General features: G+C 37.7%; 2 protein-coding genes and 2 non-coding genes across 8 annotated transcripts; 3 read left to right on the forward strand and 1 right to left on the reverse strand.

Annotated features, from left to right (window-relative positions):
- Positions 1-18,130: 18,130 nt before the first annotated feature.
- On the forward strand, positions 18,131-61,587 carry SUZ12 (SUZ12 polycomb repressive complex 2 subunit). Of its 2 annotated transcripts, XM_045525435.1 has the most exons (17): positions 18,158-18,301; positions 18,562-18,648; positions 20,903-20,949; positions 21,038-21,102; positions 25,605-25,673; positions 35,779-35,828; positions 37,810-37,895; positions 39,909-40,140; positions 41,375-41,468; positions 45,476-45,581; positions 51,483-51,660; positions 53,495-53,586; positions 53,779-53,922; positions 54,750-54,907; positions 55,885-56,083; positions 56,866-56,945; positions 59,247-61,587. In XM_045525435.1, exons 2-17 carry the CDS (start codon positions 18,600-18,602, stop codon positions 59,590-59,592), a joined length of 1,995 nt encoding a protein of 664 aa, XP_045381391.1. In that variant the 5' UTR covers positions 18,158-18,301; positions 18,562-18,599; the 3' UTR covers positions 59,593-61,587. The 2 variants fall into 2 exon arrangements, with proteins under 2 accessions (XP_045381390.1, XP_045381391.1); XM_045525434.1 differs by having other exon boundaries at positions 18,131-18,648.
- Positions 61,588-63,784: 2,197 nt separating this feature from the next.
- On the reverse strand, positions 63,785-105,242 carry CRLF3 (cytokine receptor like factor 3). Of its 4 annotated transcripts, none has more exons than XR_006728802.1 (9): positions 105,014-105,213; positions 92,114-92,321; positions 89,241-89,328; positions 88,529-88,706; positions 86,498-86,720; positions 85,290-85,422; positions 71,646-71,758; positions 67,032-67,208; positions 63,785-63,803 (listed from the first exon to the last, which is right to left on the reverse strand). XR_006728802.1 is itself a non-coding variant. In XM_045525439.1 (8 exons), the coding sequence occupies exons 1-8, from the start codon at positions 105,140-105,142 to the stop codon at positions 67,204-67,206; spliced, it is 1,077 nt and encodes a 358-aa protein (XP_045381395.1). In that variant the 5' UTR covers positions 105,143-105,213; the 3' UTR covers positions 66,244-67,203. The 4 variants fall into 4 exon arrangements, 2 of the variants coding, with proteins under 2 accessions (XP_045381395.1, XP_045381393.1); XR_006728801.1 differs by lacking the exon at positions 63,785-63,803 and adding an exon at positions 65,227-65,299; XM_045525439.1 differs by lacking the exon at positions 63,785-63,803 and having other exon boundaries at positions 66,244-67,208.
- LOC123621343 lies at positions 82,162-82,268 on the forward strand. The gene has a single exon (XR_006729079.1). It is a non-coding gene; the product is annotated as a U6 spliceosomal RNA (small nuclear RNA).
- LOC123621383 lies at positions 87,114-87,175 on the forward strand. Its single transcript, XR_006729111.1, has one exon. It is a non-coding gene; the product is annotated as a U7 small nuclear RNA (small nuclear RNA).
- Positions 105,243-106,213: the final 971 nt, after the last annotated feature.

Below are 106,213 nucleotides of genomic sequence, written 5' to 3' on the forward strand. Positions count from 1 at the left end.
GAATTTACAGCAACAGATTAGTCAGTCACTTTTAACAATTGTTTATTTGTATTATTACAAAAGTAAATACTGCTAGAAATTCAAATACTTTATTCTTTTAAATAGTGAGGATTTGTGAACCACAAGAGAGCCACAAACCCAAAGTTCTGCTAAGTTTCAGTTAATACCACTGGCTTGGGTAAACACAAAGTACGAAGGGAAAAGGGCTTTCTGCTTCCTTCAAAGACTTGATCACAATCTTTCTCTTTTTCCTTCTCCATTAGTAACCCACCCTTATGGGTCCAACATAGCTGCTGCTACCACAAAGGAAGCCAGCTATTTTAAAATGTACTCCCTGCTTTGCTTGAGAGGCAGTAGGGCATAACGGTTAGGACCACCAGCTTTATTTTGAGTACAGTTTGGCAGTATCTACCAATATTTTAAACATGGATGCTTTAAGGCCCAGCAATTCCAACATCTATAAATCGATTCTACAGAAATGCTAACAAAAGTGCACAGATATATTATACGAGGATGGTCACTGAAGCATTGTTTATAAGAGAAAAAATAGGAAAAATCCTAAATTGTCTATCAGGAAAGTAGTTAAATAAATTATAGTACATCCATATGATGGTATACTATGCAACTATTAAAGAGAGGGAGGAATGTGTGTGTGTGTATATGTATATATATAAAATGAGATGGAAATAGGCCTATAATACATTGTTAAATTTTAAAAAGGCAAGTTGCAGAACAGTATACTGTATATAATCCATTTTAAATGTGTATATGTGTGTATGTTTGAGCAAAAAAAAAAAAAAAAAGGCTTGGAGGACTGCTCACCAAGCTATTCATATTGATCACCTTTGAGAAGTAGAACAGGGACTTTAGACCTTGCTAGGTTGTTGAGTAATATAACAAAGGCATATCATTTTTGTAACTTCTATTTAAATAAGACATTTTCATAGAGACCAAAAAAAGAAAGAAGAGTCTTCAGAATCAAACTCTAGTTCAAATTCCAGCTTCATCATCTCTCTAGGATTAGTTGGGATGTTAAGATGAACATTTGTTTACCTTAACTCCTGATTGACACTTCACACAAGTGCTTGAAATGCCTCAGCTTTTATTTTCTACATTGCTGTTTTCAAACACCAGAGAAGATTCTGCCTTAAGGGACTTTTGATCCATTTTTCATGCGAGGAACACTTTCTGTAAGGTGAATAATTCCCTAACTTATCTGTTTGCTAATAAGATACCCATACAAATATAGCATATTCTGTTTCTTTTGCAAATTCTGCCTCCTTTTCTCCCCATCTCTCACCCAAGTCTTCACAACCTGGGAGCTGTCCAGGTACAAATTAACATTTAAAAAGACCTCAAGTTGTTCACACAAGCAGCTCTATTATTGCTCTCCTTTACAGTCTTGGTCTGCTCAAAAACCCACATTCAAATTGGATCACATCCACCGCAGCCCTTCAGCACACAGGTATTGTGGGCAAGAGGCCGCTTTTGGCTACAAACCCATTTATTCATTTAAAATAACTTCATTCATAAGGTTCATTGAAGAACTAGTTTGTGCCCATCACAGGCCCTGACAAAGCACTTTGCCTACGTTGTCACTAATCCTTACAGCAACTCTATGGGTGGGTGTTACAGCAAAGCAAGGCTCCAAAGGATGAAATGACTTGACCAAGATCACACAGGTAGGAGAGGGATGGGAGAGCCTGCTGGGAAATCTAGGCTTTGGGATAACTAAAGGTCCCTAATGGTTCTTTTTTAAAGAAAATTTTAATTAACTAGTTTTTGTTTGTTTTAGGTTTTTGTGTTTGTTTGTTTTTTGAGACTTGCCCTGTGGCCCAGGTAGAGTGCAGTGGCATTATCGTAGCTCACAGCAACCTCAAACTCCTGGGCTCAAGCGATCCTCGCCTCACTAGTAGCTGGGACTTACAGGCCCGAGGCCTGGCTGATTTTTTTTTGCTATTTTAAGTAGAGGTCTCGCTCAGGTTGGCCTCGAGCTCCTGAGCTCAAGCAATCCTCCTGCCTTGGCCTCCCAGAGTGCTAGGATTACAGGTGTGAGCCACTGCACCAGGCCTAATTAACTAGTTTTAAAAGCCAAATTAAAATCTAAGACTTGTAAAGAAAAACAGCATTCCCCTACTCCATCCATTCCGTCTCAACTTGCAACTTTCCCATACAATCACGTGGAATTTTTTTTTCAGCTCTTTCTGCTGGTTTACCGCCATATTTCTAAATAACATATATAACCGGTGTGCTGCACAGACTTAACCTTGAGGTAACCAAAAGGCCAGTCTACCGTTAACTCCCTGTGCTCCTTTGTATTTCATTCCCGCAGTCACCCTCCCCGGGCAGGCTGAAAACCCGTCGGGCCGTCCCTTTAGGTGCAGAACAGGCCTGGGCCCGCCCTGAGCCCGCGCAGGGCTGAGTGGCCTGGCGGGGCGAGGGACCAGCGCCACCCGGGCCCGCGCACCTGGGCCGAGCGTCGACTCCCACCCGCCGCCCGCGGCACCCGGCCCTCAGCCCAGACCCTTGGCGGGCTGTGGGCCGGGGTCGGGGTCTCAGGGCGAGGGTGGCGCTGGGGCAAGAGCCGCGTTCGCGGGGCGACACTTCAGGTCAGGGCTGGCGGCGTCAGGCTGTCCCTGTCTCGCCGAGCGGCCGGGACTCCGGAAGCCGCCGGCAGACGATGCAAGTGGGCGCCGCCTGTCCCGGGGCCGCCGCGGGCCTTCGGAGGTTTCCCGCGCGCCTTCGACAGGGCGCCGGCCTCCCCCGGGCCAGGTCCCCGCGCCCCTTCCGGGCCCTCTGGGCCGCCCTGGCCGCCGCAATTCCCAACTCCCGCGGCCCGGCCCAACTCCACAGCCTGCGGCCCCCAAGCTTTCCCCGCCACGGGATTCCCTGTGGGAGGCAGGCCCGCCCCCGGTTTTGCTGGCGTGGGAAGGGAGGGCACCAGGGCTTCGGGTTCCCCGATCGTGCGACGCGGTTCTAGGGCCCTCCAGGGGCTCGGAGTTGAGCGTAGCACCCCTGCCCCTGCCTCCAAAGGGGGCAACCCTGCTCCAAACAAACCAACCGCTCCAGCAACCCCGCCACTCTTCACTCAAGCCCCCTTTTATGTCCTTTATCAGTCGGAGGGGGTCCAAGACTTGAGTGGTTTCTGAGGGAAATTTCCTTTACCTTTATGGAGGGGTCTGTTTCCAGCAAGGTGCGGTATCCTTAGTGGCTTCTCACCAACTCTGTGTGCCCCGTTGCACACATACACTCATCCACCCCCAACCTCCCCAAACTGTCATCACAACTGTGGGTTAAATCAATTCTTAATTTATATGATTATGAGCTTGAAAATATTTTTCACAATTGCTCTGTGTAATATACTGTGATTGTATTTTCTTTCTTATCATTTTTCCTTTCCCCAGGGTTAATCATTGTCTGTTTTTTGTTCGTGAAGCTTTCCATGTACCCATCATTAATTTTTTCCCCAAATGCTCCACCAGAGCTGTAAATCGCCATTCGTTTAAACTCACCAGATAATATATCTATTTTGTTTTTTCTTGGAAGCATCCCTCCCATCCCAGTCTTAACTGTTGCTGGCTAGACCAACTGCATGGCTGTTCTTCTGGGACTTCCCTTCATCCTCATCCTGGGAATTTACTTTGTGTGAGTTCCCTGTGTCCTGGATTCCACGTTTGTTTTTCTTCCTCATTTTGGTAGAACACATCTCCAGTAGCTTTCTGGAAAAAAGTGTAAAGAAGGTGAATTGTTTTTGAGATCTTGGATGTCTAAAAATGTCTTTTTTTTTTTTTTTCCAGAGAAGAGGGTCTCGCTATGTTACCCAGGCTGCAGTGCAGTGGCTACTCACAGGCGCCATCATAGCTCACTGCAGCTCCAAACTCCTGGCCTCAAGCGATCCTCCCACCTCAGCCTCCTGAGTAAAAATATCTTTATTTTACCTCCTTACTTGATTAATGTGATAATTTTTCTGGCTAGGTTGGAATTCATTTTTCCTTAGAACTGTGAATTGTCTTCTCAGTCCCATGGTATCGCCGAGAAGTCTAATGAAATTCTTACTTACAAAAGTATAATGCATGACTGTGTACCTTTGTGTATGACCCTACTTTTATTACTATTTCTTGAAGCTCTGGGGATCTTCTATCTGATGTTTTGAAAGTGCACATTTATATGCCTTGATGTGCATCTTTTCATTCATTGTTCTAGATAGAGGGCCCTTTTAATTTAGAAACTCTTGCTCTCAGTTCAGGACTTTTTTCTTTTCTTTTCTTTTTCTGTTTTTTTTTTTTTTTTTTGACAGGGTCTTCCTTTGTTGCCTGGGCTAGAATGCAATGGCATCATCTCAGCTCACTACAGCTTCAAATTCCTAGGCTCAAGGGATCCTTGTGCCTCAGCCTCCAGAGTAGCTGGGACTATATACAGGCACATGACACCACGCCTGGCTAATATTTCTATTTTTTATGGAAATGAGTGTCTTGCATGTTGCTCAGGTTGGTGTTGAACTCCTGACTTCAAGTGATCCTCTGGCTTGCCTCCCAGAGTGCTAGGGTTACAGGAGAGAGCCACTACACCCAGCTAGTTCAGGAAATTTTGAAATAATTTTATATACATACTTGGAAAATAGTGGGTATAATGCTCTGAAACCAAAGGCTCGCTCTCAGCAGAATCATGGAAAATTTTTAACACTACTTTTTTTTTTTCTTGCATTACTCATCAGATCTTCCACCTCCAAACACACACATGTACCCCACCCTACTCTATCCCATCTATCTTTTCTGTTCGTTCTTTTTCAAATTCCTGTTGTATATTGGGAATCTCCAAATAATTCTAATCCTCTCTTTTCTCTCATACTTCTCCTCTCTTTTTTCCTACTGTCTGCAAATGTCCTCAGCTTTATTTTCTGAACTTTTCATTGCCCTTTTGTCAATTTTGCCTTCTAAACAATGATGTGCTTGTAAATATCTAACAATCAACTCTTTGAAAAAAAACTTTGATTTGTAGCATTTGCCCATTTCCATAGTGTAAATATTTCTATTGTGGCTGCATTCAAGCTATCAACATTACATCACTGAAAGTGGAGTTGAGAAGAGATCCACAGTAGCAGATCATATTAGCATTTTCACCATATAGATATAATAGACATAAAAAATCTCAAAAGCACAGATAATAAAAAATGTAGAAAAATAATTTGAAAGTAATGAGTTTTGAGTATGTGCCTTTGTTTTTTAATGTAATTGATTTAATTGTAACTTCATATAACCTAATTTTTAATAGTAACAATGTTTGAACAACTGGCTTTTATTTTTATTTATTTATTTATTTTTTGAGACAGAGTCTTGCTCTGTTGCCCTGGCTAGAGTGCTGTGGTGTCTGCAACCTCAAACTCCTGGGCTCAAGCAATCCTCCTGCCTCAGTCTCCGGGGTAGCTGGGACTACAGGCATGTGCCACCACACCCAGCTACTTTTTTGTTTCTATTTTTAGTTGCTTGGCTAATTCTTTCTATTTTTAGTAGAGACAGGTGTCTCACTCTTGCTCAGGCTGGTCTTGAACTCCCGACCTCAGGTGATCCGCTCGCCTTGGCCTCCCGGAGTGCTAGGATTACAGACATGAGCCACCACACCTGGCCTACAAGTGGCTTTTAAAATTCCTAAAAGTTCAAAAATTGGCTCTTGCAACCTGGTATGAGCCAGCTCCTGAAAACTATTATTTCAAAATAATCATGGTCTCTAATATAAAAACATTAAATCAGAGTAATCTTCCCAATGCAGTTCTGATCATGTCACTCCCCGGAGTGAAGCTCTTTATTGCTTCTCTGCCTACTGAAACCCTCAGTAGTAAAGCGTAATTCACATTCCACCTTTCTTATTTGTCCATCAAACAAATATTGATTAGGTATCTGCTATGGGCAAGTTCTTAAGCAAGATGCTGAGGATACGAGGATGAGTAATATATATTTCCTTTTTTTTTTAAAGGTACTCAACAGTGAAGTAGGAAAAACAGAAGTTTAATACTGTTAAATGTGATAAACACATAAAAAAGATATGTGCAAAGTACTATCGGAATGCCTAACAAATGACTAATTCAGCCTGGGGGAATCTGCCAAGTAAAAACTCAACATGTCTTTCCTTGTCTTTTAGGTCTCCTAGTGGGTTGGGGTTTTTATTTTATCAAGCATTATATACTTTTCTCATTATAAGCCATAAAGTGTAGTGTTCATTTTGAAGACTGCTAGTTGATTTTTTTTAAATCTACAAGAGATGTCCTCAGAATAAACTCATGGTTTATTGAGTTAAGTACCAACATTTTTGACTGAACTAACACAAAAAAGATTTCTTTAAGCTGTCAATACATGGGAAAGATAGGAATATTAAAGTGTGTGCTGCTATGTTTCTGGGGTATATTTGTAAGTATGAATATAAGAAATGTCATGGAAATAATATGAAACCTAAATGGAAATAATAAAATATACGGCGGTGGATAAAATACACTGGAAATTTGTGACTGAGCAATAAGCTTCTCATAAAGCATATATGTAGAATTTCATAGGATTGGTAATCATTTTATCAGAGGACCACAAAGATTTTTCTGACCCAAAATACTTGAAGGTTGATACCCTTCCAGGCTGAGAATAATTGATCTGGTAGAACCTTGTTAACTGTGTACAGAAATAGGCTCAGAAAGTTGAAGCGACTTTTCTAAGGCTATGTAGATGGTAGCTGAGCTAGGACTAGAGAATCTGGGTGCCTTGACTCTCACTGCAGTGTCTTCTACTCTAAATACTTCAAATATTTGCCTAGGGGCAAGTTCCAATGTCCACCAAGTAGCATCTGAAACAACTTTATGTCAATATATTCATTCCTTTGTCAATTAGTTTACAAACATTTATTGAATGTGTATTCTACAATAGGCTCTAGGGATACACAGATGAATTAGACACATCTTCAACTTTCATCAGCTAAAAGGGGAGACAAGTACATACATTATGGGTAATTCATTCTATCTGGGGAGATCGAGGGATATTTTCATGTCTGGGATAACATCTGAGTTAAAGTGATGAGTATGTAGAACTTTGATGAGGGAATGAGGAAATGGCATTCCAGGCTTATTAAGAAAGTGTAAAAAATGTTCTTGGAATAATGCTGAAACCAGTATGACTGGAGAACAGAAAATATGGCCAAGAATAGAAAGAGGTAAGCAGGTAGGAGTCACTCTGATTTTGTAAGGCTTTTATCTGAGAAATTAGGGATATTTATTAACTTTGCAAGAGGTTCTATCACAGTATTCTTTGAAGCAGGAGTCAGTAGCTTAGGCTCTTGAGAAAGTCTAAAAAACTTCATAGCTTTCCAAACTATTTGTTATATGCCATACTTCTGTCTCTGAAAAACTCCTGAATTTACAGTGTCAGAAAACATCTAGCCCAGAATATAAGTTCGCCAATTCTGTTTAGGGGTTGTATGGTGAACTGATTGTCTGTATTCATGATATATGCTGTTCTCCTTTCTTCCACTCAGACACTTTAGTAAAAGTTAAAGATTTCTAAGAAATGAAAAATAGCTTCTAATGAGGAAAAACAGGAACTCGCTTTAATTTTTTTTTTTTTTTTTTTGAGATAGGTTTTTGCTGTGTTTCCCAGGCTGGTCTCAAACTGCTGGCTCAAAGGATTCTCCTATCTCAGCCTCCTGAATAGCTGACTACAGGTGTGTGCCACCACAACCAGCTTCTGCTTTAATTGATTACATAAGCAACATAATTAGAATCATAAAAATATAATTTATGTTACAATTTTCCAGGAGCCCTTAAAGTGAGAAACTTGAAACACACTCCTTATGATGTGAACTCACCTTTAAGTAAGGAAGTGTCCTGCCCAGAGAGTGAGCTCTACCGGTAAAGAGGAGGCATAACTGATAAGTAGACCTTCAATTCATTTGCTACCCCCATCTCCTCTTTCACCAGCATTTTCTGGGAGGGGCAATGAGCCCTGCCACCTTTCCTTTTCCTCAGGGATTTGGTTGTCATCCCCCTCCTTCCTAATGTTTCAAGGTTCCTAGGAAAATGAAATTAGTTCTTTCTCACTAAAATGTGGTGACACTTGTTAAATACATGAATAATTATATTTCATGTATTATGAGTACTTATCCATTGGAGTAAGTACTCAGGAAAAAGAGAGATTGAAAAAGAACATGATTACTCTTAATAAACAAAAGGCCACAGCCGGGCATGGTGGTACACTCCTATAGTCCCTGGAAGGCTGAGGCTGGAGGATTCCTTGAGCCCAGGAGTACAAGGCCAGCCTGGGCAACATAGTGAGACCCTGTCTCTAAAAAAGAAAAGAGGCCATTGGATTAGAGTAGGAGACCTCAATATGAACTAATAGTTAGCTTAATATAGAGATGGATATTTTCAGAAATAATTATAGATTTGTGTGTATACATGGCTTAGTATATATCCATATCTTAGTTCTGTCCTCTGAGAGGGCCTAGAAGCAGTGATACCCCAAAAGCAATGAGCATACCCAGCACCCACATTTTGGTTTCTAATACCATTTTCCAATAAAAGGAACCAGGGTTCCTTGGAGAAATGGCTGCTCTAGGACTGGAGTAGGGAATATACAAGATGAGGCTAGCACATGTTCTAGTACTAGAAAGTTAGAAAGTAAGAATGTGCTAAAAAAAAAAAACAAAGAACCTACAATAATGGAGGCATGTCAAAGGGACACAGGAGCTAACTAAAAGACCTTCCAATGGCCAAACCAGGAACAATTTGAACAAGAAAATAAATAATGTAGTATTGGAACCGAGCCCAAAGTATAAAAATAAATATCCATGAATCCATAGTGATATAAATAAATGATTTAATAAAAAACAGAAATGAGGAGAAGAAAAAAATCTCCATCACAGAAGAATTTCAAATTATTTACACAGATACTGCCCTATCAAGGTGGTGGAGCTTAATTCACCACAACAACCACCATCACCACACCTTGAGTGTGGTGCTATACTTGGGGACTTGCTTACACAGAATACAGTATGGAAAAGGGAGGAAAAAGTAACTTCATAGTGGAGAAGCCTGACAAACACTACCTTGGCCAGGTGATTAAGGTTAATATCATCAATGACAATCAGGTGGCTAGCATGTACCATGGATATGATGAGGATGGCACTTCACCTCTGTGATCTTCCTCCCCCAAACCCATACCCCACTCTAACCATTAGAAAAACATCAATGACATGACAAAACAAACAAAACAAACAAACAAAACAAAACCCCCCCGCAAATCCCTCCCCCAAAACAAAAACTAAAACAAAAAACAAAAACAAAACAGAACAAAAAAGAAAAACATCAGAGATATCCAAATTGAGGGACATTCTCTTTAAAACTCTTTAAAACTGTCAATGGAAATTCTTCAAAACTGTTCAAAAACAAGTAAAATTTGAGAAATTGTCACACCAGAGACGGCTAAGGAGATGTGAGGACTAAATGTAATGTGTTATTCTGGATGACAGATGGATAGGTAGGATAGAGAGACATAGACAATTAACTTTATACCCAACAGAAAATATACATATTATTTAAAAATCCATGGGACACTAAAAATAATTGATCAGTTTTAGGGCCCTAAAAAAAAAATCTGAACAAATTCTCAAAAACAGAAATTATACAGGCTTTTTTTCTCCATACCATTTTCAGATATTTTTGTTAATTTATAAAAGAGAACTTTTCAATTCTTACATGGTAAGTGCAATATAAACTTTGCTTTTTATTTCCCTTCCTAAATATTGTGTAGTTCATCTTAGTGGGCACTCTTCTATATCATTTGACATGTCTTGAGCTGAATTTGTAACCCCTTTTTGCCTCATTGGAAGAAAGATGACACCATTTGCCTTTTTGTTTGTGGGTCATTTAGGAATAAAAAATGGAACCCAAGCTTTATAAAATTTATAATTCTATAGAAAAGTAACGTTAGTATGAATTTAATTTGGGTGTAGCACACTGGAAAGCGATTTCTATGATTTTCTTAGAATTAAAAAACTGAGGCTGGGCGCGGTGGCTCACGCCTGTAATCCTAGCACTCTGGGAGGCCGAGGCGGGTGGATTGCTCGAGGTCAGGAGTTCGAGACCAGCCTGAGCAAGAGCAAGACCCCCGTCTCTACTAAAAATAGAAAGAAATTATCTGGCCAACTAAAAATACATATACAAAAAATTAGCCGGGCATGGTGGCACATGCCTGTAGTCCCAGCTACTCGGGAGGCTGAGGCAGTAGGATTGCTTAAGCCCAGGAGTTTGAGGTTGCCGTGAGCTAGGCTGACGCCACGGCACTCACTCTAGCCTGGGCAACAAAGCGAGACTCTGTCTCAAAAAAAAGAAAAGAAAAGAAAAGAAAAAACTGAGATAACTTTAATAATAACCTAGATTAGTGTTCCTTGATTTTTTTCTCCATGTCTAATTTTTAATTTAAAAAAATCCTATTACTCTATCCCAGAAATCCTTGTCTATCCTTTCTAAGGAGATGTGCCTTAAGAACATTCATATCTCTCTTCATATATGCAATGATGAATAACTTTTATTTTCAATGATTATGGTGTAACAACTACAAATAACTTTTTTGGCTTTGCAAAAGTAAAATTATAATGTTGACTATGATTTTCCAAATTAAACATGAGCTACCCTCAACTTCCAAGCATTCTGTTATCATCAAGAGTCACTGGGCTAAAACAAACCTTCATTTTATATTTAAGAAAACTGAGACATAGAGAAGTTAACTTTCTGAAAATCGCAGTGTGAATTAATGACCAATTCAAGTCTTGATTCACAGTACAATGTTCTTTCATTTAAGTTTGTTGCAAAGTGGAACTTGAGGAAAAAATAGATTTGTAGAATAGAAATAGAGCCAGAAACATTTCTCTTCTATTAAGAGAACTCTTCTTAACCAAATTAAAATTCCTTGGTCTTTGTGTGTTAATTTGATCCCAGACCACAAAAAGTCCAGAAACTTAATTTATCTTGATATAAAGAAGTCCTACTTCTCCAATCATTCCCTTTTTACAGTACCTCTATGATAGGAAGCGGTTACAGAATGCTGAATTCTATTGTTGAATGTTTTTATAATCTCAAGGAATTTTTTCTAGGCACATAGAGTACAAACTATCCCAGTGGCAACACATAAGCTCTGTGTTGTTCTATCAAAAACAGCTGCTAAAATCATTCTGTGGTCTCTTCAGGACACCTCTCTTATTCAGCTCAGCCATGAAGGTAGCAACTTTCTCAAATTAGTCATATGAATTAGTTATTGTTAGAATCTTCTGGGCTAAAAATTAAACTAGAGTGATGATAATTGCAGGGACTATGGAGTGACAATGCCTTTCAATGGATTCACAACAAATTTCAAGTTTCTGTAGGATCAGAGAGAATGCCTTCCTAAAGATTAAAATGAAGCGATAGGAAGCCATGACTATGAAGGGGAAAAAAGGTAGTTCAACCAGGAATAATAGCAACATTTCCCCAGGAATTGGTTCTGATGAATAGTGTGCAAGCAGAAATAAAATCCCAAATAGGGGAAGGTGGATGAAGTTTTTTTTTGTTTGAAGTACATGAATCATCCTAAAGAACACTGAATGTGTAAGCTAAGAGACAGTTCTTCTGTAAACATTCGGCCCTACAAATTCTCTCTCAACATATACTTAACCCCCTTTGTGATCCTGGCAAATTAAAATCTGGCACTCAGTTTCCTCAGGTGTATAAAAAGAGGCTTAAGCTAAGTTCTCTCTAAGTTTCCTCTAGCTATAAAATTTGTTTCCATTTAACAAATTAACTTCTAAATAGTAATTGCTAATATATATCCTTCAAACAAAAAGCACATTATGGGCCGGGCTCGGTGGCTCACGCCTGTAATTCTAGCACTCTGGGAGCCTGAGGGGGGTGGATCGCTTGAGCTCAGGAGTTCGAGACCAACCTGAGCAACAGTGAGTCAACATCCCTCCCCCCCCGCCCCCGTCTCTACTAAAAAAATAGAAGGAAATTAGCTGGACAACTAAAAATATATAGAAAAAATTAGCTGAGCATAGTGGCACGTTCCTGTAGTTCCAGCTACTCGGGAGGCTGAGGCAGAAGGATCACTTGAGCCCAGGAGTTTGAGGTTGCAGTGAGCTAGGCTGACGCCACGGCACTCTAGCCCAGGCAACAGAGTGAGACTCTGTCTCAAAAAAAAAAAAAAAAGAGCACATTATGAAAATAAGAACAATATTTGTAACAATAACTAGCTAAAAATAAAGGCCCATATCTCTTAATTTGTCCCGTTTAAGAGTGATAAATTAGCAATTATGAAATGAAGGTGAATTTATAAACTTTAAGTGGAAATGCAGACTATAGTAGTATTACAGAAGTGATTATAATACCTAGGTATGTTGACATGATTTATGAAGTATAGAAACATAATAATGCTCTTGTTTTCCCTAGAAAATGAAGAAAATATTTATTTTGGAAACAGTTCACACAAAATTAGAGGTATTAACAGCAGAGTAAATTTTTTTTCTGGGCAGGGTATACATGAAATATATACAGAATGATCTTTTTCATCTATATTTCATTGCCATGAAACAAAGTAATCTTTGTCACTCTTACATTAGTTTGTAGGGTTTTTTATTTTTTATTTTTTTTGAGACAGGGTCTCATTGTATTGCCCAGATATGAGGGTAGTGGAGTCATCATAGCTCACTGCAACCTCAGACTCCTGGGTTCCAGTGATCCTCCTGCCTCAGCCTTCCAAGTAGCTGGGACTACAGGTGTGCTAGCACATCAGCTAATTTTTTTATTTTTTGTAGGTCTTGTATTCCTGGCCTCAAGTGATTCTCCCACCTTGGCCTCCCATAGTGCTAGGATTACAGGCGTGAGTGTGAGTCTCTGCCTGGTTTGTTATTAATGCTGTCAAATTTTGAGGTGAGTATATCCCAGAATACACTATTAATGCCATTTTAGCCCATTGTTTGTCCTTATCAGACTTAGGAAGGCAGCATAGTATTATGTGGCAGTTTAAAAAAAAATTTTGTTTAGTAAGTAGGACCATTATCTTCAAACAAATTATATAACAGATAAAAGTAGAACAGCTGTGACTGAAGACAAATGGGGATGCAGAGCCCACCATATTGCAGCTTCATCTTCCTGAAACACTGGGGCTTCCAGGAGGACAGCTTGGATACCTCTATTGTACTGGAAAACATGGGGTTTTGAGTCTCTTACAACTGGATTTAAATCCCACCTCTCTCTCTTACAAACTGTGGAATGGTGGGAGAATTACTTAATCTCTGTGGGATTGAGTTACACTTGTCTGGGAGGGGTTAACCACAGTAACCAACGTTGCTGTTTATAATTAGCGTATGGATAGTTTGCCCAATAAATATCAGCTCACTTCACTTTTGTTCAAAGTTAAACATAAACAACTTGTTCCAGTTTGAAAACGATCATGTTAATAATAGTTGTCTCCAAACATAGGCCTCCCAAAATTCAGGTTTAGATATTTTCAATATGGCTCAGGTGTTTTTTTCTCCCGCAGGTTATTAGTGTCAAGTTTTTCTTGTCCCAGGGGTTCTAACTATGGCTTACTCCCATTCTTATTATATCTCGTTAACCCTAGATAAACACACAAATCAGTGGTTTATTATGAAAACCCCATAATACACAGTGAATGTTTCATGGTTCTCATGTTTTTCTTTCCTAGACAAAGGAAACAAAAACAAGTTAACTTTTGGTTTTCAGATTCAAATAGGACTGTTGAAACTGTTCCTTCACACTACCTGTTATTAGGCAGGTCATTACTACTTTTATCTAGGGGGCCATTCTTTTTTTAAAAAATCAAGTCTGATTCCGTTTCTCTCAATTTATCAGTAAAAACAACTTTTTAGTTTCCTCAAAGCAAGACAAACCATATTTTTTTCCAGATATAGCATTTGTTGGCTTATTTTAATAGTCTCAGCCCTTAATCTTAAAGTGATGAGGGTGGATAAAGGATAGAAAGACACTATACAGGCCGGGCGCGGTGGCTCACGCCTGTAATCCTGGCACTCTGGGAGGCCAAGGCGGGTGGATCGCTCAAGGTCAGGAGTTCGAGACCAGCCTGAGCAAGAGCGAGACCCCGTCTCTACTAAAAATAGAAAGAAATTATCTGGCCAACTAAAATATATGTAGAAAAAATTAGCTGAACATGGTGGCACATGCCTGTAGTCCCAGCTACTCGGGAGGCTGAGGCAGTAGGATCACTTAAGCCCAGGAGTTTGAGGTTGCTGTGAGCTAGGCTGACGCCATGGCACTCACTCTAGCCAGGGCAACAAAGCGACACTCTGTCTCAAAAAAAAAAAAAAAAAAAAGAAAGAAAGACACTATACAAGCAAAAAGGAGACTTGATATCTCAGTTATTTTTTGGCAATTGCATTTATACTGATGATTTTTCATTCCAGCACATCAAAGGCAATATTTACTGATCTTTCTTGACCCAGAAATGACATGGGCAATATCTTATATCTCTAAAACTCCCTAGTTTTGTGGCACGATGGTCAAGAGTGAGGCCTCTGGAGACAGACTGTCTAGGTTAGAATCCCAGCTTGTGCAAGTCACTTAACATCTTGCTATTGTTCCCTTATCAATGAAATGGAGATAATAATAGTGTTTACCTCACTATAAGGATTGAATGAATTAAAAGTGTTAAAAACTTAAAATATTGCCTGGCACATAGTAAGCACTCAATCATTATTATCACAATTTATATTTGTGCACTGGCGTCCCTCCTTGTTCACTAAGACTTGTTCCATTAGCCCCTATTCTATGCCAGGCACAGTGATAGACACCTCAGTTCTAAATCATCCATCATTCTTGCCTGGAAGAGCTTACGGTAAAGTAGAAAGAAAAAAAAAACTTGTTGCTGTAACACAGAGGTTCTTAAACAGGATTCAGGGAGTCTGTGAGCTGGGACGAGAAAAAAAATTACATCTTTATTTATACTAACCTCTAGCTGCAATTTAGCTTTTCTTTTTAGGTGACAAATCACATTAGTGTTAGCAGTGCCTGTGGCTTTGTTACCAAGAGAAATTTTCGTATCATATTACAGACATTTCTGTATCACGTTACAGTTCTTGCAGGTATCTCAAAAATATTATTTATCCTCATCATTACTTTGAAATTTTGATAGTTATCCGACTAACCAGCTGCTAGATCTCATTTATTATTCAGTACATTTGTAAAGAAGAACTTATAGTACTACATCACAACTTTTTAGTTTACTATTTTAGTAACAGTATTCTGTTATAATTGGTTTCCTTTATAATCTGATACATTTTATATTTATACATTGTTTTAAAAAGGGGTTCATAGACATCACCCATCTGCCAAGGGAGTTTAAAAAATGTTAATAATCCCAACAGGTAAGTCTGAATAAGACAAAGTAAGGGCACTAGGGAAAGAGTGGATAATAGTACAAAATGGTTTTTTTTTGTAAGAGAAGCTAGGTGGCCCTTAGGTTTTAAAACAAATGAACTTAAAAACAGTCAGCTTGTGGTACATCACTAAGGATAACTGTATTATTATTGCAAAAGAGCATATAAAGTGGAGTTAGAAAAACTGGGTTTACGCCACAACTCTGCCACTAAATGAGCAAGTCATTTAACCTCTCTAAGCCTATTTGTCAGCTGTAAAATGGAAATAATGTCAGCTTCACCGGATCATTATGAAAAAGCTTTTATACTCATAAAAACATAATGATAACTTTAAAGTATTAAAACTATTGCTATCCTTCTTTCCTCACATACATATCTAGTCCTGTGCCAGGAAAAAAAAATATATATATATATATAAGAACAACAACAGCCTTTGCTTTTAGGAGTTCACAGTTCCATTCCAGATATGTCATGAAGGCAAAAACAAACAAACAAATCTCCTGGAAAGCAATTCAAATTCAGTGTGAGGTAAGGGAATTAAACATATACAAGTCATTGACAGTGAATTGGCATAATAAATCTCAAAAACAGTTGTCACCCCCAAATTCAGAAATAACAACACAAAATAAGCTAGTCACAAATGGCACCAACCTTGAGATGATCTCTAAACATTACTATCTGATTAAGAAAATAGTAAGGTAGCTAAGATAACTCTTCGATTAATTCTAATTTATCTGAGGCATTAAGATTTATTTTTTTAGCATTCTACACAAAGGACAATCCCAAAGTGAAAATTTGTTCCTCTGCCTCTCCTGTAGCATGGTTGGCTTTGATTCTCATGACCAGTGCTAGTTAGCTACTGCACATAAAACCATGCATATGCCCATGCCCAAGCTGAGAATGCTACCAAGGTGTTCTTAAAGGAAATAACCTCTAAGAACATCTCAACTCCCTTAGCTCTATTTCTGTTTATCAAAGATTTATGATAATCCATCACTAGTTTTTTTCTTTGATTGTACCCGTTTCTCCATCTGCACCCTCTCCCCCCAAAATGGGAGAACCTGTACAAATGATAGGCTGGTCATTTTGCCAGTTATACTTACTTACTGTTAATTAATATATTAATATTCTTGTTTATAACTTGGTATTTTGTGATTTGCTTAGTGTTAGTTAATTCTACAGATCCTGACTGAATTGATGAAACCTCATTTTCTAACCCTGTAAAGCAGTTTACCAAGATCTAAAAACCCACAAGCCTCTGTGGGATGGCATTAATCAGAGAAGGCTGATTTCAGAAATCTGAAAAAGAAAAAAAAAAAAAAACCCTCTTTTTGTGGGAGGATATAAAAAATACAAAGTACAGAGAATAGTATAATAAACTAGAAAGCACTCTGAACTTTTTTCTGAATCTTTATAGAGGTTGTCTTTTAAAAATCAGCAACAGGTATACCTAATTTCAGATGTGTTCCTGAAAAGCCAAATTTTATATTAAATGCATCATTTGTAGGGCTCACTTTAAGTAGCAAAGTCTCTGATAAAGTCAGTACTTGAGGTTTTTAAATAACCATTCCAAAGATAATTAGTTTTGTAAACAACTTGTTTAACAAAGACACTTGCGTAAACAGTGTTTTGCAGTTAACTACAGAGAACCCAAAGTAAACATTTGAAAAATGCTATATAGATAAGGTATGAAATGGTTCTATGTTTATAGATTGGGATTTTTGAAGGTAGTGTTTCAGTTTAATGTAGTATAAGATCACAGAATCTGAATTGGGTGAACATTCTTAGAGATCATCTTGTCCAACCTGCAATTCACATCTTTAGGAATATAACCTGTACCCTAAGACTGAATCGGGCCTACGCCTCTTTTTAAGCAAGACCCGCAAAACACCGTATTTCCTCTCAAGTTTTCGATCGCAAACTGTATCGAAGAGTGTAAGTTCTTCTAAGAAATCATCGTTTTCGCTCTGACCACTACTATGGTTCCTGGAGCCAAAAATCCAAATATCTGGACTTTGCTCCCATCACGTGGAGAAGACGCCACCTCTCTGAGTGAAGACCCTGAAACCTACAGGAAACAGTTTCCCTCCCTGCGACAATGTAAATCGCTCCCTTTAGCGGAGCTCCGTTGCGACCGACAGCAGCCGCTGCAAACCCTTGCAGGTGCCAGTGGGACTCCACCATGGGTGGCTTGGGGCACGTGGTGTTCAGAGGACAGAAGACGCGATTCCCGCCCCGGGAGCCCCTCACCTCAGAAGCGACCCTGATCATGGGCACACCAACCCCCCGTCAGGCCCCTTCCCGGGAAGTTAGAGACTTGGTGATCTATAATAGATCTCAGTTCATTTAACACGCCCCTCGCCCCTAGTTCCTCAGAGGCCCGCCTCTCTTCAGGGGGTCCGGTAACCCCCTGGGGGCGGTGACTGACGACGCTCTGAAGATAAGAAACGGCTCCCTAAGCCGTTCGCCGGGTCTCTCTCTCCCCACAATGCACCGGGGCCAGCAGGAAGGCCGCTCCGACCCCTAATTTTCCCGCGAATTCAGTTCAAAGAGGCGGCCGGGCCCGCGATCGGCAGCGCGCACGGGCCAACCAAGCCGCGCCTCCGCGAAAAGCACCTCCGCGTGACTGACGGGGGACTCCACGGGCCAACGGGCTGGGCGGCCGGGCGGCGCGCGCTCCCGCCGGCCAATCAGAGCGCCGGGCGGGGGAAGTGGGCGGAGCGAGGCCAGGGTAGGGTGAGCGGCCTCCGGAGCGGAGCGGGGCTCTGAGGAGACACTTTTTTTTTCCTCCCTCCTTCCCTCCTCTCCTCCTCCCTTCCCTTCCCCTCTCCTCCCCTCTCTCCTCCTTCCCCCCTCGGTCCGCCGGAGCCTGCTGGGGCGAGCGGTTGGTATTGCAGGCGCTTACTCTCCGGGGCCGCCCGGCGGGTAGCTGGCGGGGGGAGGAGGCAGGAACCGCGATGGCGCCTCAGAAGCACGGCGGTGGGGGAGGGGGCGGTTCGGGGCCCAGCGCGGGGTCCGGGGGAGGCGGCTTCGGGGGTTCGGCGGCGGTGGCGGCGGCGACGGCTTCGGGCGGCAAATCCGGCGGCGGGGGCTGTGGAGGCGGCGGCAGTTACTCGGCCTCCTCCTCTTCCTCCGCGGCGGCAGCGGCGGGGGCCGCGGTGTTACCGGTGAAGAAGCCGAAAATGGAGCACGTCCAGGCTGACCACGAGCTTTTCCTTCAGGCCTTTGAGAGTGAGTGTGTATAAGGCTTTGAGGGCAGCAGTACCCACTCTTCCAGCATCGGGGGACGGGACACTGTGCCGGGCCCCCCTTCGTCCCCGGGAGTCCAGTTGGTTTGAGAGTGGAGGGAGAAATTGAGGAGGATGTCCCCCCTTTCAGGGATTACGGCTCCAGGGGATCCAAAGTCTAGGGCCTTTGGGGGAAGTGGAAGAGGGGGTCCAGCGTAGGTTGCTGACTCCTCGGAGGTTTACACAAGAGGTTCAGCCCTGGGGCCCCACGTTAAGAGCAGGCTTCTTTTAGATGCGGAGGTTACAGTTGAGCTGAGGTGCAGTCAGATCCCAAGACTAGTTCTTGTTTTCTTTCATACTCCAGAAGTACGGGGGTTTCGGTTGTAGGTTTTGAGGTGCAAAATTAAGCCTGTGAAGGGATGAGTGCAGTAAAACCGGCGAAATTGTCATTAGTCTGAAACGCCTTCGCGCTAACTTGGTGCTGCATGTTAACATGGCACCTTTGATGGTTTAAACCTTTCAAATATATCCACCCATTTTTTGGATACGTAAACTGAGACAGCGGTCAAGCGTCTTACTTCTCTGGAGACGACCCCGGAATTCTGTTCTTTGTACTTAGCTTTATTCCGGCACTTTTTTTTTTTAATATCAATTTCTGTTTTTAAGGTCAGTTTGGAGGGCGAAACTGGGACTTATTTGGAAAGGGGAGTAAGGTGTCTGGAAACAATAGAATTTATCAAAAACATCATGACTATAAATAATTTTAACTGTTCTTTAATGAATGTTGTATCCCAATTGTTTTCCCTTTTTGCTTTTTTGTGGATGTTACAATTTGGTTGATCTTTAATAGCTAAATATCTTACAGAAACTTGAATAAACTTGGCTCTACCGCCAAATGTCCTTATTTATAATGTTGTTGTGGCGTAGTTAAGGGCATGGTATCAGCTGTGCTTGGAAAGACGTATTACATTGTTTAATACCCTTCCTTCATTCTCTCATTAGTGCTTCATGAAATTCTAATTGGAATTTAATACAAGGAATTTCAGTTTTTATTGAAACGAATATTGAGGCTGTTTCAGAGATTCACATTATTTTGCCTAATACACTTCCAAAAATCTGTAGAGGCTTTCATTGGAAATATGATGGAACTTTGTCACCACTGAAAGGCAGTGGTGACAGATATACTTGCATCTTCTTTTAGTTTAATCTGAAACTAAAACTAAACTAACTGAAGAGTAAGTGGAAATTTAAAAAATTCTTTCAAAACGTTATGAGAAGACAAATCCTCCAAGAAAGTTTTAACTATTTGCTTTCTGATGAGTCCCCTTTGGAGACGGCAGCTCTAGAGAGATCTGGTCACAAAACAGCTTGATTTTTCTCTAATGTTGCTCTTCATTTATGAGACGTTTAAGTGCTTTAATATAATATAGTTACTCATATTTAGTTTGATACTACTTAAAGAAATGTGATATTAATAGGTCATTAATGTAACTGGTATGATATGTGTATTTTTCATCTTTAAGTTTTTTATAACAAATTAAGTTTTAGCTGGTTGAAAATTTAACTGATTTAACTAATCCTAAGCATTAAAAAACTTGAGAATCTGTCAAATGTGTAAAAAATACATGTTGAGGTAGTGTTTATATAGAGGTAATATTTACATTGAGTAAAATAGATAAAAATTTAAACTGTAATTAGAGATATTCATTGAGTTTAGCTACAATTGTGCCTCAGACACCTTTCAATATTGAGTTTCAACATATCTGTATTAGGATGTCTGGGAAACGGTTTTATGTCACTTTGGCTGACTACGATACACATTTTTTTAAGTGAAATTTTCATCTTGTTTGGCATCAATAAGTAGTTATCTTGTTGAATCCAGCTGCCTATTTCAGCTACTTTTTAGAAGGAGATGGATTATAAATAGTTTAAACTAGCTAAATTGAATGAATATAACTACTGCCCTTCAGTTTTGCCCAATAACAATAGCTACCTTAGAAAGGTTTAAGAACAAGATTATAGAGAACCATAGGTTTAAAATAAATGGAGATGAATTTTGTGAATGAATGCCATATATTGAATGCCTTTTGATTTTATGGCACATGCTGATTTTTTTGATGTAAATATTAGTGCATGATTTCCATAACAGGTGATTGGTTTATGTTGGCTAAAACATGGGCTGAGAGTTGATATTTTCCTGACAAGTTAAGTCATAAGTACATTTAGATAATTTCTGGATTTTGTTTCCTGTTACCTAGAACCAACACAGATCTATAGATTTCTTCGAACTCGGAATCTCATAGCAGTAAGTAGTCAACAAAATTCATCAATATTATTTCTTTCTTACAACTTCATCTATATTTAATTTTAATATTTTAAAAATTTTTTTATAGCCAATATTTTTGCACAGAACTCTTACTTACATGTCTCATCGAAACTCCAGAACAAACATCAAAAGGTACATTTTTATAACTCTTATTTCAAGCTGATCAAGCCATGTTAAAGTTTTGTTTTAAATTACTATTTCTAATTATGAAAACAAGTGAAAGAGTGGTTGCATTAGTTGCAAAGTGGTTTTTAATAGTATCATTTTTGTAAATCCCAGTTTGTTCCTAGCATTTTTCCCCCTCCAACAAGAATGATTTAGTAGTGAAGTGAATGAGATAATTGTACTGACTCATGTTTTTACTTTGTGCCACTAGTTATTTTCAAGTTTGGTAGAAGTCAGGGATTTAAATATTTACTAAAGGGCTCAGGGTAACCATCTTTGATACATAAAATTTAAAAGTTACTTAGCCGGGCATGGTGGCGCATGCCTGTAGTCCCAGCTACTTGGGAGGCTGAGGCAGTAGGATGGCCTAAGCCCAGGAGTTTGAGGTTGCTGTGAGCTAGGCTGACGCCACGGCACTCATTCTAGCCAGGGCAACAAAGCGAGACTCTGTCTCAAAAAAAAAAAAAAAAAATTTAAAAGTTAATTTTTGAATATTTCTTATATGTCTAATAATAAAGAATTAGCTCCTATAAATGATAGGTTTAGAAAGTCTTGTTTATATCTTTGATGGAAGTCTTACTGAAGGGGAAATACTTGCAAAGTCAATGGGTTGAATGTTCTTAAAAAACAAGGAAGTCTTAACTGGTCTTAAAGTGAAGTCTGGAGGTGTGGGACAAAGCTTTTTGCTGTGTAACATTTAAAGCTTAACCATATGTAATTATGGAATGCAAGTTTCTTGTCCTAGGTACAAGATTATATTTATTAAGCATGTCAAGTGAACAGGTTAAGATTTAAAGGAGAGAACTTGTATTAGGCATTTGGTGTTATAATCTTGACTTAGTAACACCATTAAACTGTCTTAAAAGACTTTGAAACCAAACTCCTTGGGACAGCGGTCCCCAACCTTTTTGGCACCAGGGACCCATTTTATGGAAAACAATTTTTCCACGAGGAGTGGATGTGGAGGCCGGGGGAGGCAGAGCTCAGGCAGTGAGGCCAGTGATGGGGAGCAGCTGTATAGATGAAGCTTCACTCGCCTACCCTCCGCTCACCTCCTGCTGTGTGCCGCCCAACCTCTTTTTAAGTTTCATGGAAAACAATTTTTCCATGGACTGCGAGGGAGCTCTGCAGCCTGGTGGGACTGCTGTTGGTCCAAGGACTCGTGGTTGGGGACCGAAGCCTTGGAAGACTCCTACTAGTTATTAAGTGGCATCACGTTTCTGTAGTAAGACATAGTTGAATTTTGTAGATGTATCTACTTGTATTTTGAAAGATTGGAATGTTAAAACTATTTGTCTTTTGGTTCTCTTTCTGAAGAGAGAGAGAGAATGAATTGCATTTAATAGCTGAAAATTGCTGAGCACCCAAATAATTTGGAGAGAGGTTATGAATTAGGTAACAGAATTAGATTTGTCAACTCTTTCCCTGTCTACTCTATTATTTGATCTATGCCAGTATTCAGCATACTTTTTCTGTAAGGGACCAGATAGTAAATATTTTAGGATTTGTGGCCAGGAGGCAAAATCAAGGATATTATGTAGGTATTTAATATAAAAAGAAAGAAAAATGTCCACAAATTTTTATTGATGAAATTCAGTACAAAATACAACATTTTGTAGTACAGGCCTACTAAAGAGAAATGTAGAATTCTTTTCGGGGGAGGAGACAGATAACATTTTGCTTAATTGGAGTTCAAAGTTAAGTGTTTTCCATCATCAAATCAATTGCTAATATTTATCAGAAAAATGGTTTTTAGCTCATAGGTTGTACAAAAATAGGCAGTAGGCCAGATTTGGCCCTTGGTCCATAGAGTTCTGATCCTTGCTTTATTCTATAAAACTCAAATTTAATTAACTTTTTTCTTTCGTTAAAGTATTTTTAATATGAAAGGTCAATTGAGTTATCTATGATGGTGCTTGATTTTAATTTTAAAAGTGGTTAAGTTATTTTAAAATAAGTTTGTTAATCCACAAATGGATAAAAATAATACACATTTAAAATCCAAGTTCATCATTTTCCTGTTACGTTTGTTTATTAGACAATATGTCCCATTGTGGGATATGTTTCTGTTGTCTGCCATTGGGTGAAGATAGTTTAAAAGGCTTGATAGTAGAAACTGATTTTCTTAATTGTTGCCCTTGAGGTTTTAAAAAAAATTGTCTTTGGGGAATTTGGAAGCAATTTGTTTGGCAAAAAACATTTAAGTCCCACTTAATTTCCTACAAAAATGCATAGGAATCACTTAATTCTCTTGTTATGTACATGACTTTATATATAAGACATTAAGACTAATTTTTAAGAAATTAGAGCTAACTTATATCTTCAAATGAATGCTGTCTTCAAAGTAGTTGGTAACTTTGGAAGGTGGCAAACGTAGTCCAGTGATTGTGATCTTTTCTTAAGACACTTTTGGAACTCCTTTTTTTAATATTACAACAACATAATATCTATTGTTGGAATAAGCATGTCACTCCTTTTGAAGTCATACTCTCAGTTCTCGTATTAATTCTGGTATGTTAAACTCATCTTGCACTTTAGTCTCACTTCATAGAGATATTCAAATTCTAAAGGCTAACACAACAACTCTGACAAAGTAGAAATATAGGTAAAGAGAAGGGCATCTTTTATCTAATCCATTTTACTAGATGTCATTTGAGCTGTTTCTGAATCCTCCCAAGAATATTACCTGAAATTTCTTGAATTTTTAAAATATTCTACTTTTTGATAACTATTTCCTTTGTTAAATCTGAGCTAAGGTAGCATTATCTTTCTAAAGAACAGAAATAGTTGGTGTTGGGGAGGAGCTGCTTTTGTATAGTTGCGTATGTGGTTTGTTTTGTTTATTCCTAAAGAAGGCAGGGCCACTTTTATGATCTTATCTATTTCAAATAGTTGTTAATATTTAATTTTCCTATTCACTTCTCTGCATACAACTTCATAATATTGGAAGAGATGAACCTTGGGACTTAACAGTCTTACCTTTCTTTCTATAGACGGAATTTCTTCTTAATCATTACGTAAAGATAAACATATTATTCTTAAAAGTTTCCAGTAACTTCACAACCCTCCTCAATAGTAACTTTCAGTACTTACACTGAACAGTTCTTGTAAGTAGCCTAAAAGAGTCCTATATTTTTCTTTTCTCTTCTCTCTTATCTGTGGAGATTGAAAATATATTGCCATCCTTCTTAAAGCATTTCTTACTGTGTTCTATTGGATGAAACTTTAATATTGAAGTTTTCAGTAACTCTAAAGGTAAAGAGAGAAGTTTTTTTCCCCCCTTAAGATCTTTGGTTAACGGAGGCTTTTCTTATTTACCTAAGATATAGATTGTATCAATTCTGCTCTTCCTATCAGTGATTTATTGTAATATAGTTACGTTAACATTTTTCTACTGTTAATTTGTATTACAGTAGTTGAGTACAATAGCTTTTTGAGGAATGAGCATATTCATAATTTCTAGTATCTATATTCAAGCATTATAAAGTAGTAAGTTAATGTGGAAGACATTAAGCTTTTCAAGTCTTAAATTTGAAGAGAATATATGAGTATAAAGAGAAACGTTTGTTCCTAATTAAATTACATGAATCTAGGTTTTTAAGCCTCTATCTGTAGGGGACATATCATAGACTACCTTAAGAACTAAGATGAGGCTTGTTTTAGGATCTATTCATCCATTAATTGCTTTGGGAGATTATACTTAATTTAAGTTTCTATTGTGTAAAAATTACTTTTTTCTCTTGAACTTATTAAGTTAAAACCTAATAATTTTATTATGATATTATTGGTATGTCCCCTTCACAATTTTTTCATGATATCAACAACCATCTCTTTAATATGATACATATATATCATTTAACTTTAGGCTTTGCTAATAATCTTGGAGGATATCTTGTGAACTTCAGATACATTTTATAGAATATCCATTTTTTATGTGATGTTGCTGGTATATATTTGTTGGGTTGCTTAATAGAAATGTGTTTCAAAATACATGTAATTTATATTTGTTTGGCTCAGTTCAGCAGATGCTTGAATACCTGCCCAAATGTAAGGCACTATGCAAACACTACATGGCTTTCCTTGAAGAAAAGCAATCACTGTCCTTCAGGAGTTTATAATCTAGTAGGAGAAATAAAATATTTACACAAGTTTCACATGTAGGAAACCAAATATCATTATAATAAATGTAGACCAAGTGCCATGGGTAAAGAGAAATCATTCTGATTTGGGAATAATTACAAATGGTCTCATGAAAAAGTTAGTATTTGAGGTGGGGCTTGAAGACTTATCTACTGTATTGTAACATATACTGTCTTAATAGTATTCATTGTATGACTAACCATCCATAATTTATCTTACTAAAAATAATCAATCTGATTTCCATCTTGCCTATAATAGTGACAATAAAGTGTAATTTGTGTGTTTTTCCCAGTTGAGAAGTGATTATTTTGTTTATCTGTTTCTTCCAGGAAAACATTTAAAGTTGATGATATGTTATCAAAAGTAGAGAAAATGAAAGGAGAGCAAGAATCTCATAGGTAAGATAACCTATCAGTTTACATTAAGTGATATACTTGAGGAAAGAGGAAAAATTACAGTGATCATTTCCCAAATGATCACCTCAATATCATAAAGAATTAGAAGGAACCTTAGAGGTCAGTTGGTCCAAACTCAAACACAAGTCAGGAATTTCTGTAGCATCCCTGGCAGAGAATCCTTAAGCCTTGGCTTGAATACTTCCAAGTCAGGGAACTCACTGCTTTAGAAGGCAGTTGTATTCATTATCATTTATCTCCATTAACAGTTTCTTGTGTTTTGAATGAGAGTCTCTATAACTTCTGCAGTTGGTCTTAATTCTCCTACCTCATTGAAGGAAGGATGGAGACTCACATTTATGATATACTTGCTATGTGCTAGGTGAGGTGGCAGGTGCTTCACAGTATCGCATCTTTTCTAAGTAATTATCCTCAAATAGGAGAGGGGCTTTTTTCCCATCTTTTCCTTCCACTTATTTAAATCTTTGAGGCATCATATTCATAACTTTATTTTGTATTTGAAATATGTTTCTCACATGATAGTTTCAGAAATTTGACCCTTTGGACAGAATTTACTTATTGTACATTTTCAAATATATACCCAGAACTAATCCCTAAATGTTCTGACTAGCCCAGTATCTGCCTACTCTAGACAGTGTGCTTCTGTTTATTCTTTGATATGTAAACGTGAATGTTATTCTAGAGAGAAACAGGAATTTGGGTGGTTTTTGTTCATTCATTGACTACTTTTAGAGAGAATGTAGAACAAAAAATACTAAATTTTTTTTTTAAATGGAGTTGGAAAAATTGTCACAATGCATTTTTCTACTGAAGTTTTCTTTTTCTCTTTGTTTTTTTCTTTCCTAAGATTTCCACCTCCTGTCTTCTGAAGTTTTAAATCATATCTTACCAATTTAGGTCGGATATACACTTAAAGATGCTTCATTTATGTTTTTTCCTTGTTTTAGTGAGTGGTAAAAAAGACTTCATTTTTTGCAGTCGGTTACATTTTAAGCTTGGCTTGAATTAGGTGACTTTGTTACTTGAGTCATAAAATAACAGTTTTAATTTTATATCTTAACAATCTTGTGGGATTGAAGTGTAATTTATGTTTCCATATCTAGGCAATCCTGACTTGTAAATCAAGCTGTCATAGTTCATTCTAGAAGCTGAGATCCTGAATTTACCTAATCCTTCTATTACTGCTCAGGGAATACTTTATGAGAGAGAACTGAGAATATTCCCAGTGCATGCATGTAATTCTTAGCAATTTTCTATTCCAGATCCTTGTCTGGTCACTTGCCCTGGACAGAGCTCTTGGGATCTTCAGTGCTTTTTAAAGTATCCTGGTCTGACCCCCCTGCTTCTTTTCTCCTGACCACTTTAATAGTTTGTTCTCTAGGCCTTTCAGGGTTCAAGTGGGAAAGAAGAATGAACCAACAAGATGAAGAAAACTTGACCTTTTTCTACATCTTTCTCATCAAGGTTCTACCTTCATTGTTCCTAAACCCTACGGCTATCTAATTGTGACATTGGCTTTGATAAATATTACTGAGCTTTCCTAAGAATATGTTGTGACGGAGATATTCTAATAATTCTCCCTGAACAATTGTTTCTCCAATAATTTTATTCTTTTCCACTCAGTGGGTTCGACAGCAACTCATAGAAACATCAGAGGGTTACATAAATTTGCTGCTTGTAATTTTGGAAGAGAACTTTTTCTACCCCTGGGGCTATTGGGGACCAGTAAGTTGGCCATTTCAACCCCCCAAGATTTTCATGAAATGTCTGAGTGTTGCTCCCAAAGGCACTAAGATGAATTAAGGAAGTGCTTCATTTTAAGTTTACTCCCAAGACCCTATGTTACTAACTTCAATATATTTCTTGTCTCAAATTAAACATGTTCTATTAACTTATCACACAGGGTTCTAAGAAGTGCCCTAGACACTGGTATATAGCACCAGCACTATAAAATTTTGCTTGTGGCCGGGCGAGGTTGCTCATACCTGTAATCCTGTCACTCTGGGAGGCAGAAGTGGGAGGATTGCTTGAGGTCAGGAGTTCAAGACCAGCCTCTCCCAAAAATAGAAAAATTTAGCTGGGTGTGGTGACGTATACCTGTAATCCCAGTTATTCAGGAGGCAGAGGCAGGAGGATTGCTTGAGTGAGCCCAGGAGTTTGAGGCTGCTGTGAGCTAGCTAGCTATCATGATGCCGCTGCACTCTACCCAGGGTGACCAAGCAAAAAAACAAAATAAAACAAAACGGCTGGGCGCGGTGGCTCACGCCTGTAATCCTAGCACTCTGGGAGGCCGAGGCGGATGGATCGCTCGAGCTCAGGAGTTCGAGACCAGCCTGAGCAAGAGCGAGACCCCGTCTCTACTAAAAATAGAAAGAAATTATCTGGCCAACTAAAAATATGTATAGAAAAAATTAGCTGGGCACGGTGGCGCATGCCTGTCGTCCCAGCTACTCGGGAGGCTGAGGCAGTAGGATCGCTTAAGCCCAGGAGTTGGCGGTTGCTGTGAGCTAGGCTGATGCATGGCACTCACTCTAGCCGGGCAACAGAGGGAGACTCTGTCTCAAAAAAAAAAAATTAAATAAATAAAACAAAACTTTGCTTATAAAATCTATTGTCAAATTCTTTGTTTTGTTTTGTTTTGTTTTTTTGAGACAGAGTCTTGCTCTGTCACCTGGCCTAGAGTGCCATGGCATCAGCCTTGCTCACAGCAACCTCAAAGTCCTGGACTTAAGCAATCCTCCTGCGTCAGCTTCCCAGGTAGCTGGGACTACAGGCACACGCCACCATGCCCGGCTAATTTTTTCTATTTTTAATAAAGATGGGGTCCCGCTTTTGCTCAGGCTGGCCCTCAGATTCTTTCTTAAAAGAGAACAAAACAAATCTTTGTTGTTCCATGACATTAATTATTAGAAGTTAAAATCTTAAATCATATGAAAAACTATCTCTCCGTCTATATTCTTTGTACCATTTCAGATATAGGGATCTCATTCAGTTTGATTGGATCCTGGATCTGTTCAGCAGCTGTAGTCGGGAGGCTTCTACTAGAATTCATGTTCTCGCAGCACTTCCAAAGTTATATCTCCACTCCCAAGCCCAATATATTTCATTTTTTAAAGTTTAAGGGGAATATCAAGATGCACAAAAATACCGTAGTGTGACAGCCCAAAAGTTAGTACAATCAAATAAATGCCTGACCTAATTATGACATTTGTAGTGACTTATAAACTAAACCAAAATCCCGGCATTGTCTATGGAAAGGTTGGTGGTGGTTCAGGATTTTTTATACTTTAGATCTACAGTTAATCTTACAAGTAACTTGCAGAAACTTTCTATTAGCATAAGGAGCTGATAAAAAAAAGAAAAATAAGGGACACTTCATGGTTTATACTTCTCTAAGGTGCCAAGCAATTCATGACAATAGATTAGAGCTGTTATTTGTAACCTTAAAACTCAGTAATAAAGCCTACTATCTTCTTTTCTTGAAGAGTAGCTTCTGAAACTCCCAAAGCAATTAGCAAATTTTAGAAGCTTATTGTGGTTGCACCTTTAGTCCCCAGGTTTTTCCTGTTGTCTCTTTTTGATTTTTTGTTATCATTATGCATCATTTAAAGCATCTTTATTTTCTTTATAGAAGGTTTGATACAATGCCTTATATTCTCTCCAGTTCTTATTTCTGGTACTCCACTTTTGAATCTACTATGGATTTTGAACAAGCACAAGTTTATTAGAATAAAACTCTTGCCTTTCTGTAGTCGTCCATCCTAGTAGGAGCTCAGGGGTTTCTTATGCTATCAATCCTACCAATTTTGGAATTCTGTAGTCATAACTCTTGACTTCCAAGTGCATGCCTATGAACTGAAACACATCATGAAAAGATTTCCAAATTGGAGTTGCTTCTAAAAGCTAAAGTAGACAGTGTTCCCCAGGGCCAAATGAGAAGCTAAATGTCTCCTCTCTCTTCCCCTTATTCCTCTTCCATTCCTGGTTCACTGTTAATAGCTGGAGAAACCCCTTAAAAGATACCTGAACTATAACTTTTATTAGGAATATTTTCAGGCGTGTGTTTATAGTAGATTGATAAGGCAGCATACCTTTTATCAGTTTTTTTTTGTTTTGTTTTTATTACAACCTAAACTCTTGAATTTTAGTAATCTTTCTTTTCTAAACATCCCCTTCTCTAAGCATCTTTTTGTACAATAACAAGGTCTAGACCTATAGTTTGGGGTGGGATGCGGGGGGTGGGGTAGCTTCCTTAGCGTGCCATGTCCCAGGTACTATACTGAGCCCTATGGAATATAATGGTGAGCAAAACGGTGAAGGCCCTGCCTTTATGGAGCTTAGTGTTTAGGGGGAGACACATAGTCATATAAGTATAAAATAAGCTGGGAAAGAAAAGTATAGGGAAACTATGAGTACATAAAGCAGGAGAACCAGCTCTCATTTGAGGTATGGGTATGGGAATAGTAATGGTCAGGGAAGGCCTCTGTGAAAAAATAAACTGAGATTGAAGGATGAGTAAAGGAGTGAAATGAGGAGAGAGAGGATGAGTAGATAGGTGGTTCTAGATAAAAAGAATATTATACATCTGGCATATGAGGCTAGGGTAATTGAGTAGAGAGAGTAGGGAGAGTGGCATGAGAGGAGGCTAGAGCAGATGGCCATGGCCACATAATGCGAGGTCTTGTAGGCTGTTTAAGGATGTTGATCTTAAGAAAGCCATTAAATTATTTTAAATAAAACTATTATGTTAATAGTTTTTCCTACCCTTCTTTTTTGTAGATTCAGCTGCATTTTTAAATCTTTAGGCTGCTGCTTAGGTTGGTTGTATATCTTTTCCACCATTAATAAGATCTGATGTCTTCCGTTTTCTGCTTTTTTTTTTTTTTTTTTTTAATAACACTCCTATCTTGACTGTAAGTTTTGAAGTTGTTTTCAAGTTGGTGGCATCTTTTCACTCTTGAGTTTTCGTTCTTTCTTTAGAACCTGGGCTGTGAGTTTCTTTTTATGTATCTACTTCTCAAATCACTTGCCACAGAGCATATCTGATTCTTAAAACCTGGATGTTTCAGCTACCTGGGAAGCTGAAGCAGGAGGATGGCTTGAGGCCAGGAGTTTGAGACTCACCTGGGTGATACAATGAGACCCCATCTCAAAAAAGAAAAAAGAACCTGGGTGTTTAAGAACAAATTTTTAAGATATTCCTTGTATGATCTTTGGGTCTGTAGTAATTCCTTTGCGTTTTCTCTAGTACTTCAGGAAGGTCATCTGTTTATAAATAATAGATACACACCATCCCCTATTAAACTTTATCTTCTCACTACAAAGTGTTTTCATTTGTGTATCTGAACCCTGTATTTTGAGACCCTGGATGCCAGAATAATGGGCTTGATGTAGTCACCAGTTCCTTAGCTTAATATATCATAGGATAAAATGTATAAGAAAAGTTGGGTAGTTAACATCCAATAGCGTGGATGTAGTCCATCAAACCTGTCCTGTTTTCAGGTAATATAGCCATGACTCTAGAAATGAAGCCTTGTACCTCCACTGGTCAGATTAATGTGTATAAATTAGAGGCACTAATCTTGGTCCCTTTTCAGCATAAAAACTTTGGTTTCTCTATGGGTTCTGGTTATTTTTGAGATAGAGTCTCACTCTGTTGCCCTGGGTAGAGAGCAGTGATGTCGTCGTAGCTCACTGCAACCTCAAACTCTTGGGCTCAAGCCATCTTCCTGCCTCAGCCTCACAAGTAGCGGGGACTTAAAAGGTGTGCGCCATGACACCTAGCTGATTTTTGTATTTTTAGTAGAGTTGGGGTCTTCGCTTTTGCTCAGGCTGGTCTCAGAACTTTTTGAGCTCCAAACAGTCCTTCCGCCTCGGCTTCCTGGAGTGCTAGGATTAATGGGATCTGGTTATCCTTACTAATAAACGTTGAGGTTCCTCTATGAATCTGGTTTCAAAATGTTAGTCCCTTATGAATTTACTTAACCTCATTCTGCAGACTGCTTTAAAACTGTCAGATGTTTGTGCTTGGAATCTAGCGTCTCAAAATTTCAAATTTTCCATCTAATTTCTTAGTACCATGTTGCTTGCTTTCTGAGAAGGTAGAAATAGGGAACTCATCACATAAATGAACCAAATCGTTATGTGATATCCTGTCCTGGTCATCTAAAGTAGATCCTTTGTAGGCTAAAACCAAATAGCCCTGACCAAAATGAACCAAATCATTATATGATATCCTGTCCTGGTCATCTAAAGTAGATCCTTTGTAGTCTAAAACCAAATAGCTCTGACCAACCTTACATGTTTCTTTTCCTTCCCTTTGTCTGATCCAGCTTAACCAATTAAGATGTGGACACAGTAGCCACAAGAGAGGGAAGAGGGAAGGCAAAGAAAACTTTGCCCCTTTCCCTTGGAAGAAACTGCCTGTGGAAGGGATCATTGGTATACTTTATTCTAGGTACATATCAGAGTGTTTACTTTCAGGTGGGGGAGAGGACATCATGTATAAGAAAACCACATTCCCAATGTTATCTTTTAAATTGATTAATTGAAAATTTGAAATTCTTTTTCTCAAACAGTGTTATAATACTGGCTGATTGTGCGGACTGTCCTATGTAAGATATAATGTACCATTTAAAACATTGTGTCTCAAAACACTGTGGTGAAGGACATTTTTATTGGTTGCTTGTTTGTTTTCAATTTTCAGTCTTTTGTTAGTCTTAGTCTCAGTTTCTTACATTGTTGTGGAACGATAAGTTTCCCTAATGCCTTCAGTTTGTAGACCACATTTTGAGTAACACTGATTTAAAGTATTTTCTGCGGTAGACAAATGTAAGGTCTTTCTGGTATTTCAAAGTTGGATCTTAAAATCATATTTCCCAGAAAAATAATGTAAATGATGCTATTAGTACCACAGTATAATGGGCCATGATTCCTGACCTTTAAAAGCTTATTACTCTAGGAGGACATTATCTTATGGAAAGCATTTATTTGTTGGGTACCTTTCTGTAAGACACTGCTAGGTTCTAGGGGCACCCATATAATAAAAAGATTTTTTTTATTTCACCTTATTATGGGGGTACAAAAGTTCAGGTTATATATATTGCCCATGCCCCCCATCTCCCCAATAAAAAGATTTTTAAAAGAGATGTATGTGAAAAAATAGTGACAAAACAGTGGTAAATACAAGTGCTTATGAACGAAAGAAGTGATCGTTAAACTCAAGGATAGTTGAGGTTGGGGTCTTTGTAGAAAAGGGAGAGAGTACTTTGCTAGATACTTTATTTTTTTCTACAACCTTTGCAATCTTGAGAGAAATTATATCCTCATTTTATAGGTATCAGGACATAGTTAATAACTGGAGCCAGAATTCAAACCTGGATTTTCTGACTCTATTTAATCATTCTATTCTGTTTTCCTATATAAGACTTTAAGAACTTTTTGAGCTCTAAGCGATCCTCCTGCCTCAGCCTCCTGGAGTGCTAGGATTAATGGGATCTGGTTATTCTTACTAATAAAAGTTGAGGTTCCTCCATGAATCTGGTTTCAAAATGTTAGTTAAAGGAAACGAGAAATGGGAGTCATTTCAGCAGTCAAACAAGATTTGGTAGCTGGGGGACTCATTCAGAAATTTACAGAAAGGAGCCAGGCATGGTGGTGTACTCCTGTAGTGCCAGCTACTTGGGAGGCTGACGTCAGAGGATTCCTTGAGTCAAGGAGTTTGAGACCAGCCTAGGCAACATAGTGAGACCCCCATCTCAAAAAAAAGAAAAGAAAATTTGCAGAAAAGGATTATAGATACAAAATTAAGGTTAATTTGGCTGGGCATGGTGGCTCATGCCTGTAATCCTAGCACTCTGGGAGGCCAAGGTGGGAGGATGGCTTGAGCTCAGGAGTTTGAGACCAGCCTGAGGAACATAGTGAGACTCTGTCTCTACAAATTAATAGAAAAATTAGCCGGTCATGGTAGCAATCACCTGTAGTCCCAGCTATTTGGGAGCTGAGGCAGGAGGATTTCTGGAGCCCAGGAGTTTGAGGTTGCAGTGAGATATGATGACGCCACTGCATTCTAGCTTGGGCAACAGAGCTAGACCCTGTCCCAAAAAAGAAAACAAAATAATAATAATAGGTTAATTTAAGTAAATTAACCTGGTCTTAGTATGTAGGTTTAATTAAAGCAACTAAGAATAGGATAGACATGTTGTTAGTAATGGATTATCTTATAACATGTAAAAATTATAGAATATTCCTCTCTTTCACTTATGTTTTGGAGTTTAGATAGTTCTACTTTGTAAGGTGATATTTATGGAACTGTTTTATAGAAAAATGCTAGCTATCTTAGTGAAATGGCATGTACAAAGTATCTGATTCATGTCAGAAAGTAATGTAAAAGTGTTTATAATATATGAATTACCTGTGTAGAATAGGTTTTTAAGAGTCCCATTGTATACCATTTCTGTTGATATTTAAGTTGTAGTGGTTATTAGTTTTTCCCTCATAGTTATGCTTTCTAACTCTGCATGGACCCTTACACTTTTACTCTTCTGTAGTTATTTCGTCCTCCAATGATAGCCTAGCATATTTTCCTTAGTACTGTTCTAGAAATGTCCCTCAAGACCCCTGCCCTGTAGTTCTTTTAGCAGACAGTTTCATGACTTACTTCACTAAGAAGATAGAGACATTCCTACGTTTTCCGTTGAAATATCTTACTTGCCTCTTATTTCTCTATCTTAGAAAAAGAGGAATCCTAGACATATTTATAAGGCTAACCTAATATGTCCTCATGTCTAGTCATTACTTGCTCCTTAATACTCTTCTTGCCTCAATGTCTTTTTTTAACTCTTCCTCTGATTATAAAGATGGGGTGGGAACAGTCCATCACATCTATGATCCCAGCACTGTGGGAGGATCACTTGAGCCCAGGAGTTTAAGACCAGCCTGGGCAGCATAGTGAGACCCCATCTCTACAAAAAATAAGTTAGCAGGGCATGGTGGTGCGCGCCTGTAGTTCTAGCTGCTTAGAGGAGGCTAAGCCAGGAGGATTGCTTGAGCCTGAGAGTTGGAGGCTGCAGTGAGCTGTGATTGCACCATTGTACTCCAGTCTGGGTGACAGAGCAATATCCTGTCTTAAAAAAGCCTAGATTGTTACTAAAATTTAAAAAAAACAAACACCTACCCTTTAGTGGTCCTTACTGCCCAGTAACTATTTATTTTCATTCTTTTTACTGGTAAATTTCTTAAGTAAGGGATCAGTACTGCTTTCCTTATCCCACCATCTCTTATATAGCCCTCTGTAATCTGGTGTCTGTCCACATCGCTACTGAAACTATGCTCTGGAAAGTTAGGAATGGTCAACAAATAGATTGTTCTGTTTTGCAGTTTAAAGATACTACAAAAGCCTGTTGATGTTTCTGTTTATTCTATCCCATCCTAATAGTTTTTCAAACGTTGTTAATACATGTTTGTAAAAACAAGGATCACTGTAGTCCATGCTTCCTTTTACTGTCCATTTACTGTTGAAACAGTAAATTACAGATCTATAGCAGATTTGTAATTGTATATTTCACTCTTAATTAAAATATAAAGTAATGGTTCTGCATCATTTGTTAGGAAGGTTGAATTTCCATAGCTTTAAAATATTTAAACACTTTTGCATAGATTCAGCTACTCTAATCAAAATTTCCTTTTGAGAAGTGGGAAGGAACACCTGTTCTCATTTTATAGGTAGGACACGAAACCCAGTAAATTACCTGGCTTCTTATTTGGTGGTCTGTTTTTTTGTGCCTTACTCCTTTGGTGTTTTTGTATTTTTTACTTTTATTTTTGTGAACTGTGGGTTTTTTGTTATTGATTTTTTTTAGGTGTATAGACACACTATTTTGGATGTCATACTTAACAGGGAAAGCATGGAGTCATGGGCCTGAATAGCAGATGAGAATGAGCCTGTATGGTTCATTAAAAAAAAAAGAATGAGAAAATCAAATATTTATAAATTAGCTAAAGTAGCTTTGATTTCAATGTTATATTTTAAAGTCTAGGTTATTATACAGCATTAAAGTGATAAAAATTTTTTCTTTGTTTTATTTAGCTTGTCAGCTCATTTGCAGCTTACATTTACTGGTTTCTTCCACAAAAACGGTATGTACTTTTAAAAGTAAATATATTGGCATTCTGACAGCAAAATGCCTTTGTGAATGTAAAAAAGAATGAGAATTTTGGGTGTAAATTTATAAAATTATATTTAATGGAAATTTTTGATGTTGATTCTGATAATGATTTTAAGCTTTAAATTATTAAAGTTAATGATAAAAATTAATTTATTGCCTTAGAACTGGAATAGGTAAAGAAGCTCCTGAATAGCACCTGTTCTGCATAAACATTTTGAGTTGATGTTACTGCATTGTGTTTAAAAACACACAGTAAAACAACTGAAATAATCACTGCTACCAGTGGGATATATCAGTATGTTAGATATTACACAAAGGAAATTATGTAGTATTTTATGGTATTTCAGTGAAAGCTGAAAGCTGGGAAAAGTTACAGTTTTAAAAATAGATAAAATACTTGTCAGCTTGTCCATCTTAAATATAATTGTCTACTGGAGTTTGTATTTCCAATCATCCATATTTGGTTTTCTGTGGTACTTCTAAAGCATATGGACTCTACTACTTTAGAAAGTTACAATTTGAATTTAATACATTTATTAGCCCTTTGTTCCCAGGGACTTGTATAAAATATATATAAATTATCCACTACTGAAATTTTTGGAAAACGGTCTCATTAAACTTTTTTATTGTCTATATGACAAAATATGTAAGGTCAAAAATTGCTCAGATTTATTCTGTTTTTAATTTTTTTATATTAAAGTGAGAAAGTAAACTGTGTTGATACCTCTGTTTCCAGAAAATAATTTCTCATTATAATTTTGAAATTAGTAGAAGTTGGGAAGAAGCAGATATATTGCCTCTCTTGTCCATTCAAGGTGTATTTGGAGTTTTTTTTTTTTTTTAAGAAATAATATTTTTAAGACACCTGGTAGAAGGCCAAGCATGGTGGCTCATGTAGGCCTAAGGCTCTGGGAGGCCTAGGCAGGAGGATTGCTTGAGTCAGGAGTTTGAGATCAGGTTGACCAAGAGTTAGACCCTGTCTCTACAAAAAATAGAAAAATTAGCCAGGTGTGCCACACACCTATAGTGCCAGCTGCTCAGAAAGCTGAGGCAGGAGAATTGGTTGAACCCAGGAGTCTGAAACTGCAGTGAGCCATGATGATGCCACTGCACTCTAGCCTGGGCGACAGAGCCAGACTCTGTCTCAAAAAGGAAATCAGGTAGAAAACTGACATCAAGATCCTTAAAGTCACCTGGGTGCGGTGGCTCATGCCTGTAATCCTAACACCTGGGGAGGCTGAGGCAGGAGGATTGCTTGAAGTCAGGAGTTCAAGACCAGCCTGAGCAAGAGCGAGACCAGGCCTCTACCTAAAGTAAAAAAAAAAAATTAGCCAGGTGCTGTGGCATGCACCTTTAGTCCCAGACTGGGGCAGAAGGATTGCTTGAGCCCAGGAATTTGAGGTTGCAGTGAGCTATGATGATGCCACTGCATTCCAGCCCAGGGGGACAGAGTAAGATTCTGTCTCAAAAGAATAAATAAAACCTAAAATCAGCCAGGTGCAATGGTGCACACCTATATTCCCAGCTCCTCAGGAACCTGAGGCAGAAGGATGGGTTGAGCCTAAGAGTTCAAGACTAGCCTGGGCAAGATAGTAAGATCCTGTCTCAAACAAAACAAAAAACGATTAATCTTCAAATCAGAAGTAATCAGTAAATATTTCTGAATATAAATTCATATAATTGAGTCATCCTACTTGAATCAAAAGAAAATCATAATATATAGGAAGGTAATAATTTGTCTTGTAAAGGTTTATTTAGACTATATATAATGGCTTCTAAAGAGTTTGCTGCAAGTTTGGAACTCATCTGGGGAAAAAAGAATGAGTAAACTTTTGAGGTCTTCATTGTAGGAAGTCTTTAGTGTTTGAAACTCCCAGACTTCTTAGAAAAGTGAATACTGTGCTTATATACATGTATTTAAATAAGTTTTAAAGTATTGATTTTCTATTTAGATAAGCCATCACAAAACTCAGAAAATGAACAAAATTCTGTTACCCTGGAAGTTCTGCTTGTGAAAGTTTGCCACAAAAAAAGAAAGGTAATATGTCGTTGGTAGATGAAGTGGAATAATTTTCTTAGTCAAACATGTTCATGTATAAATACTGTGTTTTAAAGTCAATTTTTACCCTGTAAAAGCTAAGAAATATGTTGATGGCTGAATTGTAAAACTTATTGATAACCTCTTTTTGCCAACCTCCCATGTTTTTTTGTTTTTTTTTTTCCCTAGTCTGACTAGGTGTCTATACAAAACTTTCCTATAGAAGTCTAGAAATGAAGGGAAGAAGCTATGTTTTAGCATCTTATGGTATAAATTCAGTTGCTTCCGTGGCATTTCAGTCTCTTAGCTATGTGTACCTGTTGAAATTTTAGATAAGGGCTAAGAGAGAATTTTTCCTAAATGATTATCTTTTTTAATACTGCTGTTAGACAAAGAAATTCTCTTGTCAGTGTTATCAGCCATTAACTTATTAACACATTGCTTCACATTTTTATTTATAAGGTGAAATTATTTCACCATAGAAACAAGTGTTACGGTATTTCCTGTCAACCCTTCAAAGCCAACAGATGTACTTTTAGTAGCCTTAAGTTCTTGAATCTTTGAAGAGGAACAGGAACCTGTGTAGAGGTTCCCATTGCTGATGTGCTTCAAGATCATAGTAAGGTGATAAGGGGCTTGGCAAACTGCTAGAACATTGGTAGGGAGTGGAGTAAAGTGCTAGGAGGCAGCAGTGTAACTTTATATATATTATAAAGTTTCTGTGGGCAGGCATGGTTGCAGGTACCTGTTTTCTCAGTTAATCGCACCAGCAGTCTCAGCTACTCACAATGCTGAAGTGGGAGTATCACCTGAACCCAGGAGTTCTGGGCTGTAGTGCAGTGTGCTGATTGAGTGCCCGCACTGAGTTTGGCATCAATATGATGACTTCCTGAGAGCAGTGGACCACTAGGTGCCTAAAGAGGGGTAAACTGGCCTAGGTTAGAAACAAAGCAGGTCAAAACTCCCAAGCTGATCAGTTGTGGGATTGCACCTCTGAATAGCCACTGTACTGCAGCCTAGGCAACATAGGAAGACCCTGTCTCTTAAAAAAAAAAAAAAGAGTATATGTGCAGTTAAGATACATCATTCCTTACTGCCTCCTAACCCCCATACATGTTATAGTAAGCGGTGATATGACAATTCTTAAGATATATTTAGAAAAAAAAATGTCAATATAAGTTTAATAATATTTTTGTGTTTCAAAAAAATAGCAGGCATAAACATTTTCTTGGAAGGATATATACAGCCAATTGCCTGGTTTAGTCATCTCTGGAGGATAAGACCTGGGAGGGTGGGTGAGACTTACATGTTTCATTTTACACTCTTGTAAAGAGTAGAAATGTTTTTAGATCATAAGCATGTATTCTGCTTATTTTAAAAGAAGCTATCATAAGATTTTTACTATATTCCCCTGTTGAAAAGGTCTTCTGCATCTTCCAATTTTTCTACTGTGCTCTTTCAGCATAACTAGTTATATGATAACAGAACATTACTCAGAAGATGATCAGTATCCCTTCTATTAGACAGCATTTCTAAATATATGGATTTACTGTTTCATAATGTAATTTTCGACCCTGGGGTTCTTGCTTCTTTTTTTTTCCTTAAGAGAGTTCAGAAGTAGTCTTTTTTTCATTTCTGGTCCCATCAGTTACTGTTATGTTAAAATGGAACATTTAAGGGAACTGATGAAGTTACCTGAGTTTAATATTTTAAGCATGGTTTTAATTCCATATTTCTAATATAAAACTATTTCAGATGACTGTCAGCTATTTATTGTTGATATACTGTGTCTTGATATTTTCATTATATTAGAGAAAGTCATTGCTTTAACATTTGGTATATAGTTGTTCCAAATTTTCATTTTTGCTCCACAATTTTCAAAACTATGGTTAGAATTTTAACATGCCATTTGGTACATGGGTATTCCATCTTTCCTATAGTTGTGATTAGAAGTTTTATTGTAATTCGTATTGTTGCATATGTATAAATATAATTTAATCTTTACCTTTGCAGGATGTAAGTTGTCCAATAAGGCAAGTTCCCACAGGTAAAAAGCAGGTGCCTTTGAATCCTGACCTCAATCAAACAAAACCTGGAAATTTCCCGTCCCTTGCAGTTTCCAGTAATGAATTTGAACCTAGTAACAGCCATATGGTGAAGTCTTACTCATTGCTATTTAGAGTGACTCGTCCGGGAAGAAGAGAGTTTAATGGAATGATTAATGGAGAAACCAATGAAAATATTGGTAATTTTTATTTCAGTAATTTCACTAGATTTTATCATTGGTGATAAAGGTGGTTATTGAAAGTGACTGAACCAGTATACCTTTGTAGTATTCATAGTTGTGTATAAAGTTTTTTTTGAAACCTTGCCTTTTTCCAAGGTTGAAAAGACTGCTGTTTTACATAAATCTCTCAGCAAACAATGAAATCATCTCCTCCCACATTTTGTTGTGAAAATTTTCAAACATAAAGGACTGTTGAAAATATTTTACAGTGAACCCTTATCTACTTACCACTTATATTCAACAATGAATACTTTATTATACTTATCACATATCTATCCCTCTACCTATCCCTCTGTTCTTCCAATAATTCTGAATTCATCTTTGAGGTAATCATTCAACCAACATACAGGTGCTGGGGATACAAATATGATTAAAATATCCAGTCCTATCCTCCAAAGGTTTACAACCTAGGGTGGGGAGAGAGACAATAAGTAACTGCAATAAAATGATAAGTGTCATCATATGTCTCATATGTATATATAGTATTACACTTATATATCTATAAAATTCAGTGGAGAAGCACCTTAGAAGAAACAATCTATGAATCTTGAAGTATCCTTTGGAGTTCTTAAAAAGTAACCATGATTACATGTCTTCAGTTGTTCTAAAAAATAAAAAGTAACCATGAGGAGGAGTTTGCCTAGCAAAGTTTATTCCAGACAGAAATTAGCTTTTGCAAAGAATGTCAAAAATTATGGACAGGACGGGTGTGGTGGCTCATGCCTGTAATTCCAGCACTTTGTGAGGCCGAGGTGGGAAGATTGCTTGAGGCCAGGAGCTTGAGACCAGCCTGGGCAACATAGTGAGACCCCATCTCTACAAAAATTTTTAAAAATTAGCCAGGAATGGTGGCACATGTCTACAGTGCTAGCTACATGGGTGGCTGAGGCAGGAGGATTGCTTCATCCCAGGAGTTCAAGGCTGCAGTGAACTATGATCACACTACTATACTCCAGCCTGGCAGCAGAGTGAGACTCTGTCTCTGAAAGAAAAATAAATAAAAAGTGAGGACATACACAATATGGTAAAAATATGAAATTGGAAAAAATGTGGTCTAAATATTCCAACTTCAGTGTCATTTATACTTCATTTGTGATAAATGTAGTATGTTTTATGTTAAGTTACCATATATCATAAAGAACACATTTTTTGTTTCAACATTTGATTTATGAGAAATGTTTGTTAAATTTAGATGTAAATGAAGAACTTCCAACCAGAAGAAAACGAAATCGTGAAGATGGGGAAAAGACATTTGTTGCACAAATGACAGTATTTGATAAAAACAGGTAATGTTGATGAACAAGTGAGGCTCGCATAATATTCTAGAAATGTTTTCATTCTGAAGCAGAATATAGTGGTGATATTGATTATTTCTTTGCTTTTATTTTTCTTTGTTCTTAGGAATAAAAAAACAAATTGCCAAAACTGAATTTTTCTCTTTATCACGTAGAAAGCAATAAACATGGATAAGGAATTATTTGAATGGCTTAATTAAGATTGTTTATTCAGCAAGTATTTTCTGAGTGTTTACTCTTTGCCAGACACTGTTCTAGGCAGTGAGAAGGCAACAAAGTCCTGCCTTCATGGAGTTTAATTTCTAATGGAAGAAACAGACCACACCCCAAAAATATCAACTAATGTCACTTAGTGGTGAGTGAAGAAGAATAGAGAAAAATAAATGGTTACTGTTTTATAGAGAAAGACTCTGGGAGGAGGTAATATTTGAATGGAGATTTTAATGCAAATCTTGGGATTATGTGTTTATTAAAGTTAAGGGGGAAAATCGCGTATCATTATCATGTGCCTATGTGCATTTGGGAAAGGGTGACAAGGAACACTGGGGCTTAAAATCATCTCTGCACTATCTGCTTGGAAATGAAGCATCTTAGCACCAGTAAAAGAAGGTCTCAGAAGCAAATGCAGCATTCTTTTTTCCCAGGATTGGAGGATGAAACCTGTAACATGCCATGATTTCTTGTACCAGGCTGCTTGCTGGTAATTAACACAGTTCACTGTTAGTCAGGTATAGGAGAAAGCCAAGAAAATTAACTGGACCATTCTTTCTATTTAAAAAAATAATAGATTGGTGCTTTAAGGTATTGATCATTTGTTAGCCACCAAGTGAAGAAAGGTATAATACTCCTAATAAGAAAGCAAAAATGATTCAGAATAGTGACAGATTTTAGTGACCATCTTGTGTTAGAGTATATCATTTAATGTTACTGATAGAAACCAATATAGTATCTTTCTAAAGTCAGAAATTTGATTATGCATCAGAGATTTAAATGGAAAACAATAGAAATGTAAATGTACTGGAAGATAGTGGTTATGTGTGTGGCAGAAGTGATTAGGAGTAGGCACACTGAGCTTCATCGATACTGTTAAGTATGTTCTGTTTTAGGCAGCATGGGGGTACATTGTGTTTTCTTTTTTATCCTTTCTACCTCATGTATATGTTAACATGTTCCTTGTATGAAAGAAATACTGCTTTTATTTTTAATGAAAAAAGGACCAAGAACCTGTGGTAATTTTTTTCTCCAGCTTTGTATTTTGAAAATTTTCAAACCTATAGAAAAGTTGAAAGAGTAATATAGTCATTTCAGATCCACACACCCTTCAGCTAGATTCATCAGTTGTTAACGTTTTGCTAAATTTGCTTTATTTTTGAGCTGAGAAAGTTTACTTCATTCCTCATGTCTAAACCCTTCAGCATGTATTTCCTAAGAACAAGGACATTTCTCTGCATAACCACTATATTACATTCATTGGGAAAATCAACATCCAGCAAATGCAATACTATCCCCCAGTTGACCTCAATAATGTCCTTTATAATTTGCCATCCTCCCCATTCAGTAGTTAGGTATGACATCCATCCAGACTTCATTGGAATAGTTGTCCAGCCCTCCCCACCTTTTTTTTAAGTACAGGCCTATAGTTTTGAAGATTGTATCTCAACTTTGACTTGTGTGATTATTTCCTCATGATTAAATTCAAGTTAAATATTTTTGGCAGGGATTCTAATAGATGTTGTGTTCTTTATATATATACCACATCACAGATACAAGGCAATATTAGATTTGATCACTTGGTTAAGGTGGTGTTCACCATACTTTTCCATTATAATAGTACTTCCCTTTCATAAATTAACATGTCATCCCTATGGTAATGCATGAACCTGGGTGAATATCAATTTTTCCCCAGTAGCCTTTCATGCAACAGTTTTAGCATCCACTGATGATTCTTGCTTGGATAAATTATTCTTTTGGCAGTTGGAAAATGGTAAGTTTCTATAATTTCTTGCACATATATTAGTTCCCATTTTTCTATAAAGAGCATTTCTTGCCTCAACTTTGATTGTTTTATCAGTATGGATTAACCAATTTTATTTTTCAATTTCTTTTAATCTATTCATATTAATCATTTTAATACTCAAATTGTCCCAAATTTTGTCAGGAGGAACCTCTCCAGGTGCAGGATCCTGTGTCCTTTTGACTTTTAGTTTTTCATTATTTTTTGGAATAGTAAGATATTCCAGAATTACCTTCTTTTCTACCTCTGATCTGGAATTGTGTTTTCTTCAAGAAGTACTGGTTCCTTTTAGTAGAGGAATACTGTTGGTAAGCCAAAATCTGAGGCTTAGATATATAAAAATTGTTTTTAAAATCTCAGGTTAAAGTCTCCTGAAAGAATAACCAAAATTCAAAAGCCGTACAGGAAATATTGAGCAAAATAAAAATGAAAAACTTTAGAAAACAAAAAAGCCATCATAACCAACATAAAAGCAAAAATGACAAATTGAAGGGAAATTGTTTTGAGCTCATATTATAGACAGATGTCTCATTCCTCAAATAGAAAAAGACCATGCTTATTTACAAAGACCACAGCCCAGTAGAAGAATGGACAAAGGATACAATAAAAACTACCCAAAAAAGACAATACATACAGTTCTAAAACAATTAAAAAGATAAGATATCAGAATTAAAAGTACACTGAGATGTCATTTTTTCACTTATCAGATTGACAGACATCAAAAAAACTTGGTAAAGCACTGTTGATGAGGCTGTGAGGGAAAAGGCCTCATACATTACAGGTAGGAGAGCACATTGGGTTGTAGCTATTAAATGGACTGTTATGTAGCCATGAGGAAAGCTTTTTAATTTAGAAGTATATGAATATATTACCTAGTCAAATAAATAAATTAGCTCTTAAAATGGAAAGTCCAATAGCTTTGCTGATGTGCTGTTGAAGTAGACTAAATTCAGGTAGTATAGCATAGAGAAAATATAAAAATTCTTAAGTCTCAAAATCTTTTGATATTAAGGGACAGACTACCTGGATTCATTACTGTATCTCACTATTTACTGTGTGATCTTAAGTTACTTAACCTCTTTGTGCCTCAGTTTTCTCTTCTGGAAATGGAGTAAACAGCACGTGGGTTCATAGAGTTAGTTATTAGGAAGATAAAATGAGCCATGTAGAGTCTTTAGAATAGTGCCTGGCACATAGTAAACACTTGGTAAGTGTTAGCTATTATTACCTAATAGAATTTATCTAAGACTGATGAAGAGAAGCCAGATTCTTGCTATTATTTTATACAATTAATTATTGAGTGTGGTTGAAGAATGCTGTTTAGTAGTGGTTACCAGTGTTTAACAATATGGAAAAAATCTATAAAATATATATACACACATGTGTACTACACACACACTAAAACTATATATAATTATACTGTATGAGTATAATTCTTTGATTCAGCCAGTATTTCATTTATTCATTCATCCATGAAATATTTATTGAGCACCTATATGTGCCAGGTGCCCCCAGTATCCTGTCATTATCAGATTCATCATTGTAATCATCAACTAGTTTATTGGTCAAGTATAAAAGTAAAGGATTCTAGTTCAAACATTTATAGTAGTTAAAATTAACAGGCATTATTCTTAGTGGTTGCCCAAGGCAAGTATTGTAATACTTTTGTTATCCTATCTATAAAGCCTATATTTAATGTTTGAAATTTACCCGGTTTCGATACCTTAGGCATATTATACTTAAAGTGTTTATATCTGAGTAGCAACAATAATGAAATAATTATCTACTTAGTAGTTAGTGCACATCATCAAAATTGCTTTTGTCAGGACTGGAGTGTAGATATATTTTAAAATCTTGTCGGGTATATAAACTAGTTTATAAATTTAATAAATGGTTTTTATTATAGTATAAATCTAAAAATGTAGAATTTGTGTACTTACAGTAATACACAGGTTACTTTAAAGTATATGTGTTTGTCTAACAGGCGCTTACAGCTTTTAGATGGGGAATATGAAGTAGCCATGCAGGAAATGGAAGAATGTCCAATAAGCAAGAAAAGAGCAACATGGGAGACTATTCTTGATGGGAAGGTATGAACTACTTAGAAGGTTGACCACGTTATAGTTATGAACTCCCATTTTTGACTGGTGTTTTCTTCCCCAAATGCTAGTTCATGTTGGAAGTAAAGAGTCCTGTGTTTTTTATACTTTGAAAAACACAAGTAAAAATGATCTAGTCAGAGTATTTAATGAAAGGCATCATTCTTTAAAACCAGACTGCCTGATTCAAATCTCTGCTCCTATGTGGCGTCTGGCAAGTTACTTTATTTGTGTCTCAGTTTTCTCATCTGTAAAACAAGGCATAGAATTGATGGATTAAATGAGATAATTAATAAAATATGTTTAGTACAGTGCCTGGCATACAGTAAGTGCTCAATAAATGTTAATTGCTATTTTAAATACCATTCATAGTAATAGCAGATAATATGTGATGAGTAGTAATACATTTGTCAAGAAATCTACAGAACTTAGATGGAGCATACTTAACTCTTCTAAGAGATAAACAGGCATACATATTATACATTACTTGAATAGGCAGACTCAACAAAATACAATGATGTCCTTTATTTCAAAATATATTAGGTCAGTGTACTATCCCAAGCAAAATCTCTAAAGGCTTTTTTTTTAACCCTTAAAATTAGTCTCAAGTTAATCTAGAATAAGAAGTATGTAATAATACTAAGGAAAATTTGGAAAAGTATTCTGAGAATTTTTACTTACCATATAATAGAACATACCATAAGTTAAAAGAATTTAAGTTGTATGGTATAAGCATAGGAATAGACAAACATATCATTGAAGCATAGTCCTGAAATAGTTTGATGTATATTAGAAATTCAGTTTATGATAAAGGTGGTGGTATAAATCTGTGTGGAAAAGACAAATGCTCATTAATTGTGACAGAACTTGTCTCTAGCCATCTGGAAATAAACTTACACCTGATAAATTCCAGAAGGCTCATAAACATAATGTAAAAATTAACACTCCATAACTTCAGAAAAAAATATAGGTGAATGCTAATCTTGCAGTGATGAAAACCCTTCTTTTTTTATATAAAATTATTGTTGTCCATATAATTTCTTTCTATTTTTTAGTAGAGACAGGGTCTCGCTCTTGCTCAGGCTGGTCTCGAACTCCTGACCTCGAGCGATCCACCCGCCTCGGCCTCCCAGAGTGCTAGGATTACAGGCGTGAGCCACCGTGCCCGGCCAAAACCCTTCCAAGTATGATATGAAAGCCAGAAAGCATAAAGTAAAAAAAAAAAAAAATACCTGATTAAAATTAATAATTTCACTGGGCATAGTGGCTCATGCCTGTAATCTCCTGACTCAAGAGGCTGAGGTGGGAGGATCGCTTGAACCCAGAAGTTCAAGATCAGCCTGAACAATAGAGCAAGACCCTGTCTCTTAAAAAAAAAAAAGGAAAAAACTAGCTGGGCATGGTAGTGTGTTCCCTGTAGGCCCAGCTGCTCAGGAAGGTGAGACAGGAGGCTCGTTGGAGCCTAGGAGTTGAAGCTGCAGTGAGCTATGATCATGCCACTGCTCTCCAACCTAGCAATAGAGCAAGACTCTGTCTCTTTAATTTAAAAAAATCGTTTTTTCCCCAAGTCTTCCCCCATTCCCCATTATTTTCTTGTGACAGGGTTTTGCTCTATTGCTTGGCCTAGAGTACAGTGGCATCATCATAGTTCACTGCAGCTTCAAACTCCTGGGCTCAAACGATCCTCCTGCCTCAGCCTCCCGAGTAGCTAGGACTATAGGCACATGCCACCATGCCTGGCTACTTCAAAAAGAATTTTTTTTATAGAGACTGGGACTTGCTATGTTGTTCCGGCTAGTCTCAAACTCCTGAGCTCAAGTAATCCTCCTGCCTCAGCCTCCCAAAGTACTGGCATTATAGGTGTGAGTACTGCGCCTGGCTAAAAATAATTTCTGTACTGCAAAATTTAAAGTTCAAAACAAACGATGATGAACTGGGGGGAAATATTTGTAATACCAAATGCTAATATTATGAATACATAATACTATGAGTTTTATAAATTAGTATATGAGATATATAAATCAGTAAGAAAAAGGTAAGCAATCTCCTAAGAAAAATAAGGACAGTGAGGCAGTTCTTGAAAGAACAAATATAGAAAGACCAACAAACTTTTAAAAAGATACTCAACTGTATCAGTATTCAAAGAGATGCAAACAAAAGCAATGATACTACTTTGACTACTAGTTTGACAAAGATAAAAAAGATTGACAGCTTCTAGTGTTGTTAGGGATGTGAGGACACATACTTAAATAATACTTTGATTGTAAGAATAAGTTGGTACAGTCTTACTGCAGGGCAGATTGGCAATATGTATAAAATTAAAATTGTGTATATAGTCTTTAACAATTGAATCTAGTTGTACAGTTTTATCACAAAGTTGTAACCGGTTAACTGAAAAGACGTAGATAACAGCATTTTTTAAATAGTGAAAAATTAGAAACAAATCTAAAAAGATAGCCATTAAAAAGACTGATTGACAAGATTTCCATAATATTACACTTTTACATAATACTATGTATATGTAATCCTACTTTTTCTAAAATTTATAATAGTGGTTAACTCTAGGTGATGGGATTTCAAATAATTTTTTTATGCTTATCTATAGTGTTTGAATTTTCTGCAGGTATTTATTATCTTTATAATCTTTTGGTTTTAAATTTCTTATTTAAAGTACATTAAGTTTATTCATCAGAAAATAAGGATTATATCTCTGAGTTGTTCTTTCTAAGAAATTGTTTACAGCAGTATAAAATGAACTTTTTTTTTTATGTTTACTGGTTTATTATAAAGGATATTACAAAGGAAGAGATGCATAGAGTGAGGTATGGGAGAAAGGGTATGGAGTTTCTGCGTCCCCTCTGGATGTACCGCCCTCCAGGAACCTCCATGTGTTTTGCCATCCAGAAGCTTTCTGAACCCTGCCAAATAAACATCCTTTTAAGTCAGAACATACACATTTATTACTTCTAAAAAATTCAGTTGGGTGTGGTGGCTCATACCTGTAATCCCTGCACTTTGGGAGGTCGAGGAGGGCTCGAGGATCACTTGAGGCCAGGAGTTCGAGACCAGCCTATATAACATAGTGAGATGTTCTCATCTCTACAAAAATAAAAATAAAAAAATTAGCCTGGTGTAGTGGTGTGTACCTGTAGTTTCAGCTATTCAAGAGGCGATCAGTTGAGCCCAGGAACTCAGGGTTATGTGAGCTATGATGGGACCACTGTACTCCAGCCTAGGAGAGACAACAAGACTTTGTCCCTTTGTGTTTTTTTTTTGGAGACGGACTCTCACTCTGTTGCCAAGGCTAAAGTACTGTGGCATCAGTCTAGCTCACAGCAACCACAAATTCCTGGGCTCAAGCAATCCTCCTGCCTCAGCCTCCTGAGTAGCTGGGACTAATGGCATGCACCACCACGCCAGGCTAATTTTTTCTATTTTTAGTAGAGACGGGATCTCACTCTTGCTGAGGCTGGTCTTGAACTCCTGACCTCAAGCGATCCTCCTGCCTTGGCCTCCGAGAGTCCTAGGTTTATAGGCATGAGCCACCTCGCCTGTCCAAGACTTTGTCTCTTGAGAAAAAAAAATTCTGTGGTATTCTTTTAAATATATGTCCCATAATTTACAAAACCAGTGTTGGTTTAATAGATAGATAATTAAATAAAATTTTTTTGCATTTATTCTCTGTAACAAGTATATTCATGTCATAGTGAATATACTTATGCCTATATATTTTTGCATTGCAAGTATTTTTATAAAATAAATTCCCAGATATTGACTTACTGTATTAAAACCTATTTCTGTGATCACTTTTACCTCATTCTAATCTAAAATAATTGTTTGCTGGTCCAAAGGTAGTGAGTTATCGCAGTTGATTGTTACAGATCAAATTTCGTGTTACTACTCTTTCCGCTTTTCTTACTGCTGCACTTGATTAGTCTCTTCCTTTGTAATATCCTTTATAAATAAAAAAAATCAAATCATAGTTTAAGAGGATAATTTATAATAAAGATGTAGGAGTTTAGGTTTATATGGCAGTAAAATCGGAGCCCATTGAAGGTTTTTATAAAAGAGAATAGCATGAAAGCATCTTTTGGAATATTATTTGCTCTCCTAAGGTAAGTGAAAATTAGAAGCAGGGAGAACAGCTTATATATTGTAGTAGTAAGAATTTGTACAAAGGTTTTTATTGTGATTTTTGAAGAGAGGAAGAAATGACAGACAATTTTAAAAGGACTTGGTAATTTGTAAGAGAAACAAAAGAAAGCATAGGGGTCAACTGTAATTCCAGACTTTTTAGCTTCAGGTCACTACAGAATGACAGTGCTGGGAAGAAAAATAATTGTACCTGGGAAGAAAAGATGTGTTTTGTTTTGTTTTGTTTATAGTGTCTTGCTCTGTTCCCCGGGCTAGAGTTCCATGATGTAATCACAGCTCACTGCAATCTCTAACGCCTAGGCTCAAGCAATCCTCCTGGGTCAGCCTCCCACGTAGCTAGGACTACAGGTGCCCACCACCATGCCCAGCTAATTTGTTTATTTTTTGTAAAGACCAGATCTCATTATGTTGCCCCAGCCAGGTATCTAACCCCTGGCTCAAGTGTTCCTCTTGCCTTGGCCTTCCAAAGTGCTAGCTAGCATTATAAGTGTGAGCCACCATGTTGGGCCAGAATGTTTATTTTAGAAAAAAGATAAACGCCCTGGTGGTCATAGTGGCTAGAATTCGGCACTTTCACCATTTAAAAAAAAAAAAAATGATGGATTCACTTTTAAACATGTTTTAGTTCAAGGTGACATTGAATTAAATGTCGAAGAGGCAGTTGGAGGTATGGGTTTAGAGCTCAAATATAAAGATGAGAATGGAGAATCAATTTGGGATCATCAGCCTAATAGGTAAATCCTTTAGGATGGGTAAGAGATTGGGGCAGAGAGCTAAACTTTAGCTAGGAATTAAGGAGACTAAGAAAAGAGTCATCTTATAAGTGTTTTGAGGTAGAGGAAGAGAGCTATGTTAGTTCATTTCCCCAAAACCAAAGAAGAGAAATAGGGGTAGTCAGTGAAATTGAGAGAAGTCAAGAAAAAGCACTAATTGCAAAACCTGTTCAATTTACAAAAAGAAAGTTTGATCACCTAAGAGCAGAGGTTGCAAACTAGCAGGCTTTGGGTATTTTCTTTTTCATTTTTTTTTTTTTTTTTTTTTTGAGACAGAGTCTTGCTGTGTTGCCTGGGCTAGAGTGCCCTGGCAGCATCGGCCTTACTCGCAGCAACCTCAAACTCCTGAGCTTAAGCAACCCTCCTGCCTCAGCCTCCTGAGTAGCTAGGACATATGCACCACCATGCCTGGCTAATTTTTTTCTATTTTTAGTAGAGTTGAGGTTTTGCCCTTGCTCAGGCTGGTCTTGAACTCCTGACCTCAAGCGATCCTCCTGCCTTGGCCTCCCAGAGTCTAGGATTACAGGCGTGAGCCACTGTGCCTGGCTTTTAAAGACATTTTGAATTGGTTATGAACATAGATGATTTGCCATGAAAACTTAGAATTTCTGACCTCTTTTGAAACCGAAAATCTGACTGTGCTGGGCCAATGTTTCTACATGGCAACAATTCAGCTATTACTAATAAGTGGCTGCCTCTTTTATTTTTTTTTTCCTTGCCAAATTGCTTCTCACCTGAGAGAATAGCTGCCTCTTCTAGAAAGACTGAGCTCTCCAGTTTTACAGTGTCTGCTGCTCCATATATTTGCGTTATTTGCCTGGCCATCTCTGTCAGCATTTGGGTTTTCAAGAAAAATCTATTGATTTAGATCAAATCCACATTGATTTACACTGAGTATTATTTTAGTCCTACAATTTCTTTCAGTTCATTAAATGAATCCTTACTTTTCCTGTTTATGTTTTAGAGGCTGCCTCCATTTGAAACATTTTCTCAGGGACCTACGTTGCAGTTCACTCTTCGTTGGACAGGAGAGACCAATGATAAATCTACAGCTCCTGTTGCCAAGCCTCTTGCCACTAGAAATTCAGAGAGTCTCCATCAAGAAAACAAGCCTGGTTCAGTTAAACCTACTCAGACTATTGGTAAGAAAATATTGCTATCAAAATAATGGTTTGTAAAAAAATTTAAAAATAAAAAATAATGGTTTGTAGTGTTAGGTCTTATGCTTTAGATTAATTCATCTGTTTTGTGCCATGTGATTATTTTTTTGAAAATATTATTTGGCTTATTAGATAGATTATGAGCCTTGGTAAATTAGGGTTCTGCTATATTAAATGTAAAGTTTTGTGTTGAAGTACTGATGGGTAATTCTTTGTCTAGAACCTTTGTGCCAGATTTGTTTGGGAATTTTAATTTAACACCTCCAAGTAGAGTTCTCATGTTAACTTAGGACAAGTTTTTCCACCAAACAAATTTGCCAGAAACTCAGGAGGAAGCGATTGGTTTTCAGATTGGTTTTAAGATTTTGGAATTGCAGCTATAAAGGGCTCTGGAGCTATACTTTTTATAATTCATGTAAAATTTTTTTTGTGCAGTAGAACTGTATTCAATATTTCATAGTGTTTCTACAATTTTAGGCTTGAGAGAGGGTTATCAAAACCTGGATTTTACTAGGTTAAATTTTGCAGTAAATTTTTTCTTTCCCCCCAGCAAAACTGCCAGGAGATGCAGTAAATTTTTAAGAGGAGAGATTTAAGAAAATTTTTTAAAAGAGCTACAAATGGAGTTGGCTCTCTGCTGAGTTTCAGCCCCAAGTTGCAATGTTCTGTCATTTTATATCTGTCTGATAGGAACACTGTCCTTGACCATAGAGCATTCATGTGCTTCTGTTTAAAGAAGGCAGACGGCTTAAGATGTTGTCTTTGACATTGACCATTCATCTTCATTCATTGTGTGCAGTTCATTGTATTGGTCAGATTAAAAAGATAGAAGAAATGGCCTTTGTCAGGGGAAAGATTTCCCAGTAAATTATAGTCTGCTTCTCAAAATACTCTGAAGCTAGTGTAATAGGTAAAAGAGTTACAAAGAAACTAAGCAAAAAAGTTTTATACATGTGGCTGGGCTGGGTGGCTCATGCCTGTAATCCTAGCACTCTGGGAGGCCGAGGTGGGTGGATTGTTTGAGCTCAGGAGTTCAAGACCAGCCTGAGCAAGAGCGAGACCCTGTCTCTACTAAAAATAGAAAGAAATTAGCTGGACAACTAAAAATATATATAGAAAAAATTAGCCGGGCATGGTGGCGCATGCCTGTAGTCTCAGCTACTCGGGAGTCTAAGGCAGAAGGATTGCTTGAGCCTAGGAGTTTGAGGTTGCTGTGAGCTAGGCTGACGCCATGGCACTCTAGCCCAGGCAACAGAGTGAGACTCTGTCTCAAAAAACAACAACAAAAAAAGAAAACTGTACATGTGGGATAATTATGTCAGGAAAAACAAATATCTTTTTTCCCTTAAAAGGAAATATACCATCATCATTCTCTTTTAGATTTGAATTAATTTTAATATAATCATTTTTTACTTTATTTCTGGTAAACCAGCACTTAGTTTGATGACTGTATTCCTAGTGCCCAGCAGTGAGCAAAAATCAGTGAAACTACACTCGGACCTCAAAGTGCTTAAAACTGATAGTGATCACATATAATTACTTGGGGTTACTTTTATAATGGTTTAGGACAATGGAGGATGTGCTTAATGGAAAAATAGGTCCTGCCAATGAAAAAGAACTTTAACCTCCGATTAGGGGTGCTGATTATAAGAAGACTGTTCCTGTGATCATCAGTTAAGGGAGGAAACAGAAAATGTGTTAAATACCCCAAGGAGAATTCTATGAAACTTTCAATGTTTAATAATTTTTGTGAGGTATGTTATTTCACTTTTTAAAAGCAAGTATTTTTATTAAATATAAAAGTATATATTTTCAGCTGTTAAAGAATCATTGACCACAGATCTACAATCAAGAAAAGAAAAAGATACTTCAAATGAAAACAGACAAAAATTAAGAATATTTTATCAGGTAAACATAGCTGGTCCTTTTTTAAGTAATCATAAAATGCATTTTTTATGTTAGATCTGAAATTTTGGTATATTTATATAAAAAGTATTGGTGATTTGATTTTCCTTTTCAATTGTTTTAACTTTTTAGAAGTGATACTAAAACAAAATATCTTGATATGTAACTTGGAGATTTGCTGTTTTTTGTTTTTAGTTCCTTTATAACAATAATACGAGACAACAAACTGAAGCAAGAGATGACCTGCATTGCCCTTGGTGCACTCTGAACTGCCGCAAACTTTATAGTTTACTCAAGCATCTTAAACTCTGCCATAGCAGATTTATCTTCAATTATGTTGTGAGTAAAATTCATTTTTTTTACCAATGTACATTAAATACAAGACAACCTGACTTTTAAAAATTGCACTTTGTGCAAAAATACCAAAATTTCTTCATGTAATGGATTGTTACATGCATGAAATACAGTGAATGATTCAGAGTTTACATATATTTGGAATAAAAGTATTTACATAGTGTACCTATATTGACTCACAAAATCCTCACACCAACTCTTTGAATTAAGTGGTAATTTTCTTCTTGCCTAGGCAAGAAGTAATTTATACAGTCACCAAGCTAATAAATGGCACAGTCAGGATTTTAACACATCTTTCTGACTTCCTGTTTACCAGGAATATCTGCTGATATTCCTGGCTTATTTTATTTTTTAAAACATTAATTCTTTTTAATTAAATAAATTGGAGAGGTAGGTATTTAGGGTAGGATAATTAATATTTTCTTTTCCTAAACAGGCCGGGTGCGGTGGCTCACGCCTATAATACTAGCACTCTGGGAGGCCGAGGCGGGTGGATTGCTCGAGGTCAGGAGTTTGTGACCAGCCTGAGCAAGAGCGAGACCCCGTCTCTACTAAAAATATAAAGAAATTATATGGCCAACTAAAAATCTATATAGAAAAAATTAGCCAGACATAGTGGCGCATGCCTGTAGTCCCAGCTACTGGGGAGGCTGAGGCAGTAGGATTGCTTAAGCCGAGGAGTCTGAGGTTGCTGAGTGAGCTAGGCTGACGCCACGGCACTCATTCTAGCCTGGGAAACAAAGCGAGACTCTGTCTCAAAAAAAAAAAAATTTTTTTTTCTTTTCCTAAACACCTTGCTGTTTTTGTTACAGTATCATCCAAAAGGTGCTAGGATAGATGTTTCTATCAATGAGTGTTATGATGGCTCCTATGCTGGAAATCCTCAGGATATTCATCGCCAACCTGGATTTGCTTTTAGTCGCAATGGACCAGTAAAGAGAACACCTATCACACACATTCTTGTGTGCAGGTATGTAAAAAGGGCATACAACAAAAGTTTATTGTCTGACTTTTATCAGTGATGCTGGAGGAAAAAAGGGGAGCCAGACAAAACTACTAGTTAGGTGGAAATCATTATTTTCCTATGATAGGTAAGTTTTTGGGGTGATACACTGCTTTGTATCCCTCTTGAGCTCCTGTCGCTACAGGCATTTTCTCACATCCTTGCTATAGCTTTATCCTTGAGATTTGACTATTAATGTCACTACTCCTGCAGTGGTTAGTGGGATTAAGGAATTCTCCTAGTGGTAGTTTCTGTGTGCACATCTAGGTGGGAACCTGCTAAATAGGGGTATACTTTAGCTGCGTAGTATGAAATATAAAGAATGCTATTCTTGTCATTTCATATTTCACATGATAGTATCCTTTTAGGTAAGACCTGAGACTGATTCTCCACCCATTTAGGCTTTACAGTCATAGTGGTGTGGTATGTTCACAGCAGTAGATTTGACTGCTGAGATTAAAATTACATAGGGGAATTTTTTATATTTGTCAAACTGAAAAAATTCCTGAACAGGTGTGTGCATGTGTAACCAGTGTTGTAGTTTTTCTCCTTTGTGAATATATGTGTTAGAATACACAATTTTGACATGTAGGATTTTATATGCATATTCCTATCTTGAATGTGCCCTAACTAGCACCTCGTTTCTTTTTCGCCTTTTCAACCATGTTTTTTATTTTTTTAAGTTTATTCTACACACCCACGAAGACAGGTTTATCTTTAAAACTTTGATGTTTAAATTGGTATGTTAATAGGTTTATTTTACATTATGTATAGAAAGAGAATTATTTGGGGAATTGCTGCAAATACCATTGTTTTGTGGTTAGTTTTATAAAATAGCAATACAATAATATTACACATTATTGCAGATCTCAACTCATAGTCATGAGGTTAGATGATACAAATGTAGATGCCATATTATATCAACATTTCTTTCTTTTCATTAGGCCAAAACGAACAAAAGCAAGCATGTCTGAATTTCTTGAATCTGAAGATGGAGAAGTGGAACAACAACGAACATACAGTAGTGGCCACAATCGTCTGTATTTCCATAGTGATACCTGCTTACCTCTCCGTCCGCAAGAAATGGAAGTAGATAGTGAAGATGAAAAAGATCCTGAATGGCTAAGAGAAAAAACCATCACAGTAATTATTATTATCATTATTGGCAGTGATCTTAGAATTTTATTATTAAATGAATTTTGTTTGAAAATTATTGTTTAATATGAACTAGACTTTTAACTTAATGTAAAGGAGTTTTTTTTGTTTGTTTGTTTGAGACAGAGTCTCACTTTGTTGCCCAGGCTAGAGTGAGTGCTGTGGCGTCAGCCTAGCTCACAGCAACCTCAAACTCCTGGGCTTAAGCGATCCTACTGCCTCAGCCTCCCCAGTAGCTGGGACTACAGGCATGCGCCACCATGCCTGGCTAATTTTTTCTATATATAGTTTTTAGTTGTCCAGATAATTTTTATTTCTATTTTTAATAGAGACGGGGTCTCACTCAGGCTGGTCTCTAACTCCTGACCTCGAGCGATCCACCCACCTCGGCCTCCCAGAGGGCTAGGATTACAGGTGTGAGCCACCGTGCCCAGCCTGTAAAGGAGTTTTTTCCTAAAATAAGGAATCCTGGAAAGCGTCCTTTTCACAGTTGTGTCATTTTTAAAGTTACAAAGTAAAGGAAATACAGCTTCATATGAATTTGTATCATGTATTTTCTTTCTATATTTATGGGTCACTTTTATAACTTAGGATTTCCCTTTTAAAATTACTACTTAAATAGAAATTGGTTTTAAGAAAATGTTGCCACTTTGCTGTATAAATAAATAAATATATATATTGTGGTGTTTTTAGTTCCAAAACATTCTAAGTTTGACATTCTCACAAATTTTTGTGCATTTAATGGGGTTTTTTTTTTTTTTTTTTTTTAGCAAATTGAAGAATTTTCTGATGTTAATGAAGGAGAGAAAGAAGTTATGAAACTATGGAATCTCCATGTCATGAAGCATGGGTAGGGTATTTCTAAATTGATTTAAATATTTTGTTATTCTTTATTTTCTTTTGCTACTTCACATTCTATATGTCTTCCTTCATTTGAATCTTATTAAAAATTTGATTAGTTTAGATATGTATGTCAAATCTTATTCTAGTCCAAAGTATTTTAATTGCATAAGGAAAAATAGTGATGCTCAGAAAATATATAAGGAAAGTGCTAGTTCCTAGCTCCGTATAACAGAACGTTTGTAAAGGGCCTTGGATTTCTTCCTTTCTTTCAGTATTTACATGAAAAATATTAATGTTACCACTGGTTGAATTGAATTTAACTTTTTCACATATCGTGACTTAATGCACAAGCAGAGTAGTATCTAAAAGCTTATTAGAGTAATATGTTCTTTATTACTTAATGACAGGGTCTCACTCTGTCGCCCAGGCTCAAGCGCAGTGGCACGATCATAGCCCACTGCAGCTTTTAACTCCTGGGCTCAAGCGATCCTCCTGCCACAGCCTTCCAAGTAGCTGGGACTGCCACGACCCCTCTAACTTTTTTTTTTTTTTTTGATAGGGACTGGGTCTCAATGTTGCACAGACTGGGTTCTTTTTTTAAATGACCTATTTGCATTACTTTTGTTGCCAGAGAATACAAAAATAATATGCCATGTGCTGTAAGACTGGATGTCCTGAAAATTACTTATCACAGTTATTACTGTTATACAATTGGGGGGGGTGGTTTGGGAGAAACAGGTCTCACCCTGTCACACAGGCTGAAGTACAGTGGCGCAATCATAGGTCACCATGGCCTCCAAGTCCTTGTCTTAAGCAATCCTCCCGCCTCAGCCTCCCAGATAGCTGGGACTACAGGAATGCACCACCACGCCCAGCAAATTTTTAAAATTTTTTCATAGAGACAGGATCTCGCTGTGTTGCCTAGGCTGGTCTCAAACTCCTGTCCTTAAGTGATCTTCCTGCCATGGCTTCCTAAAGTGCTGGCATTACAGGCTTGAGCCACTGTGCCTGGCCAGTTATTACCGTAATTTTACTCAGAATAAATATATGGCTTTTCTGATTCCTCATTTCTTTACCATTTTATAGAGGTCAGGGTAGAACAATTTTATTTCTCATGGCTTTTTTGCTAAAAGTATGTTCCCAACTATTGTTTTTTCCACAGATCTGCTTCCTTCCCTGTGCAAACCATTTACCTTTCATGACACATTTTTCTTTACTGTCTTTATTATAAAATCCTCATTTAAGGTTTTGTTCTACAACACATACATTTATGAGTTTTTTCATTCCTAGATAAGTGAAATAAATGGCAGGGGAGAGCACTTTTTTTTTACTCTTGGGGAGTGAAGAGGAGTTGGTATATAAGTTCTAGTATGGGTGCATGACCTGTTAGCCTATTTCTGTACTGCTATGAATACTATTTACATTTTTAGTGGGTTGTACAAGAGAGAAAGGACAGAGATCACATAGGGCTTGTATTTACTCCATGGCGTTTTATAGATAGTTTGCCTGACTACTGTTCTAGTCATTAAAACTCAGTTATGAGTAAAGTGTGTGGAGGGTTGGGTTAAATACGTTTTTTTTTTGTTTTGTTTTGTTTTTTGTCCTGATACACCTATTTAAAGATACAGTTTTAGTCATATCACTTCATTCAGTTCTGTTTCAATTCATTGGTCTAAATCAGTTAGTGTAGCAACTATTGGGGTTTATTGTATAGTGGCATAATAAAAGTACCAGGTAGTTGGTTAAACTTATTTGATATTTTGACATCTGCAGGTAGGCCTTAGACTCCATGTTGGACTCTCAGTGTCAGTGGGTAACTGAGCAGTTATTCTGTATGGTTCTCTTCATATTTCATTAATCACACATTTGTCCCACACACCACCAACACAACCACATTTACCATCACTTCATTTTTTCAAAGGTTTCCCATGAACTTAAGATGTAGAGAAGCACTACTTCTTTAATAGGACAGTATGTCAAGATCAAGGGAGGGGAATTGTTAATGTGTACAGAGTTCATGGAAATGGTGTTGGCAAAAGAAAATATTTTATATACTTAAGGCTCTTGAAAACAAATGACATCTACGGTTCTAATGGCACCTATTTAAGCTCTGGTTAGATTAAATCTTTTTTAAAAATTTCTAAAATGGTAAGCTCATTAGGGTTATTGAATCTCAGTTTCACTATGGTTTTACTGCTTGTTAAATCATTTACTGGATTTGGATATAGTCTTATTGTATAATGGTTATCACTATTGCATTTGACAAAATGCTTTGTATCGCTATTGATGTTTTGTTTTTATTAAATAGGTTTATTGCTGACAATCAAATGAATCATGCCTGTATGCTGTTTGTAGAAAATTATGGACAGAAAATAATTAAGAAGAATTTATGTCGAAACTTCATGCTTCATCTAGTCAGCATGCATGACTTTAATCTTATTAGCATAATGTCAATAGATAAAGCTGTTACCAAGCTCCGTGAAATGCAGCAAAAATTAGAAAAAGGGGAATCTGCTTCCCCTGCAAGTGAAGAAATAACTGAAGAACAAAATGGGACAGCAAATGGATTTAGTGAAATTAACTCAAAAGAGAAAGCTTTGGAAACGGATAGTGTCTCAGGGGTTTCAAAACAGAGCAAAAAACAAAAACTCTGAAAAGACCTAACCCCATGTTATGGACAAACACTGAAATTGCAGTCTAGGGAATTCAGCCTCTAAGAAGAATTGTATTTTTGTTTTTAATCATAGGTTCCAAACAGGCACTGTTAGGTTAAGTAAATGATTTCAACAAGGATATTTGTACCAGGGTTCTACTTCATTTCATTATGCAGCATTACATGTATGTCAGTTTTACTGCTGTCATGAAAACATTCTCTAGTTTGAGCATGAAAGCAATACTTCAGAGAAAGTATTTTTAACTTCAAGAATTGTTTATGAAATATATTGAATTGATAATCTAGAAATTATTTCCTATATTTAAATTATAATGTTTTTTGCATTTGTGACTCGCTGTTTTTCTATTTTGTAATTGTGAGAAATTTTCTTGGGGAGGGAAAATTGGAATGTGATTCCCTTTTTTAGAAATTGAAGGATTTTTGTGAAATTATGTTGCATTACTATTTGCAATCAAACCTTGATCCTTGTTTTTGAAATCATTTATCAATTTGGAATGAAAATTACAACATTACATAAGTTCATTTTACAATTTTAAAATAGCACTTCTTCATCTTATGCCTGTTTGAGAAGATATTAATTTTTCACATTATTGACAGTGAAATGCCATGTTGGTTTATAAGGTTACTGACCATTTGTTTCCATGTGGATAATTTTAGTGCATTGCTCACCCAGTATATATTTTTGTTAAACTTGAACGTTTTTCTGGTTTGGGTTTTTCTTTTTTAATTAGCTAATATCCATGGAAAATTCAGCTGTTCCCATCTTTAAATTAAATTAGGATTGTAAACCAAGGGAAGAATGAGTGTGAGGTTTTAAGACACCACTTTCAAGGGGGGGAGTGTCCTATAAAAATGAACCAGAAAATGTTATACCTTTTTTTTTTCTTTACAAGGATGTCTTTGTAATGTATTTCATGATTAGAATATCCAATACAGATAAGCTGACTTGAATCATTTTGAGCAATTTTGCCCTGTGTTACATGTGTTTTATGCACATATTTGCAGTTGGATTTTCTCCAACAGAAAGTGGTTTCACTACTGGCACATTAACAAGTACCAATAGGGTTTTATTCCAACTCCAAGCACTGTGGTTGAGTAACATCACCTCAATTTTTTATTATCCTTAAAGATATTGCATTTTCATATTCTTTATTTATAAAGGATCAATGCTGCTGTAAATACAGGTATTTTTAATTTTTAAATTTCATTCCACCACCATCAGATGCAGTTCCCTATTTTGTTTAATGAAGGGATATATAAGCTTTCTAATGGTGTCTTCAGAAATTTATAAAATGTAAATACTGATTTGATTGGTCTTTAAGATGTGTTTAACTGTGAGGCTATTTAACTAATAGTGTGGATGTGATTTGTCATCCGGTATTAAGTTCTTAGTCATTGATTTTTGTGTTTAAAAAAATAGGAAAGAGGGAAACTGCAGCTTTCATTACAGACTTTTTGATTGGTAAGCTCTCCAAATGATGAGTTCCTTCCAGTAAATTCTGATTTTGCCTCTGGATAGTGGATCTCAAGCATTTCTCTCGGGCTTTAATTTGCTAAAGCTGTGCACATATGTAAAAAAAAAATAGATTATTTTAGGGGAGATGTAGGTGTAGGATTATTGCTTATGTCATTTCTTAAGCAGTTATGCTCTTAATGCTTAAAAGAAGGCTAGCATTGTTTGCACAAAAAGTTGGTGATTCCCTCCCCCAAATAGTAATGAAATTACTTCTGTTGAGTAAACTTTTTATGTCATCTTATAATAAAAGCTGAAAAAATCCCTTTGTTTCTATTTATAAAAAAATGCTTTTCTATATGTACCCTTGATAACAGATTTTGAAGAAATCATGTAAGATGATAAAGCATTTGAATGGTACAGTAGATGTAAAAAAAATTCAGTTTAAAAGAACGTTTGTTTTTACATTAAATGTTTATTTGAAATCAAATGATTTTGTACATAAAGTTCAATAATATAAAAGCTGTATTCTGTTTTGTTTTTTCTTGTTATCATGCATTAAAGTTTTGGTTTAAATAGCATAGTAAGAATCCAGAAAAAGTACACCAGCCTCAAGTGATGAATCAGAGCTAAAAAGAAATTAAGAAAAAAATTAATGTGAAATCCTGCTTTCATCAATTGCAAGTAGTATATGTCATTTATGGTAATACATAAATATTTAAAAATTTATACTTCAGAGTAATGTCAATATTAGTCAACCAAACAGCTATGGTTTGGTTGTGCATCTTTGGTTGTAGATTTTTTCTTTTCTACTTTTTTTTCTTTCTTTCTTTTTTGAGACAGTCTTGCTCTGTTGCCCAGGCTAGAGTGCTGTGGCGTCATCATAGCTCACAGCCTCACAGCCATCTCAAACTCCTGGGCTCAAGCAATCCTGCCTTAGCCTCCCAAGTAGCTGGGACTACAGGCGTGTGTCACCACACTGGCTAATTTTTTCTATTTTTAGTTGCTCAGCTGATTTTTCTATTTTTAGTAGAGACAGGAGTTTCATTCTTGCTGAGGCTAGTCTCTAACTCTTGACCTCAAGTGATCCTCCCACCTCGGCCTCCTTGAATGCTAGGATTACAGGCGTGAACTACCACGGCTGGCCCCATTTTCTTTTTAGTGAAAAATAATTTATCTTTGCCTTTAAAAAGGTCATAGAGTAGAGTAGGATACAAATGAACAATGATAAAGTAAAATGATACATTGCATAATAAAATTATGTACTACATTCTATTAGCGGTCAGTATTTGTTGATGTTAACTCTAGAAGAATTGGAGTCAACCTGACAGAAAAGGTAGCAATTCAGCAGTTCTTGCTTTATACTCCAATGATAGTTTATTGCCTATACACATTGCTTTGTATTTGAGCTGAGTGCCCCTCTATGCTTCCCAAGCTCACTATGTGCATTTCTTTTAAGTACTTATTTCCCTTTTATTAGACTGTTAAGTCAGTCTCACTGACCTTAGTACTGCCTAATGGTCATAGTTGGTGTTCAGATACTTGGTGACATGAACTGAGGCCTTTATGTACCGTGCTAAGGGTTTGCATTTCAGGCGATAGGAAGTAGTACGTGGAGATTTATTTTGGAGGTATCACACAACCCAGTTTCTTTTGGAAGAGCCATAAGCTATAAGAAAAATTAGGGAGGGAGAAGCTCCATATAGGGAGAATCACTAAGATACTATTGCAGTAATCCACGTGAAATGTCCCAGCTATAAGAACACTAATGGCCAGGAGAGGTGGCTCACGCCTGTAATCCTAGCACTCTGGGAGGCTGAGGCGGGAGGATCTGTTGAGCTCAGGAGTTTGAGACCAGCCTTAGCAAGAGTGAGATCCCGTCTCTACTAAAAATAGAAAAAATTAGCTGGGTTTGGGGGTGTGCACCTGTAGTCCCAGCTACTTGGGAGGCTGAGGCAGGAGGATTGCTTGAGCCCAGGAATTAGGTTGCTGTGGGCTACACTGACATCGTGGCACTCTAGCCAGGGCAACAGATCGAGATCATGTCTCAAAAAACAAAACAAAACACTGTCATGAAGTGCCAAGAGTAATTGTTGAATGATATCGTAATGTAAAGGAGTAACAATTAACTGCTGAGCCGTGTGAAAAAGCCAAAAGAGGAGAGTTTCAAAGTGGGAAGCAGTGTTTCTATAAAGCATAGGAGATGAGTAAGATAGCTGCTGCTTTTAAAGAGAGTTAAATGATGGAAAACGGGTTTGGTGACTTTAGTAAATGGAAAATGAGTTGGAGAAATTTATCATGAAGAGTATGTGGTAATAATAGATAGGGCAAGAGTACAGTTACAAAATAGGTAAAGGAGGAATTTTGGGGAGGGGAGATGAGAAGGTTGAACATGATTGTAGACTGAGGAAGAGACCCAGAAGACCAAAGACACAAATTACCAGAAAAACCAGGAAGGGATGGATTAAGAATACACAGGGTTTCAGTTTGACCAAGATGGAAGTTTACAAATAACACGTTGCAAGAAATGGGGAAATAGGTGCTTAAGACATTTCTGGCAGGATAATAAACTGGTACAACCTCAAGAGAAAGCAGTCTGGTACTTTTCTACTAAAAACACGATGGGCTGGGCACAGTGGCTCACCTGTAATCACATCACTTTGGGAGGTCAAGGTGGGAGGATCACTTGAGGTCAGGAGTTCAAGACCAGCGTGGGCAATTTAGTGAGACTCCCATCTCTACAAAAAAGAAAATTTAAAGAGATTATTCCAGCATGGTGGCATGTGCTTATAGTCCTAGCCACTCAGGAGGATGAGGTGGGAGGATCACTGAGCCCAGGAGTTGGAAGTTACAGTGAGCTATGACTGCACCACCGTACTCCGGCCTGGGTGACAGACCCTGTCTCTAAAAACAATGCATATAACCTCTGCCCTAACGATTCCATCTTTAGGAATTTAGCCAACATGTAAACTGGAACACACAAAATGAAATATGTCACCACTGTCAAAAATAGTGGATTAGACAAATCAGTAGGGGGCTTGCTATCATAAATCAATATAAGTGACTACTATTTGGCCATCAAAAAAAAGGACCAGAAAATGTTTATGTGAACAGATGTTGATGTGGAACAAATACCAAAATAGAAGTTACAGAATAGAGTGTACTATCATTTTTACAAAAAAAATTTGAAAAATCAACATACTCAAGGGCCCACTGCACTCACCTGGTATCGGAGAGGAAAATCCCTTGAATTTTAGCTGCTATTTCCAAATTGTTCCATGGTGCTTTCCAGTGGGTGGCTGCTGACTATTTTGGGTTTCTCTTGTTCTCACATTTGTCAGGCTCTGCCCCTTCTTGCTCCTGCACTGACACTGAGATCATGCAGGTCTTGCAGTTGTTTGTGGTTTGTATCCACTAGCTTGTATTTTGGGATTTGTGGGGGTACCTTGTCACCTAGTCTTATTATAAATGTTGTCAATGGGATTTTGTATTTGCTGTCTATTTGTTCTATTTTGATGTGTGGATCATAAGATACTAAAAACTACACTGGTACCACTGCAAACTTTCTAGAATCCATCTAGTACATTTTAGTGAATAACTGAATGTATTCGAAGAGGAAGGAAAAACAAACAAACCTGTAGCAAAATCAATTGTTATATGTGGAGAATGAGGGGAACAAAGAAAAAGGGAGCACTTAAGAGTAAACTTTTTGCAGTTTATACAGAATGTTTTGGGGGGAGAGAAAAAATATGGAGCAGGCTTTTGTTGGGCCCATGGTAAGTGTATTTGGAGGTGCTCAAGATCACCCTCAGATTCCGTGATTTGCCATAACGACACAGAACTCAAAAGGATACAGATTAAAATAAGCAATAGAAAATGGCACACAGGGCTTTGTTGGCATTTTCAGTTTGCCAGCATTTTCAGCCCCAAGTCTGGGATACAGAAGAGCAAATAGAATTCTGTTCACTATAGTAGCAAATATATTAGGTTATTAAGCATGGAATGTCCAATTTTCTTAAGTACTAAGTTTGACCATTGATATCTCTAACATTTCACTTTGACTTTTTAGTTGTGAAGGTACATTCTCAGTCTTTCAAACGCACATTTTAGCTTGTGATTATCTTTCAAATTTTTTTTTTAGAGCAATTTTTGTGAAACCATGGATGGATAAGTAAAAAAATTCTTGTTATTTTTGAATATGAGTCCCGTTATGGAAGCAATGTAGCGCAGGCAGCTGGAAATATCAACAAAGTGTTTGGGAAGGAAGGAGGTTAATGAACACACAATACATAGATGGTTTGAGAAGTTCCATTCTGGTGATTTTAATCTTGAAAATGAGCCACGTGGGTGACCTGAGACCAAGGTGGATAATGATGAGCTGAAGCTGTAGTGGAAGCAAATCCATCTCAACCTACTTGTGAGTTAGCAGCAAGGTTTGACGTTACTATTCCAACAACATTGGACCATTTGAAACAAATCAACAAGGTAAAGAAGCTGCATAGATGGGTACCACATGAATTAAACAAGCATGGGAAGAGGAATCGTCTCCAAGCTTGCCTTTCTTTGCTGTGATGACATAAAGGCGAACCATTTCTACACCATATTGTTACACGTGACGAAAAATGGATTTTTTTCGACAATCGCAAATGTTTGGCACAATGATTGGCTAAAGAGGAAGTGCCAAAACACAGTCCAAAACCGAAAATTCATCAAAAAAAGCTAATGGTGTCTGTTTGGAGGTCCAGCGCTGGTATTATCCACTACAGCTTCATGAAACCTGGTCAATAGATTACAGAGGATGTCTACTGCAACCAATTGGATGAAATGATGAGGATTCTTGCAATTAAGCAGCCGAGACTGGTCAATAGAGACAGGTTAATTCCCTTGCAAGACCACTTGTCACAAAAGACAATGCTGCTCAAATTACAGAAGCTGGACTTGGAAACTCTCTGTCATCCACCATATTCACCAGACCTTGCATCAACTGACTATGACTTCTTCCAGGATTTGGACCACTTCTTGCAAGGAAAAATATTCAATTCTCAACAAGCTGTCTAAAATGCCTTTCATGATTTCATCGCTACTCGCTCTCCAGGCTTCTTTGCTGCTGGCATAAGCAAGCTACCATTCCGATGGCAAAACTGTGTCGATAGTTTAGGCACATACTTTGATTAATTGTACTGCTTCTTATTTGAGACATAATAAACTAAACTTTTGATTCAAAATCGGACATTTCATATTTAATGACCTAAAATAGTATGGTACAGAGAAAACATCAGATTTTTCCATACTCTTATTTAAACAAATTACATTTGCTAATGTCCTTCTTAAAGAGCACAAGTCAAAACTAAACATTATTTTCTACTTCAGTGAAGGCAGAGTGGGACTATTACTTCTCTAATTATGGATGTCACCAACAGTCAAGCTACAAATTCAGTTTAACTCTCTTCCTCACCCCTACCTTCACATCAATCATCAATTCCTTTTGGGTCTAATTTAAGCATCTATTGGATATACATCCCTACTGCCACTGGCCCATTTCACAGCTTAATATCTATTTAGGATGACAGTCTACTGACTAGTATCTTTTCTTCTAATTCATCTTTTGAAAATAATTATTTTTACCTATAAGATTAAATATGAATTATTTAACTTGGTATATAAACCTTACAATGTGATGCCAGTCTATTCTTGCAGACTCCTCTCCTGCCATTGCAGCCTCAGACCTTCACTGCAGTCTCAATGGCACTCCCACCACCATGATCTTGGGGCATGCCCTCACACACCCTGTTCTTCCCTCCACTGTGACTGCAAATTCTTTCCCTTCTGCTTCAGGTGCCAGTTCTGAGCTTATCAAATTTCTCATCTATTAAGAACTGGCTCACAGAGTACTTTGCTCTCTGAGCATTTTGGGCAGATTTAGTCAGTCTTTCTTCAGTGACATGCCAGGCATTTCTACCACTTACCCCACTGCCAGTTACTATCTTCAGCTGTGGCTTTCCCTTTAGTGTCCACTCCGTCCAGGAGCACACCAGTTAAGAGCTGGGGGTCAGCAGTAGAACAGGTATGGGCTAGAGTTCTGGTAAAACTAGCCATGACTGTAAACAAATGAGTTCACATCTCTTGAGCCTAAGTTTTCTAACCTGTAAAGTAGAAATAATCATAATACCAACATCATAAGTGTAATGTGGATTAAATGAGATAATCAATGTATTTTGAAAATTCAGCATTGTGCCTGGCACATAGTAGGGACCCAATAAATACCAATTCTTATTATCATATCATCACCCAAACTCTCTCTTCCCTCTAAGCACATGATTTTAGAATATGAAGTTCCTTTATCTATTTGAACAGAATGAGTTGGTTTTCTTTTAAAAATCTTTAGTTCACAGTTCGAGAAAAAAAATCAATATTTAAATTAGTTTCAGAGTTCAAAATATTACAACCCACTCCTGTCTAGAATTAAGTTAGGTTTAAGTCATTTCTGTGAAAAGGCAGATTCTACAGGTATAAATTTAAGAAGTCGGCCGGGCACGGTAGCTCATGCCTGTAATCCTAGCCCTCTGGGAGGCCGAGGCGGGTGGATCGCTCAAGGTCAGGAGTTCGAGACCAGCCTGAGCAAGAGTGAGACCCCCGTCTCTACTAAAAATAGAAACAAATTAGCTGGTCAACTAAAATATACATAGAAAAAATTAGCCGGGCATGGTGGCGCATGCCTGTAGTCCCAGCTACTCGGGAGGCTGAGGCAGGAGGATCGTTTAAGCCCAGGAGTTTGAGGTTGCTGTGAGCTAGGCTGACACCATGGCACTCACTCTAGCCCGGGCAACAAAGTGACACTCTGTCTCAAAAAAAAAAAAAAAAAAAAAGAAGAAGTCATTTTCCTATAAAGGATAAGAAATAAACATGTTCAACAAATATTTCATGAATGAAAGGAATGGGATGAAGAGGTTCTGAGGAAAACAGTTCATCTACACTCACTCAGTCAAACATTTATCGTGCACATGTTATGTGTCAGGCACTATGCTCAGTAACAGACACACAGAATATAAGAAAGTACAAGTAACCTTTCACACGTTACAATGATATCTAATTAAAATGCCTGGAGCCACAAGAAACCTTTTTTCCCTTCTAATGAAAAGAAGGTTAAAATTGGACTCATCGAATCTCACATAAGAAAAAAATACACACATTGAACTTTTAGTTTTTTATTTTGATTCAGATGGCTGGACAAGGCATCTACATTCTAGAACATCTTAACAACCACTAAACAAGTGAAAGGCTACTTTATATATAAAAAAACAAGGGAAAAGGTCATGATTGTCTCACAGGGAACATGAATCCCCAAATAAGTTATCTTACAAAAATAACACACTTGCTTTTCTTTTTCTACTACCGGTAAAATGAAAAAAAAAAAAAAAAGAAAAAAATTCACATTAAAAAAAAAATCTGTAGGCTGGTATAGCAAGTTAAGACCATTATTTTTACATATTAAGTCCTTCAAATAAATATTTTATACAAATTTATGTTTTCAAAAAATAGGTTAAGTACTCATCCTACATATTTTTTGTCCACTAAAAGACCATTTATCAAACTGGACTGTAGCTCATACCCTACAAATAGTAACACATATCACTGAGGCTGGAATGTACACGTGCATATTACATACATGTGAAATGGCTAACACTGCTGTGCATACTACTTCTGTAAGTAGTTTTACCCTGTAAAAATCCTCTAGCCTATCTTGAATCAAATTGCAAGGAAAGAACAAAAGATAACACTTGCCTATTAGAAACATATGTGGGCTGGGTGCAGTGGCTGTAATCCTAGCACTTTGGGAGGCTGAGGTGAGAGGATCACTTGAGGCCAGGAGTTTGAGACCAGCTTGAGCAACACAGCAAGATTCCTGTCTCTATAAAAATTTTAAAAATTAGCCTGGTGTGGTAGTGCACACCTGTAATCCTAACACTCTGGAAGACTGAGGTGGCAGAAATGCTTGAAGCCAGGAGTTCCAGTCCAACTTGAGCAAAAGCAAGACCCTGTCTCTATAAAAAACAGAAAAATTAGCCTGGCGTAGTCATGTACACCTGTAATCCCAGCTACTTGGGAGGCTGAGGCAGGAAGATCACTTGAGCCCCAGAGTTTGAGGCTGCTGTGAGCTATGATGACGCCACTGCACTCTAGTCCAGGCAACAGAGCAAGATCCTGTCTCAAAAATATATATGCACACACACACACATGCGTGTATGTACATATATATACACACACACATACGTGTGTGTGCATGTGTATATAGACATTTGCTCAGGTGTTTTAAAAATTGTAATAATAAAATACTTTTGGGGACTTAAAGATTATTGAATATGGGCCAGGTGCAGTGACTCACACCTATAATCCCAGCACTTTCGGAGATGGACATGGGAGGATCACTTGAGCCCAGGAGTTTAAGACCAGCCTGAGCAACAAAGTGAGATCCCATCTCTACAAAAAATAAGAAAAATTAGTGTGGTGCTGTGCACTTGCAGCCCTAGCTACTTGGGAGGCTGAGGCAGGAGGATGGCTTGAGTTCAGGAGTTTGAGGCTGCAATAAGCTATGATCAGGCCACTGCACTCCAGCCTGAGTGACAGAGTAAGACTCTGTCTCAAAAAAAAAAAAAAAAGAAAGAAAGAAAAGAAAGAAAAAGAAAAGATTATTAAACATAGGATAAAAGTCAACACTGCTTACAAATACCTGAATATGGAGAGCACAGTTAACACACTCATGTGGAAGGCACATGAGTAAATGTATATTACAGAACTCTGGCTTCTACCTGGTCTATTCCTGTTGTTTTATTCTAAAGTTTTATATGGCCTTGGATACTGATGATTTAATAAATAATTAATACATTAAGTTTTTGTTCTAATAATCCATTTTAAGAAGTACAGGCCAGGCATGCTGGCTCACGCCTGTAATCCTAGCACTTTGGGAGGCTGAGATGGGAGGACTATTTGAGCCCAGGAGTTTGAGACCAGCCTGAGCAATAGTGAGACCCCGTCTCTACCAAAAAAAGAAGAAAAAAGTACAGTGGACAGGTATAGGACTTTCTATATCTTCCCATACTTTTAAAGCCAATTTGATTTTTATTGTGATATATTTCAATTAAAAATATACTAAGAACAAAATTAACTGAATTATGGTTTTGTCCACAACATTTAAGTCACATATTGCTAAAATACTACAAAATGAATCCAGTAAAAACTTTCTATTTCCAATGGCCTGAGAGATGAAATAAACTATTTTTTTATTGGTTACAACTAAACCGGGCTGAGGACAGCTAAATTCAACCCTGAAAACAAAGCCAATCATCCGAAAGTCTAAAACACTAACACTTTCCATCCAGGATAGAAAAATGAGCATCCAAAGTAAAGAGAACCACAAGACTGATCAAGTAACCAATCAAAAACCACTTCTCTGTTATTCGAGCTAATAGTTACTCGAAGCTTGAAGTTTCCACCTTCATTATTATTGGTGGTTCCTAGAGTCACAGCTTCAACGTCAAATGTTACAGTGGATCCAGAAGTAACTGCAGGCAACTGATTAGTCATTTCTTTTCCATTTACAAAAACTGCACCTAAAATGTTAAAGAGTCATTTACACATGAACAATAGCTAAGAGAATAGAAATAGCTTCTCTTACTGGTAACACAACTAATTTCCTAATTCATATTTTAAAAAACATTTTTGAATGCCAACAGGACATAGATAATACATGTAAATATGTTAATTAACCCTCATCCCCATGGCAGGAGAAAAAGCTAAAACCTTAATCACATTTTGGAGTTTTGGTTGAGGGTACTATTCTTTTCCAATAGAGACTATGAGTTCCCCTTATCAAGAGCATCAAAAGAAACCTGACACCATCATAAAATGACATCCTGTGAAATAACAAGATTGTTTTATATGGAATAAACAAGAATCTTGTTCTACCTAATACTTGACCCTACATCACAAAATATTAATATGTCTTAGTAGTGATTTTTAAAAGTGTGATTACTATGGAGTAAGGCACCAAAGAGTACTAGAGATACAGGGTAAATGATTTGCTGCAGGACAATGTTGGCTCATGGTAGCAAAATAAATTACATCATTAACATCTAGGGCTGGGTGCGGTGGCTCACGCCTGTAATCCTAGCACTCTGGGAGGCCAACGCAGGAGGATCGTTCGAGGTCAGGAGTTTGAGACCAGCCTGAGCAAGAGCGAGACCTCGTCTCTACTAAAAATAGAAAGAAATTATCTGGCCAACTAAAATATATATATACAAAAAATTAGCCGGGCATGGTGGCGCATGCCTGTTGTCCCAGCTACCCGGGAGGCTGAGGCAGTAGGATCGCTGAAGCCCTGGAGTTTGAGGTTGCTGTGAGCTAGGCTGACGCCACGGCACTCACTCTAGCCCGGGCAACAAAGCGAGACTCTGTCTCAAAAAAAAAAAAAAAGATCTAAACACTCTCATCTCCTACTATAAACGTGTGACATTGGGACAGATTCTTATCTTACTACAGTAATTCCTATATTTCAAGGAGAATGACAGATATTTATCTCTTACCATTGGTACTAATGCACACAGCTTGATCCCGCTGCAGAGACTCATATCCGTTCTGTTTTTCTGCACACACTCCTATGCTGTCTCTTCTGTCTGGCTGTCCCACAGTTTCAACTCTGTAAATGAAGTAAAAAGATCATTTCATCGTTTAAAAATATAACATGATACCTAACAGCTACTAGCTTAAAAAAAAAACTTATTGTTCTAATTGTTCTAATCAATCTAAATATTGTTCTTTTCTAGATAATAATAGCTAACAAGGATTGAGTACTTACTATATTCTAGGTACTGTTCTAAATATTTTGTATCTATCTATAAATAATCTCATCCAGTTCTCACAAAATATGAGGTAGGTGCTAATATCATCATACCCATTTTATAGGTGAGGAGAATGAGGCAAAAAAGAAAAAATAAGATTAAAAATGGCTAAATAACTTGACCCTGATCATCTGCCTGATGACTGGTGGGACCAGGACCCAAACCCAGGCATTTTGATTCTAGAGTCTATATATTCTTAACCATTTATAGCTATAACAGAACATTTCTATTTTATGTTCTGACTCTAGACATATAGAAAATTTATCATATTTGACATAATTAATGTGACTATTACTGTTACCACCTAAACCTTGAATGAGAGTCTACAATGATTTGATTACTATTTGTCAAGTATGTAAAGAATTTTAAAATAGACATTATAGTCCTAAAAGAACATTATGGTTATGACCACACTATTTTGCTTGGAGAACGTCATATGTGGAAAGTTTAGGCCTTTCTCTTTGTATTTTAGTTTCAAATCTGTCACTACATCATGTACTCTAGAAATTGGAATTGTAAGTATAAAGGTCAACATATATCCCCATTACCAGACTCAACTTTGTCTCCATTCCAAAAAAGCCAGACTTTGCAAAGACAAAAAAACAAAGGAAAAAGTATGGAACCGAATGTGGCTTTTCCAAAAGATGATTATTTATATTCAATGTGGCCTCAAAATGTCTTTCATTGTAAAGTGGCAAACATGCAGGATCATAATAAATATGTGGTAGGTTTCTGAAGTCATTTCACCTCTGAGCCAACAGTCTAACAAAATATGGAGAAGAGTGTGATGCCAACAAGACAGGACAATAGGAATTCTCAGGCCTTGTTTTCCCACAGAAACACCAACTTAACAATGATATACAGAACAAAATACCTTCATGAGAATTCCACAATCCAGTTAAGAAGCTGCAATATCCCAGGTGAGCACAAAGCCAAGCACAGAAAGTTGAAATGGGTAAGAATGATTTAACTTTATCCCCATCAGCCCCTCCCCCACACCCGTACAGCTCAGTGCCAGGCTAGAACATTCCAGCTTATGACTTCTCCCTCTGGAGGGAAGAAGAGCAGACGAGCAAAGTGTGCATCTAGTGTTCTGGCTCTTCAGAGGACTGCCTGAGAGACTGGTTTCTGTCTTGTCTCACTTGGAGTGCTGATGGAAGCAACATACTTTGGATGCCTGGGGGCTGCTGAGAACAAAGAACAGTGGAGAGCAGCTTGCTGTGGGCAGCATGACTTGATGACATCAGGAGAAGGGCACAACTTGAAGTTTCAACCTCAGGAGGGAGGGAGAGAAACAGAATGTGCATCAGGCTCTCCAGCTTTTTCAGAAGGCTGCTCGTCTGATTTGGGGAACTGGCATACTTTGGATGCTTGGAGGCCACTGAAAACTAGACAGTGGCGGGATGGCTTGCTGCTGTAGAACCAGAGAACTCGCAGTGCTGCAGACAGACACAAGAGGGAGCCAGAACATACAAGTTCCTGAAAAAGGAACCAGCAAGCCTTTCTATAATTGAGAAAATACAGGCAGAGGTCCAGAGAAATTGTATTGGCCAAAAAGGTTTCAGAGGTCCCCAAAATATCTAGCTGGGCTCATTTGTGACACTGATTGAATACGATTTCCCCCTGTACATTGCTAGTCCATGAAAACTGGGAGAAGTTGCTATTTTTTCAAATGTACAGATGCGGTCACAGAGTTACAAAGTACATAAAGAAACACAGAAATATGAATCAAACAAAAGATCAAAATAAACCTCCATAAACCAATCCTAAAGAAACAGAGGCATATAAATTACCTAATAAAGTATTCAAAGTAATTCATAAAGATGCTCTATGAGAATTTAAGAAAATAATGCATGAACAAAGTAAGAACATCAACAAAAAGACTGAAAATATAAAAAAAGGACCAAAAAGAACTTTGGGAGCTGAAGAATATAACAACAGCATTGAAAAATTCACTAAAGGGTTTCAAAAGCAGAATTGATCAAGCAAAAGGATCACTAAACCCAAAGACAGGTTATTTGAAATTATACAGTCAGAGGAACAAGAAAGAATAGCTGGCCTTGGTGGCTCATGCCTGTAACCATAGCACTCTAGGAGGAAAGAGACTCAGGAGTTCAAGACAAGCCTGAGCAAGAGTGAGACCCCATCTCTACTAAGAATAGAAAAATTAGATGGGCATCGTGTTACACACCTGTAGTCCCAGCTACTGGGGGCAGGGGGAGGCTGAGGCAAGAGGATCACTTGAGCCCAGGAGTTTGAGGTTGCACGGAGCTACAATGACACCATTGCACTCTAACCACAATGACACAGCAAGACTTTGTCTCCAAAAAAATAAGCAAGAAGAATGGAAAAGACTGAAGAAAGCATAATGGACTTATGGGACACCACAAATAGACCAATTTACACATTATGAAAGTCCCAAAAGGAGAAGACAGAGAGAAAGAGAAAGGAACAGAATGTTTATTTGAAGATATAATGGCTGAAAACTTCCCAAATCTGGGGAAGGAAATGTATATCCAGACTGAAGAAGCCAATGGACTTCAACCAGATAAACCAAAGAAATCCACATTGAGAAACAGTATATCCAAAACTGTCAAAGGTCAAAGATAGAGAAAGAATTCTGAAAGCAAGAAAGAAAAAAGCAACTTATCACATACAAGGAAACAACTGTAAGACTGTCAGCAGATTTCTTAGCAGAAATCTTGCAGGGCAGAAGAGAATGGGACAATATAATGCTGAAAGAAAAACTGCCAACTAAGAGTATTATATTTAGCAACACTGTCTTTCAAAAACATAAGGGAAATAAAGTCTTTCCCAGGTAAACAAAAACTGAGGAAGTTTATCACCATTAGATTTATCTTACAGCTTTAATTCTGATATAGAAGGTAAAAGTATAAAAATAACTAAGTATACAAACATAAAAAGTATTCACTATATAAAAAGATGTAATTTGAGACACTGATAATATAAAGTGTGTGTGTGAGAGAGAGAAGTAAAAGTGTAGAGTATTTATATGTGACTGACATTAAGTTTTTGTTTTTTTTTTTTTGAGACAGAGCCTCACTCTGTTGTCTGGGCTGGAGTGCCATGGCATCAGCCTAGCTCACAGCAACCTCAAACTCCTGGGCTCAAGCAATCTTCCTGCCTCAGCATCCTGAGCAGCTGGGACAACAGGTACACGCTACCATGCCCAGCTAACTTTTCCTATTTTTAGTTGCCCAGCTAATTTTTTCTATTTTTAGTAGAGACAGGGTCTTGCTCTTGCTCAGGCTGGTCTCGAACTCCTGACCTCAAGTGATCCTCCCCCCTCAGCCTCCCAGAGTGCTAGGATTACAGGTGTGAGCCACCACGCCCGGCCACATTAAATTGTTAACAGCTTAAAACAGATTATTATAATCAAAATGTGTCTTAAGTAAGTGCCATGGCAACCACAAAGAAAATATGTATAGAAGATACACAAAAGAAAATGATAAACGGGCCAGGTATGGTGGTGGCTCATGTCTGTAATCTTAGCATTTTGGTGGGAGACCAAGGTGGGAGACTCTATCTCAAAAAACAAACAAACAAACAAAAAAAAAAAACAATGAAGAAAGGCCTCAAAAAACCAATCTAAGTCTATATACCTACAGAAACTAGAAAAAGAAAAAACTAAGCCCAAAGTTAGCAGAGGAAAGGAAATAATAAAGATGAGAGCAGAAATAAATAAAATAGAGAATAGAAAAAAATGACAAAACTAAGAATTGTTTTGAAAAGTTTTTTAAAAATTGACAAATGTTTAGCTAAATTAAAAACAGAGATGACTTAAATAAATCAGAAATAAAAGAGGAGATTACAACTAATGTTACAGAAATTAAATGGATTGTGAGCAGTATGAACAATTATAAACCAATAAACTGGATAACCTAGAAGAAATGAATAAATTCCTAGAGACACACAACCTACCAAGACTGAATTATGAAGAAAAACTTGAACAGACCAATAATGAGTAAGGAAACTGGATCAGAAATAAAAACCTCAAAACAAAGAAAATCCCAGGACCATATGGCTTCCCTGGTAAATTCTACGAAGCATTTAAGAAGAATTCACATCAGTCCTTCTCAAACTTTCCTGAAAATTAAAAAAGACAGAACACTTCCTAATTCATTTTATGAGTTCAGCATTACCCTGACACCAAACCCAGAAAAAACATACTAACAGAATGATCCCTGATAAATACAGATGTAAAAGTCTTTTAAAAACTACCAGCAAATCAAATTCAACAGCATATTATAAGGATTATACACCATGACCATGTGGGATTTATCCCTGAGATGCAAAGATAGTTCAACACACAAAAATCAATCAATGTGGTATACCATATTAACAGAAGGGAGGATAAAAAAAAATCACATGATCATCTCAATAGATGCAGAAAATACATTTGATAAATTTCAACACCCTTCATGATAAAAACATTAAAAAAACTGGGAACAGAAGAAAATTACCACAACACAACAAAGGCCACGTGTGAAAACCCCACAGCTAACATCATACTCAATGGTGAAAAATTGAAAGCCCTTCCTTTAAGATCAGGAACAAAACAAGGATGCCCACTTTCACCATTTCTATTCCACATAATACTGCAAATACTAGTCACAGCAATTCATACGAAATGACCAAAGACTCTGAATAGCCAAAACAATCTTAACAAAGAACAAAGCTATAGGACTCATGCTTCCAGATGTCAAAATGTATTACAGGCCAGGCACAGTAGCTTACGTCTGTAATGCTAGCACTCTGGGAAGCCAAGGCAGGAGGATCGCTGAAGGTCAGGAGTTCTAGACCAGCCTGAGCAAGAGTGGAGAACACAAGAGTTTGAGGTTGCAGTGAGCTATGACGAAGCCACTGCACTCTAGCCCGGGAGACAGAGCAAGACCCTGTCTCAAAAAACAAACAAACAAAAAAACCTGGGGAAAAAAATGAGAAAAATCACTGTTTGACAACTATCATAGTAATAACCAATCCAGGCAAGAATCATCACTGGACAGTAAACTAGTGACTGAAGAATAACAAGATATGTAGACTTAAACTATCTCCTTACACGATCCTCATTAATTATTATAAGGTGGATAAATTTGAGAGATGCCACCTTAATCAAGTAATTAAAGTTAACAGCATCAGTAATATGACAAACTGACATAAAGTGGTTCCTGATATTATGATGTACTGAGAACATATTATTTCTTCTTCTTCTTTTTTCGTTTTAGAGACAGGGTCTTGCTATGTTGTACAGGCTGGAGTACAGTGGCTATTCATAGGTACAATCATAGCTTACTGAAGCCTCAAACACCTATCCTCAAGGAATCCTCCACCTCAACCTCCTAAGTAGCTGGGACTACAGGTGCAAGCCACCAGCCCCAGCTAATTTTAAAATTTTTTCTTGACCAGCCTAGAAAAAATAAAATAAAATAAAATTTTTTCAGAGATAGGGTTTCACTATATTGCTGAGGCTGGTCTCAAATTCCTTGCTTCAAATGATTCTCCCACCTCAGCCTCCCAAAATGCTGGGATTACAAGTATGAGCCATCGTACCCACCCTGATCAATTGATTTTTGTCAAAGGTGAAAATGCAATTCAAGGCAAAGAGGATAGAGTCTTTTCAACAGATAGTGCTAGAACTACTGCATACTCAGATGCAAAACAAAACAAAACTCAACTCATATTTCACATGATACTAAAATAACTCAAAATGGCTCATAGATCTAAATGCAAAATTTTAAAACATAAAGCTTCTAGAAGAAAACAGAGGAGAAAAATCTTCTGATCTTGAATTACGCATAAAATTGATAAATTGTACTAAGAGGATGAGAAGACAAACTACAGACTAGGAGAAAATATTTCCAAACATACTTGGCAAAGGATTTATATTCATCAATATTTAAAAATAAAATAAAATAATTGGCAAAGATTTAAAAAGACATTTCACCAGTGAAGACATACAAATATACAAATATAAGCACATGAAGATATACATTACCAGTCATCAGACAAAGAAAATTAAAGCCACAATGAGATATGACTATATTTCTGTTAGAACAGGTAAAGTTAAAAAAAAAAAAAAAACCCTGAAAATACCAAATGTTGGCAAGGACGCAGAACAGCTAAAAAGCTCATACACTGCTGGTGGGACGATAAAATGATACAGCCACTTTGGAAAACAGTTTAACAGCTTCTTATAAAGTTATACAAACATTTACAGTTTGACCCAGCAATCACACTCTTATTTATTCCTTTACCCAAGAGAAATGAAAGCTTATGTACATACGAAAACCTGTAGGTAAATGTTTATAGAGCCCTTATTATTGCCAAACACTGGAAACAACCTCTATGTCTCTTTATTGGTAAATGAATAATCAAACTGTGACTTCTCGGGCCCCTCTCTCGGGACCTGTGAACCTTGCCTGGGCCCCTCTCTTGGGACCCATTACCCTGGTGGGGGGGAATAAGCAAACTGTGATATATCCACATGATAAAATACTATTCAGCAATAAAAAAAGGACTAAACTATTGATATATACCACAACACAGATGAATCTCAAATGCATTACGCTAAAGAAAATAAGCCAGACTCAAAGAGTGACATATGATTCCATTTATAAAATAGTCTCAAAAAGGCAAATTATACAAACAGAAAATAGATCAATAATTGACAGAGAAAGGAGGGATAGATACAAAAAGGCAGCACAAGGGAATATTTAGGAACGATAAGACTGTTCTGTTCATTGATCGGTTACATGGCTTAATGTGTCTGTCAAAAGCCATAGGCGGGGCACGGTGGCTCACACCTGTAATCCTAGCACTCTGGGAGGCCGAGGCAGGAGGATAGCTCAAGGTCAGGAGTTTGAGACTAGCCTGAGCAAGAGCAAGATCCTCCTCTCTACTAAAAATAGAAAGATATTAGCTGGACAACTAAAAATATATAGAAAAAATTAGCTGGGCATGGTGGCGCATGTCTGGAGTCCCAGCTACTCGGGAGGCTGAGGCAGGAGGATGGCTTGAGCCCAGGAGTTTGAGATTGCTGTGAGCTCGCTGATGCCACGGCACTCTACTTAGGGCAACAGAGTGAGACTCTGTCTCAAAAAAAAGAAAGTCATATAGCTATACAACAAAAAGACTCAATTTTATTCATGTAAAAAAAATTTTTTTAGGCCTAGTGTTGTGGCTCATGCCTGTAATCCTAGCACACTGGGAGGCTGAGGCGGGAGGATCACTTGAACTCAGGAGTCTGAGACCAGCGTAAGCAAGATCGAGACCTTGTCTCTACCAAAAATAGAAAAAATTGGCTGGGCCTGGTGGTGTTTGCCTGTAGTCCCAACTACTTGGGAGGCTGAGGCAAGAGGAGCTTGAGCCCAGGAGTTTGAGGTTGCGCTGAACTGTGGTGACACCATTGCATGCTATCCAGGGCAACAGAGTAAGACTCTGTCTCAAAAAAAAAAAAAAAAAAAAAAAAAAAATATATATATATATATATATATATATATAGCAATGAGGTCTCACTATGTTACCCAGGCTGCTCTCAAAATCCTGGGCTCAAGTGATGCCCCTACCTCAGCCTCCCAAAGTGCTGGTATTACAGGCATGAGCCAGCATGCCTGGCCTGTAAAATTTTAAAAAGTGAAAAAATTGTCCCTCTAGCAAAGTCACTTGATCCAGACTGCTTTATAAAACCTTCAAGGAAGACAGAATTTACCACATAAATTTTTTTATTCTATGAGGATATCATAAACACACAAACTATAAAAATATAGTTTGAAAAAAGGAAAATTATAGGGAAATTTCCTTTGTGAATATAGATTTTACAAATCAATTAAAATATTAGCAAATTTAAACCAGCAAAATATATATAAAGAAATACTATCATGTAGGGTTTATCCAAAGAATGCAAACAAGACTTAATGTAAGAATATCTGTTCATGTGAATCCCTGCATTAAGAGATTAAATAAAAAGAAAAAAGCAAGGCCTGTCTGTTCAGATTCTTCCTGGCCTTTCTGTGCAGCATTCCTTCCTCCAGAATATGGGGCAGGACCCTCTCTAGAATGAGGGTCTTTTGACCCACAGTCAGATTAGAGTCCTGCCTTGGGCAGGTGAAAGGAGGGAAGGAGAAGATCAGAAAGAGAGATTCTATCTCTTGAGGCCTAAAGCACCCCAACATTATAACAAGAACTATGGAAGTTGTGAGCCAGGAACCATGGAAAAAAAATATGTGTATATATATGTATATATCACACTGTCCAAAAGAACATCCTACTTTTCTGGGATTCTGACTATATTTCCTGTCTCTATTAACCCCACCCAGACTCAGTACTTGCTGTTCTTTGAAGTTTTTCTTCCTCTTTGGTTCTTGCTTGTTTGCCCCACCTGAACTGTCCTTTCCAGCTCTACCTGAGGTAAAGATTTCAGCAAACCCTCATCTAGAAGTAACCTTTCCTTCCTCCATAGCAGTCTGGATTTTTCTTACATTAATTTATAAACTGTTTACTTGATATTGAGGTGAAGGTTCTGCTTTTGCTTTTTCTTAAAATTTGCATTCCCTACAATACCAAGTATTGTAAATACCATCTGAGTGGAATAAGGGTTGAATGAAATGATCAGCTTCATTCAAAGAAAAAAGACTGCAGATAATCAGGAGAACTGTCCTTACGTTTTACAAAGCAGTATTAAGATAGAGAGATACAGAAGAAAAAATTCTAAGAAATGTTCTTAGGTTATCTGAGAGGAATAGTCCTTATGTGTAAATATCCCAAAGCAGAAATACCTTCATGACTTCATGTAATCTTCCCTCTACAAACAATCTAAAAGCCAGGGTATAGAACCCTGGAGATCTACGTAGGAAACCAGCTGGCTTATCTCACCCAAGTCGATAATAAGGATCTGTAGGGAAAACTCGTCTGGCCACGCCTGTAACAAGAGCCAAGCTTCAACGTGAAAGAACTACACACATATGTATCCCTTGGGGGGATCACTGTAGCAAAATATAAAGCCACAGCCAGGCTATATTCTCCCTGGGATTGTGCATTTTGTCTCAATATATGAAGGAACTGACAAGATTTCAAAGATTATATTAAAAACAAATTAACTTCTTAATCCTGGTAGAGACTATGTCCTGTTGGGATTTTGCAGGAAATTAAATTAGAGTTTTTTAAACATAAGGAGCTAACAATTAACAATTGAAGATACACTTGGTAATGGCAGAGATCAGCCCTATCCAGAAAAAGATCTCCTCAAGCTTAAATTCATTCAGAAAAGATGTAAAGTTAATGCTAAACTAAAGGCAAGCATTAAACCCAAATTCACATTATCTCAAGTGACTGATCTCTTTCTAAAAGCTATCAATCATGGCAATTCTAAGACATAGCCCCCAATTTCTTTGATACTTCTTCCATCAAAAAGTAGGGTTTATGTCCCTGAGACCTGGACTCTGTGACTCCATTCTAAACAGTAGAATATAGTAGAAGTGATACTATGTCAGTTTCCAATCCCAGGCCTTAAGAAACTGGTATCTTCCACTTCCCATTTCTTAAGATGCTCATTCTTGGATCCTGGTTACTATACCGTGTGGAAGCCCAAGCAGCCCGTGGAGAAGAACAAAGAACCAGAACCAATTCACCAGCCATGTGAGATAGCCATCTTGGAAGTTGACTAGTAGAAGACTAGTCATCTCTAGTTGAACGACCCCACCTAACCACACAGCACGAAATAGAGATAAGCTGTCCTCACCAAGCTCTGCCCAAATTACAGTTTCCTGAGCCAAACAAATTACTATAATTATTTTAAGCCCTAAGTTTTGGGGTGGTTTGTTACAACAATATATGATTGGAACATCAATTTTTTTATCTTCTTTGAAGAAAAAAGTTAATAAAAAATAGCTAACCTTATTCTCCCCTTGATTTAACACCTCATGTTACCTACGAGAGGCAGGTAGCATAGTGGTTAAGAGCCCAGACTTTGAAGCTAGACTGCCAGGATTTGAATCCTTACAAATCACTTCATCTCTCTCTGTGTGCTTTTGTTTCTTCATTTGTAAAAGGAAGACAGTAACAACCTACCTCCTAGGCTATTAGGATTAAGGAAGGCTGTTATGCATCCAGAGGAAATGAAGCTGTTTTAAAGAAAAAAGGTGGTGGAGACAAGAAAGTAAAAATATGGTTAAAAAAATAAGATGTGCTCGCTTCAGCACACATATACTAAAATTGGAATGATACAGACAAGATTAGCATGGCCCCTGAGCAAGGATGACACACAAATTCAGTGAAGCGTTCCATAAAAAAAAAAAAAAAGAAAGAAAAGAAAAAATAATAAGATCAGGAAATCTTAGAAGCAAGAAAAGAGAGAACAGGAATGTTCAGACAGGTGGTCAGAGAGAAGCCTGGAAGGAGGGGGCTGCTAGCAGACCTGGGCAGCAAATGAGAGTGGGCTCTAGAGACTGTTAAGTTCTAGCCAGTAGCACAGATTTCTCTGGCTTCAGCAGCAGTAATAAGCATTCCAGAAACTTCAGCAAGGACATCTGGGCAAAACAACAAAGCGGCACCTACAAGAGTATAGTCTCCCTTCTAACTACTAGGCCTGTAAGCACCCTCACAAAACTGAATATAATTTATCTTTATTCAGGTAAGCCCATCTACCCCACCCCCACACTTATGCATGGACTTCCCTCTCCAGTTTACATCTTCTGACTTAATTGCTGATGCCTGAAATTCCTCTGAAAAAGGGGAGAAAACATTTTCCTTCCACACTGAAAGAAAAAAATGACAAAAATGCAAAAGTCTGCCTAAGATAATACTGAGCTTAACTGAGTTTCCATTAATCACTGAGCCAAGCGGGGCCCAGTCACACATCTTTGGGAGAAGATGGAGAAACTAACAGTATATTGAGGCCTACTAAGTGTCAGGTAATGGTTGACAGATGGTAAGAAGTGAGTTTCAATCAATTTGTGTAATTTCCAATGTTTCAATAAATATTTACTGAATGATTTAAGAAATAAACCTAACTATGCAATCTATCAGACATTCCCCTATGTCCGCAGAGGAAGAATTTTAAAAGCAAGAGAACATCAGGATCAAGTGGTAGGGATCACTGTCACCAGCAAAAAAAGGTCATATAAGAAAGAAAAGAGCTAAGGATAGCAGAGAAACTGTAGACTTCAACACTAATTAGAACCATGTTTTCTCTTCCATGAAAAAGACAAAGGAGAAGCAACATAGACCAGTGGTTAAGTGCACAGACTATAGAGTCAGACTGCCCGGATTTATTTTATTTTTTTCAAAATTTTTATTCTATTTTCATAATAAAACACCATGGCCCTAAGGAAAAAATTTTTTTCGGACTGCCTGGATTTAAATCCTAGCTTTGGCATTTACTAGCTGTGGTGACGCTGGGTAAATAACAAATTCTGTGGCCTCAGTTTCCTCATCCCTAAAATGGATAGCTACATCTATCTCACTGGGTTATTGTGAGAATCAAGAGATAATACAAGCAAAATGCCTACAGTGGTACATGGCACATAGTAAATACTGTTTAAATATTAACTGCGATTATCATTATCATTATTATCATAGTCTGAGATAGCTGGCTTCAATCTATCAAATCAGGAATTTTTGTCATACAGAAGTACCTTGTTCTCAGGAGATTCACTAAAGTATTTCTATAAACAAGGGAAATAAGCAGAGAAGAGGTATGTTAGTATAGAAAACTCATGATTACTTGGGGAATAATTAAATAGATTTTAGGTATGAGTCTCATTTTTTCTCTCTCTCTTTGTTGGTATTTTTCTGCTTAAGTCATTCTTTCTTCATTAAGGGGTGAGAGGAGATGTCAAAAATGAGACAAAGCATAAAGCAGTATACCCTAACAACTGCTGAAAGTTCAAATTATTTCGCTGGAAGGGAGCATGGCAACAGTGGCTTAGATAAAACTTTCAGATACTCTCCATGCCTTATGCAACAAGGGACTGAGAACTAGAGGAACCTGGGACAACATTTCACATAAAATCGCATCACCTCAAGACATATTCGCAGAAGAGTTTCCTACACTAAGGTGAATATGGTGAAAATCAGGTAACCTTTACTTTTCTAAATCAAAACTGGGCTTTGGTTTCTAGGAAGAGCTATTTAGAAACATGACCAAAGAGAATACATTTTGGATAACATAAAAACAAGCAAAAGGATAATTTGCTAATACAAAACGAAATGGGCCAAGTACACTGGCTTATGCCTGTAATCCCAGCACTTTGGGAGGCTGAGGTGGAAGGATCACCTGAGGCCAGGAGTTCAAGACCAGCTTGGGCAACATGGCAAGACCCCCACCAATACAAAAAATTTAAAAATTTGCCAGGGGTAGTGGCACGTGCCTGCAGTGCTAGGTACTCGGAGGGTGAAGTGGCAGGGCTGTTTAAGCCCAGGAGTTGGAGGTTATAGTGAGCTATGATCACACCACGGTACACTAGCCTGGGTGACAGAGCAAGACTGTGTCTCTAACAAGAAAAAAGGGGGGAAGAAACAGAAAATTAACAAATTAATTGGTGGTAGGAGACGCAGACTTACTTTCAGTTTTTAGAGAGAAGTGTGTGTATTTGTGTGCGTGTGTATATATATAATATGTTTATACTGATAAGTTGTCTCTCACAGAAACTTGCTCTTATTCATTCGCAAAGGAAATAATTCTTGGCCTCTGAATTTTTTTTTTTTTTTTGAGACAGAGTCTTGCTCTGTTGCCCGGGCTAGAGTGCCATGGCGTCAGCCTAGCTCACAGCAACCTCAAACTCCTGGGCTCAAGCAATCCTTCTGCCTCAGACTCCCAAGTAGCTGGGACTACAGGCATGCGCCACCATGCCCGGCCAATTTTTTCTATATAGTTTTAGTTGTCCAGCTAATTTCTTTCTATTTTTAGTAGAGACGGGGGTCTCGCTCTTGCTCAAGCTGGTCTTGAACTCCTGACCCCAGCGATCCTCCCGCCTCAGCCTCCTAGAGTGCTTGGATTACAGGCATGAGCCACTGTGCCTGGCCTTAAAATTAACTTTTGAGAAAGATTCTATTTACTTCTATTTACCAAGAGGAAAAGAGACATAAACATATTATCAAGCATTTTATATACATTTCTCAGTCAATCTACATAATAACCCTTTGAATACAGATGAGAAAACTGAAGCAGAGAGAAATAAAGAAACCTTCCCAAAGTAACACTGCCTATAAATGATGGAATAAACTGAAGATATTTTGAATTCCAAGCTCATGCATGCTCTATGCACTTCATTGTACTACCAAGGCATGACAGATGTTTTAATATCTACTTGCCTGAATGTCAACGTCTGCCCACAGAAATAAGTTGGAGCACGGGAGTAGAGAACACCTGAGGATTCAGAATCATTCCGGAGTGCTATATTTCTTCGACTGCTCAGACTGTACCCCTCAAAACCAGTTGTCCACTCTTTTAAAAAAGCAAAGATATTGAAAATCATTAGAAGCTTTTGAGGAATTATCTTCAATACAGATACATTAAATAAAACCTGAAAGTGGAAGAGACTACTCTTAGGGCTCATGGGCAAGTTCAATAAACTAAAAAATTCAGTAACAGGGTACAGGGTATCATGGTAAGTCCCACAAATTACAAAAAGATCTTAGTATATTCCTACACAATTCTAGCACGGAAAATCAAATAAGTGTTACCTCCTATCTAATAAAACCATGGTTCAAGCTTATTCCATCGCAATTAAGAAGTAATTAATAAATGAATCTACATCTTCTAAAATAGTAATGCAGGAAAGAGACTAATTTCAAATCACAAGACTTTTAACAAAATGCCTCTCTCCAGATACTTCTTCTTCTTCTTTTTTTTTTTTTTTTGAGACAGAGTCTCGCTCTGTTGCCCAGGCTAGAGTGCCATGGCATCAGCCTAGCTCACAGCAATCCTTCTGCCTCAGCCTCCTGAGTAGCTGGGACTATAGGCATGCGCCACCATGCCCAGCTAATTTTTTTTATATATATATATATATATATATATATATATATATATATATATATATATACACATATATACACACACATATATACTTTTTAGTTGTCCAGATAATTTCTTTCTATTTTTTTTTTTTTTAAGTAGAGACAGGGTCTCGCTCTTGCTCAGGCTGGTCTCGAACTCCTGACCTCGAGCAATCCTCCCGCCTTGGCCTCCCAGAGTGCTAGGATTACAGGCGTGAGCCACCGCGCCCGGCCTCCAGATACTTCTTAAGGGTTTGGAAAATCAGTATCCTATGCAATATTTTCAATCTTTGGTTTGAGGTGATGCTAAAAATCCAGTCTAGCATTATTTTTGGACTCTGAATATAAGAACCGATGAAAACAAAATCAAATGAAGTAATGTGAGTAAAAGACATGCTCCGTGTTGTTCTCATCAATTCAGGATTTCACTCTAGAAAAAAGGTTGTCAGTATACGGTCCTTAGCACAGAATACAAGTGTTCTAATATATAGTTAAGCTTTGGGAGTGAGAAGGTAACAGCATACCATGAGGCACCAACGTGGAATGCCCTATCTGGGGGACGCTCCACGGACTCCACTCCTGTCGGCCATCTCCTCGGGCACAGACTCTGAACTGATAATCAACATTGGGGTCTATGTGCAATACTATGAATTCAGTTTCCGAACCTACATATACGTCCTCAAAATGATTTGAAGTACATTTACGGAACTGGAGCCTGTAATCTTGGGCTGTGAAGTCGTCATCCACCTAAGGAAAAAGGCTGTACGTTAGGCAAAACTGACTTCTCTCAGCATCACTGCTTAAAAATGTTGAATGGGAGCATTTTAAACCAAGCATACAGGCCAACAAGCTGAATATGGGCTATTTTCAGGAAGGCCATAGGAAATATGCCATCATTATTTCCCTTCTTTTCTTTATTGAACCACGTATTCTATACTTCCCAATGTAATATAAAAAATTCTGCTTCCTTTGAAGAAATGGCATGTTTTCTAATCAACATCAAAGATAAAACATTCAAAATTCAAGGATAAGAATCCCACAACTATACATCATTCATATAACTGAGAAAATTAATATCCACATTATATAAAAGACTCCTAAAAATTAACAGGAAACAAGCTACCAGATATAAAATGGGCAAAAAATTACAGTTCTTTTAGAATTTGTCTATCAAGTTTTCAGGTTTTTACTCGAGACCCCAAAACAAAACAAAACAAACAAAAAAAAATGGGCAAAAGACTTGGATGAGAATTCTACAGAATAAGAAATATATAGCCGGGCACGGTGGCTCGCAACCTGTAATCCTAGCACCCTGGGAGGCTATGGCAGAGGACTGCTTGAAGCCAGGAGTTCAAGACCATCCTGAGCAAGAACAAGACCCCATCTCTATAAAAAATAGAAAAAATGAATCAGGTGTAGTGGCACACAACTGTAGTCCCAGCTACTTTGAGGCTGAGGCAGGAGAATCACTTGACCCTAGGAGTTTGAGATTACAGTGAGCTATGATGACACCACTGCACTGTAGGCAGGGTGACAGAGCGAGACTGTCTCAAAAAAAAAAAAAAAAAAAAAGAAAGAAACGTAAATAGCCAAAGAAAACATATAAATATACAACCTCATTTGTAATATGGAAAAATGCAATCTAAAACCACAATGCAATACCATTTTGGCAAAAGTATAAAGTTTCACAATGCAAAGCATTGGTCAAGATGTGGATTAAGGCCAGGTATGATGGCTCACACCAGTAATCCTAGCACTCTGGTAGGCTGAGGAGGGAGGACTACTTAAGCCCAGCAGTTTGAGACCAATCCAAGCACAAGCGAGACCCTGTCCCTACCAAAAACAGAAAAATTAGCTGGGCGTCTTTGGTGCACGCCTGTAGTCCCAGCTACTTGTAAGGCTGAGGCAGGAGGATTGCTGAGCCCAGGAGTTTGAGGTTGCAGTGAACTATGATGATGCCATTGCATTCTACCTGGGGTGACAGAATGAGCCTGTGTCTCAAAAAAATAAATAAATGCTGGCAGAAGGCTAAACTGATACAATCATTTTGGGAAGTGTTTGGTATTACCCAGTAGAGTACAAATCCAACAGAAACAAAAAATTAGCTGGGCATGGTAGCACACACCTGTAATCCCAGTTACTCGGGAGGCTGAGGCAGGAGGAGAATTGCTTGAGCCCAGGAGTTTGAGATTGCTATGAGCTACGCTCATGTCACGGCACTCTAGACCCAGCAACAGAGTGAGACTGTGTCTCCAAAAAAAAAAAAAAAGAAAAAAAAGAAATCCTTAATTCACTGAGGTAAGTTTGGGAAATATGTGATGGGAAAAATGTTGTGATACAGACATTTTAAAAAGTACCTTCAAAACTGTATCTCAAACTGGAAGAGCTACCTCAGTTCATGTTCCCTATGACTTAATTTTAATTGTAAAGCAACTGGGATTTTTCTTTGAGGAGAGAAGAAAATATTCTAAAGGTAGTTAATGAAAAAATTTTAAAGGCCCCAAAACATCAAATCCATAATGTGGAAGCCACTTCTACAATTCTGAATTACATACCTTACACCATCGTACTATGATGCCTCCAGGTTTCTCTATTAGTTCTTCTATCTGTACTGGTGGGCGAGATGCTACTGTTCCATGCTTAAAAATGTGGTCTTTCACTATGTTAAGAACTGAGTCATCCAACTGAGCAGATAAACAAGGCACATCAACCAATAAAGGCACTTCTGGTAAGCTGAGGAAACAAAGCTCAGTTTACGAGACTTTTAACTGAGAGTTAAAGATACAAGGACTATTTTAGAGCAGTCATATGCTTGAAGGATCCTGAAGCCCAGTAAGTGATTCTCACAGCAGTGAGGGCTTTGCAAGGTGTTTCATAAAGATTCTTTTCTCAAATAAATATAAGCAAGACAGAAAACTGGTAGAATCACAACTGTGAAACTTATACCAAAAGATCTGCTTTACTGAAATATGACTCAATTTCAATGACATGTTCAGAATTTGTAAAATTTAACAATTGTCTTATACACTGGAATTGAAGAAAATGTGTAGTAATACTATAACAAAGATTGCAATCACAATTATTTCATACTAGTAATAGTGATAATGGGCAGTGAAACTTTGAAAAATATACACTCTATCTCCCTTAATCAGAATCTTTAACAGAGAAAACAGGAAAATAAATAAATAAATAAATAAACAAGAAAACAAACAAAAAGACATAATTTAAATGCTTAAAAGTAAGTCTAAAAGGCACAAACGCTATTACCTGTCCAGTTGAATTTGTGAGGCCTTTTTGGTAAAGCTCCACAGTTTTTCATTTTGTTCTCCTACACCACCAAGTATGGCGATCTCACCTACAACCAAGAATAAGAGAACTAGTAGAGTGAAAAGCAGTCACATTATAAAGTAATCCGCATAACTCACGTCCAGGTGGGTCTCTGGTTTTCTTGCAAACATATCTTAAGTGGTGGCATAGTCAAATTCCCAAAAAATAGAAACTATTTTTGAAGTGATTCTAAGGTTAAGACCAGAGGAAAAGGGATACACAACTGCAACATTTTGCCAGAGATGAATTCTGCTCTAAAAGAGGAAATCTCGTTTGTCAACCAATTTTAGGCAAAGCAGAAGGTCCAGGGACTTTTTCCCAGCCTTCCTACAGAATCTTTATCAACTCTAATAGAAGCCAGTACAAAATGCTACCCTGATGGGATCAATAGGGCCTACAGTCTTATTAAAAAGCCAAATGATGCAGTTATGTTTTCCTAAAATATCATACATTAGATTAGAAATTATTCAACAGAACAATAAAAAGGAAATGCTAGATAGAGCATATGAAAATGACCAACTTCTGTGTCCCTCCTCAGCCCTAAGAATGCTGCCAGAACTCTTTTCCATCTGCAAGTGCCCTGGACTGAAGTTTTTTGGGATCATATGACCTTCTTCACCAAAAGAAAAACAGAAACATATCAAACATTGCCTAAAAATCCTCAAAATTCCATAGAAAATTTTTATCCCTTGGAAGGAGGGGGAGGGAAGAGTTTGAAATTAAAAATAATTCTGAAGTATAAAAAAATTCAAGCATCAAATGCTATAACAAACATGTATGTGCCTCAAAGGACTTCTTTTCTAAAATAAAACCAAATGGTCCATCCTCAGGGTGATGGGTGTATACTCCTGACCTGTGCTGAACTGCTTCTGGGTTTGTTTCCAAATGCAAAGCCTCCAGGGAAAGACATTCTGTGGCGCTGCTAAAAGGAATTTTCTCAAAGGCACTGTTGTGGTCAGTGGTAAATAAACTCTTCTCATTGAAGATGAGACAAAAATGTAATTAGCATGTAAAGATAACACTAGTGCCATATTCTAAGTGGGACCAAAGGGGATTTAATTTCCAGGTGGAGTGACAGACTTGTGAGTCACCCACACTTTTTATCCTAACAGCATTCACTCTGCAGAATGGATGGTATTCAGGCTCCTTTCCTGGCTCCTTTTCCCCAATAGCCCCTTCAGTGTTGGCATCCCTTAGTGTTCTCCTCCCTGCCACCTGCTCTTCTCATGTTATATAATATCTCTTGAAGATTTTACTTACTCCCATGGATTCAGATTTGATGTATATGCCATTCAACTGCCACTTTCACATCTCCAGGTACGAAGATCTCTTTATTTATGTATAAAAAATTACTTTTTATTTCTTTTCTTTCCCTGTCAGTCTGTTTCTAGGGGAAAAAAATAACTTTACATTCATATATATATATTTTTTTATATAACAGAGATGGGGTCTCACTCTTTCTCAGGCTGGTCTCAAACTCCTGAGCTCAAACAATCTTCCTGCCTTGGGTTCCCAGAGTGCTAGGATTACAGGCATGAGCCACCTCTCTTGGCCTCTAGGTATGATCTCTCTCCTAAGACTCATCCCCATATTTCCACCGTAAGCACCTCAACCTCAACATGCCCAAGCCAAATGCCTAACCACCCACTAAGGCCCTCCTTCCCTCCTCCTTCATTTCCTAATGTCAGTAATGGCACCACCATTCACTCACTCGGTCACCCACAACCAGCCTGGTTTTGGTCATCCTAAATCCTTCCTTTTCCCCGCCATCCTATATGCAGGTAATAATCAATAGTCACTGATCAATAAAAATCATCAATAATTCTATTTCCAAAAAAATCTCTTAAAACCAGCACTGCCTCATCATCACCTTCCACTGCTTTTACCATTCCGCACCTGCATTACTGCCACAACTTTCTATCAGTCTCTTTTTTCTCCAAGTTTACAATCTCTAATAGAGTCTTTAAACTACAAGCAGGGTCATTTAAAAAAAAAAAAAAGTAAATCTGGTCATGTAACTCTGCTACTTAAAATGCTTCAGTAGATTCATTCTTGAATATGCCACACTCCACTCATGATGTTACTTCTGCTTGGAATTGTGTTGTTACCTCCTCTTTTTCTTTTGTCTGCTTGATGAATTTCTTTAAGCCTCTGTACAAATCCTACAGAAAGCTATCCTACACTTTTTCCAGACCCAGTTAAGCACCTCCTCCTCTGTGTTCCAGTAAGGTCTTAGATAGATCTCTCTCAGCATGTATGTCTCTCCCACTGGGCTGTAAACCCCAAAGAGCAGAACTGTTACCTTTTTATCTTACGTGCCTGACAAAGACCTACTCGCATGCTGAAGGAAGGAACGTAGACATGAAGAAAGGAGGGCAGCAAGGCATGACTCAACCAAAATAACTGGCTAAAGACAGGAATATAACAATTTCAGGAATAAACACCAATTACATTTTTAACCTTCTAAAAAGAACAATGAAGTTAAATTCTATGAACCATGAACATTCTGAAAAATGTTTGAACAGACTCAAAATGATGTTAAAATTGTTAACAGTGAATGAGATATTATTATAATAGAACCATTTGAGAAAAATCATTTACTCCTTCTTGTTTTGTAAATGATTATAACTAACACTTCAATTAGACTTACCCTGGGATAACATACTATATATCTTTCATCCTATATTTCAAACTATCTCAAGGTAGGAACATCCTAAATACCCCACAGACAGCAAGAAGCCTGTGGTATCCTGAGAAATCAGCAAAGTGTCAATCTGAATGAACCACATTTAACAGGCTCTCTGGACTCCCACCTTCTCGGACTAAGTCCTCTGCAGTGTTAACTCCGTGTTCTATGAGCTTCTGACAGTCATCTAGTGGTTTAATGGTCTCCTGTTCAATAGTGTCCACTTCCTGCAAAAGGGTCACCAATCGCTCATCCAGGAGCTTCCCAAGGGTTCCCTTTAAATCATTAAAATGCTGTTTCAGAACATCCCTTGTTTGTGATGCACTCTCTTTGATCTGAAAAGAAATAATACAGAAACTCAAAATCAGAATCTCTAAAAAAGGCTAATCCTCAGACATCATTCATAATAATCCAAAGGTACCACAGAACCATCACCTTTCACTTATTTAGAAGAATTTTTAAATTCAAAGTGTATATATTTAAGGTGAACAGCATGATGTTTTGATACACATATACAAAGTGAACTGGTTATTACAATCAAGCTAATTAACATGTATATCTTTTCATATGGTTACTTTTGTGTGTATGTGGTGAGAACACTTAAGATCTCTCTTAACAAATTTCAAGTATACAAACAGTATTATTAACTACAGCCCCCCATCCTGTACATTAGATCTCTAGAATTTATTCAGTGTACATAACTGAAACTTTATACCCTTTGACGAACATCTCCCACTCGCCCTACCCCCATCCCTGGTACTCAGCTTCTATAGATTGGACATTTTTCCCCCCCCCAGAGACAGAGTCTCACTCTGTCACCCAGGCTGCAATGTGGCATGATCATTGCTCACTACAGTTTTGAACTCCTGGGCTCAAGCAATCCTCTTGCCTCAGCCTCCCAAGTAGCTAGGACTACAAGTATGCGCCACCACATCTGGCTATTTTTTTTTAAATTTTTTTGTAGAGATGGGGGTCTCACTATGTTGCCCCGGCTGGTCTCAACTCCTGGGCTCAAGGGATCCTCCCACCTCTGCCTCCCAACATGCTGGGATTACAGGTGAGAGCCACCACCTGAATTTAACTTTTTTAGATTCCACAGTATTTCTCTTTCTGTGTCTGGCTGATTTCACTTAGCACAGTATCCTCCAGGTTCACCCATGCTGTCACAAATGGCAAGATTTCCTTCTTTTTTAAGGCTGAACAACATACATCTTCCAATCATTGATAAACCAAATGTGACTCATTTGCACAAATGGGCAAAACTGCATCAGGTCAGACAGAATGAGCTCAAATTCTGGTTCAAAAATTCACAAACTAAGTCAATTTTGTTAAATAAGTGCTCATTTCCTTATTTCTCAAATGACTATAATGGTTACTTCATGTAGTTGCTATGAGGATTAATTAAAATAATCTACGTACCGCACTGGGTAAAATAACTGGCACATCGTTGTTCTCATTAAATAAATGTTAGGAATTATTATTATTTGTACAAAGTAGTTCTGGGCAACAGCATGTTTCAGTACAAAAAATTTTAATTACAAGAGGATTAAAATTCATTTTACTGAAAATGAAGCAAAGAAATGGTAGATTAGAAAGCCACAATACAAAAAAAAAAAAAAATTACCTCATGGATAAAATGCGCTCAGTAGGCTAAATGAAAACTAAGAATTTAATTAAAATCAAAAGAGGCTCATAGGAGGCAGAGCTGGGACCATGACTTAATCCTTTTTGAGTCAAGGTTCTCTCTGTGAATCTCAATGAGAGATTTATAAAACCTATTCCCCCCAAAATGAATAATCTATACCCTAAAAAAATTATTCAATTTCAGAAGTTTACAATTTCCATCAGATCCAAACCATGGCTTGCCTGGAGCAGTAATTATGAAACTTTGTTTGCAGAAGAATCAGGTAAGGCTGCTTGTTATAATTCAAACTGTAGGGTTCATCCCAGACCTACTGAACCAGCTTAGAGGAGGGGCTGAAGGAGTGAGTGTATGGAGTGTGTGCTTTTATAAGCACACCTGTGATTCTGGGGCCCACTTTGTGATAAACACTGCCCTAAGTCTACAGAGCCCAGATTAAGAACCCCTATTCTAGGAAATGACAGGAAAATCTTTACATCTCACACATATTTTAAAGACAAATAGGTTGTTTGTACAGACACCAGATTTTTTTTCTTTTAAAGAATTCAGGGCCGAGTGTGGTGGCCCACACCTGTAATCCTAGCACTATAGGAGGCAGAAGCAGGAGGACTGCTTGAGCTCAGAAGTTTGAGACCAGCCTGAGCAAGAGCAAGACCCACTCTCTACTAAAAAAAAAAAAAAAAAAATAGAAAGAAATTATTTGGACAACTAAAAATATACATAGAAAAAATTGGCCGGGCATGGTGGCACATGCCTGTGGTCCCAGCTACTCGGGAGGCTGAGGCAGTAGGATTGCTTGAGCTCAGGAGTTGAGGTTGCTGTGAGCTAGGCTAACACCACACCACTCTAGCCCGGGCAACAGAGTGAGACTCTGTCTCAAAAAAATAAATAAATAAATAAATAAATACATAAATAAAATAAAGCAAACACAGGGCTATGGCTGCCACAATGCACCATGCCCCTTAAGCCCCATTTAAAAACATAGAAAAACAAACACACACTTACTTTGCAGATGTTAGCATAACAGTTTCATACGACATATATTTACTACCCTAGCCTTAACTTTCTCTTAACAAAAGAGTTTGAAGTAGAAGAAAAATCTACCAAGAGAGAACATATCAAAATATGAGTAAAAGACAATATTTCAACAGCTAATAAAGAAATTTAGAAAGTTTTCTATTCATTCTCTAATATTAAATTTAAAAAGCAGAATATTGTTTTCCAGCAATATTTACAACCATGTAAAAAAATACATACATTCCCATGCCCAAGGACTAATACAGAAAAAAAGAACAGCCTGATTTCCTGGGTGAGCAGATCACAGAAACAATTTTCTCTCCTTTTGACATTCATGTAGTTACAATTATATTTGCGCAGTTACAAGAATTCCTTAAATCATAAAGAAAGTGAGAAATTCTAATTCAACTAACTCTGTAGTTACCAGAGAACTTTCATGAAATAAACCCAAGTCAAAATTAAAAAAAAAAAAAAAAAAATCAAGAAAAAAGGCCATAAACCTAAAATGTACTCGATTTGGTTCACCACTCAAACTGTGGGATCCTTGAGAATTGGGCCCTTACCTACATATCAACTGATAAATGAATGTTGTTGAATAAAAAATGAAGTAAATCTAATCTGTCACATGATTAGTTTTTAAAAAGTTAATCGTGTGTGTTTTAAAGCACTTTTTAAAAGAACTGCAGAGAGAATGCTTTATGATTTTAACATATAACCTGTTTGTAATGCAGAATCTCAGGCCCCACCTAGAACTACCAAATTAGAAACTGTATTTTTAACAAAACCCTCAGGTGATTTGTATACACATTACAGATACCAGAATAAATGAAGACATTGTGTCAGTGCATTGTAATACATTTTAAACCACCACCTCAAGAGGAAACTGCAGTTGAGTACTATATCACCAAGGTCCTATCTCGCTCTTTAACGGATACAGCATACACAGGAAGTATATTGGTTAGGTAAAGTCAATTTCCTCTTTAGAAAGAATTCAAAAGCTCCTTCAGCAGTTGCAGAGCCTATGTTTTGTTTTTGTTTCAGAACCTCAGAAAAAAAGGAAGTATGTGAACATAAAGCAGTGAGAGAGCTAGGGAAGAGAGAATCCATTTCCAAACCTACCTCCTGTGCTCTCATTATAAATGTGGTCTCTTTTGTTCATAGAATCCCAACCATTGCCATTTCAAACCTGATACTACCTTGGAATCATTTTCTTCTCCCTGAAATAGTTCACAGTTTTAAAGCCCAGTCACCTTTAAGCCAATTACGTAACTAATCAAGTTCACTTGCTTGGCCTTGTGAAACCAGTTTAAAAACGTGGACTTTACTGCTGAGTGAACTTCTTCGTAATTGATGTGATACCAATGTCCAGAGTGTTCGTTGTTAACGCAATAAATCTTCACAACAACTGAGAGGTGGCTGTGTATTGCTTACAGCTGAAGAAAGTGAAGGTGAAAGAAGACACTTTATCCAGGGCTTCATAGTGCCTAAAACAGATTCCAAACACTATGCTCTTTCACTAGACTAAGCTGTTTTAGTACTTAAAGATCACATTTTAAAGAGTTCCCAGATAACTCTGTAAATTACGTATAGACTCTTCCTACTATAAAATGTATTTCTTGCCCCTATATAAAGAATTGTGTGATAGACAAACAATCAGCCTCAAATGCTACCTAGCTATCTAGAGAAAAAACCAACTGGTGGTTTGTAACAAAGTAGATTTAAGAAGAATACAACTGACAGTCAAGGTCTCAAAAAGCAAACTAATATACATTATTTATGTTGATTAATAATATTCTGAACTAATTTTCCACTAAAATCTCTAGTGTAACAGAACACTAAAACTTAACAAAGTTTCCACCAAAACTGAGTTTAACCCCAAAGCAACTGTTTTTAAAGTTTTAACATGATGAGCTCACAAAATGCCAAAAATTCATCAAGTTTATACCTTAGTACTAAGCCACTGGAAAGCCCAGGGAATATTTACTTCACAACCCTCCAAAACAACAGTGACTGATACATTGTCCTCCAGTGTTTACCTACTAAAAAGTCATAAAATATATGTACGTAGAACCTAATTTAAGATACTTTCAGTCTTGTGGCAATATACAGTTGCTATATTAATATAATACTGTATTTCAGGAAATTAAGTAACTAGAATCTCCCTCCACTATCTTCTCTAAAACATGCATTTCCATGACTTGATAAGAGAATTTTTATTCTCCAGGTTTAATCTAAGAATTTATTTTCCTAATTGCTTTGCTAATAGGAAACTAAAACTACTTTATAATTAGAGACTGGCTTTAAAAACTATTAGCTAACATGAACATACTAATCAAAAATAAAAGACAAAGCGCAACGATATAAAATAGTCAACTGAAATTAAAGAGGCTAACAAAAAATTTTTTTCTTAGGTCATAGGAAAAGTACATTAGCTATTTGTCTTTGCACTGACACCAAGATATTAGTCATTAACAATAGTGGCAGTAACAATATAGCAGTAGCTATCATCTACCGAATACCTACTGCGTGCCAGGTACTTACACTCATGGTCTCATTTAAATTCCACCAGAACTCAGTAAAGAAAGTATCTGTGACATGTGAGAGTGAGAGAGATGAATCTGCTCATATCACAAAGCTAGTCAAGTGGCAGAGAATTTGAATTCAGTCTGACTCAAACATGGACTTGTAAGCAGTGCTACATTGCCTCTTGTTTCTCTTATAGTTAAGCTTTTTCTTTGTTTAATGCTTATTTGAAAACTTTCAAAAAGAAAAAGAATATCCTATGATTTGGTAGTTTGTTACATTAGTGGCCCCCAGTGAATCAGGAACTTACATCTCCTGGTACTCATGGTCTTGTGCAGTCCTCTCCCCTAGAATCTGGGCTGGGCCTGTGACAGCAATGTAGTCACATGTGCATAGGAACAGAGTAAAACTGATGCTGTGCCAGTTTCAGGACTCAGCCTTCAGAAGACCTGTCAACTTCTGCTTTTGGAGGCCCTAAGCCACAAATGAAGTATGGCTATCTTGCTGGAGAGGACAAGCGGAAGGGGAGAGGGAAGAAGAGAAGGAGGAGGAAAGAAGGAAGAAAGGGCAAAGAGAGCAGAAGGGACGGAGGAAGAGAGGGAAAGAAGGAGAAAGGGAGTGAGACTGGCACCAAGGCCCAGGTATGCCAGCGTTCCAACTGAGTCCTACTAATACTAAGGCTCCCAAGATGTAAGCAAACATTCTGTCTTGGACATTCCAGCCTCAGCTGCCATCTGACTGCAACCACAAGAGTGTTGCCAAGCAAAACCAGGAGAACTGCCTAACTGAGACCTGGTCAACCTCCAGAATTGTAAGCAAATAAAATGGTTGCTTTTTAAGCCATTAAGCTTTGGCATAGTTTATTATGCAGCAATAGATAAGCAAACCATATGAAAAAATACATGTGTAATTCCTGATATTCTGCATTAATGAATAGGCTGCATATAATCAAGACCACAGTCAATCTAAAAAGAATGCCTGCAAAAGTACACCCACAACATTCATAAAGGCACTCATTCAACATTTATTAAGGTCAGTATGTGCCAGGAATTGGGGTTATAAAGGCATGGCCCTGACCTCAAAAACTCTCTTTCTGGTAATGGAGATGGCATGCACAAGTAACTATAATAAAATGTATTAAGTTCTTACATAAGTGGGGCAACCACAAACTGTCATCAGAGCTTTAAAAGGGCATTCTGCTGGGAAAGAGAGTAGGAGACATTTAAAGAATAAGTTGTCAGTTGGAGAAGTAGAGGATGCTACCTTGAATAACAATAATATTTAGTGGTATTATTATTATGGTCAATATTAATTTAAAATTTCCTACGTCCTGGGAATTGTGCTAAGCACTTTAAATACGTTCCTCATTTTAATTCCCACGCTGGCCAGGTAAAGTAGGCACTACCCTTATCCTCATTTTACAAATAAGGAAACTGAAGATCAGGAAAGTGTACTTTCTCAGCATCTCATGGCTAATAGAGACAAGTAAAATAACTGCAAATATTAGTGATTCACTGATAGCCCTCAATAATAAAAGGCTGTCCTACATTTGTTTGGCTTTTTAGATGGCAAATTAGTCATATTATTTACCAGGTAATAAGAATAGTTCTTGGCTAGGCGCAGTGGCTCACGCCTGTAATCCTAGCACTCTGGAAGGCCACAGCAGGAGGATCGCTTGAGGTCAGGAGTTTGAGGACAGCCTGAGTAAGAGGCTGTCTCTACCAAGAATAGAAAAAATTAGCAAGGTGTAGTGGCAAGCACCTGTGGTCCCAGCTACTCGGGAGGCTGAGGCAAGAAGATTGCTTGAGCCCAGGAGTTTGAGGTTGCAGTCAGCTATGATGATGCCAGTGCACTCTAGCCTGGGTGACAGTGAGACTCTGTCTCAAAAAAAAAAAAAAAAAAAAAAAAAAAAAAGTTCTTCTCTATCAAACTATACATACATTACAATCTACATTGAAAAAAATCTACATAGAAACATACCTCTGACATTCACACACTTTTTAATTAACATCACTGAGTTTAACAATACTGATTCAGAATGCTTGTTTCAATTTTCCACCTCTTCTTGTATTTCAGGTGAATTCTGGACTCAACATGCAGCTTTCAGAGTGTCATACTTAAAGACAATTTGTGAAAAGATGGCTGAAAAGCCAATATAAATACGTGGTCTTTCTCACACTAACATAGTCATGTGCCATATAATAACAACTTTCTGGTCAATGATGACCACATATACAATGGTGGTCCCATAAGATTATATATTTTTTTAATTTCTTTTTAAAAACATTTTTAGAGAGCCTATCTCCAAACAATGAGATTGTAATATCATATTTTTATTGTATCTTTTCTATGTTTAGCTATGTTTAGATACACAAATACCTTTTTTTTGAGACACAGTCTCTGTCACCCAGGCTGTCACTCACAAGTCCTGGCCTCAAGCAATCCTCTTGCTGCAACCTCCCAGGGTGCTAGGATTATAGGTATGAGCCAGTTCACCTGGCCAAGATACACAAATACTTACCATTGTGTTACACCTGCCTACAATATTCAGTACAGTAACATGTTGTACAGGTTTGTAGCCTGGGAGCAATAGGTTACATACAGCCTAGTCTCAGAACATACTCCCATCCTTAAGCAACACATGACTGTATATGTGTAGCTTTTTTTTACCCCACTTGGTTGCAATTATTTAGTTTTGCTTCTGGTGTTTTCAGGTTTCTGAACCAATACATTTCGGCCTACCACCAATAAATGCTCCATAAATATCTATGTATTAATAATAGACTCTATTTGCCTGTGCATTTAATCTTAGGCCGCACACTGGAAAATGTTCTTGATAAATGTTTATAATACACTAAACAAAAGAAAAAAATTGGATACAAAGTTGCATACACAGTAGTCTCTCAACTTTGCAGAATATGTACAGAACGATACACCAAAACATTAAATGCAGTTTCTGTTAGTAGAAATATAGGTTATTTTAAATTATTTCATATGTTTTTGGTTTTCCCTAAATTTAGATTTAACCTTTTCTTAGAATACTATAATAGGGACATTTTAAGTACTACTGCTGTAACAAATTACATTCAAACAGATTTTTGTACTGTTTTGAAAATGGGTAAGAGAAGGGGAAGTGGGAGATAAAAGGAGCAATAATAGCTTTCTTTTCTTTGCTAAACTACTAAGACTTCCTGTCTTGGTTTTCTGAAATAACTTACTTTTTTTTTCCACTGAGTTCTATATGTGTCCCAGTCTTTAACTAGTATATTACGTGTTTTCAAATCCTGTAGGAATAATGATCCATAGAGAACCTGGTGTTACACATTAGGAATATCAAGAATACTATTAATAGTTATGAGCCAGGTGTGGTGGCACGTGCCTGTACTCCCAGCTTGAGCCCATGAGTTTGGGGTTGCAGTGAGCTAAGATCACACCACTACACTGCAGCCTGGGTGACAGAGTAAGACTTTGTCTCAAAAAAAAAAAAATTAAAAAATGTAAAATGAAAACAAAATACTACAGAAGACATTCATCAAATGGTCACATTACAGATATTAAGACATGCTGGGACAAGCACTTGCTTGAGATTGTCAATTACTCACTTGTGTATCTTTTTATAATTATCTAACAAATGTCTAATATTTCAAACAATGTTTTAATCTTGAGAACAAGCCACAGCAATTTATGAAGATATACCTTTAGATTAAACTATAGAAATCAGTAAGGAGATGAAGTGGTCATGGTGTACTCTAAGGCAGTGTGCCTCAATTTTTAAGTTGCATACATCTCACACCTGGTGATCTTGCTAAAGCACAGACTCTGGTTCAGTAGGTCTGAGGTAGGGCCTGAGATTCCACATTCTTCACAAGCTCCCAGGTGATGCCACTGCTGCAGGTCACAAACCACATTCATAGTAACAAAGATCTAAGGGACATCACTGGCCAGAGCTGGGCAAGGCCCTCACTAAATAGTATCTTAATTAGGTACCAGGATCAGACCATTTACTCTGAAGGAGCAGAGACTTGCTTTTGTCAGTGCTCTGAGAGGCACTGAATCACGCAACTAAAAGGCATATGAAAGCCCACATATTCATTTTACAGAGCGAACTATAACTGCACACAAACTAAAATACTGGCATTTCCCACCATTGGCTCCTCCAGTACCTCAAGCTAATCCCCCTTTGATAATGTACAAAGATGAAGTTTTTGGACTAACAAAGCTTAAGCACCAGGTCCTGGACTGTGGCAATGTCATCAAGGTAGTGCCACCCTGTGATGCCTGAATAGCCAGCAGACATCACTACGTGACATCTTGATCAGTTATCTGTACTTACAACAAGCAAAAAAGACAATGATGAAAAACACAACAGAAGCAAAATCTAAAAATAAATATATAAGAACTTAGGTTTTTCCTATTTGTTTTGTTTTCATGGGTACTGATCTAATTAATAAGTCACCCACCCAATTCTTAAAAAACACAATATGCTAAAACTCACACACAAGAAGAAAAAGGAAGGAATAAATTCATGAGGGCAGTGGTCTATCTCCCTGACCACTGTATCTAGGTCTGGAAGTATCTCAGACCTACAACAGGCACTCAATAAATATTTATCGAGTGAATGAACAAATAAATATTTAAGGAGAGTGGGAGTTAATTTCTTGGTATTTACATTTAGTACCAAGGATTCCAGAGAGCTGTAAGAGAACTGTTCTTAATGATTTCAACATCAGCTAGGCCAGGTTGGCTGTAAACATTATCTGATTTCCTGAAGACAACAAATAGCTCTTTAGCTTTTAACTTACTCAAACAGTAAGAGTTACAGACAACCCTTGCATTCCTACATAGAACTTCCTTTTCTCTGAAAACAGAGGGTAGGGCCCAAACTTAACCACAAGAGAAACTGCTGCATGTTGGCACTTGTTTAAAGAGATTTTTATTCTTCTTCCTTCTAGACTTTCACACACACGATTTCTTAACACGAGACAAATTTCATGCAAGATTTTAAAGGGTAAGAAACAAAAGCAAAGATAAAAAAGTATGCCAAGAATTCCTGAAAAGGTTAGACAAAAAGTTACCATGTGATCCAGCAATTCCTAGGTATATTCCACAAGAATGGAAAACATCCATACAAAAAGCTGTACACAATGTTTATAGCAGCATTACTCATGATAGTCAAAAAGTTGAAAGAAACCAATGTCCGGTAATTGATGAATGGATAAAGTGTGGTATATCCATATAACAATTATAATTCTTGAAGTACTGATACATGCTATTACATGGATGAACCCTGAAAACATTATGCTGAGTCAAAGAAGTTAGTCACAGGGGCTACATATCGTATGAGTCAATTTATATGAAATGTCCAGAATAAGCAAATCCATAGACAGAAAATATTAATAGTTTAGTGGTTGCCAGGGGCTGGGGGAGTTGACAGCTATGGAGTATGGGATTTCTTTCCTTCTTTCTTTTTTTTTTTTTTCTTTTTCTTTCTTTCTTTTTTGCAAGCTTGAAACGAAGTTTATTGATGAAGGACAAGATAGGTTTACGGAGCAAGGGCAAGATACGTTCACCACAAAACGGCAAATGGGCCTCTTGTCATAACAAAAAGGCCTCGGATTTCTTTTTAGGGTGATGAGAATGTTCTTGAATTAGACAGCGATGAAGGTTGAACAATTCTGTGAATATACTAAAAACTGCTGAATTATAAACTTTAAGGAATAAATTTTATGGTATGTGAATTATAGCTCAATAAAAAAGCATATGCCAAAAGGAAATAAAATCAGCAAGTAAAAAATATAGACAAAGGTAGCATCCCTTCCTCTCTGCTCTTCCCATCCTTCCCCCATGCAAAATCTTTGACTAAAAGGTCATACATTTTATGTAGTTACTCTGAAAATGACTGGGACCCTAACCACCAAACAAAAGCAGCTGCTTATTTTGATAATATTTTTGTAACACAGACCTTCCTTAAAATGCAAGTTGACAGAGGACTTATTCCACAAACCCAAACATGCACAATGCACTAGAATTAGCTTTGAGGAGAGACACTGTTGTAACTGGCATTGGCACAAAACACATTCCAGTTCACAAAAGAGAACTACACTATTACTCAGTCTAGTTACACGGCAGTGTCACCAGGAACCTAATTGTGATGGATGTTCTTTTGGTGTTTTCTGTCTCAAGCCTGAGACAATGGGCCTCAAAAACAAAACAAAAGCCCATATTAAACTACACTAAATTATAGGAAAGTATGTACAGTATTTAAATTATTGGATATAAAATTTAAAAGAATATAGGCTTGGAAATTCAACGCTAAATCATCTAGAATGGGGTCACACCAAATTCTTTTTAAAGTATCCAGTATTACATGAGAAATTAATAACTACTCCCAGGTACTAACCTCATTCATTTCGTGTCAACTCTACTGCTTAACTGCTGATGCAGAGTTAAACAACAGTTATGCTCATACATAATATATCTTAACTAGCTGAAACGTTAGTGATATAACAAGAGATATTTTAATCTCTTTCTTTTTAAACAATGTCCTAGATTTACAACCTCCATTTCAAAAGAGGAGAAGGAATAATGCAGATGTTTTCAAAAGGAAATTGAGAAGAGCGCATTGAAAGGCCTTGAAAAGTATTCATCAAATCAAGACAGTCATAACTAGATTCTGCTCCCAGTTTTGGTACTAAAATACAAATGACACCTGCTTTACACCAGCTCTACAAGCATTTTAAAATATATAAAACCCAATGCGTGCTGAGTACCCTTAGTGATAAGAATATCCAAAGACACTGTTATCACAGCACTATTCTACCATTTTCAGATTCCATGCAGTATGGGAGTTCCTAGGACAACATCTAGTGTGATCTAGAAAAATGCAGATGGAATCCTATCCACTCAAAAAGCATTTATTAGGCACTTATGTTAACAGCCTGAGGATTATCTGTCCTATCACACATTGGCAGTGGGTTATATCTTTTTCTGTATACGTTTGAGGGTGTGGAGAATCCATGTGGCTTTCCCATATCTTTGATAACTCCTTCCCCATGGAACAGTTAACTGCACCACTTGAAAGTTTATTTAGCTTCTCCTTTCAGTCCTCCTCTCTTTAAATCTGTTTTTCCCTTTCCCAAGGCCTTTGTAGGCCCTCTCTCAAGCATTTCATTTTCCTTCTTCTGCCCATCCAACATAGCTTCACCTTCACCTTAAATTCTAATCTAAACCACCTAGAACAGGCTTACTCTAAATGATTTTTTTAAAATGCATTCAAGGCCATACGAGATATTATTCAGGCCTAAATCTCATTCATTTAGTGTTAACCCTACTGCTTCTCAATCCCTACCTCCCCACTCTCTCTCCTTAGTCCTCCCCTTCCAATGTCCTTTTTGTCGCCACCGTTTGCGCTCCCCAGGTCACTGCCTCCACCTTTTCCTCAGGCTCTCTAAAATCAATCTCTATCCACCGCAGACTTTCCCAAATAATCTCCACTTCCCCTAACTCGTCACTACCCTCTGTGATTCCCTCGGATTTTGCTCTGGTCCTTCATTCTCCCCAACTTCGGACACCGCCCCATTCCCATCACTGCCCCACAAAGTTGAGGGAACGTTCCTCACACCCTCCCTCCTCCGTCAAACTTATCTCCCCCTTGATCGCCCCAGCTCCCACGTCCCCCACTCCCACACCTTACTAAGCCTCCTTTCCCTTCAGAGCCTCTCCCCTTCTCCCTTCAGAGTTTTCATACAATCCCACCCCTCGGAGCCCTCACTGCCCTCGCCCACCGCCCGGCACCGCGCGCCCTTCCCCCGGCCCACAGCACCCTTCCGGGCGCGGCCCTCCGACCTGCCTCCGCGCCTCCTGCAACCCTTGCAGCCGATGGCCGAGCTCCCGCCGGTAGCTCTGCGCCGCCTCCACGTTCTCGCGGGCCTCCTGCAGCAGCACCTCGGGCTCCACTTCCATCGTCCCCCTCATCCGGCCGCGCGGCCAGCGGCTGCGGGCGCGGGTTCCCAACTGTGCCCGGCGCCGCCGAGCGGCCCGGCGCTGCTTCGCGCAGGCGCCAGGACCGCCCGGCCCCGCCCCGCTACGCCCGGCCCCGCGGCGGCCTTGATTGACGGCTGCGCGGGCAGCGCCCCGTGCGTGGCGTCCGGGTCCTAGCGCCGCCCTTCCGGCCGCTCACGTTACCCCTGCCCTGCTGCCTAACAGCTCGGCCCCGGGCAGTTCCCCAGGAAACGCGCGGAGGTTTGGCGGGGTTAACAAAATGCTAAGCGCTTCGTACATTTTATCTCATTCTTGCCCCACTTTCAGCCCTATTTGTATCTCCATTGCTCAGAGGAGGAAACTGCAGGACAGAGTGAGGAAATCAACTGTTCCGAGCCACAGGATTTGAACCCTGATCTGACGCCATAGCTCTGGCCCTTAAATCGTCGTTGTGTCACCTCTCTCGTAAATGAGCCTCCCAGCAGCGGCAGGCCTTTTGGGAGGCTCCGAAGACCCAAGTGCCGCCACCCAGAAGCTCGTAGTGTAGTGAGGGGGCCAAAAGAGGCCTAACTGATGACCAGTGCTACAGCAATCCTGGCAGAAGTCCCAGACGGGTGTTGGCAAGTTTTTTCTGTAAGGACCAGGTAGAAAATAATTTTGGGCTTGGCAGGCCGTAAGGTCTCTGTTGCAACGTAGTGAGTAAGTGGGTGTGACCATGTGCAATAAAATCTTATGGACATTGATACTTGAGTTTCATATGTCACAAAATAGTCATTGCATTTCCCCCCCAACCATTTAAAAAGGTAAAATAAAAAGGTAAGAATGAATCATTGACAAGCCCCAAAAACCAGGTTGTGGGTCAGACGGATTTGGCCCCTAGGCCATAGCTTGGTGACCCCTAGCCTAGAATGTTACATAACTGAATGCAATTTGCTCTGGGTTACACAGTGAATCCATACTAGAGGCTAGATCCCAGTTTTCCTGGGCCAGACTAAGTCTCTTTCTACCACATTGTTTTGTGCTAAGAAAATGACACTTGGAACTGGAGAAAATTAGAAAAGGGAA

The sequence above is a fragment of the Lemur catta genome, chromosome 15 (assembly GCF_020740605.2).
Source record: "Lemur catta isolate mLemCat1 chromosome 15, mLemCat1.pri, whole genome shotgun sequence".
Lineage (NCBI taxonomy): Eukaryota > Metazoa > Chordata > Mammalia > Primates > Lemuridae > Lemur > Lemur catta.

What these genes read in the sequence shown, in the direction of transcription:
- SUZ12 (XM_045525434.1), top strand. Translation starts at nt 18,375, where the DNA reads ATGGCGCCTCAGAAGCACGGCGGTGGGGGAGGGGGCGGTTCGGGGCCC. An exon ending in ACAGTATTTGATAAAAACAG is followed by an intron (nt 41,469 to 45,475) that starts GTAATGTTGATG and finishes TTTGTCTAACAG; the next exon opens with GCGCTTACAGCTTTTAGATG. An exon ending in AATTAAGAATATTTTATCAG is followed by an intron (nt 53,587 to 53,778) that starts GTAAACATAGCT and finishes TTTTGTTTTTAG; the next exon opens with TTCCTTTATAACAATAATAC.
- CRLF3 (XM_045525437.1), bottom strand. Translation starts at nt 105,142, where the DNA reads ATGAGGGGGACGATGGAAGTGGAGCCCGAGGTGCTGCTGCAGGAGGCC. An exon ending in TCACAAATTCAACTGGACAG is followed by an intron (nt 88,707 to 89,240) that starts GTAATAGCGTTT and finishes TTGTTTCCTCAG; the next exon opens with CTTACCAGAAGTGCCTTTAT. An exon ending in TTCCACGTTGGTGCCTCATG is followed by an intron (nt 85,423 to 86,497) that starts GTATGCTGTTAC and finishes CTTTTTTAAAAG; the next exon opens with AGTGGACAACTGGTTTTGAG.